Source organism: Tachysurus vachellii, chromosome 1, assembly GCF_030014155.1.
Source record: "Tachysurus vachellii isolate PV-2020 chromosome 1, HZAU_Pvac_v1, whole genome shotgun sequence".
Lineage (NCBI taxonomy): Eukaryota > Metazoa > Chordata > Actinopteri > Siluriformes > Bagridae > Tachysurus > Tachysurus vachellii.
This window is the reverse complement of record NC_083460.1, coordinates 10,021,909-10,148,220: the sequence shown is the minus strand read 5'-3', so window position 1 is coordinate 10,148,220 and position 126,312 is coordinate 10,021,909. Positions and strand designations below refer to the sequence as shown.

General features: G+C 38.6%; 5 protein-coding genes across 22 annotated transcripts in view; 3 read left to right on the top strand and 2 right to left on the bottom strand.

Annotated features, from left to right (window-relative positions):
- The window catches only part of mbnl1 (muscleblind-like splicing regulator 1), a 66,597-nt gene extending 45,133 nt beyond the window's left edge, over nt 1-21,464 (bottom strand). For 9 of the 16 annotated variants that reach the window (XM_060871591.1, XM_060871626.1, XM_060871644.1 and 6 more), the window contains exon 1: nt 7,685-8,184. The gene's annotated coding sequence lies outside the window, so the exon portion shown is untranslated. Of the gene's footprint in view, nt 1-6,826; nt 6,976-7,684; nt 8,187-20,177; nt 20,315-21,394 lie in introns of those variants that run through there. The other 7 variants (XR_009648546.1, XR_009648545.1, XR_009648553.1 and 4 more) reach the window with 4 other exon arrangements.
- A 14,685-nt stretch (nt 21,465-36,149) lies between these two features.
- On the top strand, nt 36,150-65,461 carry LOC132846833 (cullin-3-like). Its single transcript, XM_060871579.1, has 16 exons — nt 36,150-36,409; nt 43,664-43,861; nt 44,232-44,345; nt 51,613-51,773; nt 52,738-52,852; nt 53,149-53,377; nt 53,494-53,639; nt 56,739-56,915; nt 58,099-58,269; nt 61,509-61,616; nt 62,009-62,133; nt 62,470-62,566; nt 62,978-63,112; nt 64,091-64,277; nt 64,693-64,838; nt 65,027-65,461. Exons 1-16 carry the CDS (start codon nt 36,347-36,349, stop codon nt 65,156-65,158), a joined length of 2,304 nt encoding a protein of 767 aa, XP_060727562.1. The 5' UTR covers nt 36,150-36,346; the 3' UTR covers nt 65,159-65,461.
- Nucleotides 65,462-79,849: 14,388 nt separating this feature from the next.
- ap1s3b (adaptor related protein complex 1 subunit sigma 3b) lies at nt 79,850-94,685 on the top strand. 2 transcript variants are annotated; one of them, XM_060871567.1, is made up of 5 exons: nt 79,850-79,986; nt 87,886-88,064; nt 92,582-92,690; nt 93,513-93,650; nt 93,998-94,685. In XM_060871567.1, the coding sequence occupies exons 1-5, from the start codon at nt 79,984-79,986 to the stop codon at nt 94,031-94,033; spliced, it is 465 nt and encodes a 154-aa protein (XP_060727550.1). In that variant the 5' UTR covers nt 79,850-79,983; the 3' UTR covers nt 94,034-94,685. The 2 variants fall into 2 exon arrangements, with proteins under 2 accessions (XP_060727550.1, XP_060727541.1); XM_060871558.1 differs by lacking the exon at nt 79,850-79,986 and having other exon boundaries at nt 87,880-88,064.
- A 305-nt stretch (nt 94,686-94,990) lies between these two features.
- On the bottom strand, nt 94,991-97,848 carry scg2b (secretogranin II b). Of its 2 annotated transcripts, none has more exons than XM_060871534.1 (2): nt 97,735-97,848; nt 94,991-97,129 (listed from the first exon to the last, which is right to left on the bottom strand). In XM_060871534.1, exon 2 carries the CDS (start codon nt 97,122-97,124, stop codon nt 95,373-95,375), a length of 1,752 nt encoding a protein of 583 aa, XP_060727517.1. In that variant the 5' UTR covers nt 97,125-97,129; nt 97,735-97,848; the 3' UTR covers nt 94,991-95,372. The 2 variants fall into 2 exon arrangements, with proteins under 2 accessions (XP_060727517.1, XP_060727527.1); XM_060871544.1 differs by lacking the exon at nt 97,735-97,848 and adding an exon at nt 97,246-97,398.
- A 26,717-nt stretch (nt 97,849-124,565) lies between these two features.
- Nucleotides 124,566-125,557, top strand: LOC132843260 (lectin-like). The gene is made up of 3 exons (XM_060866455.1): nt 124,566-124,890; nt 125,062-125,162; nt 125,405-125,557. The coding sequence occupies exons 1-3, from the start codon at nt 124,566-124,568 to the stop codon at nt 125,528-125,530; spliced, it is 552 nt and encodes a 183-aa protein (XP_060722438.1). The 3' UTR covers nt 125,531-125,557.
- Nucleotides 125,558-126,312: the final 755 nt, after the last annotated feature.

Here is a 126,312-nt window from a genome sequence, read left to right as displayed (position 1 = left end):
ATAGAGAGAGACGGTTGGGGGAAGTAGTGGAAAGAAAGAGAGCGGGTTTGTTTCCCCTTTCTCAGAAGTGTTGCATGATGCCAGCTAACCAATCAGAGCAAGCGATGTTGCAACCGCATTCTGGGCCAGACGCCAGGAGTGAGAGAGAGAGAGAGAGAGAGAGAGAGAGAGAGAGAGAGAAAGAGAGAAAGAGAGATGCATGTGCTCTCTAACTGTAAGTTGTCTTTAAAATTTGCTGCATACACACTATCACGCGGTGGCGTTCTGTACTTCACCAGCTACAGCATGAGCTTAAAGACACAAAACCAAATTTTCACTTCTGACCACTTTCTAATACAATGAACCTTTGGAACTTACAACAGTAGGAGTGATAACGGTCACAGGACCAGGAAGTGTGTGTGTGTGTGTGTGTGTGTGTGTGTGTGTATGTTCTCAGATTCCTCTGTGAGCAGGCCAATGCCTGCACTGCTAAGCCCAATCAACATGACTGTGATGACTGCAGCAGAATCATGTCTAGACTTGGAGCTTTTAATTTTCATCACTGTAGTGCAAAGTATGCATTGTGTATGATAAAAAGAGAGAGAGAGAGAGAGAGAGAGAGAGAGAGAGAGATACTTATGTTAAAAATCGTCTCACTTTGCACACTGCATTATAGTTAGTGAACATTTGAGCAGGGAGCTGTCAGAGTATTCACACTCGTCTTACACATGCACTTCTTCAGAATTTCTGGCAGATTCGTTGACACCACTGAGGTTACTAGATATAGAAACTTTTTTTAGGGGAAAAAAAAAACTTCAGGGATGATTTCTATGACTAATTAATTCATTCTGGCATAAATAAATATTTCATATTTCACTCAAATGGCATAAGCGTGTTACCTCCAGTACACAGCGAGCCATCGGTGCTGGACGTAACTACTGCGCCAGGCTTGAGCCGAAAATGGGCACAAACACAAGTTCAGATTCGCTCATGTCTGAGAGATTCCTGCTGTTGTTTGTTTCGCTGCTCGTTATGTATGCGTAACTCTGAACACAGCCTTCAGTTTATCTTGTTTTCCAGAGTCTGAAAATACCGATATCACAACAAATGTGCTCTAATTCACTGGTATGCTGAACTGCTGTCTCGCTTGAGTGATGTTCATTACGTTCTCTATTTGTGCCTTGCTTTAGTTAGCAAACACATTACTCACAAAAGTTCTGTAACTTTATACCAAGTTAGGAAAGACAGAACTGCAGTGTTGTCATAAGCACGTTTCACTGCAGTGACGCTGATAAACGTAGGCTGTAAAATGTCTGGCTTAATGACAGGTTACGGGATACTTTAAAGCCGTTTATTATCCTATATCTAACTGATCTGGCAACCAAAATAACGACATCGTCGCTGTTTGTTCATCAATGAGAACAAGAATAAAGCTCTATGTACATCTTCATATTGAAGTGTGGCATATCTGTTGTGGCATGACAGTGACAGACGTACAACAACACAAGACTAAAGAGGAGATTTATCTAGCAAACACATGCTGGAACAACAACAACAACAACAACAACAACATTAAAAAATTTTTTTCAAAATCTACACTTCCCAGCATTCAGTGAGAGTGTGTTTAACATATAAAGCAAACACCAGACAGGGGGTTTCCTCTGAATAAAACTAAGAAGCTCTGTTAACACATTTACATTTGATGGAAAAAGTATATATATGATGTTCCTGAGCTGTGGTGAGTCAAGACGAAAATCTGTACTGATTCAGCATCTCAGCACCGCGTCGAGGAGTCGGGTTTGACTGGGCACATTATTTGTATGCGTGCATCATACGGTAGCTCAGATGCATCAATTAACGGAGCAATCACGTCCTTTTCAGGCACAAAAACAGTCTGGCGACACAGAGTCTCAGTCAGAGAGAGAATGGAAACAGTGAGAGAGAATAATTCGAGTGTGATAATGGCGTATTAGCAGATTCGGGACTAATGTAGTGTTAGCTTTGGTTTTGCTGAACAGGTAAGACGTTTAATTGTACTCTAATTTCGTAGGAAGTAAGTGAACGATAGACGATAGCTAGCTGATTTAGCTTGTGTGTGTCGAAGGCTTTGAACTGGACAACTCATGACAGATGACTGATGCTTAATTTGGAGGGGTTGTGTTTCGACATGCTTTTGCATTTCTAACACGATTAAATGAAGCAAGAATGAGTGATTTCATTGCTCTGCTTGTCTGGTCTGTGTGTTTTTAGCCTTTGCTCAGGGTTTATTAGCGTGCTATTAGTGTGCTAACGCTGTCTGACTGTTTTACAGGCTGGAAAACAAAACACAGAGTGCGTCAGCTTCCACAGTTCAGCATTCAGGTCACTGATCAGGGAGTCAGCCATTTTAAAGACTGGCTTCAAATACAAAATTATTCAAGTGTACTTCCCTAAAAAAATCCCACAATGCACCACAAAACCCAGGGAGCACTGACGCTCATTGTCCGATGTGTGTAAATGTGTGTGTAAGTGTGTATGTGATTGTGCCCCTCGGTAGACTGGCATCCTGTCCGGTGTGAACCCTGCCTAGATCTCAGAGACTCCTGGATCTCTGCAACCCAGCATCGATAAGTAGGCTAGAGAATGGATGGAGGGATGGAATCCATTAGTTAGCCTACATTCCATGACAGGAAATATTTTTTAAAATGGACTTTAAACAACATAACAAATATGCCAGCTATCGATCCTGCCTGTTGTTGATAAAGGCGTGTTATAACATGAGTACGAAGTCACGCAAGCAGAAATTGAGACATCGGTGTCTCATTATGTCGTGAGCCAGGGTCCTTATACTAGAGCCTGAACTTATACTAAAACACTACCTAGGGAGTTGATTGAGACACACCCAATGATTAGGTAACGAAATCCTCAGAGAATTAAAAAAAACAGCCGGCGTTGGAGTTTTATTCTCTGCACTATATTTGAGTTTGCCAGCGGTGTCTAACACCCTGTTAGGTGTGTAGAGTCTCATCGAAAGTGTCTGTGAGATTAGAAAAGAGCAACTCTCTTCCCTTTAACCTGTCTGAAAGCGATCATTAAACGACCAGTTCATTCTGTAGGCTATGTGCTGGTTTTATTATTGCAGGATGAGCAGAGTTACACAGACGCTGCTGCAGGATCAGGCGATCACAGTAGTGCTGCGTTCACACAATACAGCCAGGCGCAGCCACAAAGCAACCGGAGACCATTTTCACTGAGAGCTGGTGACTTCGGGTAAAATGAGTGACGGAAAGCGTTGGCGACTAGATCCAGCCATGTGACAAATTTGAGAAAAGCTGAACTTCATGGAAATCTATTAGAAGAAGCCTTTATTTTTGTCACATGTACCTTAAAGCACACATGACATGGTGCTCCTGATTAAGGGCCTTTACAGTGGCAGCTTTGCTGTGCAGAGGCTTGAACCCTGAACTTCTGATCAACAACCCAAGCCTTGCCTACTTGAGCTACCGCCTCCCACACGTATGGCGTGACTTGGTATAGCGGCTACCACTGAGAGTAAAGGGATTAGAGAGCATGTGATCCCTGTTAAAGAGCAACACTGCTTGCACTTCCTCTCATATGATACGACGCATACTGTATACTGTATACACTGCTGAATTTTATACACAAACACACAGTATCAGCAGCAAGAAAACGTGATTTGCAAAAAAATGATTTGCGTCTATATACTAGTTGCTCTACCCACTGAGAAATGTTATTACCATGGCAACCAGTAGAAGGAACCCCTACTGGTGACTTCATAGCACAGCGACTGATGACTTGCAGAGATAAAATAACCGTATGTGCACGAACGCAGCTTAAGCGCTATCCAGCCGACGGCAGCTAGGAGACAGGCTGGTTTTGCTCTTTCCTGTTAAATAGGGACACTTATGAGCATGATAAAGTCATTTGATCCTCAAAAAAAAACTTCAGTTATGAGCTGCTGCTAATGAGCGCAGTGGAGAAAGAGAACAGAATCAGCCATGACACTGATACATGATATTCTGCTTCGAGTAGCTTGACACAGCGTTTCCTATCCACATCGTACATGTTTTAATGTCTGGATAAATTCTTAGATCTGGATCTGTGGTGCAGAACCCAGCAGCAGGCTTTAAAACAGTGTGTGGCCTCCTGGAACGCATTATCAGTAAGCAGGTCAAGCTAAGGCCTGGAACAAATCCAAATTCCTATCAACCTCCTGTATTTTCCATCTTGAGACTAAACAACTGAGTTGAAATCGTTTTTTTAGTATTTGAACAGTGACATAGACATGAACGATGCTTCTGCTTCTGCTTCTGACCTGGATTTTGAGAGGTAAAGTGCGGTGACAAATCGTGAGCATGCTGATTATTGGTCTGGTTATTAGTAAGCACAGAGCTCCTACACACCAACATGACTCAAACACATAGGTAATGAAATGTTTCCAAAAAATGCCAAAAGAAAGCCCCCCCGTTACCACAGTAGTGAAGTTCACCAGTGACTGCTCCAAATAAAGACTGTGGTAAGGATAGATTCAGACGTTATTTTTATTTCGCTGCATCTGTGGAGTATGTGTACTGTAATCACCGCAAAACAACGATTACGATGTTTCGACAAGGTTTTAAAGCTAAACTAAGCTCACTTCATATTTAGGGCTTGTTTATTCATTTCACAGTAGAAAGGAAAAAAACAACAGAGTGTTTTCTTTAAAAAAGAATTTCCAGTGATATTTAGATTTAGTAAACCTGTATGATGTCTACAGAACAGCATGTACAAACGCGCAAAGGTCTACAGACTTCCATGTGCTGCTGATTGCAGCCATATTTGTGCTCGTTTCTTTCAAGAATGAACAATGGATGGCACGCGGATCCAAACACACTCGCACACAAACCTCTCTGTCGTGTCTCTGTCTCCTGCCAGGACGCACCCAGATGGACGTACGGCGAAGTTCAAATACAAATCTGCTTTTATTCCCTAAATAAAGGATGTAAACGCTGCCAGATCCCACATCTTTACGCTTTCGACATCACGTGCTCATATCGCTCCATCTTCTTCATCCACAGCAACAGAAGTGCCAACAATAGCTGTAAAAGTGTTAAAGGCTATGCATCTGGGCTTTTCTTCCACCTTCTCGCTCTAATGAAAAACAGCTGACAAGATGACAGCTCACCCCGAGAACAGATCATCTGAAGCTTGGTGTCGTCCCGTTTGTGCCTTCTAGAGCTGCGTCTGTAGTGACGGAAGCGTGAGGGTCGTTTCAGGCCAGAGGTCCGTTGAAACTGACGAGCGCTTAAATGCGAGTCATCGAGGTGCATCAGATCGTTAAAAAGACAATAAAAAAGATGGATCTTGTGACAACGGACAGTCTGTGATCTCTGAGCATACGCTCGTACAGAGCCATATATACCTGCATTTACACTCCCACACACTTCACAGCGCCAATAAAGACCGAAAGACAGAAAGACGAGAAACACAATAAAGAGAGGAAATAAAAAGTCCTGTTAGAATGACTAAAAAAAATGCTGCAGCATTCAAGACCTAAGCAGCCATCATGAACTAATTTAATGTGATTCAGGCCAGAAAGCTTGTCCTATCATTAAACACGCTCCTGTTACGCTGGAATAACTAACAGTATTGCTAGAATGTTCTTACTACACAGAACAGGCATTGTTAACATGCTCACATAATCCACGTTAAACAGTCAGACCCTCCAGGATTTCACCATTCCTTACCATCGCACAAATGAACACACAATCAAGCAAACTCTGAGGAGAAGCTTGCAATTGTTCCGAACAACACATTCAGCTGGAACCCTCTGCGATCCACCTGCGTCGAACACGAGTGTCATAGAAAAGTCATTACATGTGTGTCTTCACTGGTAGGAGATTAAAAGGAGAATCCTGCTGTAATTTTGCCCAATTCAGCTAGAACAAAAACCTGTAGCATCACGGTTTGAAAAAAAAAATAAAAAACCTGCAGCAAACCCTGGTGCAACAATCACAAAAAACTCCCTGAAATCTTGAAGGAAAGTACTGCACTAACAACCCAGACAAAAAGATTCGAAACAGCAAACTGCTAAGTGAGTGAACTCCGATGAATCGGTGTGACGTTAAACTCTGTCCTGAAGACTGACTTGGAACAGTGACACATCATTTAGTCCTGCGAGAAACAACAACACGCTAAAATCAGCACCGCAACACGTCTGAAAACCGTGCAGTCGGTTTAGGTTAGGGATGATATATCGAAGCGCGTGGTTATTCTGTTTGGGCGAAGAGTGTGTTTTCAGATCAGTAACAGATGTTTTGGAATTATTTACTAGGCTTGCAGCAGAAAGTGAGTGTGAACTGGGCTGAGCTGCAGGAGAGGTGTTCATGCCCGGAGTGTGTGGCTCTCTCCACAACACCATGTGATAGGACTTCCTTAGGACTTTTGCTATTTTCCTGTAAAGTCTCTCTCTCTTTCTCTCTCTCTCTCACACACACACACACACACACACCACTCCCAGTCTTTCTTAAAGCATGGCACACAACACACCACTCCCAGACTGTAATCTGTACGATATCGCCAAATTCACTGAACATTAAACCCTAATAAAAAGCTTCACATTACAATACTATTCCAAAACCTTCTGTACCGTGTTCAATTCCCAACACGTCTACTGCTTTAAATCTTAAGCGTGGTGACGAAGAACTTCAAGAAACGGATTAAGGCAAAATAAAAGTAATAACAAGACAGTGGACTTAAACTGCAGGTTATCAAAGAGAACCGACATGCGACAGAAAAAAAGATTTCAGAAAGCTGACAGGTTTGTTCATGCTCAGGTGTTAGTGTAGAATTTAGTCTGAGTACTTACATGGCGTCTTTCGAGAGGAGTGACGCACTCAATGAGAAGTGAAAACCATGCATAGACATCTCACTCTCTCTCTCTCTCTCTCTCTCTCTCTCTAGCCTCCTACTAATGGTCTCTCTCACACTGACACAAATACATACACACTCATACACACACACACACACACCCTCCGTCTCACACACCCCGGTGGAATCCTAGAGTGGCTGGCAGGATCCTGCTGAAACACAGCGCACCCCATATTAGGAAGCACCAACTAGCCATGTCACACGTAATTTACATTTTGGGGGCGGGAAGCTTAGCAAGCAGAGTGTATGCAAAAAAAAAAAACCAGACAGACGCATACACACTTCCTGCAGAGAGGAAAAGAGACAGAGTCAGACAGAGAAGGAGGACATGAAGAGAGAGAAAAGCTACTTGGCTACAACATTTAACCAGCCACGTGCCATTTCAGTATAAGCAAGAAAAAAGAGCAAAACAGAAGCTGGGTCATACCTTCAGCCTGCTTCCTGAGACACACACACACACACACACACACACACACACACACACACACACACACATGTGCGTGTGTCTGTGCGGAGTGACAGCTTTAACCTATTAAATTGACCTGTTTCCTGTGTGTGGCAAACTAGTAGCCCTCCATGGAAATCTAAACATAGCCCACACACACATGCACACACACGCACACACACACACACAAACACACACACACACACACACACACACACACACACACACACACACAAACACACACACACACTCAAAAAGTCCTGCAATGCCTGAAGGCTTTCTGTAGCCGCAGTTGGCTTTGCTGTAGAAGGAATAGGAAGATAGGACTAAAAAAAGGAAGGAAATCCTTACCTCTCACATTGTGCTTCCCTGTGAGCCGGCTCTGTGCGTGTGTGTGCGTGTGTGTGTATGTGTGTAAAAGAGAGAGAGAGAGAGAGAGAGAGAGAGAGAGAGCGAGAGAGAGAGCGAGAGAGAGAGAGAGATCGTGATCAGATGCAGGCAGCAGGCCACGACAGCAGGGCCCCAGGCACCAGCTGGACCATTCTTAGAAAAAGAGAGAGAGAGAGAGGGAGAGAAGGCAAGAGAGAGATAGATAGATAGCGAAAGGGAGAGAGAGCGTTTCCTAACCTAACATGTGTCTGTTTTCTTGCTGCTCCACTGCATGTAGATGTGTTTAATGGTTAATGTGAGCGAGCCCCTGCGCGTGCCTCTCTGTGTGCGTGCGAGAGCCAAGCGCCTCAGCGGTGCAAGACAGTAAAAACAAGAGAGGAGGGAAGAGAGAGAGAGAAAAAGCGAGAGAGAGGGAGAGAGCTTGCAAGAGCAGCAACAGCAGTCTAACTGCACAACAGTACTGCGCAGAGCATCTAGCCAAGCAGCCAATCATGCGCAAGCGTAACCCTGCCCACTAGCACCAACCAGGAAGTGTTGTCACAGCACCTCTGGGGGAAGGAAGTGAGAGAGAGAGAGAGAGAGAGAGAGAGAGAGAGAGAGAGAGAGGGGAATGGGAGGAGAGAAAGAAGGAAAGGAGGAAAGAAAGGTATAACGAAAAAAGGAAAACTGAGAAGGGCTGTGTGAGAAACTAATGTAATGCTTGCCTTCAGTCCCTTGAGAATTTTCAGTGCAGACTGCAGTGAAATGGTAAACACACACACACCCACACACACACGCACACACACGGAGGCATACAAGCACACCCACACATTAACACCTACCCACATCCACTTATGGGTTTCTCTCCGCTTTCCTTGGCTAATAATGAACTTCTAGAACATTCATTCTGATCTTATTCACTGCCGTGAGACATGATCTGGTGTGAACTGGATAACTAGCAAGTGGTGTTAAAACACACTAGCTGTCCCATATGCCACTTCTTTACCGTACAACGACCTGGAGACACATACGTTTCTGTTGAATTGTATTATATTACTGGAAGAGGGTCCTGCAAAATGATTCCTTACTGTGTGATTCAATAGGACTGCTGCTCATTGTTATTAGATGCCACATGAAAGACCTTCGCCTACATCTGGCAACTGATAAGGATAGAAAGAAGCCAAGAAATCGACCCGAGTCACTTGCTAGGTGTATAGACAACTTCTTGGTGTGGCTTAGATCATTCTGAGAGACTGGGCAGAGTCCTTCAAAAGAGGTGTCCTTATAGCCCAACGTCCAGTGTTCCCTTGGTCCTAACCCAAGTAGTAGGAGGATGCACTACATCTCTACTAAGTCTACAGCAACGACTGGAAGGTTATTCCAGGCTGATAATGTATTTCGAGTTGAACCGCCTTCTTCAACTGTGACCTCAGCAACATCCAAAACAAATCTGGATACACCTCTGTCAGTTCACATGCACTGCTGACTGACAAACCCTAATCTAGCCGTGACAGGCAAAAGTTTGTGCCTCGATAGGCATTCGATAATGACCTGCAGCCAGTGGTAACAAATGCAGAATTTCAAACAACGCTGTTTGTTTATTGACAGCTTTAGAGAAGGTTTTTTAAAAAGACAGCTCAACACAAGCAGGTCAGTCTGGGTCACATGCATACTACTGGCATTGCTGGTGATTTTACCAGAAATATCTATGCTTGATGATTTTCTAGTGAGAACTGGCTGCATTGGGAATGCTGGCTGCATTGGGAATGGCATGATACTAGCTATTCTACTGCTAGAACTGAAACAACTGCTCTAATCTGTAGAGGCTGGTGATGAGGGCGCTGATTGATACCTCACTCCTGGCAGTGGGACACCTAGCACCAGACATGGTTCACTGCTGAGCCAACCTGCTTTCCACACATCAGCAAATTATATAATAGTTAGCATAGTCTGCAGTGACAGTTGTGTAAATATACCATGAAAAAATCTGCACAGGTTACTAGGGATGTTCTTTGGACCCACTGTCAAACAGACCAGCCACACAGCTCTAATAGGTCACTGAAAACTGGTGCAGAGTTCCTATACCCTTTTACGCTCTGTCTTCCTCTTGGGCAGAAGCAAAATCAAAAAGGCAGACCCTATGGTTTAGTACAAAGGGTCCTACTAAATGCATACTGAAAATCAGAAGAAGAACCATGGTTTCTAGAGCTGAGAGGGCTGAACTGGTTCTTAAAGTCTCTTCCCTTTCCATATATTAAAGATGCATATTTAATTTATTTGACCAACCCCCTATGCGCCCCCACCAAAAAGGAGGCCATCTTTCACTAGTCCCCCCGCCTCACCCCATAATGGTACCCAGAAAGGAACTCCACAATATCAGAACACAACTGTTCTGCTACAATTTATCTGCTTGAAGATGATCAATGCTTGAAGATTCATTATAAATGCCAGAAACCATTTCAATGTGTTCTGTCTATCATTAAGTCAGCATGAGGTCATCTTAGCTTTGCATGGAAGTTCCTCAGGTAGTTTCCCGACCACAGTTACCCGTACTGAGGGCAACTCATGTGCTGGAGCTGTACAACAGTGCCACAAACACACTGACCAGTCCAAGTTTTTTTTTGCTCTGGTCTAAGACCAGCCCCCCATCTACTGTATGCTTTCCTGCCTCTATTTTCAGCAACTAGGCCACAGAGTTCTTCTTAGCTGTACAGTCAAGATGGCTAGCAAAGCCTTATTTCTGATATGCACCTACTAACCATAGCGGATTGCTGGTGTTGTTTGGGGGTATATTTTTATGTCGTTTCACTAAGAACTTGAAACATTTTGGACTAGTTTCAGTCTTCAGGTTTCAGTTTTCTTAGTGTCCTCCATAGCAAATATGGTTAACTGATGTTAACTATATACTCAGATGTGAAAATCAGAAAAATGCAGAAATATACGTAGGTGCCATGTCCCAAAGTAGAGTTTTAATGCTTTTACTTTTGCATGGTAGACACAGTAATGAAAAGCGAAAGAAGAGATTAAATAAAGCTGTTGGTTTTAAACTTATTGCATCTACAGGTCAGCTTACTGCCATGCACAGCTCACTGCTCACAGCTCACTGCTCAGGCAAACCTACAGAAAAAAATGGGAGACCACATCAATATATGTGTGAAGCCAGGGCTCAGGTTTGCACCTCTAGCTTGTAGACTTCCAAATAATGGGTTCTTTACAAAATCCTATGTGCATAGCTGTTCTTCTAAGACATGTTTCTGTTGTCACCCAGATGACGCTGTTTCCCTCTCAGATTTTTCTTGCCATTATTGCCATCCCTGGCTTGCTCATGAGGGATAAATCTAAATGAAATCAAATTCTAAACATTTTATTCCATTTAATAAATATATAAATATAATAAATTTTAAAACTAAATAAATAAATAAATAAATAAATAAATAAATAAATAAAAATCTCTCTCATTATATATATATATATATATATTTATTAAATGGAATAAATATATATAATATATACTGATATTTAAGTAGTTTTCTAGACAACCTGTTTCCCTAGTGATAGCTAACTTTGTTTTCTAGATTTTCAAGTAATGTTTTTCATATTTTTTTTATTTTTATCTGCCTTATTTTTGGAGTAACAGATCTTTTTTTTTTTTTTTTTTTTATTAGATGTCTTAAAACCTTCAGACTGTATTTTTTAAAATCAATTTCATTTCAATAAACCGTTCATATTCTAATTCATGTGTGTTATCTGTTATAACATATAATAGTGTGTTATAACACATTTGTTATAACATGTGTGTTATTCATGTGTATTTTGTTACTGCGTACAAAAATAGCATGACAGAAAAAAACAACTACAACTGTGTAATTCACAGACCAATTTGTTATTTTTTGCATTAGTATTTGCCCTGGTGGTAAGTCTGTGTCAAACTGCACATTTAGATCTCAGGCTAAGGAAACAATCTCACAACCCTGTCTCACAACCCTGTCTCACAACCCTGTCTCACAACCCTTTCTTTTTCACTCTTTCTACCTCAGTAATTCAGTCAGATATTATTCACAGGGAAAATATTTCTTGAGTATTTCTTTAGCTCCCACTCAGTTAGCATTCCTCTTTCTGTTAAGAGATGATCGATATATATATGTTAACCCTTTTGCATCTTTAGGATATTCCACTGGGGAAGTGCTTAAAGACCTGCAGAGGAAAATGTCTACAAAAAATAAATAAACTGCCACAAAGGATGCACATCCTCACAGTGATGCTCGGCAACTCCTAGAATCATTTTGAAAACTTTGAGAATCTTGGGGAGATTTTTGCAAGACCTAGTCTACAATTCGTGAAGTTTACAAACATTATCATCTCAGCTCCAGCTGCCTAAGACATCTGGTTTGTGAGATTATAACAAACCACACTGCTTGTAGGTTACTTGTTTTGTTGCACCTCCCATGTACATCATAAGGCAAATATATGAAACATGATGTTTTGTACTAAAATCGTTCATGTGTATAAAACTGCAGCTGTACTGAGGTTTCAGCTCTGCAGCTGTACTACTGATAATATTTAGAATCCTACAGCAGTTTCGCCTTTATTTGTGAAACAGAAACGGAGGTGAGAGCTTAACTCACATGTCATTATCACATGTTTTGACACCGTGGGGTTAGTGATACAGCGTCTAGGGTCCCAGGTTCAATCCTGAGCTCAGGTGACAGTCTGGACTGGAGTGTCATTTGTTTTCTTAGTTTCCTGCAATGCCTCTAGTTTCCTTCCAGCTCCCAAAAATGTAGTGTAGGTGGATTGGCTGTGTTAAATTGCCCCTAGGTGTGTGTGTGTGTGTGTGTGTGTGTATGGTGTTCCAGGGTGCATTCATGCCTCTCAGCCTGTGTCCCTGTGAAACGCTCTGGATCCACAATGTACCTTCATTTATTCAGATATGTATACTGTATATTCTATCTATAGCTTACTGCTAGCTCAGTGCTAATCCCATACCTCGAATAAATCATCTTCATATAGATACGACACAGTAGATACGTCGATTTTTGTCCCACTTTTGACAAAGAAAAGTCTTTCAGCTATTGAATTAAATGAAAGCAAGTGTGACTTCAGCAGAGGCTTATTTCTGTTCAACACGGTATCGAATGGATGGATATGACCATGACCATCAATAAAATCATAACACTGATGCTGGAATTATTACAGGCTGAAAAAAATAAATGAGGCAGATTTTTTTGCCTAGGATAACCCTGCTGCATTTTATTTTTAAAGAATCCTTTTATTGTACTTCTTCTTCTTGAATGTAGTGATTTACCATGTAGCATGTCCCTCTCACCAATACCTAGTTCCTCTTTCATAAGCTTGATTTAACTGGAGCACTTCATCAGACATGGTTTCAGATCGTTTCATGATGAGCTCAGATGCATGTCAGTATTATGCTAGTGTGGTAAATTGCATGTCTTTCAAAAAGGGATTTGAAGCTCTAACTGCATGCTCACATATGTAAACTCTCTGGGTTACATAAAGAAATGAGTAAAACCACAAAGAACACTTCATGAACCTGCCTAATTCTTGAACCATTTAGTGGCCTGATTTGGCTGACTAAGAGAGTCCCACTGGGTCTCAGGGCTATTACATTAATACTAAAAATAAAAAACAGGAAATGATGGCCATTGTGCATACTGCAACTGCAAATTCCCCCACCTCCAATTTATATATATATATGTATAATATATATATATATATATATATATAATATATGTTTGCAAATGTACGAAATATTTAAAAAAATTATATATATATTATATTTCGTACATTTGCAAACATTTCTAGAATTTTGCTTTCACTTTGTCATTATGGGGAACTGAGTGTAGATTAATAATAAAAATAAATTTGAACAATTCATAGTATATAAATATTCCTTGTTTTTAGGAAAACACATAGGGGTGATGCAGTACATAGTGAAATGAAACAACGCTCCTTTAGGACCGTAGTGCTACATAAAGATGTGCAAACACTGTATAATATACAATAATGATGCAAATACGGATGACATACAACAGCATTTAAATGTGTTGCGCTTAATGAAAGCGACGTGTTCTGCGACATGACGTGAAGTCGAGAAAATTTGAACTTGTATAAATTTTTTATATATATATATATATATATATATATATATATATATATATATATATATATATATATATACACATACATACACACACACCACTGAATTTACACAAACTCCAAATCTCCCTCCAGAGACATCATAACACAGCGAGTAAAATCACTGTATGTGTGAATGCAGCATTTAGAATTGACCAAAGCAAATGCCATGAAGAAGTCAGTCCATAAAAACTTTTAATCCTTGTAATACGTGATGAAGAATTAAATCTCTCTGTATTATGCTCCACCTCGTTGTCTTTCAGCTGTGCTCGTGTGGTTATGTGGCAAACGGCTGTAAATTCTTTCTAATGCTAGCTAATGGATGTGACCAAGAGCTTAGCGTGTGTCCTGATGCGTAGTCATATTCTGACATTCAGAAAATGCCCTACAGTACATTTATAACCGGGTCTCTTTAAAGAAAAAAAAGCAACAATACTACCAAAAGTATTTAAAGGGTTATTAGGTTTACAAAAACAAATGAGTTGCATCATCAATCCCTTTTATTATCAGCATCATTTACATCAGTCTCTGTCTCATCTCCTGAGATAAAAGTCACTCGTGGCATTTGTATGTAACCGTTCTCATCGTCTTAATATAAAAATCGTCTCTGGTCACGTTTAAGCAGGTAGTGAAATAATCGCTGCTTAAGGCATTCAGCTCTGTTCTCTGTACACAGTGTGTATGCGCTCTGTCCTGTTTTGCTGATGCCACGATGATGCAGCAGCTTCGATATTGTGACAGTCGGCGTCTGATTACAAGCTGAACTGATATCCAGCTTTCTGACAACGTGATCAAACCGTGACGTTTGGGTGTGTTAAAAAGCAGACGCAGACGGAGCGAGACAGTTTCACGCAGACTGACGGCATGTGCTGCTGTACACTGATCCTGGTGTGATGTTTGCAGGCAGACATCCGAGTCCTGGTTACAGAGGAGCATGTGAGCAGCATAGATAATAAAACATGTCATGCTTAAAGTGATATTTAACACCAACATGCAGTAAGGTTTAAGTAAGGACTGTAAGGTGCTTATGGTAAACATCTGAACATAACTAAACAGTCAGACACTCCACGCGTCCAGGAGAAAATATTTGCACTGTAACTTGAGTTTTTTTATTTTTTTTTTTGTGGAAAACTACTTGATTTGGTGAAGAACAGGATTCTACTTTAAAACTACTACCACTGAAGACATATAGGCTCCACATGTTTTACCTGGAGACACATGGGACTGCTGTGGATAGTGGCACCTGGAGACCATGGTGGTGGCTTTAAGGTGCTGTTGCCACGGTCAGATTTGCGCTCGAGTCTCCATCGTTGAGCATTTAATGACATCGACAAAAAGGAATTTATGTTCAAACTGTAATGATTTCAGAAATCACACCGATGCTCATACAAGTTGCTCAAAATCTCCTGGTTACACAACTGCACTTCACAATATATACAGTTATAGAAAGGAAATGATTTATAATCACACTCCCGTGTCACACAGATTGAGTTTATTCCCATTTGAGTTTGATTCCTCTCAAGCTTTCTTCTCCATATATCGTCTCAGGAAGTTTTTCCTTAGCACCGTTGCCTCAGGCTCGCTCATTAGTGCTAAATATCAATTTAAATATCGCTTTTATTCTGACTTTTTGTCTTCCTGTAAAGCTGCTTGGAGACATTGTCCGTTGTGTTCTAGCAAAGCCCTGAACAAAATCAAATTGAATTGAATTAAATAATTCTTTTTAAGGGGGGCACGGTGGCTTAGTGGTTAGCACGTTCGCCTCACACCTCCAGGGTCAGGGTTCGATTCCCGCCTCCGCCTTGTGTGTGTGGAGTTTGCATGTTCTCCCCGTGCCTCAGGGGTTTCCTCCGGGTACTCCGGTTTCCTCCCCCAGTCCAAAGACATGCATGGTAGGTTGATTGGCATCTCTGGAAAATTGTCCGTAGTGTGTGATTGCGTGAGTGAATGAGAGTGTGTGTGTGCCCTGTGATGGGTTGGCACTCCGTCCAGGGTGTATCCTGCCTTGATGCCCGATGACGCCTGAGATAGGCACAGGCTCCCCGTGACCCGAGAATAGTTCGGATAAGCGGTAGAAAATGAATGAATGAGTGAGAGTAATTCTTTTTAAATCTGTGGAAAATCTGTAGTCATTTTGGTGTTGAAATGGCGATTAACTGGACAGATCTGGACGTGACATGGTATTTACACCGTTATAAGCGCTCACATTTCTGGCTGTTTTCTATCTGCTGTCTATTCAGCCTGAAACAGCAGTAATAACACATTGATTATAGAGACAGGTGAAAGATTTTGAGATAAAGCCCATAACTCTGCTGTGTTCAGAAGCACACTGCTTGCACAGCTGACACGACATCCTGTTTCTGTCGAAGTGTCCTGTTTGTTTTAAAATGTGCTTCTCTGGAAACGTTGTGCACAAAATCTTCCCTATATCCACTTTACAGTATAGCGACTAGCGTGACGAGAGCAAACTACATTTTGCACGGACAGAAACCCGAGGTCTGAGCTGAAACCCTGAGATAATGAGAGTTAGAAATGCCACTGTACATGGTGCACCATCAAAGCTCCCCTGTGTGCAAAAGCCTGAGGCACAGTGTGTGTTTATTTTATGTCTTCTGCAGTAGTATGTCATAAGTAACGAGCCAATGTTGTGTTCGCAAATATTTCCTCCAATATTAAATGTTACTGTGAAATGTTTGTGTGTCAATAAATCGTCAAGAAACTTCATTAAAAAAGGCTCATCTGCAATGGAGGCTTATGAAAAAATGATCGATATATGTTCGGCTAGCTATTCGGTTTGTCTGGGATTCTGCAGAGTTTTTTTTTCACAAAATTACTGCAACCAAAAATACTTGTTTTTTCTGCAGACTTTTTCATAATTTGTGATACAACAAGATTTCTATCCTTTTTCCCCCCAGAAAACTACTTGAACTGGTGAAATTGCTAGCACATGATTCTTCTAAGTTACTAGCAGTGTAGCTACATATGTAAATACTTTCTATTATAGCTGTGTTCATGTTCAACGCATGTGAACTTTAGAGCCTTTTGCCTGAATGAGTGTGGTCCAAATTTTAAAAAACTGCAATCTTCTCTGAATATCGCAGAGTTTGCTTGTATTTGTGATCATTTTGTACAAAATTGCGCAATCCGTTTTGGACTGAATCTTGAATTAAAAACTCCGGCCTCCGGTTCTGAATCATACTGTAGTGAATCCACGATAAGGATCAGTGATACACCACGTCATCCACCGTGTAAACTGTTTCTGAGTCTAACATCACTGAGGCAGTTTAACACAAGACAGAAATATAGACTGACACATAACAGAAGCAACATACAGGCTTCCTGCTTAAATAACAAGAAGCTGAAAAGAGCCGTCAGAGTGAACAGAGAAAAAAAGGTTTAATGTCATTGCACACTATGTGAACATGACTGACAGAAAACATGAGGTGCAGCCATGTTCTCTCTCTCTCTCTTTCTTTCTCTCTCTCTCACTCTCTTTCTCTCTTTTTCTCCCTCCCTGTCTCTCTCTTTCTCTTTCTCTTACCCACAATCTCTCTTTCTCTCTCCCTCACTACCTCTTTCTCTCCCTCACTACCTCTCTCTCTCCCTCACTACCTCTCTCCCTCTCTCTATGGAGGGTTTTTTAATCCCTCTATTCATTTTCTAAACTGCTTACACTACACAAGGGAGACTGGAGTCTATCCCAGTTGACTCGGGGCACAAGGCATGGGACACCATCCAGATGTAGCAACCCATCACAGAGCACAATCACACACACACACTACACACTAAGCACAGAGACAACATGCACAGTCTACACCCCAATCATACAGGTGTGAGACAAACCTGCTAACCATATGTTTAACGTATAAGAATTTACATCATGCGTTTTTACACCCTTAGTGTCAGAAAGAAGGATGTTGTTCAAACTACTGGCCATCTTGAGCAACATCTTCTACACACTCCGTAACGTCCTGGACGGATACAGAAGTACGTTCAGTCCCAAATCGTTTTATTTAAATTTTTTGTATACATTATCTATTTTTTCTCTTCTTATTAGTTTGCTGATTAATAAAGAATTCTGATTCTGTCTAATGCCTGTTTAATAACTGTACACAACTGATGAACCGATTAGACCCTCGTCTTCTGTCCTCAAACCTCAAACAGTGGCAATGTGTTTCTTCCTGTCTGCCTTGTGGATGATTAAATCTTTTACCTCTTTAAAACCTACTAAATATGGCCCCAGAATACACAGTCAGTAGAGCGCATGCAGCAGACACCTGCTCTGACCTATCGGCTATAAACCATCTCACCAGCAGATTCAGGCTTGACTGGACCGCAGCTAGGTAATCGGCTCTTATTTTAGCTCTGGGAGTTGTGTCTTGTGCTCTTGCGAGTTTAGTAGCCTTGGCACTGTACAGTATTGTGTTCCCACTAGAGGTCTTCTAGGGTCTAAAGAAATGTACCCGACCCGAAGTGACCCGAATCACTTTTTACCCGAACCACTTCTTTTTTTTAAGAAAGACCCGACCCTAGACAAACCCGAAAAAATTAGACCCGAGTCCGACCCGACCGGTTGGCAATTTTTTTTAACCCGAATGGACCCGAATGTTGCACACACCGGTGCAGCCCTGCACGCACCAGTCAGACAGAAAAGTATCCGCTACGGCATGGATTCAAAATTGATTGACAGGTCTGTTTCAACAAAAATTAGCTTACCGCCTGCAACACGATGTCGCAAGCAAACAAAGGAGAGGTTGGAAAAGGACTCGAGTCAGTGCACACACGCGAGATACAGTAGTTGGGGTCTTCTCGGGTCCATTCGGTAAAAACACATTCATTTTAAATTACCCGAGACCCGATGCCGCTATTATTATACCCGATCCATGAAACTTTTAGAACCGAACCCGGATCTAAGTGGACCCGTAAAGACCTCTAGTTCCCACACGCTTCCTGCACTAAAACATGAAGCAATGAAAGCACACAAAGACAGCGGTTAGTACAGGGAGGAAGAGGAAGCTCAATAATTTCATTAGAGTGAGGAGAAGTGAGGACAAGGAAGTGTGAACACATCTCAGAATGACTAAGGGAAAAAAACCCAACAGAGAACCAGACCCTCCGCCATCTTTAATTAGCTTACTGTTAGTAGCACTGCTATTAACACGACAGCATTAATAATGCTATTACATCATTATACTGCAGGTTTAGTTGCAGAAACCAAGCTCAGATAGCTCATTTGGAGGGGAGAGCAGTTGGAAATGCTTTAATAAGTTCACTAATCGAGCTTAAAAAGAGACAAATGCTATTTTAACACTACGGTCAGTATAATTGCGAAAGCTGATGAGTAAAAGCAGAAGTAACTTCATGTTGCTAAAAGTCCAACAGCCACAAAGCCACAAGCACGAAACTAGCGTTTATTTATTGTCACAAATGTAGAAGTCAGATTCAAAGTAATCCTAAGTATATTAATAGCCATTTTTTCCTCTAATCTCTTTTTCTCTTCCTTTCAAACTCACGCGTTCATAAACCCGCCAGCGTACGCAAACGTCACACAAGGATAGCGCATTTTAAAAGTAAGCTAAGTCTGTTTTTAATGAAGAAGAGAAGTTGATAAAGTAGAACGCAGGGAGTATTTTTACTCCGTTACTCTGCTACATGAGTCAGCATCTGGAGCATAAAAATAGCATAAAGTCCACTACATATCATGTTCGAGTGCTACACTTCCTGTATTGTGCTCTGAATGCTTCATGCAACGTTCAGGAAGGATGAATCGCGCAGCTAATCGAACACCTAACTCTGGGAATCAAGCAGAAACCATAGAAAAGTTCCTCGCTGAGACTGAACGAGTTTTGACCTGCGAAATCATTTCCTGGAGGAATTCTAAACAGCAGACAAACGCCACGGCGCTCTTTAGAAAAAACCCAGAAGCAGGACATTTATTAGATACCAAAGTGATGTAGTGTGAAGGCTCTCTCTCTCTCTCTCTCCTCTCTCTCTCTCACACACTCACACACACACACTCTTACAGCAGCAGGGTTTCACCTCTGAACCTATTCAAAGTGAATGAACTGGACAGAGAATCTGTTTATTATGTAGCGCCCCTTAAAATTTCACCCTGCTCTGCTGCTCCGTAAACTATCAAGCCATCGATAACAAAACAAGAGCATTTTGGAAGATCCGTATTTTGTATTAAAAAAAAATAATTAAGTTTGAATTAATCGTATTTTAAATAGCACACGGTAGCATCAGAAGCGTATGAAGGTGCTGGACACAAAACTGTGTGTATGTGTGGGTGTGTGTGTGTGGAGTATTTAGTTCATACCTGTGTGTGGTGCTGGTGCAGAGCTCCTTCTGAAAGCGAGACAGGAACTCAGTCACACACCACATGCTGATCAGCGCTATGCATTCTGGGTCAGAGCTTCTCTGGATTGTGTGCTGCGCTGCAAGCGGAAGTGACACCTATAACAGCAAAGCAACCCAAGTGTCAGAGAGAGAGTGTGTGTGTGTGTGTGTGTGTGTGTGCGTATTAAAAAAGTGTTTGAGTCTGTATGAGTTTAGCAGTTTTCTAATATCGATAAGAGGAAAAGAAAATACGCTGGGGTCTTTATATGCAAAACAGAGCATGCCCGGGTGAGTGTGTGTGAGTGTGTGTGAGTGTGTGGACTCTTAGACACTCAAGATCACCATGGAAACCTGCCTTTATCTCATTTGCATCTGAACACAATATGATTCAGAGACATATTAATTTCATGAGTCTTGCCTTCAGGCCAAGGCTTAGAAACAAAAGACTTTTCATCTGTCGCCTCAAAATCTGTTCAATTTCGATTGAATTCAATTCCATTTATTTGTACAGCACCTTTAACAACGCCCATTGTCTCGAAGCAGCTTTCCAGAAAAATAAAAACATAGAATACAATTTTTAAAAAAGTTTCAAATGGAGTTAGTGTTTATCTCTAACAGTTCTATCTGTGCTGACCGCAGGCCTCGTCTCAAACGTAATGGAAGCACCCTCGGAGGTTTCGCTGCAAGAAAAAAAGGGAAGCAAAGTGCACAACAGATCAGACTGCACGGCTTAAGATAACAGTGCAGGGAGTGTAACAGGAAGAGGGGCGTGCCTGCGAGGCACCCGTGTGTGTACGTTCGTGGGTGTGTGTCAGATAGTTGGGGTTATTTCAGTTCTCCTTTTAGGTTGCGCCAGGTGTGTTCGTTTCTGATTAATTGCATTACTGTTCTGTGTGCTGTTGCAAGTGAGCAAAACATAACGTCACAGACGGAGCGAGGAGAGAATGCAGATAGAGAGAGAGAGAGAGAGAGAGAGAGAGAGAGATGCAGGGAACACAGCCGGGCAGTGAAACCCAAACAGAGACGTCTTTCTCTTTCTGTATAAACATTGCATTGTCAGTGTTCAGAGGTAAACATTCCACATCAGGCTGTATGTGTAAAAACAACACACTCCTTTCTCACTCCAGCCACTGGCACTCGGCTACATTCTGTCACTGCAGCATGAGTTAACACCGACGCACTAAGATGTTTGCTTACCTTGCCGTCTCTCTAGCTGGCTCTGTCTGTCTCACATCCAATACACCACGTCCTTGTCCTGTCTGCTGACAGGAAGCAGAATCAGTCCGTCCCTATTTATGGTCCCCAGATGCTGCAGTACGCTGAGCGCCTGACACATTCTTTACTTAGCGCTGCAAAAAAGAGACAAGGAATTGCCAGACACATACTGAATTCAAAAGGTGAGAGGAACCACAAGTGAGAGTCCACAGTGATGGGCTGAAAGAGACAGATACGAAATCAATAACCGTTTAGCTCGGGACGTACGTCAAGGTGACAGAACAGAAAGACTTTTATTTTTTCATATGAAATGAAAATGGAAGGACTTCTCCAGCAAGAGCTCTAAACACCACATTTGTAGTGTATTGTGAGTATGACTGTAAAGAGGAAAGAGCCCTGTTTACTCCAAACACACTTCTGATGTTAGTCTAAGGGAAGCTGCTGAAGCCAATTAACACGTCTCAAATACACAAGCAGAGGAAGTGACTTACTGTACAACAAATCTCTTTCCATAGCTGTACTTAAAACAATAAAAAGTTGTTCCTGATCCTAACATCGTAAAACGCTTTATGGACCCTGTGTATGATCAAGTGCACGACTCGGCTCATTGTACTAAACATAACCACAAATTCTTCCCTCTGAGAAAAAAAAAAGTCCTGTCTCTGAAATGTTACAAACATGTGGTTTGCAGAGACGTTTACTAACTTCCCCACTAACTGCGGCCAGGCTTACATTATGGGCCAGTTTGATCAAACAACTTTTCAGTTCATTTTTCAGTACAGAAACCAATTTATTCAAAATCCGAGCTTGGTGTTTCCCCTGCTAAAACACCATGCGCTCAACCCCAAATGCTACAATTTGAGTTTCTGCTCTTGCTAAAAACTGAACGTGTTAAACAATAAACATTGCTACAAAGCATCACAGGGATGTGGTAGCCTAGCAGTTAAGGTGTTGGGCTACTGCTCAGAAGGTCATGAATTTAAATCCGAGGTCCACCAAGCTGCTACTGCCCTTAACCCTCAATTGCTCACCTGTATAAATGAAATTAAATGTAAGTCGCTGTGGATAAAGGTGCCTGCCAAATGCTGAGAATTTAAATGTAACTTTTCAGGATGTTGATTAGATCTTGGGAAATAAAAAATTATTCCAACACAACTGAAGGCATGAGATCAATAAAGACGATTTATTTCCAAGTGCAGCTTTTTGATGGCTTTGTTTGTCTGAGAATTCGTGTGTGAAGTTGTAATATAATAAACTGTGGGACTAAATGATCTTTTATATATATATATATATATATATATATATATATATATATATATATATATATATATATATATATATGTACACTTAGATTTTTCTGTTGCCCATTTTTCTGCTTTCAACACATCAACTTTGAGAACTGATTGTTCATTTGCTGCTTAATACAGTTAAAGTCCGAGGTTCACGTCCCACATTGCTGGTCCCACAAAATATTAATCATTTAAAAGAAATGAGAATGAGCTTATGTGGTAGCTCAGTGGCTAAGGTGTTGGACTATAGATCAGAAGATAGTGAGTTCAAACCCCAGGTCTGCCAAGCTGCCATCGCTGGGCCCCTGAGCAAGGCCCTTAACCATCAATTGTATAAAATGAAATAAAAATGTATGTCGCTCTGGATAAGAGAATGTGAATGAATCTTATAAATTACAGTTTTTAGTTCTGGCCTGAATAAGATATTATTTTGACCAGGATGAGCAGTGTCAATTGTTATTACTGTGTGTTCTGGGAAACATGTAAATGTCTTGTGTAGCCTCTGTACAGCAGTACTAAAATAATCTGTTCAAAAGTTTAATAATGAATCAGGATGCCTTCTTGAGCATCAGTGAACGTTTGCACTTTTGGTAACAGTAGTGTATGAGTCCCTCGGTTGTTCTACGTGTGAAAAGATCATATAGCTTCATATGCTGGAAAAGATTTTTCTGAAGGGGATATAAGCTGGTTCATCAGTGTAAATTCTGTTACTTTGGCTGGTAAACTACATGTAAACCAATGTTATGTGAAATAGCTTATTCAGGGCAAAACTGAAAAAAAAAAAAGGAATAAATTTTCAATTAAATGTATTTGTTTAGTGCTTTTAACAATGTTAACAAACATAAATGGGCTCATATTCAGTTGGAGGAGCCAAATTGAGGAGCCAATGGGTTCTCTGTTAGCCAAAATATTCAGACGATTTGGATCATTTTCAATTCTTTTTATTTGTATAGCGCTTTTAACAATGGACGTTGTCTCAAAGCAGCTTTACAGAAGAACAGAAACGTTTAAAATGAATTACTATCACTAAAGGTAAAAGTTTAAAATGAATTACTATTTATCTTAATTGCTATTTATCTTAAATCCTAATGAACAAGCCTGAGGTGACAGAAACAAGGTAAAACTCCCTGAGAGGATATGAGGAAGAAACCTCGAGAGCAACCAGACTCAGAAAGGTATTTGGGTGACACTGGACAGTAAATAATATCAATGTAAATACTGTCCTTTTTATGACAGTTTATAATCGAGTGGAATTGTGAAACCAAGAGCTCCCATGGAACTAATAGCCTAGAGTATATCAGGTAAAAATACAATTAATAAGATCGCTCTTCTTTCTATTCAGTTATTATTATTTTGTAAAATCAGGAATGGGGGGTGTAAACTTATGACCTCAGCTGTCCTATATATGTCCCTTTATAACCTTTGACATCTACCATTACAATGAGATAATGAATATTATTCGCTTCATCCGTCAGTGGTTCTAACGTAAATGGCAGGTCAGTGTGAAATATAAAACAATAGGTTGAAATGAGTGTGTGAGTCTGTGGCTCCATCATAACCCTGACCAGGATAAAGCAGGGACTGACAGTGAGATTTACTCCTAACTTTCGAACAGTATGTTAATTAAACATTTAGAAAAATATCATTCTAACTGCACATGGAATATCTTCAGTCATCTTAACATACATACATTAACATACAGTGACAACATACATGTTGAAAGAGCTTGTTGCCCTTGATGGGTTTTTTTTTCCATTATAAGTGAATACTTTGGCCAAATTTTATAATACATCATGTCATTTTAAAGGTTCTGGATTTGTCATAAATACATACTAACTCACTGTTAAAACAAACAACAACAAGAAAACAGGAGTGATAAGAGGTCAAAGGAAATAGTGCTCTATTGGGAAGTTTCCTTATTGCTCTGTTCATACTGTACCTTCATACCCAGTGTTTAATACCTTGCCTCATGGTCACGCTGGTACAGACTGTCCCACTGTCACACTGGTTGTCACTTAAATGGGTAAAAGACGAGCTTCAGAGACAATGTCATCATGTCATTGCTTCAATTTTTCCGTTCCACATTAGTGTCCATGTATCTTAGCACGTAGTACCGGAATGCACGATCCTTTGGAGCATGTACAGAAAAATCAAGTCACTGACAAGGTTTATGAGAAAAATCATATACAGTCATCCGGACTAAACACCTGTGGTTAGCGAGACAGATAGAAATAACAAGAAATAACAACACACTTCGCAAAAAGATGTTAGGCTGCACAGAAATACTAAAAATAGTAATAATCTAAAAATCAGTTCGCAGCTCAGTGCCTTTACAGAAACACACACAAATGCCTGGCTACATTGTACAAATATGAAAAAACATGTTACAAATACTGTTGAAACATTGTTTTGAAATTATAATAAGTTTATTCTAAAAAAATTTAATTAAAAGCAAAACACTTTCACAATTATTTATTATTATTATTATTATTATTATTATTATTATTATTATTATTATTATTATTTTTCAAGGTAGGGTCTCCGATGTTTGAAAGCCAATATTGACATAAAATCACCAAAACAAACACGCCCCTAACCCAAATGGGTCCCACCCCTGTATTGATAGCTCCGCCCACACATACATACGTAACCCAGGCAACTAATGGAAAGAACTGTGTCTTTATCATAGCTGAAGGGAAGAACAATACTACTGCAGATAAACAAAATAAAAAATAAAAAGCAAAAATGACACACAAGCATAATCATGCAAAGGACGGCATATATTAGTTCTGTGAGACAACGCAAAACTAACGTTACTCACCTATCGAGAAGGACAAAAGCGCCTCGGCGTCTTAAGTAAAGTTGGTCACATATTCACAGATTGGAGTTTCCCGAGTCAATAACTCCTGAGCTAAACACTGTTACTAGCAAAACGCGGTTGTAGCTGCGTCTCTACATTACTACGATAGAAAAGAGGTGTTATTTGTGTATTAACAACGTTTAGCTCAGGAGTTATTGACTCGGGAAACTCCAATCTGTGAATATGCGCCAACTTCCCAGCTTCTTCAGTTCTCTCCAGCGCTGGAAAGCTGATCCTATATTAACACGGGTCCTACTTCTTGCCTTATCGTAAGGCTTTCTTTGCTTTCTTTCTTTGTTTTTATCCTCCATGTCAATGTTAAAACCGCTTTCTTCTAATGTCACACATGCGCACTGAACACTCTCTCCGCCGCATATTGACAAGACACGCCCCTTTCTGCTCATTGGCTACACGTTTGTTTTTATTTTTGTTTTGTTTGTCGTCCCGAATCAGTTTTCTGAAGCGTTTCTCAAATATCGGAGACCCTACCTTTAAGCAAATTCCAATTTTTAGTTCAGATTAAATTTCCCATTAGTTTCCCATTTGGTTCCCATAGTCATCTGAGATATTACTGAAGTGCACAGAAGTTTACTGTTAGAAAAAAAAAAAAAAAAAAAAAACAACTGAGACTGTAATGTAGAGGATGCAGTGTATTTCGCCCAATGCATCATGGACGATAGACTGTTAGAAAGTATTTGTTTTTGTTTTTTCTGAGAGAACACATTTTGGGTCACTAAGTGTCCACCGCAGTGCCGAAAAACTATGTGAAAGCTGTGCCAAAAGAAAGTCTTCTCCACTTAACCACTAACGTACAGTAAGAGACAGACATAGAGTGTTCTGGCCACAAACACTCAAGAAGGGTTTGGAATAAAAAGTATGGTCGTGGTTAAAAAAAGAGCTCAATCTTCACTGTTAAGTACAGTAGACGGTCTGTGCAGGAAGTCCTGGATACATGTGTTGCATGAAACTGAGAGACACAGAGAGACTTTTACATGAAAATCTGGTATACTGTGGTTGGATCTTCCAGCAGGACAATGGACAATGTCCACACAAATGGCCCAGTAAGAACAGAAACATGTTTTTGACATGGCCATGACCTACACTCCATTCAAACTCTATGCTGTGAGCTGGAGAAAAGAAGCAAAGACCCAAGTACCCTCAATAAACTGTGTACTGAACCCCAGTGCTAATGATAACAAAAGGTGAATGCAGAGTATTAAATGCAAGGGTACTCGTTGCTCATAATTTTTAGACGCTTTTCCTTTTATAAAGTACTTCAATTAAAGATTAGATTTCCAATATTTTCACGGTGACATTAAGCCAATCAAGGGAGGGGTGTCAATAATTCTGGAGCTGACTGAACTAGAAGAGTGGCAGACCAGCATGGCAAATCATTTCGACTGTCAGAATCAGTGTATTGTCAGCACTCCAACAGTCACGAGTGTTTTCAATTAGTGTAGACAGAAAAATAACCGTCAGTGTGATTCAGTGCACCTTCGCTGACCTTGTTGCCAAGTTACTGACTGTTAAAAAGCGAAATGCTGTGCATACATCTTTCTGTGTGTGTATGTGTGTGTGTTTGTGTGTGTCAGTACATTTGGGTCAGAATGAAAAGATGAAATAGTATGCAGTTTTCTGCTAATTGCATCATCATTAATGGATACGGAGTCAAACTGTTTCACAGAAATATCTTCTGATTTTGGTTTATAACATATAATATACTGATATAATGCTGTGTACTATAGCAGCCGTATAGCTACCGTTCAGGCATGTAGCTGTGGAAGATTACGAGTTGGCCTTGCACCTGATAGATCTGTCATCGGCATGTGAGAACCACGATGGAATCACGATAGTCATTCAGTGAAATCTTCAGTCTAATCCATCACATGAAAACATTCTGCTAGTTACCCAGGACAAAATCAACACCATAGCTAATTGTGTAACTGAACTGTAATACCCTACAGACTAGAGACACTGAGGACATAAAACTGATTTTTCTTTTTCTTTTTTTTCAATTATACCTCACTTCAAACGCTTCCTGACATTTAGTACTGTATGAAACCTCAGTACTTTTTAATACGCGGACTACGACTGACATGTAGCTGATTAAGATATTAAAATTTATTTTGCATTCTTTTTCCAGATATACATGTATACATGAAAGTATATTTACACATACTAAATAAAATATAATTAAAAATCAAACCAAAGTTGTTAAAATATACAACTTTGCTTGCAATTGTTTTTTTATACTTTACTAAACTTAAAGATTAAAATATATAGAAAAATACAGGGCATATCTATCTATATTTACAGCATTTAGCAGACACTCTTATCCAGAATGACTTACATTTTCTTATATCAGTTTATACACCTGAGCAATTGAGGGTTAAGGGCCTTGCTCAGGGGTCCTGCAGCGGCAACTTGGTGGACCTGGGATTCGAACCATTGACCTTCCGATCAATAGTCGGATACCTTAACCACTGAGCTACCACATCCCACAAGCTATCTATCTATCTAACTATCTATCTATACAATAAAGAAATACAATGATTTTAGATGATTTAAGACTGACAGACACAGACAGACAGACAGATAGATAGATAGATAGATAGATAGATAGATAGATAGATAGATAGATAGATAGATTTTCTGTTAAAATTTGACTGTCACAAATCATTCTTTATAGCTACATTTTAAGCTAGTCAATAATACCAGTTTGTTGGCCATTTGCGCTTTGACAGGATCTAAAAAGTGCGACCCACCTTTTTATTCCTTCAAATAAAAACAGTATATTTATATCTATATATACAAATATCACTATCTGTATCTTTATTCCTTATGCTATATAAAGAAGGAGATCCTCAGTTGCCCAGCAACTAAGCCACACAACAGAACTCCTTTTGCACTCTGGGGATAAAAAAAAAGAGGTTTTAAAAAGTGTAATAAAAATGGGAGATGGCGTTGCTCAGGCGAAAGACATAATTACACCCTCAGTGAGCCAATCGGGACTGTGGAGGCTAAAAAAAAGAGAGCTCGGAAAGGACCACACCCAGTCCAGAAAAGTCAACAAATGCCTTTAACTACGAGGTCATCTGCTTATAGGGCAGCAAGAGACAGAAGACATCAACAAACTCTAATATACTGAGTCATACTGAGAGAGAGAGGGAAAGAGAGAGAGAGAGAGAGAGAGAGAGTGAGAGAGAGAGAGAGCAAGAGAGAGAGAGAGAGAGAGAGAGAGAGAGAGAGAGAGAGAGAGAGAGAGAGAGAGAGAGACGCAAAGTCTGCTTTCCTTCCATTTCGAATCTTAGTGCATTACCACATCCCTGTTTAGCCAATGGCACTGCTCAGTTAAATGGCAGAGGAAAGAAAGAGAAAACCACAGAGCTGTGGCACAAGTTACTTAAAGAAACCGTACCCACTAAGTGAAACAACAGTGTTTTTCATACTCGGACACCTGTTAGATCAGTAAATGTTTTGTACAAAAAAACAACTCTTCATAAGTGTTCAGAGTCTAACATGAACATATGCAGAGCAAAATCTGTCAGTTAAAGCACATACTTCCAGGTTGGAAAATTAAATAATAACTTTAAAATCAGAAGTAATTCATCAGGAAATGCTTAAAATGCATGAAACAAATTCAAATCTGGAAACAAAACACTCAGTAAAAGTCTTAGGACAGGGGGCTGATTGGTTGGAACGGCAACCTCTGTATGTAAGGCTGGACACCGTTGTCTTAACATGATGAGACAGACATGACAGGTTCAAGAAGATGGTATTCTAATCTCTGAAACTGTAACTTATACAGAATCCTGGAGAGATGAATGTTTAGAGATGAAGAGCCTAAAATAGACTGGAAGCATTCTACTAAAATATCTAAAAATATACGTTATTAACAACAGAATTCACGAGGGCTCTTAGACATGTTAGTAAACTCTGAGCAAACATTCTCTCACTACCGGAAAAGGTGTGAAAAGGTTTATTTATGGTAATCACACATATACTACAGACACACTCTTACACATCTCACACTGAATCGTTATGACATCATCACTTATACTGCTAGACACCAGTATGAGCAGTGAGTTCTTTATCTTCTATACACTCACAGAATTATGTAGTAGAAATTGTGTGAAATAGGGGACGTGGTAGCTCAGTGGTTAAGGCGTTGGACTACTGCTCAGAATGTTGTGAGTTTGAATCCCAGAGACACCAAGCTGCTACTCCTGGGCCCCTGAGCTGTTCCCTTATAATGATGTCTGCCAAATGCTATAAATATATTTATCCCTAAAACTTAATATCACAAACATAGATACAAAATCTCCCTATGACTTAAAAAACACTGTGTACCTCTTTAGCATTTGTCTGTTTTCTATTTTCTGGACATGTCACATCCTCCCATCCGTCGTCTACGTGAGCTGTTTCCTTGCATTTGCCGTAGCTGTGAGCACAATGCAAATCACATGCAAGTTAATAAGGCAACTTGAGAAAGATGATGAAAAAGACTACTTTATTTAAACATAATGTATTTTACAGTAAGCACTTCACAAACACAACAGTATTCAGCATCTTATTGACGTTTTAAATAGATGCTTCGGAAGAGACGAAGAGAGAGATAAAAACCTACATGGTTGCCAGCATGCTAACTTATCGAAAGAAACCTAAGGGGAATCCCAAATGGCGTTAAACTGTAGGTTCACTACAAATGGTATCAAATTCTCCTTATGTGGGGAAATATATATGCACATTAGGGAACTAAACACGCACACGCACACACTGCGAGAGTGAAATTATCTTGAGTGATTATGGTCGTAGGGATTTTTGACAAGCCGTGTTTTGATGCTGTCACTGCAGATCTCTTGTGTGATGTTTTATCTCACAGGATGCCCACATGCCTGTGTTACCTTCTATGCTGTCTGATGTGATGTCACTCCTCTCGCCCTCTGGACCTACTTAAGTCATCCTGATGCTCTACTTTTCCTTAGAGCTTTTAACACTTGTGACTCATCTTCTGTTGTTGTGCATGATCCCACATGGATACTCTAAAGATCAACACCTCCCAAAATACGTTCATGCTCAAGTCTTACTGTTCTTCAGAGGATAATCTTACCTGGATACCTGAGACTTGCAACTCAGAGCTCCACAGGATTGCGATGCTCATAATAAACCTTTGAATACAGTTTTTTTCTGGATTTCTGGTATTGTTAAAAGTTCCATACAAACAAAATTGAATTGCAATTGCTTTTTTTTTTTTTTTTTACACATTTTACTCATGATTAAAATAAAAAAGTGGTCAAAGGTTTGTGGACACCTGATAATAGCACACTTATGGTATGTTCTGTTCTGTTTTAATGTCCAATTCCAGATATAGTCCCCCTTTGCTGTTATAATAATCTCCATGTTGTGTAGGTTGTTTGAGTTTCGAAGATTCGCTTGGAAGTGCAGGGCCTTGTTTAAGGGCCTGAACTCAAAACCTCTGTCCAACATTTTAACTTCACTTGGTTACAACTTCTCACACCATCTTTTACACCAAATTTGGGTTTAAAACATGTGTTCATGGGGCTGGCTTTGTGCACAGGGGCATTGTCATGCTGGAACAGGTTTGGGTGCCTTACTTCCAATGAAGAGAAAATGTACGTAATGATACAGCAAACAGACCTGCTATGCAATCCTTCCAATTTAGTGGCCACAATATGGAGAAGACTCACATAGTGATGTAACTGTAAGATGTCCACATACATTCGGCCTTATTGTGTATTTTAAAATCCACCTCTTGCTTTGGCTCTGTAGCTAAGTGCAGCAATCGAACATAATCAACTTAATAAATAACTCGTGTCCTGTGTATTTACAGTTATACACGGACGCCTGTCGTCCTCTGCGTTTTTATACAATACTGTGGTGTATCTAAACTTTATGGAGTTTTGCATACTGCACCATGATCATGGACAAACAGCATTTCCTTACAAGTTATAAAGAGAAATCACAATATATACCACCTTGACATGATCATTTCAATTGTACAAACAAATCTTGAAAGGTCATTTATATAAATTTAAGAATATATACATTTTAGTTTCAATGCAACTGCTTAAAATGGAAGTTCTTCACATAGAGTAAAGTAATTATAATACAACTTCCCAGTGTTACATTTATTTTGCTTAAGGTTTATCTGTGACATTCAACAGTGAACGAATGAACGACATCTAAATATATTGTGGTTTACATGAAAGTGGTAACTCGGTATCTATTTGGCACGTGCTCGTGCGTTTGCTATAACGTTAAATTAGCAACTATAAAAACAACCTACTGTAATATGCTTGTCATATAGCCGAACTATAATACAATATGCTACAATAATACAAATATTACCAATAAATTAACTGTAAAACGCACTTGCCTTTTATGTACTGAAGTAATACTATTAACATGTGTAAATCTAGATTAATACAGATGGTTCCAATTGATTTTCTGGATGAAACAGTACAATAATCCAGTAAGATTTGGTTGAAATAACAAACAAACTAAAAAAAAAACTTCATCTCTGTGAGATCTGTAATAGAAACCAGAAAGCAATTTCTGCCATCTGCTGTTTTAATTGTTACATTGCAGTATCTGCTAATTATCATGGCAGCTTTAGTAGCATTTCTGAAATGATTTCAGCATTCAGTGGAGTCGGAGTTTCAGGAATCACAATTGAAAAGCCAATCTATCTGTACATAGCATTGCACATTATTCTACACGATATGATGGCTTTTCTCCCTGGCATGAAATCTTGTCCATGAATTGTCCATTACAGCATGCGCAAACAGCCTCAGGAACAGTTCCTACCCAAAGCCGTTAGAGAACTGAACACCAAAAAACACCATCATGGAATGTTCGAATCTATTTGCACTACACACACTCACCTCTACACATTTTAGACTTCTACCTCATATTTATTTATTTATTCCGAACCACAAATCTGTACAATACCTTACTATTGTTTAATCTTAACTTTTACTGGTGTAGTTTAATTTATAATACACTGTTCACATGTGCAATATGTTAATACATTTCGGATGTTTCTTTTTGTTTTGTCTTCAGTTGCACAAAGATAGGCATTGTTAAACAAGTCTTGAAGTTAAATGAGGTAAAAAATAAATAAATAAACAAATATATAAATCACTGTTCAACTACCCAATATCAACAGATCAACAGACTTACTGATTAAAAATATCAAATTTATAAGAAAGATGGCCAGAAATAGCATTAGCCTGAATAAAAAACTGCATCTTACTCATATACACATAAGAAACTCTGCATAATACAATTTTATTATTGCAATAAACCATGAATAGTTAATAAAGCAGTTGCAAAGATGGACTAGTTGAGATATATGTATATACTATTAGAATATTCATTCATTCATTCATTCATTTTCTACCGCTTATCCGAACTACAGTACCTCGGGTCACGGGGAGCCTGTGCCTATCTCAGGCGTCATCGGGCATCAAGGCAGGATACACCCTGGATGGAGTGCCAACCCATCACAGGGCACACACACACACTCTCATTCACTCACGCAATCACACACTACGGACAATTTTCCAGAGATGCCAATCAACCTACCATGCATGTCTTTGGACCGGGGGAGGAAACCGGAGTCTATTAGAATATATCTGGCATTATTACTGTAGTTATAAAAGTGGTTATTTTAAATCTTGCCACCAGGAAAAGTTAGGCAGTATCAATGTCCTGGACCTTGACTGAAACTTCCAAGACTTACAGTATTATGGTTGCAATATTCCGGGAAATTTTTACAGCTGGAAAATTTCAGGAAAATAACAGGAAAATATGTGTATTTAAACTGTAAACTGGGAATTAATGGGATTAACTGGGAATTTACAAAATTGTAGTTTAGCCTATAACTGGGAACTTAAATGTAGTTGAAATTAAAAAGAAAATAATAAAATCTTGCAGGATTTTGGTAAATGAGTCAGAGCCTGGAGATAGGGTGACTAAATATCAGAATTAGAATCAGAATCAGAAAAATTATAGATTATACTATTATTATATATCCGGCACTATTACTGTTATAAAAGTGTTTATTTTAAATCTTGCCACCAGAAGAGTTAGAATGGATCAACGTCCTGGACCTTGACTGAAACTTCCATGACTTTGTATATAAACAGAATTAGGGTTGTAATATTCCTGGAATTTTCACGGCTGGAAAGTTTCCATGGGAATTAACGGGAAAATATGGGATTAAGTATCTTATTGAATTAAACATGACATTTTGAAGTAAAAAAAGAAAAAAAAAGGATTTGTTTGCAAAATTTCCTTCAATTAGGCTATCTTTATTTACAAGTTCAAAAAAATCAATTTTTACAGTGAATACAGTTTACAATAATGTGCAATAACCTTACATTTTACCATCTCTATCCTAATACATCCCTGCATCTCATTCTATTATTTTTCATTCTATCATCTATAGCAGAACTGTACATAGAATTTATTTATTTTTCAACTTATTTTTTACATATGTGTATTTTCTTGGTAATCTCATCTAGTTGTCTCTGTGTACTTTGTATGCGCAAGCATATTTGTCAATAAAGTTCTTTCTGATTCTGATTCTGATTCTGATATTTAGTCACCCCATCTCCATCCAGGCTCTGACTACCACAGAAAAATGGATTCCACAGGTTTACATTTGAATCGGAATTCTTACTGCAAGTAAGTTTTGATATTTCTTTGTTAAATATATTTTATCTATGGTATTAAAGTATATATTAGGTTATAGTTTGTTTTAGCAAGCATGCTGACTGAGGAGTATTTATTCATCTAGACTATTTCTATTCATTTCCATCCACTGCAAAATGTTTTTTATTCCAAAATATTCCAATTTTTATAACTTTTACCATCTGGCCGGTGATACAGAGCCCCAAATACAAACACAACCAGGCATAAGAACAGTCTCTTCCCACAGACAATCTACCTCATGAACAGATAAATGTTCCTAACATTATGCAATAACAATGTGAAATAACCTTTAGTAGCTTATTGAATTAAACGTGACATTTTGAAGTAAAAAAAAACAAAATAGGATTTGTTTGCAAAATTTACTTCAATTAGGCTATCTTTATTTACAAGTTTAAAAAAAAATCACTTTTTACAGTGAATACAGTGTACATTATGCAATAACAATGTGCAATAACCTTACATTTAATTGTTACCATCTCCATCCTAGTACATCCCTGCATCTCATTCTATTATATTCCATTCTGTCATCTATAGCAGAACTGTACATACAATTTATTTAACTTATTTTTTACATATGTGTATTTTCTTGGTAATCTCATCTAGTTGTCTCTGTGTACTGGAAGCGTCTGACACTAAAACTAATGATTTGTATGTGCAAGCATACTTGACAATAAAGTTCTTTCTGATTCTGATTCTGATACTTTGTCACCCCATCTCCATCCAGGCTCTGACTACCACAAAAAAATTTATCCCTGCAGTTGAATCTGATGATTTCATCAATTCAAGTAAGTTTTGTTATTACTTTGGTAAATATATTTTATCTACAGTATTAAAGTTTATTAAAAATCAGATATGCTAACACTAGCACTATTTTATTGACAGTTTATGAGGCTCGCTAACTCAAGCTGTTCTGCTCTTTCTTCTGTCCTCTCTGTTAGCCAGTTTTCTGTTATTTTACAGAAGTACAGTACTGGTCAAAAGTTTGGACACATTACAATTTTTTATGTTTTTGAAAGAAGTGCATTTGATCAAAAATACAGGACAAACTGTTTATGAAATATTATTATTACAATGGCTTTCTGATTTAATATACATTAAGATATAATGTATTTCTGTGATGCAAACTGAATTTTCATCATCCATTACACCAGTCTTCAGTGTCACAATAATAGTTATCTATCTATCTATCTATCTATCTATCTATCTATCTATCTATCTATCTATCTATCTGTCTATCTATCATCTATCTATCTATCAATCATCTGTCTATCTATCTATCATCTGTCTGTCTGTCTATCTATCTATCTATCTATCTATCTATCTATCTATCTATCAATCATCTGTCTATCTATCTATCTATCTATCTATCTATCTATCTATCTATCATCTGTCTGTCTGTCTGTCTGTCTGTCTATCTATCTATCTATCTATCTGTCTATCTATCATCTATCTATCTATCAATCATCTATCTATCTATCTATCTATCATCTGTCTGTCTGTCTGTCTATCTATCTATCTGTCTATCTGTCTATCTATCATCTATCTATCTATCTATCAATCATCTGTCTATCTATCTATCTATCTATCTATCTATCTATCTATCTATCTATCTATCTATCATCTGTCTGTCTATCTATCTATCTATCTATCTATCTATCTATCTATCTATCTATCTATCTATCTATCTATCTATCTATCATCTGTCTGTCTATCTATCTGCATTGCACAATTGTTTTTACAAGCTTTTTTCCTATCTTATTCTACCTGCACGCGCCCAGTGTGTATGAGATCTCGCGTGACCGCACTGCGAGAATCCCACACATCCGCCATCAGTACAGCTAAACACACACACACACACTGAGTAGTATCAATAAGCTAGTAGCAGGCAAGTCTTATTAACAACACAGAGACAGCCAGAAGCCCAGGCCTTGAGGAAAAAAAGGTCGAGTAGGGATTCAGAAATGATTGTATGACGCTGTCGTGATTAAATAACAACCCCCAAAACCGTGTCTGATGTTTGAGGAGATTCAACACACTCACTGAAAAATGTCTAATCTGTGCAAAAGCGGCACCAAGAAGGACACTAAGATGAGGATACGAGCTTTTCCTGTAAGTAGTAGCCGGTATTATTAAGAGCAGAGAAAATCCCAGCTTTCTCCAGCCCCTGTTTGACATCCTGTGCAAATCTGTGCTGCTGAATCTTTCCTACCTGCTTCCAAAGCTGTCAAAGCCCTGCTGATGTAGTTAAAGTCTGATTCTAGCAGACAGTCTAGTTATCTTCTACATGCTATGAAGTTTAAAGCACATTTTAAACACATGCACAAATGAAACCGACGTTTGCATGATGCAAAAAACAAAACACAACTTTTTTTCTTTTTTTTTTGCCAGCTACAGTAGGTTAGCATGTCAGAGAAGTTGAGCTAGCAAGGTAACATTAGCCCTTGGTGCCACTATACAGATAGTCAGCTGATTTTACTTCACATTTTATTGTCATACAGACTGAAAGCTTAAGCCACTTGTCTGGTTAGTATTTAAGGGGTTTAAAATAAGCACGTTTTTTTTGAATGGTTTGTTTTTCAGCCTCGTAGTTTAGCATGTAGACAACTGGGGGGGGGTTTAAAAGTTAGCATCATTTTCTCAGCTGGCTAGTTAGCAAGATGGCAAGGAAACTTAATGTGAGTGCCAGAGCTTTAACACTGTGTGTTGTTTGACAAGTGTGTCTATTTGTCAAGCAGACTATCAGTGTAAAAAACTATTACTACTACTACTACTACTAATAATAATAATAACTCAGTCATTATAGTAATAACTTTCCGACTAGTTGCTGCTAGAGGACTGGTTTGTTTTGCTAGCTTTAGCCAGGCAATAACATTATCTGTGGCTTTGTCTTAAAGCAGACTACAGACAGACTGCACGTCATTAACTTAAATCAGCCTGTTCACGTGAAGTAAACACGCCTCCTGTGCTTATTAGTGGCATGAAATCATTTATGAAGTCAACTTGGCTGGTTTTTAGTGCTGTTCATCACTATGTTGTGTCTGGATAACACCTATATGTACACAGACTTGGTTTGTCCTGGTCCGGGGCATTGTCAGGTCCTGGTGGATACGGGGCAGGAATACGCTCCATCGTATGGTTTAATACAGATATATACAATGCATCCATTTTCTGTACCATTCATCCTACGCAGGGTCATGGGGAGGCAATGCGGACGACATCCTGGTCGGACGATCACAGGGCACAATCACACACATTCACAGTGTTAACATGCCAGCATGCTTGCGGCTAAGGCCGGGTCTCTTCCATGCAGTGAAGTCTGTAGAGAACAGTAGTGGGTTAAAAAGGTTTATGCTGGACTGGTTACTCGAGCCACACTAAGATATTGGTCATCACTGACCTTCCACCGGTGTTTAATGGCTTTTCTCCAAAGTATGCAAGCACTTTGTTCTTTACGTGACTGTTAAGATGTCCAGATTCGAGAGTCTAGCGCACACGATCCATGGCAAAGAACACACACTTTTTCTACTTCATCTCATCTGACATAGGATGCAGATATATGCTGCTGAATTTTATACCTGAACACCTAATCCTTCTCCAGTGTGGTACTTTTTAGTGGTGTGAAACTGCTTTAAAGTGCTAGTTGTGCCTCCTGGGCACTTTGTAGTACATGGACTGACAACTTGCAGGACCAAATCACTGTATGTTTGAATTCAGCTTAAGTGTGACTTGAAAAGCCTGCGCTGATTGCTGACTTAAACACACACTGAGTGTGCATGTGTGTGTCTCAGCTCAGAAACACAGCACAGAGTTAAGAGCTGTGGAAACTTCTTCAGGGTGACTCCACAGATCAGGGTTGAGTTTCAAGAATTTACTTTTATTTTGCTTTGTTTTTGTGACTGACGGCTTGAGCAGAGTGACGTTCGTGAGCCAGGTGGTAGCTCAGGTCACTGGTGGTAGTTCAGTGGTGCAGGTAACTGGTGGTAGCTCAGTGGTTAAGGCATTGGACTTCTGATCTTGAATACCAGGACCAGCAAGCTGCCAATGCTGGGCCCTTAAACAAGGCCCTTAACCCCAAATTGCTCAGTTGTACAAAATGAGAGAAACATAAGTCGCTCTGAATAAGTGCCTAATGGTGTAATTGTTCTGAGGATGTAATGCTTAATACAGTTGTTTCGACAAATTTTGTTTTTAAGTTGTCGTGTTCCTGTGTTTCCTTCTTCCGGGTAATTCACATGCTTTCTCTTCAGATGCTATCGTCTCATTTCCGTGCTTCTGTACCGTGTGGCTAACAAGCTTCTCTTCATCACGTGCCATTACAGAAACACATTTTTATATGCTATGCCTGCTGTTATTCATCCTGTAATTAAGGCTGTAACTGTAAAGCAAACCTGGGTTACTATAGCAGTTACTTCACAAAGCGCTTAATCTACTCCTTTTTTGTTAGACATCTGCAACAACGTCATCATCCTGGCTACTCGCTGCAGATCAAGCAACACAGGGGTACAGCAGAGTCGAGTCGAAGATGCACAAAGCCTTTTTATTAATATATAGAGCATTTCTATTGTTTTTGTTGAAAGGGATGGAAACCCATGCTTGACATACCAGGATTTTAGAAGCTTTCACTTCTGTCTGTCCTAACATGGGGCAGGATATTTGCAGGTGCCTCCTTAGCGCCGGTTTGGTTTCAGACTCCCTATCTTGCGGAGAACCGTAAGGTGCTTCAACTCAACTGTGTCCCACAGCAATCCCCTGCCACTCGTGGTACATATGTTATGGAAAATAATTGTTGCAGGTTACTTTACTTCCTGAACAACTTTGGACATGAGTACGAGATACTTTTACAGGAATCGTGACACCGCTCCAACGCAACCGAACGCATACCACCTCCTGCCGGTATCGTCTCGGGTTTAGTACACGTCCCCCTCCACATGACAGCTTTCGCACTACCAGTCTTGTCAGACTAAACTGCCGGAGTAAAAACCCCCGTTAGTATATTTAACAATCGTTTGAGTGACACATCGATTGTAGCTGTTTACATCAGCAACAGGTTTGTTCTTGCTGGACACCCAGGCAGAAGGTTGTAGTGTGTAGAAGGTTGTAGTGCACTTGTCTGGGTCACTAGAAAGTAGCACTCAAAGCTGCGTTTCATTAAAGGTGGCATGTTGAACATGTTGACCCAGTTCCACTTTAGGAAGGAAGGGCAGGACTTTGACAGCAGGTGCAGGCAGGTTTAATGCTGAGTCATTGCTAGACACACGGGCGCACACACACACACACACACACACAGACACACACACACATTCTGTTAATTACAATTATAGAAGGGAAATGATTTCTAATCACACTATCTGGCATCATCTAGATGAGGATGGCTTCTTTTTTTGAGTCTGGTTCTGTTGGTTTCTTGTATCGTTGTCTCAGGGACTTTTTATTCCTTTTTATCACCTCTGACTGGCTCATTAAAGATACATTTATGTCTTTCTATAAAGCTGCTTCGTGACAGTCTACAATTAAATGCTCCGTACAAATCGAATTGAATATAACGAGTAGGGCTGCAAGAACTAAAGGACGATAGTGGTAAAGCGCTAGGAAAGTTTTGCAGCGAACGTCATGTTTGGCGCTCTGGTGATTAGTTATCGTGAAGTTAGTATCGTGACGTCAGTGTTTACAGGGACAGAATAAGATTCTTGAACATCCCTTAAGAAACCGACTAGATTATCAACATCACCTGTGTAAAATCCATACGGTAGATCAGACAAATTTTATCAAACACGATATAATAATAAGGTTAATAATAATAATAATAATAAATAATTACACATGTCTGTAATCATTTGAAAGCAGCTACACCACTTGTACTACAAATCCCATAATACATTTCAGCCCCTCATCCGTGCCTACAAGATGCTGAAATGTTCTGCATGTTCGGTACAACACACCCGTGTGGGCAACTTTTCTCTGCAATGAAGCTGAACCAAACCGCACACAGAAGTCATCTCACTGACACACACCTCCACTCTATCCTGAGAGTTTACACAGCTCAGATCCTCACCACACACACGCACGAAATTGCAGGCAACGAAAGATTCCAATCATCCCGTTTGGCCAAAAACGAAATAGCCTAAATGATTTTCGGCAGCTTGTTCATTTTTGCAATTTTCTCATTTGGCTTTAAAGTAGTGTTATTTGAAAACATTTATTTGTTGTTTAAGCTGATTTTTTTTTATTTTTATTTATTTATTTTTTTATGAATTGTCGGATAAATGTCAATCTGGTTTGGCTCGCAACTTGGACCATGTTTTGAATTTGGGGTTGCTTCAAGTTATTCCTAGATATGCATGTGATGTAGAGTACCATGTGCTTGCTGCTTGTGGGATTAATAAAGCTGTCATTAAGTGTTGATCTAAACCCTTTAAAGCTGAACTGCAGACATTCAGACATTCCAGATTGAAGAAGAGGACAATTTGACTTCTGGCTTTTGTCTATCAGAGGTGTCGGTGCTGTCGATCAGAGCTATACACTTACCCAGTTTCCAGCTCAGAAGTGTAGAGACCACACTAGTGTAGCGTATTGAGCACTGACTCTGAGACCTTGTCTTATCTGTCCACACAGCGGCAGGCTATACCTCCGAAACACACCCCACACTGGTGCTAAAGACCACAATGCCGTTTTCGGCTTCCTTCCTCAGCTCCAGTTCTTCTCACACCTCGAAGCTACTCAAATCAACAGACGAGTCAGCGCAAGCCTATCAGTGACCTTGTGCTACCTTGAGCCACATGCTTGAGCCACATGCTTCACTCTGGGCTGTGGATGTACTTTCAGAGGTGTGACTGATCTCTCTAATAATGCAGAATGCAGCATGTGGGAAAGAGCTGAGGAACATGAACTCCTGACACATGTATCGCTCTCAGCACGGTTCAGTGCGTTACTCAGCTTCAGGGAACATCTTCAGGGAGCTGGTGTAGTGGTATTTTGAGAGTTTTGTATAAGATCCTACACAGATAAACAGGGATTTGTCTGTTTAAATATCTTTTACATTGAATATTGGGAATATGTAGTCGGTCAGATTCAGGAGAACATATTACATATGTATAAAGTTTACATAAATGTTTCATGATGAGCTTGAATGATTGTGCAGTTCGATTTTATTCAGGGATTTTTAAATAAACGATCGGATCATGTCGGATATACAAGAACAAATTGTGTTCACGTAAGCAGGTTTTCACACTGGCAGTGTAATCTCACACAGTGTTGGACTACTGATAGGAAGCTTGTGACTTTGAATCTCAGGGACACCAAGCTGCTACCTCTGGAACCCTGAGCATCAAACCCCCCTAAACTTAACCCCTTATCCCTCAATTACTCAGCTGTATAAAAGCTCTGCATATATAGCAATGTGACTTGCTCTGGATAAAGTTAATGTCTGCCAAAATAAACAAAAAGGGCGAGGGAACAAACGCAACAAGAGTTTCAGGTTTAGGTCACTTCATCATCATGATCTCACCTATGCCCTGCTCACTAGAGTGTTTAAGTTAATCTAGCACACTCTTTTTTTTTTAATCTCACCACACTTACAGCTAGGACTGCGATGTGCTTTCCATGCACTGGCAAATAGTGTCGAATAAACAATAAGGACCTTTTATTGAAGAGCTGAATTATAACTATGTGTAACCTCCTGAGCAAGGTGCTTTTAAATTAAGCTCAAATCTGTAAAAACCTCACAGCAATGTTTCTTAAACTGACCGCAGGTGTAGGTGCGTCGTCTGATCCAGAGGGTAACAGCGATGAACAGGGTTTGGGGGGGATTAGAAGTTGTCTGAGGGAAAATTGCTATTGCAAACTTCTTAAGATGCATTTCATAACACATGTTTGTTTGGTGGATCAGGCTGATGGGGAAAGACATAAGGCTGTGACCAAAACTGCACTCTGTGCACTAAATGCTAGTGGTGCAATGATGCTGTGTCCTTGTTACAGGTTAAAATCCTGTCCGTGATGTGTGATGGGCTTTGTCCATCAATCCAACCCATCTTTCCACTCCTGTGACCCCTGTGTAGAATAAACACTAGAGGAATTGGATGGAGACACGGACATGGACACGTCCGTGGATGGATGGATACTTCCATCAGTAGAGGGGTTGGGTTGGGTTGGGTTGGGTTGGGAATTTAGTTTGGAAAATTACTGGGAATTTATGGGAATTAATAAGAAATTTGAGGAAATTTATAGAAACTGTATCATATACAAACATAAGTATAAACATTTTGTTTGGACATAAGCTGACATGCATGCAATCTAACACAGATTTAAAACATAAGATTGACAACATTGGATGAGGTTAAATGTATCCACACATGAGATGGTGTGTGCGTGACATAGTCCTATAGAATAAGATTGGGGAAAAGCTTGTAAAAACACTTATGCAATGCAATGCACAGATATATAAATAATTAGTTGAACAATTGGAATATTTTGGAATAAAAAACATTTTGCAGTTGATGGAAATGAATAGAAATAGTCTAGATGAATAAATACTGCTCAGTCAGCATGCCTGCTAAAACAAACTATAACCTAATATATACAATAGTTCAGTCAAACGTTTGCACAACTTATAATTTTTTATGTTTTTGAAAGAAGTATGTTGTGCTCATTTAAGCCTGATTTATTTCAAAGATAAAAAAACAGTCATATTAGAATTTAAAATGGAACTTTTATTAAGCAGAAAATCCTGAAAAATTATAATGTTATAAAACTTTATAATCTAAAATTGATGAGAAATCAGCATATCAGAATGATTTGTGAAGGATTATGAGACACTGAAGATGGAAGATGAAGATGGACAGTTTTTGACATTATTTTGTGTGCAGGATTCAAGAAATGATGTGTGTTATGTTATGGATGAATGCACAGTGCATTGGGGGGGTTTGGTCTCAATAGCCCTGCAGTAGGCAAAGTGCAGTGCGCATGGGATTGATGAATGTGCAGGGTAGAAATTTAACTGAAATTTCAGTAAATCTGGTCGTTTTAACCAAAATTATACTGCAAGATTTTTTTTTATTTTTTATTTCAACTACATTTAAGTTCCCAGTTATAGGCTAAACTACAATTTTGTAAATTCCCAGTTAATCCTATTAATTCCAAATAATTTTTGTTATTTTTGGAAAGTGTGTATTTTGTTTTGGTGAAAATGTGGCTAGTTTCCTTTCTCTTCAAACCTGGATTTCTAGGATTTAAGATAAAAAAAATGTATTTATTATTTTAAGGTTGAAATGACAAATCTCCCTCCAGCATGACTGACTTGATGCACACAGACATGAAATCTTCTATAACAAACAAATACTAAATCTTCTTCTTCCCGTGATGTTACAGATGACCATGGATGAGAGGTACGTCAACAACATTTGGAAACTGTTGAAGAATGCCATCCAAGAGATCCAGAGGAAGAACAACAGTGGACTAAGCTTTGAGGAGCTGTACAGAAATGCCTACACCATGGTACTGCACAAACACGGCGAGAAGCTCTACACAGGCCTACATGAGGTCGTCTCAGAGCACATCGTCAATAACGTAGGTTTCATACTGCACGTCTATTGCCTTATAATATGTAGTGTTCGGTTGGACCTCAAAATTCACAGACCAGAACATCCACGACATTCAGAAAGATTTTATTCACACACCAAACCAAACCAAAGATCATGTATGATTTGAAGGTGTTGTCTCATCTCAAGCAGAGAAACATGTCTGCAGTGGCACTATTTATGAAATTTGTTGATCTGCTTTGTACAAATCTTGCTTTTTTAAAATCTTTTGAAATTGATTCACCAGGAAAAAAAACTTAACCTCCCCAACCACATCTCTTTTTTTTCCTTTAATGAGACTTTGAAATCTTGCACATATATATATATGTAGCTTGAATTTCTTTTTGTTTTTGTTAAAGGTCCAAACAGACCTCCTCGAATCCCATAACAACAATTTCCTGCGGAGACTAAACCAGGTGTGGAACGACCATCAGACAGCCATGGTCATGATACGAGACATTTTATTGTACATGGTAAGTAGGCTTACTATTTTATATATATATATATATATATATGTATGTATGTATGTATGTATGTATGTGTATATATATATATATATATATATATATAGTAATAAATGCCCAATTCAGTATCGAGCATCATTTTAGTTTTTTTTTTTTTTGTTCAAGCTGTACAGAGTGAAAGAAAAACTGCATTTAATCTAACCTCAGAAGTGAAACTAAGAGCTTAGAAATGCTTTATTTATTTATTTTTCATGCATTCAGCTATAAAGTGGGGGAAAAGCACAGACCGCTACAGGTTTGTCTAGCAACTCACTAGACAGCTAACATTAATGATCGTTGGATATTTTTATTTTTTATCAATACATTGCTTTCTCTAACATGTATACAGTATAACATATTTACTGCTCAGAATTGCAGCTTTGTTTACTGCTGCTCATGAATTCAATTCACTTTAAATGTTTATTTATTTGGGTTTTTGGCTTTTTTTTTATACAGTGGACATGCAGTGCAATGCAGCTTTACAGAAATATATACAACATTATGAGCTTTAACATTTATATTGATATTTAGCCCTAACGATCAATAACTCCTGAGCTAAACGCCGTTACTAGCAAAACGCGGTTGTAGCTGCGTCTCTACATTACTACGATAGAAAAGAGGTGTTATTTGTGTAGTAACAGCGTTTAGCTCAGGAGTTATTGACTCGGGAAACTCCAATATGTGAATATGCGCCAACTTCCTGCTCCTTCAGTTCTCTCCAGCGCTGGAAAGCTGATCCTATATTAACACGGGTCCTACTTCTTGCCTTATCGTAAGCCTTTCTTCGCTTTCTTTCTTTGTTTTGGGAACCAGATTCAAAAGGAACCCATCTTCATCTTGTGGCCACCGGATAGTGTAGACAAATTCTGTAGACAAATTCTGTTCAGGGTTTTTATTGTGCTTCTACAAAGCCAACATTCTGTTTTCCTATTTCAGCTTAGACAAAAATTTATAAAATTTAATGTGGCCTAGGGCTTTCGAGCCACATGCACCAAATTCGGATATGTTGTAGACGCTGGTCTGAAGTTTGTTACTATTACTTTTATAAGCGATCCGAGTACCGATACTTCCGGTACCGGGTCTCAAATTGGCCTTTTTTCCCATAGACTCCCATTATAAACTTTGGAGGTTTATACCTCGGCAAGCTTTCGAACTATCTACACCAAACTCGGCCAGCTCCTTTAGGGTGATACTCTGAATAAAGTTTTATATTGGTGGACCGACTGCCCTTCCGGTTGTGCCGCAGCCCCACCCCCAAAATATGCAAAATCAAAAAACTTTATACAACATGGACATGTGACATATCAAAACACTCAGTCCAATGAGGGGAACGTCCTCAGGAGTATTTGGATGATGTCACTTGCTCGTCTCCACTTGCCTCCAAATGTTTTGGCACCCTATCTTTCTGTCCACTTGCCTCCAAAAGTAACACTGATCCTTATGTCCACTCGCCTCCAAAAAGCACCGGCCTTTGCGAATACTTGCCTCGTCAAAGCCAACATAAAAGTTTGTCGCGATGAACTTTACAAATCTAGTTATTTTTTGTCATTTTATTTGTATGTTTTTTTAAATACACACAAAACAAACAGGGAAAGTAAGTGCTAGTTTAAGTGTTTCAGGAAAAGGTAGGTCTCCACCCGTCATTTAAAGATAGTGAGATTATTCTCTGTTTATATTATATAATTCTATTATATTATACATATGTCCTGCTGTATTCCTACTACTTCACATTTTTAAATCTTTAAAGATTAATAGTACACTTCTTTTTAAATGTGTTTTATACGCATTTATCGCCAATGAGCAAGCCTGAGGTCACTGAGGCCACTGTGACAAGGAAAAACTGCCTTTGATGGAAGAGGAAGAAACCTTGAGAGGAACCAGATGCAAACCAGATCCTCATTTGGGTGTCACTAGAGGGTGTGATTATATTTTATTATGAACACTGGGGTGTTCTTATGAATAATGTCCTTTCAACAATCTGACAGTTGTGTGTTGATTAGGAGGTTGTTGTTCTCGAAGACCACATGTAGTTGGCATCTCCTCTTTGAGTGTTCAAATCCTTATGAAGTGGAATCCAACTGGAACCGGTACATCTCTTACCCTGAGAGATGGTGGGACCAGTCGAGCAAAGCTAGTAGAAACTCATCACTTGGATTCTGCTTACTGCTGCTGAGGAAGACCCCACATGGACAGCCCGGAGTTACATGGGAGTGCTGAGGATTATTCCATTTAGAGACCATGAAGATGGCTTTGGACTGCATGTGATATGAACAGCTTTGCACTCAAGTCTCCATCAGTGAACAGCTGAGCTGCAAATATAACTTCATGTTATTACTTGATAAATTCTCCTGGTTACATAATGGCACTTTTTGACCATATAGCAAACAATTATAGAAGGGAAATGATTTTATAATTACACTAATCACACCGATATCAGATGATGATGAGTTTCCTTCTGACCCTGGTTCATCTCAAGGTTTAATTGAAATGAATTCCGAGTTAAGGAGGAATTTTTTCCCCCAGTCGGCCTTTGGAAACGACAAGTTGTGACCTGCAGCAAAAGATCTCCTGTAAAATTCAGCATGCTGTGAGTGTGTGATGTGTTTCTGTGGCAAGTCTGGCCGCTCACTCAATATAAACGCAAAATATCTGTTTACCTGTGATGTGTACGGGGTCTGGGACTGAGTGCAATGGATTGTGGTGGGCTGGTCATAGAGGGGAAGGTAGGAGTGTAGAGATGGGGGTAGACTGATGGGGGACTGTGAGGATGGTGATGCTTTAAAAAACAGTTAAAGCTCATTTGCCACATCAGGACCTTTCAAAAACACATTGCTTCCTTGGTTCCACTCACAGATCAATGTCTGTGCTGCACAAGTGCTCCTGAAGGAAACATAAAGAATACATGAGAGATTAGTTTATTTTGGCCAAAACTACCTTATACCTTCTATGTCAGCTGTCAAATAAAGGAAAATAACCGAATGTACTTTAAAGACTTGCTCTTTTTCATCGAGTGCAAGGACGAGGTGCTGCATGTAAAGGTTTTTGGACCGTATGGACGATTTCACTTGGTCTGTATAAATGCCACTGTATAATGCTTGTCAATTAGGTTACCAGGCAACCAAAACATGAACCTGGGCAGCACACTGGAGCGCCGTTTGCTCTTTGGGTTTGTTAATGAATTTATCATTTGTCCGGTCCTGATGTTTGCTTAGCAACTCTGAAGACAAGACCTCCTGGAGGTAATCCGTAAGACCTGGATGCCTAGGCTAGTAATTGCTAGCTGCTTGGCTGGATGCCTAGGCTAGTAATTGCTAGTAATTGCTAACATACAAGTGCTGCTTGGCTTGTCATTAGCACCAGAAGATTAAACCTTCCTCTAGAGAGCAAGAAGACACTCAGAGCAGAGCATGATCCCGTTCTGGAAAAGTAATGCAGATGTCTCTTTGTCTCCACTGTAATGACTTAAACTTAGAGCCAAAATATATTCATTAGCCTTCTTCTATTTCTGCACCTTGAAGGGAAAAATGCCCATGTACCCTTCCAGCATCACCCCATCTCAGTATTGTGTGATGGTACAACCTCCACATGTCTCAGTGAATCAGTTTGGTCATGTAAGCACTCTGGACAGCCTTGCACATTGTGAGGAAATTCTCAAACATTATTCAGGAATATAACAAACTACAGTCTCCTCCAAAAGTATTAGAACAGAAAGACCAATTCTTTTTTTTGTTTTTATTTGATCACTTAGTCGTATCTCTTACTTTCAATAACTTCATCACGCTGGTGATGAATAAACTCATGAATATTATTTTCTTATGCTTCTCCAGATTCCTACTGCAGCATCTTTTATTTCTTTTTATTTTATTTTATTTTATTTATTTATTTTTTTGATTGCTTTCTCTCGTCAGTCTCCTCTCCAGGAGCTGAAATGCTGCTCAAAAAATGATCTGGTGATTGACTTGGTCAGTCTTCTTCTGTCCAGCTGCTGATGTCCTCCTGATGATTTTGACCGCATGTTGAAGTTCCTCCCAATAAGATTGGATGCATTTCTATGTAAAGTGGCACGCAGAATGTTTGTCTTGTGAATTCATGACGACGAGTGAGACGACGATGAGTTACGCCGTCAATAAAGATGAGTGAACCTGTTCTACTAGCATTCACTGTGCTTGACAGATGAGATTGTATGTTTTGGATTCTGAACAGATCATTTCTTTCTAATCGAATCTTTTTTATGGCCTCTATATTTCTATTATAAAGTTTCATTAATGAGGCGGACAACAACCTCCTCATTAATACACAATTGTTGGACTGCATATTATAATCACACCCTCTAATGTCACCCACATGAGGATGTACACCCGCCTCTTCGATCTAATCTTCCTTGCCACAGTCACCTCAATCACCTCAGGCTTGTTCATTGGGGATAAATACAAACATTTAGATATATCTAATATTAATCTTGAATTTATGTATTATATTAATCTTTATATTAACTTTTTGTTTTATGTTTATGTTCTGTAAAGCTGCTTTGAGACAATGTCCATTGGTAATGTGGCTGTTATTTTCCGATTACGTTAATATTTACATAAACAATCAGGTTACTATTTCTACATTTTCTTTGTTTTACCTCTTTCTTGCTCATATATTCTGTGTTGAGTCAGAGTGTGTGTCGTTTTCACTCAGGCCAGGTGGATGATGGTGATGATGGTATTTTTCTTTACAGCACTCAGCTGCTGTTGTTTTTATTTGGCCAACATGTTCGGTTGTTTCGGGACCAAATTGTTCCAAAGTTTGTACTGGCTATGCCCAAAGCATGTCCAATGATCTATTCAGTTTTATTTAGTCAGCTTCAGAATGGCTGGATCTTCTCACATAGAGAGTTTCTTGACCTTTTTGGATTTTCCCTTTTTGTTTAATTTTCTTCTCAGGTGTAAATCAGAGCTGAAACCAGAAGAAGACCTTCAAAAAAAATCAAAACACCTGAACCAAAAAAACCCCAAAAAACTGTCAGTTACATATTCTTGACCCAATGATATTTGGGTATGTTTAAACAAAAGGTGCTCTAATTTTTTTTCCAGGTGTAGATGCATCGTTAATTGAAAGCTAAATATCTGCTCTATTTTGCTTTAAATGTATAGCAAAAACAAAAGTAACGGCCTTGCAGTTTCAATACGTTCGGATCTGTGCATTATTTAGTGGTTGAATGTGTCCACGAGAATATTTTAGATGCCTCACAGATCCAGGTCCTAGGATTTAAACCTAAGCCATGCCTGTCATCTGTATGGAGATTCCTCTCATCCCTGAAAAATACAGGAGCTGCTCTCCATTCAGCCACGAGGACCTTAACAAGGTTCCTCCTCTGTACCTAACATCAGTCCCCAGCTTAAGGCTGTTGTGGATGAATGGACTAATCCCCATAGCCAGGTTTCAAAGACTAGTGGAAAGCCTTCTCATAAAATTCGAGTCTGATGTAACACCAAAATCGGGAAAAAACTCAGTTAAAACCCTGTGGATTGGGAAAGTTTCGAATATCAATTAGAATATCCAATATAGGGAATAAAACGATTGCTTTCAATGCAGGATTGTCTTCACCTGCTTGTATTGTTCTGCAGCATTCTTACCTCTATCCCATCTGATTTGACAGATATGAAGCTGTTTGCCGTTTTTTTTTTCTGTCTGTGCTGTTTCCTCAAGTCGACAGCTTAAATAACCAAGACTGATAGATCTGAGTGATAAATGTCAGGTTAGCTCTAGGCTACGTTTCATCCGCAGAGAGCATGTCCAGATAACAGCCTTTAAGCCATTTGCGGTCTGTCGCTGGTTTTAAATGGCCTGCGAGCTGCTCCTGAAGCAACATATTGTCCTACTGTAAGGAGAGTTGAAGGAAAAACAAGTTCCTTTTTATAACACTAGGTGTTGCTGTCACCTAAAGCCGGACAGATCTGTGTTCAGTCTGCTTTTGTTTGCTCACGTCACACTGAATATTGATTACAATTCAACAAGACTACCTTAATGTTTTGAAGCTTTTAAGTATGCACAAAAAAGCAAATGGCAGAGATTTTAATGTACTGTAACATGGCTGAGAACAAAAGAAAGCATAACTCTTTGTTTTGCCAAGAATTAATTTGTGTAATGAAGTGAAATTGCCACAGCACTGTTTAATAATACAGACAGTGCTTTTTTTTTTGTTTTATTTTTCATCAGCCTTCTTATTTCCTTCACTCTGGGTGGAGATCTTAAAACCCCAAATTTTTCTGCTAGCTCATGTCAGAAATTTCTGACGTCATGTTATTGCAAAAGTAAAACCAATAGCCGCCTTAACTGTCACTATGTCTGAACTGACACTAATAATGCCTTGTGTCTGGTTGTGCAAAGAAAAAACCCCACTTGCTTTCCCTCACAAGGCCAGTGGGTTATGAGGCATTGCAGAGAGTGGCAGAGACAGGACGCTCGCTTCTGTGTGCAAATGCTTATTGTTCATGGCCTTTCTCAAATTTGCTCTGGCATCTGTTTCTAAACGAGGCAAGAATGGGTGAAATGTTGCCAACAGTTCAGCAGACCAGGTTTTAAAGAGAGAAATTCATCAGCCAGCATTACTATTATTGCGTAAAAAAAAGGTGGAGAGCGTTAAATGAGTGTCGCACTATTGTGGAAAACCACATTTCAAGTAGATGTGTAAAAGAAACCTTTTTTTTTTCTCTAAATGTAACACTACCTCTTTTAAATCTTGCCATTTCTCACTATCAAGAAATAACTGCAGCTTTCCCACAAAGCACAAATGTGATTCTGGGCTAAAAAGCAAATGTTGCATTAAAGACATCTATCTAATAAATTATGTCTATTGATTTGCTTGTTTGTTTTAGCAAGAGGATGCGATTATAATTAGCTCAGATATTTGCTAAGTCCTTTTCATAGGAAGTCTGCCAATTGTGCCATAAAGAAAACCAGAGTGGAAAATATATCCAGCACAGGAGATTTGTCACATCACCAGTGTCAAATTTCGTTATATTTCCACACAGTGTCTTTTGTAAGAGAGAGTGTAAAGAGAAATAAAAACAGCATCCCCAAGCACACAGCTGTGAAGAATCGGCAGTATGGTCCAGAAAGGGACTGTTTCCATGTGCACTAGCTTTCATACAAGCAGTGTGTCAAAGCTACAAGCAAGAACTTTGGATGGCTGTTTTATGTCATGCTACAGAAAATAAAATGTCCTCTTTTTTGTTGTTTGGGTGTCTAGGACCGTGTGTATGTGCAGCAGAATAAAGTGGAGAACGTGTATAACCTGGGCCTGATCATCTTCCTAAAGCAAGTAGTTGGGCACGGTTTATTCAAAAACCGACTCCAGCAGACGCTGCTGGACATGATCGCCAGGGAACGGAAGGGCGAGGTGGTAGACAGGTGTGTACTCGATGCTTTGTGTTTGTTTCCATAAAAATGTTCATACTTCTTTGTGTTTTTATGGTGGAGTATTTTCCTATTATTCATTTTATTCCTTATGTAGCAAATTTAGAGGGGCAGAACTTGAGAGCCCTGACCTCAAAGATCTTTGACATGAACTGGAATGAGCAGCTAATTATTCAGTTAATAAGCTTCAATTCAAACTCAAGAAAATCAAAGTCCTCACATTACCTCTCTTACAAAGTACTCACACCGGAGACCTCTTTCGACATAATACTGCCAATGTTACGTAAAAGTCTCTAATGGAAAGCTTCACCAATTGCATTTGTTTTGAAATTCATGTGAAACGTCCACAAGTCATAACAGTCATTGTGTACATTTTTACTACACAATCAATAACGTCACAACAAACACTGTGTTATTAAACTTCTTTGAGATTGAGCCATGCTGTTATAACATTCAGAAGCACTTATTATAATTATAAGTAGAATTATTACCCTGATAAAAGTGAATCAAGTATTGAAAGCTGTTGTTGATGTCTGGTACAGTCTCTGGTCTCTAAACACAAGACCCCACAGTTCGCCGCTAACAGCTCACACTGATTTCTATTGACTTCTCTGAGTGGTGTCAGAGACCGTAGTATCCTTTTTGGCTCAACTTCTTATGAAAAGATATCAGAATAAAATGATAGATAAGAGAAATAAAATGCCCGTTGGTGGTGTTAAGAAAGCTAACAAATTAAGTGTGTATTAGTGTTAATTAGACTGTAATAACAATGTCAGTCACCCCCAGAGAAAATACGAGCTATAAAGTTTTTGACGTAAACAAGTTTTCATTGTTACGATATTGTTCGACTCAGTCGTGTTGTTTCCTGGAAAATGAAATGATCCTTTGCTGTATGTAGGGTGACGTCATTAAGCATCACTAATGTTTATTATTGCCCTTTTTCACTTTCTCTCTTTAGAGGCGCACTTAGAAACACTTGCCAGATGCTTATGGTATTGGGCTTGGAATATCGGTCTGTGTATCAGGAAGTCTTCGAAACTCCTTTCTTAGAAATGTCTGCAGAGTTCTACCAGGTTGGTGACAGTAACCACATGCCTCCGGGTTTCCTCTGGGTACTCCGGTTTCTTCCCCCAGTCCAAAGGCATGTATATTGTAGGTTGATTGGCTTCACAAACTTTCCGTAGTGTGTGTGTGGGTATATGAGTGAGTGTGCAATTGTGGCATGCGATAGACTGGCATCCTATCCTGGGATAGGCTCCAGGTTCCCCCTGACCCAGTAGGATAAGTGGTGTAGAGAATGGAGGGATGGATGGACTTAATAAGAGCAAGGACTTGTACCTTTTAATGTGTATTTCTGTTGTATTTGCAGATGGAGAGTCAGAAGTTCCTGGCAGAGAACAGCGCCAGCGTGTACATAAGGAAAGTAGAGGCACGGCTAAACGAAGAGATCGAGCGAGTGATGTACTGCCTGGACAAATCCACAGAGGTGTCGATCCTCGAAGTTGTAGAGTGGGAGCTCATCTGCAAGCACATGAAGACCATTGTGGAGATGGAGAACTCTGGCCTAGTCCACATGCTGAAAAACGAAAAGACAGAAGGTGAGGGAAGCGATTGTGTTATTCCCATGCTCTTATCTGTTGTAATGAATAATTATTTAAAAAAGATGGCTTGCTTGCTTACATTTTCTCTGTCTCTCTCTCTCTCTCTCTCTCAGATCTGGCCTGTATGTATAGGTTATTCGACAGGGTTGCAGATGGGCCTAAAGTAATGTGTGAGTGTATGAGTCTATATCTGAGAGAACAGGGGAGAGCGCTGGTGTCCGAGGAGGTAGAGGGCAAGAATCCTGTCGACTACATACAGGCAAGCAACCCTCAAACCTGCTGCTGCACTGAGCTTGAGATAAAAGGCAGTATTTGTCATTATAAGCTCAGAGAGCTGGTAGGGTTTTTTGTGTAAATACAACTCTCGTGGTTACTTACGATAAGATAAACTTTATTGATCCACAGTGCGGAAATTCACTCATCACAGCAACTCACAGTTAAAGTGCAGATATTAAAGACTTACAGTAGGAAGAAAAACAAGTCTAATATAAGACAATATTAATAAAAGTAACAGGAAAAATAAAGGAATGATAATAATAATAAAAATATGGCTGCCACTCGTGCGGCACCATCTAGTAAATACCCTGTTAAATGATTCCAGCCCTGAAAAATGTACAAGTAGTAAAGGGCAATGTAGTGACATGCTTTTAGCAAGAGGGAAGAAACCAGAGAACCTGGAGGAAACCCACACAGACGGAGAGCACATGCACAGAAACTCCATACACACAGCAGCGCATCACCAGTGCGGTCACACGGATGGATTATTCAGAACGTCACCACATGTTTATCAGCAGACACACAGACCGTCTCCCTCTGTTCACGATCACGCATCCCTTCATCTGTCTTCTGTCCTTCTCCGTCTGTTCACGCTCCTCATTAGTATTTGTTTTATATTTGCCTTTACATTTTCATTTACAAGTCTGCTTCAGTTCAGCAGATTTTCCCTTATTTTTTAGGCAGGGGTTGTAATGGTAATTTCCCCAAACAGAATACAAAATGGTATACAATTGTTTTGTAAGTCAGCTCATTTCATACTCCATTTTTCTCATCACTATTATATAAACCGAGCTGGGAAAAATTAATGTTTATTGTGAACTTATTCTTGTCATGTCAAATATGTATAACACTGTACCACTAAGACCATAAAACCAGTGTCACAGCAAATGTGTAAATAATTCTGTTGATTTTTTTCTTCATTGTCTGTAGAAAATGAGAAAACTCATTTGATTCAGTGTTTGAATTTTGTGAGAAAGGTTAAGCAGTGAAGGGAGTTAATTAAGTCTGATTAAACTTTAATTACATCTACAAGGTATACAATCCAATATTGGAGCTCTCTCTCTCTGTCTCTGTGTCTGTCTCTCTCTCCCTCTCTCTCTCTGTCTGTCTGTCTCTCTCTCTCTCTCTCTCTCTCTTTGTCTGTCTGTCTGTCTCTCTCTTTGTCTCTCTCTCTCTCTCTCTGTCTGTCTGTCAGTCTGTCTGTCTCTGACTGTCTGTGTGTGTGTCTCTCTCTGTCTGTCTGTCTGTCTGTCAGTCTGTCTGTCTCTGACTGTCTGTGTGTGTCTCTCTCTGTCTGTCTGTCTGTCTGTCTGTCTGTCTCTGACTGTCTGTGTGTGTCTCTCTGTCTGTCTGTCTGTCTGTCTGTCTGTCTCTGACTGTCTGTGTGTGTCTCTCTGTCTCTCTGTCTGTCTGTCTGTCTCTGACTGTCTGTGTGTGTCTCTCTGTCTCTCTGTCTGTCTGTCTGTCTGTCTGTCTGTCTGTCAGTCTGTCTGTCTCTGACTGTCTGTGTGTGTCTCTCTCTGTCTGTCTGTCTGTCTGTCTGTCTCTGAGTGTCTGTGTGTGTCTCTCTGTCTGTCTGTCTCTCTCTCTCTCTCTCTCTCTCTCTCTCTCTCTCTCTCTCTCTCTCTCTCTCTCTCTCTCTCTCTCTCTCTTTCTCTCTCTCTCTCTTTCCTTTTGTCTGCATAGAATTCGTGAACTTTGTACCTCATTGGTACATAGCCAGCTAACCATTTTGAGGTAGCATAAGGAAACTGTTACTTAGCTAGTTAAACGTGGCAGTAAATTATCTCACTTCATTGTGAGGATGTTAAAAAATTCAACTTAATGTTAAGCATGTGGAACGTTTGAAGAGTTTAGCTTTAGTCCAGTTTACTAGGACTGGGATGCATGAGCAGTTATTATATATGAGGTAATTGTAGTGTTTGTATTAGACAGAGATGCACTACAGGTAACCTCAGACTCTAGACAAGAACTGATCTGATTTTCTGATCAATTGTGTTTGTCCCAGTTTATAACCTATTATACAATTTGACACTGAAATGGTGGATCAAAATTTTAGCTTCCTGGTGGTCCAGCCGCCTCCCGCGCGCTCATTGCGGCTGCTTGTGTTCAGGAGCTAATCCAGACACTGAAGCGTTACATCTCTTGTCCCAAGTCTGGAAAAAAATGGGAGGGTTGCATCAGGAAGGGCATCCGGCGTAAAATCTGTGCCAAATCTAATATGCGGACCATGTGATCTGCTGTGGTGACCCTGAACAGGGAGCAGCTAAAAGAACATCAATGCTGGACCAAAATTTCTTTCAGGTCATTAAATCCATGACCTGATATGTAGCTCAGGCTATTGTCTTGGAGTTAGGAGCACTTAGGTTAGACTACAGAAAAGAAAAGTTCTAAACTTTCAGTACCTTGGACAGTAGTACACTGAACTGAAACGATGAAGTGAATTTAGAATGCTAATTTATCTCAGATGGACAAAATGCACACAGTGGATGCAGCATTACAGACTGAAGTTGTTTGCGAGTGACTTTTTTGCTTACCTTGCTTCTGAGGCAAGGGAGAATACAGACACCAGTATGAAAGCAGGGCTTAAATAAATCTCCCCACTGCAAAACCGGCAAGAAGAGCATCTTGCTCGCATGCATTAAAAAGATAAAGATATTCATATGTAGAATGATCTATGGGATTATGCATTTAATCCTATACCCTTTTGATATTTGAACTTAAGCGATCTTCTGACTAAACATGATTTAGTTGAATGTACAATCTGAAAAAGGTTCCATTCAATTCTACTATAAATGGCCTTAAAATTGCCATTTATTTATTTGACTTTTATCAGTTAAAGCAGATAAAAGTAATGCATAATCCAAGAACACTAAAGCACCTTGGTTTAGTCATAGCAGTTGCCACAAGTATTATTTATAATTATTAAAGTTTAATTCTTCAACAGATGGTAATGGAACTTAAATATGTTAAGTGACATAACATGGAACAAAGAAGGAAAAAAGATCAGTAGTATAATATTAGACTGACAGAAACAGATATAAATGATGTGGCTAAATGTCACTGTGTTTGTGTTGCACAGGGCCTGCTGGACTTGAAGACACGCTTTGACCACTTCCTGCAGGAATCATTTAATAACGACCGGCTCTTTAAACAGACCATCGCCAGAGAATTCGAGTACTTCTTGCACCTCAACTCCCGATCACCCGAGTACCTGTCGCTCTTCATTGACGACAAGCTGAAGAAAGGAGTCAAAGGAGTATGTTGTTTCTTACTATTTGAGGTTATTTAAATATGTTTATATTTGTCCTGATGGTCCTAGAAATGAAATTGTGGCATAGAAAACTTTATTATTACTATTATTGCAACATATACATTCTAGCACAGTGGAATTCTCTTCTTCGCATGCAGGTTTTGGTTGGAGCGCATCACAGAAAGTGTGTTTTGAAATCTATGGTCCGTTAATTTGGTGACCTCCAGCTTAAATTACCTGGAAGAATGAATTACACTTGTGTTCTTTTCTTTTAGTCAGATATCCAGTTGTAGGAATGGAATCCCAAAAAAATAATGAGAGATACTTATTCCACCCATATTTGTCCATTCTAAAGGCGTGAGAGTTAACACAGATTTAGTCACCCTGTGCTGTAATAATATCTTCCACTCTTCTGGGAAGGCTTTCTGCTAGATTTTGGAGTGTGACTAAGGGAAAAGTAATGAGGTCAGGAATTAATGTATGGAGAGGAGGCCTGGGTTTCAGCGTTCCAGTTTATCCCACAGGTATTCGGATTAAAGTTGAGGTCCGGGTTCTGTGCAGTCCAATCGAGAAGTTCTACCTCGGCAAACCATGTCTTCATGGAGCTTAAAGAATAGTCATGCTTGAACACGTTTGGGTCTTTTAGTGCCACTGAAAGGAAATCGTAAAGCTACAGCATAGAAAGTCCTATGCAATTGTGTGCTTCCAGCTTTGTGGCAATAGTGACGTGACATACGGCTAAGTATGGTGACCCATACTCAGAATTTGTTCTCTGCGTTTAACCCATCCAAAGTGCACACACACAGCGTGAACACACACCCGGGGGGGGGGGTGCCTTGCTCAAGGACACCTCAGTCGTGGCCGGCTTGTGTATATGGGTGTGATGGTCAGATGTACACAGGGTTTTACTCTATGAGGCTGATCCGGTTAGTGAGCAGCAGCCAGGGCGAGTTTGTACGTAGCGTGTGCTGAAGCCGACAGGAGTGGTGGTGTTGCCTTCTGCTGCAGTAGCTCATCCACCTTTGTTTTCCTCACTGTGCATTCTGAGAGCATGTTTGTACAGAGTGGTTATTTACTTTACCGTACTTACTGTTATCAGAGGTGCTGTATTAATAGAAGTATTTTGTTGATTTAAGTTTCTGTAATATTGTGCACACAATGAATGCACGTGTTATTTGATGGTTTGTAGCTGACTGAGCAGGAGGTCGAGGGCATCCTGGACAAGTCTATGGTGCTCTTCCGGTTCATGCAGGAGAAAGATGTTTTTGAGCGTTACTACAAACAGCACTTGGCCAGAAGGCTTCTCACTAATAAGAGCGTCTCAGACGACTCCGAAAAAAATATGATCTTCAAGCTTAAGGTATGAGGCTCTCAGTGCTCCCTCTTTTATACTCTCTTCCACTCTTTTCTCTCTTACATTCTGCTGTTCTTTTTTGTTAAGTATTTATTTATTTATTTATTTTTTCCATCATTAAACTTTAAAGCGCAGCTGCCGTACTTCAGTGGTCATCTATCACTTGTTAATTGGCCATTTTACTAGTTACTTAAATGGAAGAAGGTTATATTCAAAAGATGAGCATAAGAAAGTTGTAGTTTTCTTTTTCTTAGCTTTTTCTGATCTAGATGTGTTAAACAAATTAGGACATGAAAACTTTTGATTGAACCCATCCTTATTCTCCCACACACAAATATTCAGCCGTGTGCTCTGTCAAAATAATTAATCATATAGTTAATCGTTCTTAATAATTCATTAATTAAACTTCTGCTCTTGCTTTGAGCCAAGGCTTTCTCTTTCGAAGGCTGCAATTCATGTTAAAAACCTAAAAACATGAAGAAATGGACATGGAAGAAAAGCAAGCTATTTTGAAGCAGAGAAAAGAGCAAAACTCAGGAAGTGCACAAGCTTTTAGCCAAAAAAACTATTGTTTTACTGTATCACAAATCACTGTTGAAGATGACTTTTCAAATCATTGAGGCCATTTAGTAGATTATTAACCTCTACTAAAGTGATGGAAAGGCCAAAGTGTGGAGAAAGAAAGGATCTGCTGATGATCCAAAACATACACGCTCATCTGTCAAGCTCAGTGGATGTAGTGTCATGGCTTGGGCTTGCATGGTGCTTTCGGAACAGGTTCACTAATCTTTATTGATGACGTAACTCATGGTGTTAACAGCAGAACAAATCCAGAGGTCTACAGAAACAGTCCGGCTCTGAATCTAAACGTGATGAGCTTTATCCTGCTGCAAGTCAATGATCCAAAACATACTGCCAACACAACAGAGGACTTCTTCAGGGGAAATAGTGGCATTACACCTCCTGAACAGAAGACACCCAAAACAAACAACAGCCAAGAGAAGCAGCAGTACAAGCCTGGAAAAGCATCATGGAAGCAGAATGTAAATAGTTCAGTGATGTCATTGAGTCACCGGCTTGATGCAGTTAGTCAAAGCAAGATATTCATTATTTACTGTAAGACTTTAATTCTAACTCTTTAAACATGGCGTTAAAGGTGCCGTATACCAAGTTGTTTAGCACATCTAGATGTACTTGTTCTGAATTATTCTCTTATATTCATCTAAGCCCTAATGACTTCAGTATACAGTGATGCCTCGAGATACGAGGGCTTTGACATACAGATTTTTTGAGATACGAGCTGTGATCCGACCAAATTTTTGTCTTAATATACGCACAGATTTTTGAGATACGAGCATCCGAGCCGCCGCAGCCGAAACAAAGATCCCCAACAACCACGTGTGCTCTATTTCCCTTGCCTCAGCTTCCCGCGTCTCACTCGGTTAAAGCCGCCTTTCCACTGCACATGACAAATGACGGTCGATAAAACGGAAGTCATTCATTTCCTATGGAGAGTCGCAAAGGCGCTGCGTGAGGTGCCGACCATCTGCGGATCCATAATTTTCGGATCCGTTTTGAGCTTTGGATCCGTTAAAAAAATGTAACTTGTGCGACTTCATCGCATCCGATATGCCGACCGGACAGGTTTTTATTAAAACGACCGGCAGATGTTAGTGAGGAAAGAGTGACAAAAAAGGCAAAAACAAGTGAAGAGAAAAGCGATGAAGAAAATTAAGCAAAATTAATGTAAAGAAAACAGAAATTGTAGCAATTAAGTTCAGTTAAGTTAAGAGAATTTCAGTTCTGTCAGGACCACTTTGTCAAAAGAGAATTTATTAGATGATACGCATACAGTTAGTGTTGGAGGTTTGGTTCTGTTCTGGACAAAAATCCACGCGCCCGTCCGTGCGCATGCATGGTCAGAGCGCGGAGAGCAGCGACTAGAAAATAGAATAAACCCCTCATATAACAGAACCACTAATCATGCATAGTATTAGATATGCTCGCTTACGCGTTTTTGGAAAGTAATAAATGAATGAATGGATAAATATATAATTAAATAATTAGAGAGAAAGGGAGAGAGAGAGAAAAATATGTGGATATTTATGACGTAAACTGGTACAACGAACACGGGTTCCGGCATGGTGGAGTCGGGGTTGGAGGAGGGAGTTTAGATCACGGCAGCAGCGAAGCGCTAGAGTGGCTCAATGAATGGGAATTTAAATGGTCGGGTAATATGGATGTCGTAACAGGATTGGTGCGTGTCGTGGACAGCTGATTAACAGCTGGTGCACGCTTGACGACGTGGCCTGCCAGAACTAACGTGATGCTTGATTTAAGTTCGTTAATTTTAGTGAAGTTTAGTTAAGTTCCATTTAGCATTAAGAGTGTACAGTAGCGAGTAAGTGAACGAAAGCGAAAGTGTACGTACGAGACAAAATTCCTCCTGTTTACTCCTCCCTCAACCTCCGTGCGCATCTTCCGTAAAGTAAAACCATTTTTTTTTTTTAACATTCTCTTTTATTACTGTATGTTTTTATACAATATTTGTCATTTATAAATACAGGTACTGTACATTTTTCATATTCAAAACACATAAACAAAACAACTGGAGTGGAATTTTGCGAGCCATAACGGATTAATGGGATTTCAATTCATTTAAACGGGGAAAATTGTTTTGAGATACGAGCAATTTGAGATACGAGCAAAGTCACGGAACGAATTAAACTCGTATCTCGAAGCATCACTGCATAGCAAAAACAGGAGAATTTGACTAGCTGTATAATGACACTACAGGAAAAAGCAGCCTAATGTGCCGAGATGTCTGTACATTGGCTGTTGCCATGAAAACGAACATTGCACACTTTCACCAGCAGCCAGAGCAAGTGTGAAACACACAAATAGCAGGTTACAGGCCACAAGTTGCCTTTACAAGCAAATCATTAAGACTTGCACAGAACTTGAGAGTTACTTTCAGGGGCAGATAAGCATTTTTATTTTTTCCATTTCTTCAGGCATTATTGCCTGTTAGTCTGTCAGATCTGTTTAAGAGTTTTAAATTGATTTAATATCCATATCTAGATGGTGGCCCAGCAATGTTAGAAGTGATTGTATGAATAACAACCTAAAGAAACCTAAATTGTTGAATGTTGAAGCTTTTTTCTCCCTGCATTTTAGTTTCATGGTTTCAGCTCTTCTACTCTTAATAAACCGTTAATTACATGCTGATGATTTCTGTGCTGCAGACAGAGTGTGGTTGTCAGTTCACCTCTAAACTAGAAGGCATGTTCAGGGACATAAGCATCTCTAACACCACCATGGACGAGTTCCGGCAGCACCTGCAGTCCACTGGGGTAAGAAACCACCACCACCAGTTCATAACCACTAAACCATTCAGCATATCCAGTACAACACCAAGCAACAGATTATCACCATATTATAAGCTCTAAGTGTGTCACTGATATCTCAATATAAACACTGAATGTGTTTCAAGGTGGTTTTCCTTTCATTTCAGAAATGCTATAACAGCAGAATCATGTACAGAAACACACACACACAAATAAACAACTAAAACAGCTAATGCGATTATTTGCCAAAAAGTACTGTAGTTAGTCCAGCTGGGTCAGAAAATCATGTCTACATTTGATTGCTATGTCACACATGCTCCAAAAATGATGCGATCGTCCTGTACAAAGTGTTGGTCCAGCAGTAATTAAGGTGTGTATGTGGATTCTCTTTGTCTCAGGTATCTCTAGGTGGTGTTGATCTCACCGTGAGAGTCCTGACTACAGGATACTGGCCTACACAGTCAGCTACACCCAAATGCAACATCCCTCACTCCCCTCGGCATGCCTTCGAGGTCTTTAGACGGTACGACATGCAGGTTCAAAACCCTGACTTGCAGACTTCACGACAGTCGTTTTGCTCCTCGTGATAGTTGATGTAATCGGGTGGCAGGAAAATTTAAAACATGCCATTTTTTCCTTAAAGAACTTCACCTACATGGTGCTGTATGCAGCATAAAGCTTTATCTGATGCTTGGTGTTTTCTTTGCTGTAAATGACCTCACTGAACTCCTCACTTAAGGAGCAAGCCGATCAAGTTTCAAGCTATTGAATCAAGTGTGTAAAACATTGCTTCCATTTGCAGAATGGGGTATAAAGGGATCAAAGCTTGTGCGTGAACCGTGTGAACTGTGTATTACAGGTTTTACTTGGCCAAACACAGCGGACGGCAGCTCACACTGCAGCACCACATGGGCTCAGCAGACCTCAATGCTACTTTCTGTGGGCCTGTGAAAAAGGTAACGCACAGTGTGCTATAAAGTGCGCAATACTGCTCCATGATATAATCAAAAAGTTTATTAACTTTGTAAGATATCACAGAAAAAGGACCCTAACATATACAAATGCTTAGAAAATATACTGTAGAACCTGAAGGTTTGTTCATGAACATATAACTACTGTACAATGACAATCTGCAGTGTAGTGGACAAAATAAAATCAGCTACTAGGGCTATTACAGTACAAACCTAGTTTCTAGTTTTTTTTTTTTAATGTGTTGGTAGTAATTTAATGCATATTATGTTTAAAGCCTAAATTTAAGCCTACTATATAAATGCCTCTGTTAGGCCTAAACATCTTTAAAGGTTTGTTAGTGGTTGCAATTCTAGCTGTGTGTCTGACATGCTCTGTTTTGTTCTGTATCTCTGTAGAAGGATGGCTCAGAGGTGGGTGTAGGAGGTGCACAGGTAACAGGCTCCAACACAAGGAAGCACATACTACAGGTGTCCACCTTCCAGATGACCATCCTCATGCTCTTCAACAGCAGAGAAAAGTGCACTTTTGAGGTACAACAGTGCTCACGTTTACTGCGTTTATTCTCAACATATTATTATTTGCAGCTGCAGCAGTAGACATAGCAGTAAAAGTAATAGAAGCTGCAGTAACAGTAGTAGAAGTAGCAGCAGTAACAGAAGTAGCTGTAGCAGTAACAGAAGTAGCAGTAGCAGCAGTAACAGAAGTAAACGTAACAGAAGTAGCAGTAACAAAAGTAGCAGTAGTAGACGTAGCAGCAGTAACAGTAGTAGCAGTAACAGTAGCAGCAGTAACAGAGGTAGCAGTAGTAGACGTAGCAGCAGTAACAGAAGTAGCTGTAACAGTAGTAGCAGCAGTAACAGAAGTAGACGCAACAGTAGTTGAAGTAACAGTAGCAGCAGTAACAGTAGTAGCAGTAACAGAAGTAGCAGTAACAGAAGTAGCAGTAGTAGACGTAGTAGCTGTAACAGTAGTAGCAGTAGTAGACGTAGCAGCAGTAACAGAAGTAGCAGTAACAGAAGTAGCAGTAGTAGACGTAGCAGCAGTAACAGTAGTAGCAGTAACAGAAGTAGCAGTAGTAGACGTAGCAGCAGTAACAGAAGTAGCAGTAGTAGACGTAGCAGCAGTAACAGAAGTAGCTGTAACAGTAGTAGCAGTAACAGAAGCAGCAGTAGTAGACGTAGTAGCTGTAACAGTAGTAGCAGTAGTAGACGTAGCAGCAGTAACAGAAGTAGCAGTAGTAACAGAAGTAGAAGCAACAGTAGTAGAAGTAGCAGTAACAGTAGTAGCAGTAACAGAAGTAGAAGTAACAGTAGTAGAAGTAGCAGTAAGAGTAGTGGACGTAACAGTAGTAGAAGTACTGTAGTATTAGCAGTAGTAGAGACAGCAGTTAAAGTGGTAGAAGTCGTATTAGCAGTAGCTGTAGCAGCAGTAGTAATTTAATGTATTAACTTACTAGGTCTATGTGTATTATTGGCCACAATTTAAGTTGATACTGTGATCCACTGTAGGAGATCCAGCAAGAGACAGATATCCCAGAGCGGGAGCTGCTACGAGCATTGCAGTCTCTGGCGTGTGGAAAACCAACACAGCGAGTGCTTACCAAGGAGCCAAAGAGCAAAGAGATTGAGAACGGCCACATGTTTACAGTCAACAACCAGTTTACCTCCAAACTCCATAGAGTGAAAATCCAGACAGGTAGAGCAATTCCACTCTTCTGTCAGTACTGGAGGAAAGGGGACGCTGACGAGGCGGTTCACTTTCAGAGCTTTCTTCCACATTTCTCAGACGATTCCTGTTAAGAAGTCTGATCTGTCATTATGTGTCTTAACTCTCAGAGGTTCATAATCACCAAAAAAAAAACTGACATGAAAGTAAGACACAAAAAAGGTAGCAGCACTGGCTTGCAACTAATAGTCTTATCAGCTACAGTTTAGGCGAAGGGTGGAGAAAAAGGCCACTATTATTGGCAGCTCTGTAAGACATTTAGCTCCTGATGATTGTGATGAGGTGGACAAGTTAAATTAAGCAACTTATGCATTAATCCATTTTTTTTTTATGTCATGCTGTATGGTTATTTTTAACACACTTGTAATTACGTTTTGTGCTTCAGTCGCCGCTAAACAGGGGGAGTGTGACCTCGAGAGAAAAGAGACACGGCAGAAAGTGGACGACGACCGGAAACATGAAATCGAGGCAGCAATAGTACGCATCATGAAATCCAGAAAGAAGATGCAGCACAATGTCCTTGTAGCAGAGGTACGCGTTTCACTAACCATACATCTTTACACCATACATTTAGTACTGGAAGTCATCTGTATTCATTTTCATCAGTGGAAAATTCATCCTGAATAATTATTAGGCAGAACTTTGCTATGATGTATTGTTGCTTTTTGTTTTTATTTGTATTACTCACGGTCAGATTTGTTTTTTTTTTCTTTCATCAGGTGACTCAGCAGTTAAGGGCACGGTTCCTCCCTAGTCCAGTGGTGATTAAAAAGAGAATCGAAGGACTTATAGAAAGAGAATATTTGGCACGAACACCAGAGGATCGCAAAGTGTACACTTATGTGGCATAGATATGGACACAAACAGAAGTGTGTGTGGGGAGACTACATATGGACTGGGAGATTCATTTTAACAGATACATTTTGAACAAATGAAAACAAACACAAAGGATCGGAAATTAACAGCAAACAGAATTAAAAGAAAAAATCCATTAGAAATGTTGTGGATGTTTTGATTAGGCCACCATTTGCACTTCTGTTACGGATCTCAGCCACGGATGGATCCAGCTTCAAGCTTTTCACTGGTTTTTCTGTGAACAAACTGGCGTTCAAAGGAAAAGGAATCGTATCCCTCTGGAAAATGTGAATGAAGCACGCAATGTTTTTTCATTATTTTTAAAAAAAAAAAAAAAAAAAAAAAAAAAGGAAAGAAAAGAAATGACAAAAAAAATTAAATAAAAAGGTTAATATCAAAACCTTTGCTGTGTTTTTGAGGTTTCAGCAGTAAGCCAGTGGATTTAAAGGTAGGGTCTCTGTTGTTTGAGAAATGCTTCAGAAAACTGATTCGGGACGAACAAAACAAACCAAACAAATACAAAACTAATGTGTAGCCAATGAGCAGAAAGGGGCGTGTCTTGTCAATATGCGGCGGAGAGAGTGTTCAGTGCGCATGTGTGACATTAGCAGAAAGAGGTTTTAACATTGACATGGAGGATAAAAACAAAGAAAGAAAGCAAAGAAAGCCTTACGATAAGGCAAGAAGTAGGACCCGTGTTAATATAGGATCAGCTTTCCAGCGCCGGAGAGAACTGAAGGAGCAGGAAGTTGGCGCATATTCACATATTGGAGTTTCCCGAGTCAATAACTCCTGAGCTAAACGCTGTTACTACACAAATAACACCTCTTTTCTATCGTAGTAATGTAGAGACGCAGCTACAATCGCGTTTTGTGTAGTAACAACGTTTAGCTCAGGAGTTATTGACTCGGGAAACTCCAATCTGTGAATATGCGGCCAACTTTACTTAAGACGCCGAGGTTTCTTTTGTCCTTCTCGATAGGTGAGTAACGTTGGTTTTGCTTTGTTTCACAGAACTAATATATGCCGTCCTTTGCATGATTATGCTTGTGTGTCATTTTTGCTTGTTTGTTTATCTGCAGTAGTATTGTTCTTCCCTTCAGCTATGATAGACACATTTCTTTCCATTAGTTGCCTGGGTTACGTATGTATGTGTGGGCGGAGCTATCAATACAGGGGTGGGACCCATTTGGGTTAGGGGCGTGTTTGTTTTGGTGATTTTATATGTCAACATTGGCTTTCAAACAACGGAGACCCTACCTTTAAATGAAATAGCAACATGAACTGAACTAATGTTTGTATCACTGAAGCTTTCTGTTAGTCACAAACACATGATCGTTGTTGAAACAGTAAGCTTCTGAGAAAAATGAAAATGTACTGATAGTATTTCCTACTTACTATTTATTCCCATTTACTTTACAAGGATATGGAAAAGTGCAGCAAACCCATAAATACTTGAACAATCCGACTAATGAGATTTGACCCTAACTTGTAATGAGTTTTGGATCAAGTCGGCTGGTAAGACGTCTCTTTACACCTGTTTACTACTTACACAAAGATACCGTTGAATGGAAAACTTTTATATAATTTACATGTCTATTGAGTGTATATTTATTTAAATTATTTTGGGTTTTTTTTTTTTTCATTTCCTAATAGTTGGATGTTTTGTGTTTAAAAGTCATAACAGTTGTTTAATATTTTAGAGTAATTTTTATATATATATATAGTTATTTTTTTTCTCACATCACAAAGAGAACTTGTTATGGTACACCAATCAGCATTCCCAGAACACGAGACCTGCTGTTTCTGAGACGTCCTGACCTCTTGTCTAGAGATCACACTGTTGGCTCTTGTCATTTCCTTCACTATTCATTTCATACAGTGACTTACATTTTGTCAACTGAGCAATTAAGGGCCTTGCTCAGGGGCCCAGCGATGGTAACTTGGTGGACCTGGGATTTTCCGATCAGTAATCCAAGACCTTAAAAACTAAGCTACCACATCCTCCAGAGTTGTCAGAGTTCTTCAGGCCTTTACTTTACACCTGCCCAATTTTTTTCCACAACACATCACCTTCAAGAGCTGACTGTTCATTTTATGTCTAATATAACCAACCCCATGACAGGTGCCACTGTAACAAGATAATCTTATTCACTTTGCCTCTCAATGGTTTTAATATGATGCCTGATAAGTACATAAGCTTACAGTGTGCACAGCAGAATGTTGTCATGTAAGTGGTATTACTAATAATTATTCATTTAGCAGCAAAGAATGAATAAATTAACCTTCATTTTTTTCCTCTTTTCTTCTGTTAATCATTACAGATGTGTCTGTTTCAAGTGAACCACCAGGAGCTAAGCATGGACATCTTTTGATCACGGCATGGCACACAGAGACGATTTAACAGTAAATCCACACACAATGTCTGGCTGGGGTTGATGAGAGACCTGTATCTGTTGTATCCCTCAACAAATTCGGGATCAGATCAACACAAATCCTTTGAACACACACAGTGAAGCATTTACCTTTAATTCGGTTCCTTACAGTGAACAGATTTTACTGCACAGAGTTCTGATGAGAGCAGAATGCACCTGATTCCCTCCACATCCTGTAAAAGCTGACTTTTAAATGTCATCTTCTTAATCGTCTGTACAGCAGATGATTTCTTTTTAAGCTTCAAGTCATTTGTCTTAGTTGTTTTTATGTTTGCAGCATGTTAGAATGCTGACATTTGAGTTGCATATGCAATCGTTCCAAGATCCCTTTGTGTTTAAAATATCTGAAACTGTTATCATTTCTGTTCGATTAGTGTCGTTTTTTCTTTTAAGAAAATGCTAATTAAAATAAATAATATGGTGTGTCACTATAGCAAATATGAAAAAAGGTTCATTAAGATGGCTACATGACTCATGGCTATAGAGTAGAATTGCGGTACTTTTCAGTTCCACTCCTACTAGACCATTACTGTGTGTAGTTAACGTTCACATACTGTACATCCACACCTTTTTTTGAATTACGGGTCTCAGAGCAGAGAAAACATCACTGAGCAGTGAGTTGAGTCAAAGGAGCTTGAATCATGATTGTAAGCCATCTTGAGCAGGCGTCAGGGCGCCGGTGTTTGGCGGTTAGGGTTAGGGTTAGATAAATGGTGAGGATTCCCAGCTGCTCTGTGAAGACTCAGACTTCTTGCCGGACGCTGCGCGTCAACGCCGAGGGCAGCAGGTGAGTTAATGCTGCTCTCTGATCTGAATCACATCCGGTGATGTCGGAATCTTAAAAGACTCTTTTAATCAGAATTAGCTTTCTTACCAAGTACAGTGGGTTTTTATATGTATGAGGAATTTGCCTTGGTACGTTGGTAGTAGTGCAGTATAATATTGTATAAAAAGTGAACCAGTGCAAACATTAAATTACAAATGCTACATTCAGTGCAGATGGAAAAGGTAGCAAGGAAAGGTGCAGGCAGGTGCAGTGTGGATGTCTGAGGCGTGTGCGTTAATGTAATGCATACTGTATGAACACAACTAAGGGGGTCTGAGGGATGTGGTAGCCTAGTGGTTAAGGTATTGGACTACCAATCGGAAGGTTGTGAGTTCGATTCCTACGTCCGCCAAGCTGCCACTGCTGGGCCCCTGAACAAGGCCTTTAACCCTCAATTGCTCAGTTGTATAAAAATTAGAAAGAAAAAAAAAGAGATAAAATGTAAGTTGCTCTGGATAAGAGCATCTGCTAAATGCTGTAAATGTAAATGTAAATGGGTCTGCAGATAAGAGACCATGGTGAGTCCTGCATATTGTTAATGAGGCCGGTTGCTGATGGAAGGAAATGTGAGGTTTTTGTCTTGATGGATCACAGTCTTCTGCAGGAGGGGAGTGCTCTGAAAATGTTGTGGAGAGGGTGAGAGAGCCACAATCTTAACTGCCCAGGATCCTGAACAGGTGGCAAATTGCAGCCAATTGTCTTTCCAGCAGAGCGGATGACATTCTGCAGTCTGCTTTTGTCCCTGGTAATGGCAGCAACGTACCGAGCGGTTATGTAGGGGGTTAATATAGACTCTGAACGTAGAAGTGCACCACCATCATCTTTGGTAGGCTGAACTTCATTAGCTGCCATAGGAAGTACAACTGCTGGTGCGCTTTTTTAATTAAAGAGTCAATGTGCATCACCCACCGAAGGTCCTTTGTGATGGTGTTCCCAGGATGCGGAAGAAGTTTTTCTTTTATTCTTTTTTCTTTTTTCTTATTTGGAAAAAGTCATTATACAGTATATAAAATTCTTTACAACATACCTTGAAGACATTTTGACCCGAGTAACAAATTGAAGAAAAAACTTCCCTAAAAAAAAAGGAAAACACTTATATGAAAGAGAAAAGTATAAAACAGGAGCAAGACGACTTTGCACTTGGCACCCACCAAGTGGTCCTATCCAAGATACTTTCTGACCTCATATCTATTGTTTGTGGAGTCTCTGAACCTACCAAACTGGGTGTTTTTAAAGAGTAAATATAAAAATTCAGAATAAAAATAGCAAAGTTGAAAATGAATTTTATCCTTAAGGAGTAAGCCTGGGGCAAGAGTTTTAAAGAAAAACTCCTGAGACGGTATGAGTAAGAAATCATGAGAGGAACCAGACTCATCTGAGTGAGTGTGTGATTTTAAGTCTCAGTGAGTAAACAAAATTAATCCGATTCAGAGACGAACGTGAACAAACTGAAGTCGGACGGATCTCTGAAAAAAACGCGTTAGATTTACTAGGACATAAAGTGTCAATTAAATGTTTGTTATTCTAATGATGTGTAATTGGGATTCTGTCAGTACTGCCAGAACTACAGAGACACCATACATGGAAATGTTAAATAAAGGGAAAAGGATTGCAGATGAATAAAAAAAACTGTAAGCATTCCTTTCCTGTACTGCTTATCTCACACAGGGAAGCATGGGGAGAACACACACACTCCCTGAAGTGGGAGGCAAACATGCTAACCACTATGCTGCCTCCCTTCCCATCACCCAAGCACTGATTTGCTGCCTCTAAAGAAGGGCAACATGTACATCCACAGATGCTGTGATCGTTCAGCTTTCACAGAGAACGGTTGAGAGCGAGTGTTTGGCTAAAGGTCATCATCATTACTCTGTGATATCCAGCAGTTACCCTCTGGCTTTCTAGGCCACCTGTTGCTTGGCAACTGCCTGGAGCGGAAAAGAAGCTGTTCCTTCTCTCACATTTAGCACATCTAAATGGGCAGCAGGGTATTTTACCTCGTTATAGTGATTGATAGAAAGTAAAAAGTAGCAATATTCTCTTCATATTAATGCTTCCTGCCCTCTGAGCTTTGAGGTGGGGGGGAAAAAAGCAGTCTCTTTTTAATTCTCTATCTAACGTTGTTGCTGTTATGCATCCTATTTTTTGTCATGTGACTCATTTTATGCCTAATTCATTACTCAGACACAGCTTTTATTTTAAGATACACGTCACAAAAATGCGTAGCAGTACTTTAGGTAGCGAGAGAGAAAGAGAGACTTCGCCGAAAGTATTGGAATGATGAGGCAGGTTGACTTTGTTTTGGTTATACAGTGAAGATATTAGGATCAGAAGATGATTAAGAGACAGTAGATCAGAATTGCAGCTTTTATGTCCTGTTATTTACATCCAGATGTGTTTAAAAAAAATATAATAATAATTTAGAACATAGCACCTTTGGTGGCAGAGCACCCAATTCTTTGGTGAGCAATAATACTGGAACGGATAGTCTTAAGTAAATACTTAGTGACATCACCAAGCTGTAGCATTCATCTTTTGTGATGCTTTTCAGGCTTTTACTACAGATACTGACCGACTAAGTCATTAAAGATTTACTGCTTGGTTTGTGTTACCATACCATCATTTCTGACTAAGCTATTATTCACCACTTTCGGGCTCTATGCTGTTCTCCAGCAATTAAACACTTGACAAAAAGATGAGAGCATATAACACACACCTGAACAAATTCAACAGATCCAAGTTTAATGTAGATTAAAGACTTATCTCTTTAGCCAGACGTACACATAATACATCCCAATACAACCTTGTGCATCTGATCTGTACTCAAGTGTTAAAGACTTCGTTGATTTTGTGTGATGTATTTTCTGTTGTATATTATGTGATTGGATATACTGTGTGTATCTTATCCACATAGTGTTGGTGTTTTCTCTTATTCAGCATATATCCAGTGTTACTGATCTAAGATGGAGGAGGAAATACTGTGGCACATGTTTTTGCTTTTAAAGTCATTTAGAATTATTTCTCAATTTCCAGTTGTGCTTGGTTTAGTGTGAGATTTTTCAGCTTTGGTTCAGTTTTATTTGTTTTTGTAGAAGTATGACCCCCTCAGCTCAAATATGACTTATCTCTATATTTATGTTGTAATTTCTCAACTCTTCTTGGATGCAGATGCACACGAGCTCTTCTGGTAATCGGTGGAATTCATCATGTCTCTTATCAGAAAACTGAGACAGGACTACTCCTTCCAGAAGACTAGTCTTCTTGCTTGTCTCGAACAGATCCAGTAAGTTGGATGTAGAAATTCTAAAATGGGGAGGGGGGAAGGATGGTCTTTTTGAACCAGGTCATTCCAGCATTGAATATATGATGATATTGTTACATCATTATAATGTCCAAAAATTGACTAATGGGATTGTTGTGGATGAAGCCGCTCAGAGACTGTCATACCTTCTTTTTGAACCAATGTTGTGTCAGTCAGCTGTATGGTCTGGTCTTTATCATCAATCAGGTCTGTGCTGAACTCAGAGTTTACGATGACCCACTAGTTCCTCAGGAGCTCTCGGTTGCACTATTATAAACTTTTGTAGAAAGGACATTGTTTAAATGTACACTATTTACTGTAGAGTGTCATCCAAATGAGGATGGGTTCCCTTCTGAACCTGGTTCGTCTCAAGGTTTCTTCCTCATATCATCTCAAGGAGTTCTTCCTTGTCTCTGGCTTGCTCATTAGGGATAGGGATAGATATATAGTATTTTAAATTTTAAGTTAATGTGTTTTTAATTAATTTTAAACCTTAATTGTATACATACATTTATTTATATTCTTATTTTTTCTTCTTTTATTATAGATTTATTTATTTTTCTCTCTCTTCTGTTTCCATTCACTCTCTGACTCACTCATTTTCTACCGCTTATCCGAACTACCTCGGGTCACGGCGAGCCTGTGCCTATCTCAGGCGTCATTGGGCATCAAGGCAGGATACACCCTGGACGGAGTGCCAACCCATCGCAGGGCACACACACACACTCTCATTCACTCACGCAATCACACACTACGGACAATTTTCCAGAGATGCCAATCAACCTACCATGCATGTCTTTGGACCGGGGGAGGAAACTGGAGTACCCGGAGGAAGCCCCCGAGGCACGGGGAGAACATGCAAACTCCACACACACAAGGCGGAGGCGGGAATCGAACCCCCAACCCTGGAGATGTGAGGCGAACGTGCTAACCACTAAGCCACCGTGCCCCCCTCTTCTGTTTCCATACTTCTGTAAAGCTGCTTTGAGACAATGGGAAATTGTTAAAAGCGCTATACAAATAAATTGAATTGAATTGAACAAATAATCTTAAGATAAACTTTTCCATTAAAAAAAAATCATTATAATGACAATATACTGTATGTGAAATAAAGCCTTGTTCATTAACAAGACAGTGGCTCACTTGTGGTCCTGGGATTTGAATTCACAACCTCCTAATTTAATTCTATTCAATTTTATTTATGAAGCTAACAGTGGATATCTTGTCAGTAAGCAGCTTAACAGAACATTTTAAATGAATAAATTTGTCCCTAATGAGCAAGAGGTGGTGTTAGGAAGAAACCGTAAGAGAAACCAGACCTGAAAAGGAGCTCATCCTCATCAGGGTTCTAAAACTTCATACCATTTTACAGTCCAATGCCGCCATCATGGTCTGTAAAGGGCACCATCCACACCATCTCGTGTATCTTTGGTCTGTCCGTGTGGAGTATCCTCATCAACAGTGAGCGTCCTCCAAGTGATGAGACTCCAAGAAGAAGCAGGGTATCAGGATGGGTCAGGTAGGTCCGGAGAACAGCAGAAGACGACACGGATTAATAATCACCTTCTTAATCGTAATTACTGAGCTACTGCTACACATACCATAACACAATATTGGTCATTTCCTCTGACAAAGAAACCTGCAAACTTCTCATGGAGAGAGAAAGTCAATCAGAGATGTTTCATGGACATTTAAATATAATTTGCTCCTCTGTGTTTCCTCTATGTTTTTTGCCTCTGTGTTCTCAGGAGGCTTAAAACAACCGAGGAGGATTTACATGGTGACGTTGTGATTATTTAAAGCAGTTAAATCACACACTATTTTCATCCCTTCATGGTTGTTGACATGGTAAATATGGAAAGGAGGAGGAGGAGGAGGAGGAGGAGGAATGTACAGTGTGATACAGAATAGAAATAGCCAGGAGTAATTGGTAACACGAGTGTGTGTGTGCCCTGTGATGGGTTGGCACTCCGTCCAGGGTGTATCCTGCCTTGATGCCCAGTGACGTGACCCGAGACCTGAGAAGTTCAGATAAGCGGTAGAAAATAAATGAATGAATGAATAATTGGTAACCCTGGGTAAAGTATGAGCAGTGTGAAACAAGAGACAAGCTAACCAAGGATTTTGTTTCCTCTCGGCTCTTTAACCATTTCATCTTATTCAGTTTAATATCCAATGATTCATTTTAAAGCATGTTGTCAAATTGCTGCAGTAAAACTAGGAACAAGAGAAATGTTTAATTATAAATGAAGAAGGAATGTGAGTGTGGATTAACTGACAAGACCTGGAGGTTTCAAGAGTTTTTTTTTTAAAAATGACCCTTTGCTCTTGGATTTGAGAATACGTTGATTGTCGTTTCGATAGATTTGGCATCTAATCCCTTTCCAGACTTCTGTGTTATTACTGCTACCCAAAATAAATCTCAGAAATAGAGGATCTGAATGTTGTTTATTCAGTCGCATGGTTTGAGAAAATTCCCGTATGTTCTGTAGGTGCAGGATTCCAGGTTTGTTTTACCTTCTGCTTGGGTAAATGAATATCATTCTTTCTTAAGCATTATCCGGCGTGTTCAACTGTGTTCTGCTTTGATTAAATAGCTATTTAATAACCAAACAAAACCTTTCATTGCCACTGGCACTTCCAGATCTTTAGTCATAAAGTATTTTGAAGCCTTTTCACATCCATCCTTATTCCAAAAATAATGAAAACTAAAGAGAAAGCATGTCACACTCTGAGGTGTTCTGTTTTACTCTGCATTAACATCTTAATTTAGTTAACGAAGACAAAGCGATCCATTCATTCTAATTAACACACACACAGCTGGTTTCTCATAGACATGACTACAGGAGTGCACATGAAATAGGATACATTAACAGACTTTGTATTGAATCTGTCTCTGCACTATGTTTACCTCACTGCAGACATTTAATTCCACAATACATCAGATCAAGTGCTGTGGCAGTAAACACACACATTCACACACACACACATGCACAGAGTGATAGTTCTGCTGGATTGAGAAGGCAGAATGATGAGATACTGATATTGTGAAATGACATCATAACACACTTCCCTATGTGTAGCACTGGTTTCATTATTACATTATCATCCTGATGGACTTTGTCAGGATCCGGTTGAAAAGACAGATGCAAAGCAAATGCAGAATTTAGTAAAATTATTAACTTAACAACCATGAAACATAACAGAACATGTAGAAAAGGATGCTGAAGTGCAGTGACGTGTATAAGGGTCCTAATCAGGGTGAAAATCAGGCATAGGTGCAAACGAATAGGATGCGTGACCTGCTGGGGCTGATGGGAAATGTAGTTCAGTAGCCTATGGGAGCTATTGTGACAAACTGTTAGATTCATCTTCATTTTAAAGGCTCATAGATCATAAAATTTTAGCTAAAGATCAATTAGACTTATTGTGATTTTCTTTCCTTTCCCATTGTACAGCCATTTAAAGACACTGAACATGGAACCCTGGTTTGACTCTTTTCTCTGCTGCATGGAAGACGAGCATGAATTATAACAAACGCCTGAGTATAAAACCTATTAGTGAAAAAAAGTTTAATGGATAATCGGTATAGCTTAGCAAAGTGGTGTAATTAAGCTGTATTAATGTATTGAGTCATTTCTTCTTCAGCATGTTTTAGTGAGAGCATAGAAAATTACATCTCTATTAATATGACTGTGTTCCATGATAAATCCAAGTCTTTAACCAAGAATTATAATAATATGCTTGTGAAGCAACTTAAAGGGAAGAACTAGTAGAGAATAAATGCTATACTGTATTTAGCACTATAGGTTTAGGCTAGATCATCATGTGAGTGCATGGCTTAGCGGTGTAGCAGGTAAGACTGCAGGTCCTGGTCTCAGTGTGGAGTTTTGCTTGTACTCCTCGAGCCCACGTGGTTTTCATAAATTGTCTTCACCAGTTTCTTCTCGCTTCTCAGGAAATACTGCTAGGTGCATTTCCCCTTTGTTGTGAATATACACACATGGGCAAAATTGTTGGTACCCTTCGGTCAATGAAAGAAAAACTCACAATGGTCACAGAAAAAAACTTTAATCTGACAAAAGTAATAATAAATGAAAATTCTATGAATGTTAACCAATGAAAGCCAGACATTGCTTTTCAACCATGCTTCAACAGAATTATTTAAAAAATAAATTCATGGAACAGGCCTAGACAAAAATGATGGTACCCCTAGAAAAGACTGAAAATAATGTGACCAAAGGGACATGTTAATTCAAGGTGTGTCCACTAATTAGCATCACAGGTGTCTACAATCTTGTAATCAGTCAGCAGGCCTATATATAGGGCTCCAGGTAGTCACTGTGTGTGACATGGTGTGTACCACACTCAACATGGACCAGAGGAAGAGAAGGAAAGAGTTGTCTCAGGACATGAGAAAGAAAATTATAGACAAGCATGATAAAGGTAAAGGCTATAAGACCATCTCCAAGCAGCTAGATGTTCCTGTGACTACAGTTGCACATATTATTCAGAAATTTAAGATCCATGGGACTGTAGCCAACCTCCCTGGACGTGGCCGCAGGAGGAAAATTGATGACAAATCAAAGAGACGGATAATCTGAATGGTAACAAAAGAGCCCAGAAAGACTTCTAAAGAGATTCAAGGTGAACCTCATGCTCAAGGAACATCAGTGTCAGATCGCAACATCCGTCGTTGTTTGAGCCAAAGTGGACTACATGGGAGACGATCATTGTTGAAAACAAATCCATAAAAAAGCTAGACTGGAATATGCCAAACTACATGCTGACAAGCCACAAAGCTTCTGGGAGAATGTCCTATGGACAGATGAGATCAGCTGTATGTTCACAGATGGAAAAATGAAGTATATCAAGAAAAGAACACTGTCCCTACTGTGAAACCTGGAGGAGGCTCTGTTATGTTCTGGGGCTGTTTTGCTGCATCTGGCACAGGGTGTCTTGAATCTGTACAGGGTACAATGAAATCTGAAGACTATCAAGGGATTCTAGAGAGAAATGTGCTGGCCAGTGTCAGAAAGCTTGGTCGCAGGTCATGGGTCTTGCAACAGGACAATGACCCAAAGCATAGCTAAAAACACCCAAGAATGGCTAAGAGGAAAACATTGGGCTATTCTAAAGTGGCCTTCTATGAGCCCTGACCTCAATCCTATTGAGCATCTTTGGAAGGAGCTGAAACATACCGTCTGGAAAAGACACCCTTCAAACCGGAAACAATTGGAGCAGTTTGCTCATGAGGAGTGGGCCAGAATACCTGCTGAGAGGTGCAGAAGTCTCATTGAACGTTACAGGAATCATCTGATTGCAGTGATTGCCTCAAAAGGTTGTGCAAACAAATTAAGTTAAGGGTACCATCATGTTCCATGAGTTTATTTATTTATTTTAAATAATTCCGTTTAAGCATGGTTGAAAAGCAATGTCTGACTTTCATTGGTTAACATTCATAGAATTTTTATTTATTATTACTTTTGTCCGATTAAAGTTTTTTCTGTGACTATTGTGAGTTTTTCTTTCATTGACTGAAGGGTACCAACAACTTTGTCCACGTGTGTATGCGTGAATGTGTGCGCACCCTGCTGTGGACTGAGAGCCAGAATAATCTCCAGTCTAGCACAGCCCTGAACAAAGCAAGATGGTTACTGAAGGTACGTGATTAGGATCAAGTGATTGCAATGACCTAAAATAATAGCAATCAGCTCTAATAACTGTGATCAATCTGATTATGTTCTAAACTTCTCTCCCACTATGTGCAATTTTCTACTGATAGAAATACAACTAGGAATAAGATTTCATACCATACATATCTTTTGTGTCTCTACATTCTATGGTCCATACAAAAGGATAAATGCAGCTTATTTAAATGAATCCCACAGTTCACTGCTGGATCTACAGGAGTAATGCAGTCAACACTCATTTGTGTATTCTTACCAAACTACCCTTTTCTCATGGGTTTTATATTTATACTAAGATTACCCGGCAATTCAGGTAATAAGACAGCTGTAAATAGTGTCCGTTACACCAAAATCTGGCCTTAAGTCAAGCAAATAAACAAGAAGATCATCCAGGCTCTTTTCTGAGATGCAACTTCTTCCTCAACTACTTAAACTAGTGCTTAAAAAAACGTCAAACTAAACTCTTATCTGTGTGCTTTTCTTTTAACTATTATTACATCCCTATTAGAGTTTAAGACTGGTGTTATTTTTAATTAGAGTTTAAGACTTTGTATTGCAATAATGTTGACTTTGCACAAATATGAAGGTGTTGATTAATTTAATTAATACCACAAACAGAATTGAATTTTCTCATTGTTTAGAAAGTGTTGATTTATGTACTTTATAAATTAATTAAGATCTTCTGACCAATCCCGTTCGAGGCCTCGATAGCTCTGTAGTGACATTTTACTACACGCCTGTGTATAATTGAGTCAAATGCGTCGCCATCTAGTGGCGAGATTGTGAGAGTTCAATTCAATTACTTTCTAATAGTATAGCTAGTGAAAAGTTAGTTTACTGTATGTGCTAAAAATCTCGAACATTATCTGCTCAGTGAGATTTTATTTTGCACTGGGCTTTATTTTTAATGATCCATTTTTTTTTTTAAAGATCTGATCTGATTGTTAAAATCTTACTGGAACTCTGCTTGTATTTTATTGGAAATTATGTAATATTATTAAAAGGTGCTACAATCCTGAAAGTTATTTTAATGCTAATGCTGTATTCACTGGCAGAAATGTTAAGATGTTAAGAGTAGTTTGGATTGCATGCTATTTTGAACATAGCACAACTAATTACATAGGAAGGTATGCACACTGATTCTTATTTGCTGTCCAATCGATAACAAAAACAGCACTACCCTTTCTTCTGCCGACCCCATGTTGTTTATGATCTTCTTATTATTTTGTTATAATGATGTTATATTATACTGTAAATCCTGATGTTCTACCCCTGGTTGGAGTCTCGTTGCCCGGTGGTCACCCTGCCAGGGATTGATCTGCATGGTCATCCAGTGACTCATGGGATTGTTGTGGATGGAGCCACCTAGAGACTGTCATTTACATTTACATTATTTACTGTAGAGTGTCACCCAAATGAGGGTGGGTTCCCTTCTGTGCCTGGTTCCTCTCAAGGTTTCTAGTTGTGATCCTCATATCATCTCAGGGAGTTTTTCCTTGTCTCCAGCTTGCTCAATAGGGATAGGGATATATACAGTATATAGTATTTTTAATTTTACATTAATCTTTTTTAAAATGAATTTTAAACTTTAATTGTATATATTAGGATATCTTCTTCTTCTTCTTCTTCTTCTTCTTCTTCTTCTTCTTCTTCTATATTTATTTTCTCTCTCTTCTGTTTCCATACTTGGGAATTTAAAAAATTCCATTAAAAGCGCTATACAAATAAATCGGATCGAATTGAATTGAAATTATCGCAGGTGGAGCAGTGTGCAGTGTAAGGGGATATTCTTTATAAAAGAATAGAAATGTTCACAGTTCACCTTTAAGATTCTTACTGCATAAATATAACATTGAATTTCTATATTGACCTGAAGAGAAATAGAAATTAATCAAATTTAAAAAAAAAAAAAAAAAAAGATTTTGTAGAACTGACAGAAATTCTAAGAAAGTAATGTACAAATTTCTATTGGAATCCTTTGAACCCAAATAGGATTAAAAATAAGATGAACTATTAAACAGACCCAGGACTTGGCACACATTGCTGTCCTTTGTTATTGATTCTCAGGTTATGAACCATTTCTACAGATTCAATCAATATTTTGCAAAAATGAATATGCAAAATATCTTAGAACTGTTTAAACTATATAGGTTAATGTTAATCTAGTTAAAATAAGTCTGTACAGAGTATTTTGATTCTCTATTACATTCAGTATTGGTGATGAGTCAAATGAGTCACAAGGAAGGCTCGGTTCATTTGATTCCACCTGAAACCCCTCCACACCCTCGAACAGGTGTAACAGAGCGATTTCACTGACGCAAAAAGCGGCTGTGTTCCAATACCAGCCCTCCATGACTCACGCGCACACTACTTTGTGGATGAAACAAAGGGTCAGAAGCCCTATGTAGTGCACTAGTACATCAGATACGTGTGTGTTTGGGACTGCACCGCGGACTCAGAGGAGGAGGAGTTCCGCACTTTCTGTTTGACGCTTTCTGGGAGACAAGACGATGTCTGAGCATTCAGGAAAACCGACAAATTAACACTTTAACTACATTTGTTTTTCAAAATGGTAAGTGACAGCGATGGGAATGTTTTCCAGATTTAAAGCTCAAGCTAGTCGCTCCAGTTTCAGTGTTATTGGAGTTTTTTCCCGACAGGTCGTTATCCTGCACCTGTTCGTTTCAGGTAGCTGTTTAACTTCCGTGCTTTTATTTATCCGCAGATTCGCTTCGACGGAGGACGTTTCTTTAGCAGAAATAATAAACAGAACGGAGGTATAAGGGTTAGATACGCTATTAAGTAAGAAATTTGAGTTTGTTTGGATTTTCTGACCTGCTAGTAAATAACACGGTACTCCGAGTTAACGCTTGGTACACAGTCAGCACTTTCCACAGAAACTGGTTCCATCTCACCTCCTCATTATTACTGCGTTGTCCTTCATCCACCACGTCTCCTAAACTATCTCAGGCTTATTCTTAATGAGTTCCTCTTCAACAGAGCTCTTGTATGAGTTTATTCTATTTATTTATCGTATTAAATTGATTATAAAACTTTTTGTTTTATTTTATTATAAAACATTTAAAGGTGCTTTGTGTGATTGAGGGGAAAAAAAAGAAAAGGAAACTTTACTGTATGGTCAAAGGTTTATGGACAACCTTTCTTTTTTTTTTTTTTAATAAACATCTCTCAGATTTATTCTCCTCTTTGCTGTTCCCAAGTGCGTTAGTGACGTCAGAGACTTGATGTAGGGAGGAGGAGGAGGAGGATGATGATGATGATGAAGATCAGGTGGTCTGGGGTGCATTCAGCTTTTAAGCTCGTCTCAGAAGTGTTCAGTGGGGTTGAGGTCAGTGCTCTGCGAAGGATAAAACGTGTCTTCACGTTTTCAAGGTGGTTTGTACGGTGGCCGAGAAGTGCAAAACAAATTAACAAATCCGAAAAAACATTAACAAATCAAAGTTAATGTAAGTTGAATGAAAACAAAGTAAGTTTTCATTCACAAACTATACCTACCGCTTCCGGGTTGTCTGAATCGGTGCACGAAACACATTAACAAATCAGAAAACACATTAACAAATCAGAAAACACGTTAACAAATCAGAAAACACAACGACAAGTCAGACAACCCGGAAGAGGTTGGTATAGTTTGTGATTGGACAAGACACCTGTCACTCAAGGTATACATGAAGTTCAACAGTCTGCCGCAGGGAAAAGTTGGAATGGATGGATGGAATGGATTACTGTGGATTAATTCTGTTATTTTCTTATATTTAACCGGAGAACTTTACACATAAGATTCCATACCTGTATATCTTGAGTGACAGGTGTCTTGTCCAATGATCTGTAAGTTTCCATTCAAAAACGATACCTACTGTTTCTGGGTTGTCTGATTTGTTAATGTGTTTTCGGATTTTTTAATGTGTTTTCGGATTTGTTAATGTGTTTTCGGATTTGTTAATGTGTTTTGCACTTCTCGGCCACCGTAGGTTTGTGCTCAGGTGCATCGTCATGTTCCAGTGAAGGGACAATTCTAGACAAGTGAGTTGTTGCTACAGATCAGGGAAGGCTTAAATATGGCTCGGGTGGTCAAGCGTCCACAACCTAGCTACGTTTAGCTACGTAGTGTAGCATCTGATTTAAGGACTTCGGATGAATGTCACGAAAACATCTAGTTTAGGATGTAAGCAAAACATTATTATTATTTATAATAATAATAATAATAATAATATTTTTTTAATTTGAGAAATTAATCAATTAAATGTTAATAAAAAATAATTCTACACTCTTTGTCATAAAGCGATGACCCTGTTTGTGTGTTTAAGTATTTCTATGAACCGGTCTCTTTCTCTGGACGCTACACGTAACATTTATTACACTCACTATCCTTAGAGCACTGAAGTACACTGCAGTTACAGTACATCATATACAGGGTTGTTAAAACATGATGAAGACTTCAAGCTCTATGTTTTTATTTTGATTTTGTAAATGGTCTTGTGTTGGGAATGGCAGTTTAATGCCAAGCATTGCGAGCAAAGACGGCTGCTCATCTAAAAGACAACTCTGTGAGGATGCCTAATAACATGATAGGATTAGACAAATCTCATGAAGGGCTACAAATATGGTAGTGAAGTTTGGCAAAGCATAAACCAAGCATGCTAATGAACAGAAACAAATATGCTGATTAGCTCAATCTCACACTGAAGGATATTTCAGAGGATATTACACAACTCCATTTTCTGCACAAGTGCAGATCATAACCTAGATTTGGAGTATGGTGCCAGCTTTGAACTGCTGTTGTGGTCGTCCATTTTGGCTCGCTAGTGATAAATATTCGTTTAATTTTAAACTTTATTTTTAATTCATCATTTTTATATTTTTTCAAAGCTTCTTTGAGACAATTTCTAATGTTAAAATCTCTATACAAATGAAATAGAACTGAATAGTAGAATGTAGTGATTTGTGTAACTGCAGCGTTGACACTAGAGGACCTTTACCATATAATCTCACATGGGGAATGCGTTATTGCACAGTCTGTACAATCTAACAGTGTTAACACACAGGCCTTAGATTCAGCAATCAACACTTAAGCCTAGCTTCCATTTGGCAGAGAGCTATTTTAATTACGATTCTGAGCTCCTCACTGAAAGTGAAGTAATCACATTCTCAGTACATGTTATTTGTGTGTTTATTACACACTGCATGCACACAGTCTTCCTGAAGGATCAGGTAGGTATGTGCAAGCGTGTGTGTGTTGATTAGTGTGTACTGTATGAGGGTGGGTGTGTGAGTCTTGAGAGTTTGAACAATAGAGGGACATAACAGTGGAGGAAATTCAGCTTGTGAGCCTGCAGGCAGGATGAGTCGGACAGGAAGACACATAGTTGTAGTCACAGTGAGGAGTTTGTAAAACTGTTCTACACAGTCCTATATGTCCATTACTCACACTTGCTATATGCCTGGTATATGACTTTCAAGCTTTTGCTTGCATTGTTTTTTCTTCACCGTCAGCCAAAGTTTTTTTTTTTTGTAGTTACTGTGTTTAGCGACAACACAAACACACCCATTCAAAGCGTTTACATGTGGGCCATGATGTAATTTGTTTATGCTTTTACTCTTTCAAGCTCTTTGTTGCTACAGTAAGAGAGGGACAGATATAGCAAAATGTTTGGTCTTTCTCATTTTTGGATGTGAGGTCCCATCACCCTTTTTCTTTTGACAGTGAGACAGCAGGGCCTGTGTGAGTCTTGGCCTCCACATGCTCCTTTTTTACCCCTTGTTCTGGGTGTGTGTTGTCTTCTTGCAGATGATATCTTGGCTTTGATTATTTTTGATTTCAGGTATTTTATTGATTTACATGGTATTATGGGCACCAGTACTGTATCAGGTATGGTTATAAAGGGAATTGCATACTCCTTTCATAAAACTTTGGAGCTGATTCTGGCTATTTGCGGTCTTTTTAAAAGCTGTGTAACAATCTATTTAGTTAACGCAGTATACTGAATGAATAGCCATGGACTGTTCCTGTTTATTTGCTTTTTCCTCCCTAACTAATTGAGAAACATTAAGAAGTTGTAATCCTTGATCATTATTAATAACAAGTGGGCCACAGGCTTCCTCACTGCAGAGATTTACCATACTTATGTCAAAGTGGACGTACTGCGTGTCTCCCATATGGACTTGATGAAGAGGATCTGTCGAAGTATAAAAGTGATTTATCCTCTAGATTGTGTCTGGGTAGCATTACTGAAGAAGTTGTATAGCCTACACCCACTCACATTAATGCTAGAATAGTAGCACTAGCTGACAGCTTCAGGATTCATGATTCCTGAGCTTAGGTTATTGGGTTCTAAAAGTCTCCTCCTACCTCCCATAAACAAGCCAGTAGGTGGATTAGCTATGTTAATTTGTCCCTAAGTGTGAATTTGTGTGTTCATGGAGCCCTCTGACAGACTGGCATTCCATCCAGGATGTATTCCTGCATCATGCCCTAGGAGTGGTTCTTTGTGTCCGTTGTTCCCAGGAGTGGTTTATCATGTCCATTGTTCCCAGGAGTGGTTCATCGTGTTCGTTGTCTTCAGGAGTGTCCATTGTCCCCAGGTGTGGTTCATTGTGTCCGTTGTTCCCAGGAGTGGTTCATCGTGTTCGCTGTCTCCAGGAGTGGTTCATTGTGTCCATTGTCCCCAGGAGTGGTTCATTGTGTCCATTGTCCCCAAGAGTGGTTCATTGTGTCCATTGCTCATTTAGCACAGTCTGACAGAACCCTATTTTTTATTTGATGTATATAACCAAAGACAAGATACATGCAAAACAAGATATGTACAAATTCGCTGGTCACTATAATACAAACACCTGCTCCTTTATGCAAATGTCTAATCAGCCAGTCACATGGCAGCAGTACAGAGCATAAAATAATGCAGACACATGTCAGTAGCTTCAGTGAATGTTCACATCAAACATCAGAATGAGGGAAAAAGTTAGACGGCTGTGGCTTTAACATTGGCATTGTTGTTTGTGGCCTGGTTTGAGTAACTGCTTCAGAAACTGCAATACTCTCTAGTGTTTACACCCAATAGTGCAAAAGCATCCTACGAGCAGAGGGTCTGCAGGCTAAGAGACATGAGGAGATGAACCAGTCTTGTCTGAGCTGACAAAGACTACAGTCACTTAAATAAGCTCAGTTTACAACCGTGTTGAGCAGAAAAATGCCCAGTGTGATCCTCTGCTATTGTAGCCAGTACAACTCAAGAGTTGATGTATTGCTGATGCTGAGGCACCATCTGGCAACACCATCCAAGTCCTAGAGATTGTGCTGCTATTACATGATGGGCTGATTAGATAACTACATGAAATTGCAGGTGGTTCTAATGTAGTGGACTGTGAGTGTATGTATGTTCACAGATTTCCTATAATGTGAATAAGTGTTTAGATATGATTGAAGTTTTTTTCTGAAGAATGACGAGTTCTAATATTTTCTCACAGTAACTTCGGGGCTGTTTTCTGCCCCAATAGCAGTGCTTACTAAAGCTTTGTTGTTCAGTTTACCAGATGTTTCCCAGCTCCTCCATGTGCTTAGTCAGTGTTTAGACCAGATGGTGATGGTGGCTTTCCCTTTACTATAATAAATCATAAAGCCATGTCTTGTATCTTGTTCTTGTATTACAACAGTAACCTCCACGGATGGCTTTATTTAACTCTTTATATCAGTGGACAGCAACAATTAACACAAAAGATAAATACTCCAAACATCTTAAAATCTTATTTCAGTTTCATCCAAACATTACAAGACACTGGCGTGACATAGTGACCCTATATGAGGGGGTAAAAACATCAGTTTAGGAGCATCCCGATGGATGACCATTTTTAATGCTGCAGGAAAATTGTTTCTGATGAAATATCTTTGAATTCGGTGGGAAATTTGTTCTTGAAGGCATCTCTGTGTAATATAAAGGCTTATTAACTGCCAGCGATTTAGAAGTGTTTCAACATCAACATAATGGTTCAGTGATTTATATCATGTATTCAGATATAAATGTAACTAACTTTTATATGAAAATATATACCAAAAAAACTTAACTCTGAACAGGAAAAACAAAATGTTTTTTTTTTTACTTAATTTTAAAGCTAGCTTTTTAAATAAACATTGATTAAGCTGCTTCAGGCCAGTGTGCAATTAAATGTATTAATTCAAATGTACTAATAAAAAGAAAACACAGACATCAGATTATCCACAATGAAAGTATATTGTATCTTATTTTAGTATAATCTCAATATTACTCTCTACTACTGTATTACTCTTCATTATTACTTTAATCTCAATTTTAATAATCTAGCCCTAATGATGATAAATATTATACAGATTTAAAACAGGAACAGAAAAACTTTGGAACTCTTCCGGGATTATCTTTGCTATGATCTGGCATGTCTCCTATTGCCCATCAGGCTCCATCAACTTTTGTTTCCTGTCCTTCATTGTGTTTGTGGGTCTCTGTATTGGAGGATACATTTCAGGATTTGCAGTCAGTAGTGTGAAGATATTGAGCAGTATGCACTGTGGACTGTGCAGGATTAAAACTGTTGAATTGCATTCAGATGAATTGACTTATTCTTGATTAAACACTATAAATGATCATATGTATGAGTGTATGAGTGTTACACCGTATCTCTCAGACGTGTGTACACCCCTCACATTTCAGCAACCATCTTCTCAAGGGACAATACTGTAGTAATGAAATTTGGATATATTTTTGAGTAGTCAATGTGCTGCTTGTATAGCAGTATAGATTTACTGGTCTCTGAAAATAACTTAACATTCATTGTTAAAATAGCTGGCAACAAAAGTGAGTACACCCTAAGTGATAACAGCTATACCTCATTTAACCATGCAAAGCCAGATGCCCTATTCATTATGTTTATTTTTTTGTCTGCTTGACAGGACAGGACATTGCAATCATCAATAGTTAACTTGTTTTATCTTTGGTACTGCCCATTTTTGTATTGCATTTATTATTATCTATTTAGTGTTTTAATTTGTTTTGTGTTTTTCATGTATTTAATTTTTGTACTATGATATTGTGTTGACCTGTCAAGGGACTGCAGATGAAAAATGGCTCTTCAGCTAATTCTGGCACATTTACATTTTGAGTGTAAACAAAAAATGTTGATTGATGTGCATTGTCCCTTTCAAAAAAAAAAAAAAAAAAAAGGACCATCCACATTTGTGTATCTTGTATTAGAGCAGTTCAAATTTGTTGCTAAGGGTACAATTCTCTCATATTGACCACTGCATGTTGAACATGGTACCCCATGGCAATGTACTCTCTGAGGATTTGAGAATTAGAATTATTGCTCTCCGCAAGGATAGCCTAGGCTATAAGAAGTTCGGTAACACCCTGAAAGTGAGTTACAGTACAATGACGGGTTCCACTCTGAACAAGGGTCGATGCTGTGCATCATGTGCAGAAGCTGGCTTTAAAAACAGACGCATAAGCATAAGTGCTGCCAGCATTGCTTTAGAGGTTGCAGAAGCAGAAGGTTAGCTTGTCAGCGCTCAGACCATACGCTGCACTCTGCAACAAGTCGGCTGGCATGGCCGTCGCCCCAGAAGAAAGCCTCTACTGAAGCTTGCTCACAAGAAAGCCTTCAAACTGTTTGCTGAAAACAACCTGTCCAAGACCATGGTCTGATGAAACAAAGATAAACATGATGATGTCATCCAGCATGTGTGGCGACACCTGGTGAGGAGTACCAAGAAATTGTGTCTTGCCTACAGTCAAGCATGGTGGTGGTAGCATCATGGTTTGGGGCTGCATGAGTGCTGCTGGAACTGGGGAGCTGCGCTTCAGTGAGGGAAACATGGATTCCAGCATATACTGTGACGTTCTGAAGCAGAACATGATTCCCTCCTTTCAGAAACTGGGCCGAAATGCAGTTTTTCAAAATGATAACGACCCCAAACACAACGCCAAGATGACAACTGCCTTGCTGAGGAAGGTGAAGGTGATGGAGTGGCCAAGTATGTCCCCAGACCTGAACATTATTGAGCACCTTTGGGGCATTCTCAAGCAGAAGGTGGATAAGTGCCCTGTGTCTAACATCCAGCAGCTCCCTGGTGTCATTATGGAGGAGTGGAAGAGGTTCTCAGCAACAACCCGTGCAGAAATCCATGTCCAGGAGGATTAAGTCAGTGGTAGACAACAATGATGAGAATGACACTTTAGACACAGTTTTGACATGTTCACTTAGGGTTTACTCACTTTTGTTGGCATTTATGTAGACAATAATGGCTGTATGTTGAGTTGACATTCAGACAAATCTATACTGCTATACAAGCTACTACTCTAAATCTAATACTCTATATCCTTATTCTAAGCTTTCTTATTAGTTAGCTTTTCACTAATACCTTTTGTTTACAGCTTGATTTATTTGTCAATGTATTTTTTTTTTTTTTTTTTTGTGGTGTGTCATGCAGATGCGTTTTCTGCTGCTCTTCAGTCGCCAAGGGAAGCTCCGGCTGCAGAAGTGGTTCCTGCCAATTACTGAGCGAGAGAAGAAAAAGATCATAAGGGACATGACCACCATGGTGCTGGCTCGAAAACCACGCACGTGTAACTTTCTGCACTGGAGAGATCTGAAGATTGTCTATAAGAGGTGAGTTGGATCCAGCTGTAAAAACAAAACAACAAAGTGATTCCTCTGCTGGATTTGTGCTCTGAAGGTCTTTCAATAAATAAAAAACAATGGATGTAACACATACTTCTGTGTTTAGTAATGCAGACTATTGCAGTAGTGTTTTTGAACTTCTGCTAAGATGAACAAATGCAAAATGTACAGCTCTCTTAACACTGCGGTGTCCAAAAACACACAAAATGTTTTGGAGAACTAGGTAAAACCAGCAGTGTGTGCAGGTTCTGTTTTTGCTGCAGACTACAACCCTGCAGCTCATCCTCTTCCAAGTGAACTAACTACTATCAATGTAGTGGATAAAAATCACACACCCCTGTTAAACTTTTTGAAATTGTCAATGTTGAAGATGTTTATTCAAACTCTGATGTGATTATGCAAACAACAGGGCTGAAATAAAAGCAACTTCATTGCCTAAGTTTGCACACCCTTCTATAATGGAGCACGTGACTATGCACAGGATGAACCAATCGCATTCAGACTCATGTTCAAAAGTGAAGCTCATGCACCTGCATCAGTGGAAAGTTCAGCTGTTTCTGTAGGATTTACTTGACAACGTCTGGGTTTCAGGTGACTGCTAGAAGGTCTAGAAACCTAGTATAGATCTCACTGTGCAAAAGTATTGATCAGGTGAGAAGTTCGGAAGAATTTCCAAAACATTACGCAACACCATAAAAAGCATTATCTCTTTTTGCACAAAGCCTACAGGCCACTGTTCACCTTCCGGCATTGTAATGATCTATTATAAGCACAAAGGAATGGAATGGTCCAGTCAGAGCTCAGATTTAACTACCATTGAAAACCCATAAAATGATTAAAGACAGTTGTGCACAGGAGCGCTCCTCACTATTTGATAGATCTGCAGTTATGCATGTAGAGCAAGAGTCGAATAAATCTGCTAAACTAAATTGAATTAAAACCGCTGTGTGGATAAAAATGGCAGAATCCCCCTGATGTTGTAGAGAAGAAACTGACATGAGAAGAAACTGTCACATTAGGAACATGTGAGGAAAAGTACAGTCGATTGTCCGTGCTTACCCCAAGGGTGTGAAAAAATAAACCTTAAATTAACCTTCTCTCTTCAGTGGTGTTGTTTTTCGCCTGTTTCAGCCACAAGAGCATTAAGAGAGGTCAGGCACTGACATTGGGTGAGGAGGTCTGGAATGCAATCGTGTGCTCCCACCTTTGTGGCTACATTGAAGTGGTGAAAGCTCACATGTTCATGTGAAAGCCAGGAGTCTGGAAACATTTGGCTATAGAGCATACATTCAAAAAACTGAACCACTGTATTGTAGAGAGAGATGAAATGTATATTTATTTATATCTGCAAGGGGAAATTCAAGGTGACACAGCAAAGCAACTAAAAGGAGAAAACATGTAGATCAAAAGTAAAGTAAAAATAAAAATAGTGTAAGATAAAGAGAAACGATAGACTACAAAATAATTCAGTGTGTACGTAAAAGTGGTAGAGTGGCTGCTGTAAACCACTTTATACTCCAGCATTTCTCAAATATGAAAATGGGAGCATAATATCAACAAACACTGAAAAGGTGGAGTCTTAATCTAGTTAACTAATAATCCACTATGTTGTTTTCCATGAAGCTGGTTCAGAAACTGCACACTGATCCCGAAGGCTGACATCATGGTCAGAAAAAAGACAAACAAAACACAGACCACTAAGGATCTTTGCTTCTTTTTCCAGAGCTGACAATAATCCCTTCATGTCTCACACGGCCTGTTCTCTACACTGTTGTCCTCACCACTGACACGCATTATGACCATCAGTGCTCTCATGTGCAGCTCACTGTCCCAGGATGAACTTATTATTACTAGCTTTCTGTGACCTTTTTTTTTTTTTTTTTAGAGTGATTTTATATTCAAATGAATGAGCTGGTTTTTTGTACCTTACTGTATAATTTATTCTTGTGAGTCTTGAGTCTGTGTCTTACAACCGAAATAAGACTAATGGGCAGTGCAGCATCTGTAATGAGGATGGAAGCTGTTTTAATTTTGGCAGAAAGCTCTATCCTGGACAGGATTATTGCTGCACTGGAGCTTGGAATTATGTCTTTTTTTGACCTGTGTTTTGAGGTACAAAGTTGGGAATGCATTCATGTATGTCTACTGTTAACAAGAAGCTAGCCAGCTAACTGTAATGAGTGTCTCTCTCTCTCACACACCCACACACACACACACACAGCATAACTTTATTTAAAGGTAAGATGGCCTACTTAATGCCTACTTAAAATTCCTGTCTCATTCTTTGTAGTAATGAAGAATTTAGATTCTTAGTTGATTGTCACTGCATTAGAAACTTTTGCTAACATGTTTTAAATAGCAATGCATGGCATGTTAAAATCAGTTGTAACATGATCACATGTGCACTGTTGACAATTTGGATTTAGCAGCTAGAACCTGGATCAAAGCAATATGAACTATGGTAATGCTACACTGCTATAGCTACTTTTTAATCTAGTAAATCCTATTAAGAACAGCTATAATGCTAGAAAAAAGATCGAGAACATATAATAGAATGAATGTTATAAATAAATGAGACTAGAAATTCTAATAATTATTCAGATTACATTTCTTGTAATGTCACACCGTAAAATTGCTTCCATATTAAGGATCGAATGGGGCTCATTACTTTTATTGTGGTTGTTCTCCGTTCATAATCTTCTATAATATTCATTTATACTGATGCTAGCATACTAGTACATCTGCAGCTAGCAGCAGGTCATTCCTTCCTGCTGCTTCATCCTGGAAATGAGGATCCTTTATCTACACAAACACGATGAGCCAGTAGTTTTCTCTACAGGGATTAGTAGTAACAATACCAGGTAATATCATAAAGTATAAGCTTCATGCAACAATACCTTGACAACAGAACAGTCATAAAATGTTCAAATAGCAAGGTGAGCTATTAAATATCCAATCACTAAACTAATCTTCCTGAACTTCACTACAAGAAAGAAAGAAAGGAAAGAAGAACTGATAAGAACTGAGGTTGAGTTAAAGAGAAGGTATACTGTGCACTTGCACTTGCTATCCAAGTTTCTCTTGTAAAGCCATTTTTGTTCTGTTTCTTTGTCAGGCTTCGAACTCATCAGAAGTTTTAAACTTCTGAAAGAAGTTTAAAAGAAAAAAAAAAGAACAAAAATCCCATATGAGTGTGATCAGGCTTTTAGGCATGGCTGAAACTACAGAGATATTTAAATGCTGTGAAATCCCACAAATTTTACCATCATTTAGCTAATAATGCTATAAATGCCTGGCAAAATGTCTCTTCTACAAGTTTATTTACTTCTACTCACAGTCAAGCTTCCCAAGAGAGTCTCTCTTACAGCCACTGTATCCTAAGACACATGGTTCAGAGACCTGCCTTCTGCTTGGAGCTGGGAGGCTTCTGCTTCTGCTGCTAGAAACCAGAAATCCTGCTTAATGTAGGGCCTCACAGATGGCCTGATTCATTTATTTGAGGTTAGTGTGGGTGGTAGTTTATTTGCACAGCAGAAAGCTTTCAGGATTTGCCTGAATGACTTGTGAGTGACTCGTATGTCTAACTTTCACATCATGCTGTTAAATTGCATTTAGCTTTCGATTGGTACGACAGTCTCAGCTTTCATCCCGTGATCAGGAATTAAAGTCCTGATGATATTGTGGTACTCAGTTAGCCACAGTTAGCACAGTTAGCACAGCTCTCTGGTGAGGAGCTTCCCTTCTCTCCTGCCAATCATCAACACCATGTCATTACGCAGCAGGGCATAGATAATGAGTGAAATATGGGATGGATATAGAGGCATTTATCAATCCTTCGTAATGTGCGTACACTAATGACTACTCTGTCTACACTTTAACAGTGGCATTATGCACTATGTCATTTTCTTGAAATAATCTGATGCATGTATCGCAATAATGTTATATTCTTCTCATAATAACAAGATGTTTTCAAGTCGTAGGTAGTTGTTTTTTTCTCATCATAAGATGTTTTCTTGTTTTTTTGTAATAATGGGATGTTTTCCTCATTATAACAAGATGCTGATGGGGATTTTCTTCTCGTGTGGTAGGTCTGTGCTTCTGTATCAATCTGTATCACATTATTACACATGACATTAGTCTTCAGCTTGTGTCACCGCTGGTTACCCAGCAACATTTTCCATTTTCCATATTTTGTTTCCATATCATCTCTTAGCACCTCTCTTAGTTTACTTTTCACCAAGTGCAGCAAGAACATTTTATTGACTAAATGGACTTCCTTGTTTTGAGTTGATTTAAATTATCTGAGTAGCAATCTGAACTCAGAAAATCTGTATGATTCTTCTAAATGCTGCCAGTAGTTTCTACTCGGTCACTTCTGTTTTTCGTCCATTACCAGCTTGTTCACACTGATCAGATTTGGCTGGCCATCCTAATTTAAATGTTTAAATACATTATAACAAAACACTACATTGCCTGGAAGACTTGATTTGCTGATTTGTCTACAGATATGCCAGTCTATACTTCTGCTGTGGCTTGGAGGACCAGGACAACGAGCTACTGGCTTTGGAAGTGCTGCATCGATATGTTGAACTGCTTGACAAGTACTTTGGCAATGTAAGTGCATGCGAATGATTCTCACTATGATGTTTCAACTACTTATACAACCAGAAAACGTTATTTATCTTCTGTGAACATTAACATGGGGAGTTTACACAGAGATACACCCTATGGGTGTCGGAACCATTATATGTGGGTGGGACAGGACCCACCCACTTTTTAAGACTAATAATATTGGACCCACCCACTTTTGACGTCTCTGTTCAGCGCATATGTAATTTTTTTTATTACTTTTCAGAGCGCCGCCAGTCAAATCCATTCTGCTTGAGGAATGCCCTAATAAATTAAACTCCATTCTGCGTTTTACCTACAGCATTGACACCCTCCTGCTTCCTGAAATCCATGGGCGTCGGAACCATTATATGTGGGTGGGACAGGACACACCCACTTTTTATTTGCTTCTGACGCCCATGGATATACCCCTGGTCATGGATAGTTCCATGCAGACTTCAAATGCAGTTTCTTCCAGTTCCCATCCGAACACTTCCTGGAAATGGACCTTGAGAGATACTGAGTTTTCTCAGCAGTTCTTATGTAACATTCACTCCTGATACTCCTAATAGTATTGCTTTGATTTGAATTTATGTTTGTTTCAGTTTTATTTTATTCTATTGTAGCACCTTCTGAGGAAATAATAATCATTTATTGCAGGTTTTCTTACTCAACATAACAATTACCTTAATATTAAATCAGCATAAGTTATTTTCTTCCTCAGTTGGAGAAGCACATCTCAGGGTGATGGAAAAACTTTGTATAATAGCTTTGTATAATACTGGATCATTTTACAATTGTAAGAATTCATGTGACCTGTTGTCTCAGGTGTGTGAGCTGGACATCATCTTTAACTTTGAGAAGGCGTATTTCATCTTGGACGAGTTCCTAATGGGAGGAGAGATACAGGAAACCTCCAAACTGTCTATTGCGAAATCTATCGAGGCTTCAGACATGCTGCAGGAGGTGAGAGATTCACTTCCCTCAAACAGAGACCCTGAATAGAATTTTCAAGTTTCTGACATGTTGCTATGCTTTAAAAATGTTTAGTGGGGTTCTGCTCATCCAAACCAATACATGGATATTAACACTGGCTAAGACAACATTAGAAATGTTGTTACATTAGAACAAACATTTGTTTTTAACAAATAAGCAAGACTGATTATTTAATAATACTAGCTAAATGCATTCTGAGCAATTATCACAAATGGTACACACCCAATAATGGGTCCTGACTAAAAACGTAATTAATGTAGAGGGACTGTTCTAGAAAGTTTGGTGATGTAAAATTCACTGCAGTTTTTCCACTCCAGACGATGGAAGAGTACATGAGCAAGCCGGCCTTTTAGCAGCTCGTCAGATGGAAGCAGCACTCATCATCGGAACAAACATTGCAGCACTCACAAACAGACCATGGCTTCTGGTTACAGTTTTATAATAGAGGTTAAGAAGACATGATGTTACTGTTTAAACTGTGTATGTGAAGGAAATATCTGTGTGCAGTACATCTGGGAGAAACTACGCTTTTCCAGTCACAATGTCAAATGGAACTTTTTAAACAATAGTAACTCTTACTTATATTATTAAGTATCTGAGGAGTGCTTGTCTGGTACTTTCACTACTACAACCCATTTCTCCCCTCTGACTTCTTTTTTACTTAAAATGGTTCATTTGAAGCAGAAGAAATACAGCCTTGGGAGAACTTGAGCAAAGTTGCACAGCTTGGCGTGAAGTTTCAGTTCACATCCTCATTTACCTGATTATTAGCTCGATTTGCGATAATTCTACTGAACCTAAAATTAATGTTAAGTGCCTACTTTGTATGTCTTCTACGTGTTTTAATGAGTGTGGTGTATGTCTTATCAAAGCAGATATTTTGAATCTCGAAAACATTTGAAGAGTGATTTTATATGCATTGAACTGATTGCTTGCTATTATGCTATGATGATTAACTGTAAAATCGACACTGTTAATATTCACATTAAAATGTATTTTGATACATTTCCAGTCCACTCGAGGTTCTTGTTCTTCTTCCTACCGGAGCTGTCCAAGTGCTGACATGACGTAATGCAGTGATGACAAAAGCAGCTCTCCATTCAGCATTTCACAGACGGCTTGGTGTTAAAGAGCACTCAGTCACGTTAGAGTACAACATCTAAATTTGCTTCGTCTCTTCCTTTAACGTAGTGCACCAAACTTCCTGTTGACATGTAAATATAAACAGCTTTAATTCTATTACGTTTGAAATCATTTTAAAGCGTGTAAAGTCTGGTCATGTCTAATAAGGCAACACAATACAGCGAGAGGAAAAATAATACAGTAATGCTTTATTAATCTTTGAGTCATTTCACACTTCAAAACAGGTACAAAATGACTGAGAAACGAGGATCACGTCCACCTGTGTCTAATAATGATATAGCTCAAACGATTAGGACCATACCAAGCTCCGTAGTGCTCAATATAAGTGCACATCATACTAACGCACGTTGCAAAAATACACTTGAAACACTAATAAACCCAAAACAGACAAAATGTCGTTTACTTTTGCACGTTTGTATACGGTATATTATGTACATAATATAGAATGTAATCCTAAAGCACTTAACGTTGGTTAATCGTGAGGAAATATAGGCATTTGTAAGGAGAGATGTGAGGAATGTTGTTCCATTGTGGTTTTTTTCTTACCCACTACATTCCAGCCACCAGTTTAGTATGATGCTCCTTTTCTCCTTCGGTTACCGACTCAGGGATTTGTTGATCAGCCTGTTCTGGTATCGCGATCTCGGTCGGTGTTTTTTGCTGCACTTCCGCCTCCTCCTTCCCCTGTGTGTCTCTTTTCGCAACCGCTCCCTTCCCCGTGTCTGCTTGGTCGAAGTAATCTTTCATGGCCTCCTCATACATTTCGTATGGAAACAGTGCGTTAGAAGAGTCCACGGTTCTTTTGCGATCGGATGAACTGGTGTCGGGGTACTCGGTTAAAAGTTTGGCTGCAAGAAAGGTGGCCACTTCGTCTTCATCCACCGCATCGTCGTAATCATCTTTCCGTTTGCTGGGAGCTCTGTTCAACTCCGACACCGAGAAACTCCCCCGTCTGCCACTTGGCGCGAAATATCTTGATATGGGTGTCTTATATGGTCTCGGTTTCACAAAATATTTTGCGTTCTTGTTGGCCAGGTTTCCGAGACCCAGGACCTTTAAGATATCTTCGGTTTTGACGTCGGAGGGAATGTCGCTCACTGTGACTTCCGGTTGGCGTCCGTTGTAATATTTGATGACGCGGCTCCGGTATCGAGGCGCATTAGGTTTCCTCACAACCTGCGGTTCGGGTAGACGTTGTTGTTTCCGAGTCTCCTCCATAAAAAGCATTCCGACCAAATCCTCCGGGGGGATTTGGAGCTTCATAGAAACGGCTGACAGCAGCTGTTTGATTGCCCGCGGGTCGAGGAGAGACGGCATATTCAGCAATCTTCTCCTTCCGCTTTGCGCGTCTGTCAGATCTCGCTTCTGCGCCTGATCGGTCATTTCCATCACTTTCAGCAAGACGTAGTCCACAAGTTTCGTATCGTCATCTGCATTATCTGTGGCTTCAAGCGCAGGAGCAGCTCGTCTCTCGATCACTTCGCGCGCCTCCTCGCTGTCTTCTAATCCCCGATCAAACTCCTCATGACTGCCCTTAACCATCTCCTCAGTCTCGACCTGCTCCTCTAACGGCATCCATTCCTCTCCACCGGTCACGTCTTCATACGCCAGTTTTCGGGGTCTGTACACCTCCTCGTCATCTTCATCATCATCCTCTGCATCGTCTCGCTTCAGATTCTGTGAGTTGGACAGTTTACCGAGCTCTTCGAATATGGAGCGCATGTTGGCGAGACTCTGCGGCGTGTACTGCTCGTCCAGGTCCTCCGTGGCTCGCTTACTGTCTCGGACGTTTTCCTCGTCTTCAAACATTAGTGGATATTTCTTGTGAGGCCTCACCACGGCCCCGGTATCGGTAGAGGGACTGTCGGTTTCAGTCGCCGGCCGTCTGATCTTGTGAAAGCGGCGCTCATTTCCCGGAGTCAGTGCGCCGTCCGCGCTTTGCTCGAGTGCCCTGAGCAGAGCTCGAAACCATTCTGGTGCTTTGTTATCAGGCCAACTGACAGCGTCCTCGCGTGGCAGTGCGTCTTCGTCCCGAAGTGAAGCGAGCTGCACCAGGAGCCGGAATTTGTCCACTTCATCGTAGTCTCCGGTAGGACCTTCGGAGTCGTCAGTGCGCCGTTTCAGGCTCTCGATGTACTGTAAGGCTTTGATCATGTCAGAGTTGGGGCTCAGATACGCGTCTTGATTGCCGCTGCCGCCTTGCAGTCGGTGGTGACGAGTGATGGACGCGCCATGCACAGTCTCAGAGTGAAGGACAGCGACCAGAACAAGCGCCAAGAGCTTGTTTAATGAACGTGTCATGCCGCCTAAACAAGAGAATAAAAACAAACAAACAAAACACACACTGACTCAGTACAGTTACAGTTTCATTCAGGGTATAGAAAATGCAATTATTTACACTAAATCAAAAATCAGTACTCACTTCAGGCTCCTAACAATACCGCTCAAAATGAGTGTAAAAGTAGAAATATGCAAATCATTTATTCCCCAACAAGAACAGGCACTCGGAGGAGTCCTGAGCAGAACTGAGCTGTGTAGCATCATAACATGTTTTTAAACGACTACAGTAGCCTGGCGGATGACTCACAACCCCCACCCCCCCACACCCACCCCCCGTTGTCAAGGTAACCTTTTACTTGTGGCTACCGTCACTCTGTTGCAGCAATATTTTTGTTCATTGACACGTCGTTGAATACGTTAGAAGCTAAATGAAATGCGTTGATTAAGTATAAAGACAGAATCGCAGTGCAATGAAATCCATGCAGATAGCGAGATCGCAGCTGAGCCACACGGATACAATCAAAACAGTAAAAAAAAAGAAAATGAAAAAAGGATGTTCTTCATCTTTTTTTTTTGGCTATTTGCCATTGATTCTTTTCACACATCAGATTTATGTTAACAGTCACCTTACCTATTTTTGCGAGGTAGGAGCTCAGAAAATCGATGGAAGCGAAAATAGCATTTCCCCTGTGCGCGTCTTTCGCGTGTGCGTGTAGGCTCCCGTTTCAGCACCGGGACAGCTCCCTCGCGCGCTATATGAGGCAACACCTGACCGCGTGCGTCACTGCTATACACGTAATGCCCGGCGCGGTCCCCATCTCTCTGATTGAGCCGAAAGAAAGCATAGAAGCTGATCTTATTTTAAGAGACTTTTCAGACTTATCTCTAAATTCTGTTGCTTTATTCATGAAGGTAGTCGTCTATTTTTGTCTCAAAGTGAAGAAGCAAGGCAGTGCAGTGGATGCAAAAGTGCTTTCTATTGAGAGAACTGAATTTTCTCTCTTAACGCCTATGTATACAAGCTGAGAGAAAAAGAAGGGAAAAAAAAAACAGTTAGGTTTGTGATACATTTTGTTTTGTTTTTTTATTCTGACGCACGGGAGTCATGGAGTTAAATCCTCTGGTGATGACTCACACACACACACACACACACACACACACACACACACACACACACACACACACACACACACACACGGGGAGGCGTTCTGGCAGTTTTATTCTCCGGAGTGGCTACTGATAAATGTTATGGTGATGATCAAGTCTCTCACACTGTCCCTAGAAATAAATACAGTTTTGGTATGGATCAAACAAACAGTTATTGCTCAGTCCTCAGGTTGAGGTCAACTTTTTTGCACCACATTCATTTAGATTTATCTCCTTTAGATTCGAATACAGAGAAAATATCTGTCCTCTGCAGAAGAAGTACCCTATAGACTCTCCTCCTTACTACATGCCATTAATGTCTGTGTCCTGACTTGCAATGTTACATATAGTTTAATAACAAAAAGAACAGGTCAGGGTGACTATTAAAAGCCTCAAAGAGTTTTTAGTTTGAGGAGGTGAAATGGAAGTCCATTGTGATCGCTTTGGCCAAAATTGTGTGTGTGTGCATGATGCATTGTGACGACCTGGCATCCCATTTAAGGTGTATTTCTTCATCACGCCCAGTGTTTCTTGAATAGGGATAGTGGTTACAGAAGATAAATAAATGAATATAATGCGAAGTGTTTCATTATGATGCAACATACCTTGTAACACACCTTACGTAGTACTAATTCTGTAGGGATAAGCAATGAGCAATATAACTAGGTAAAGTGATGGCAAAAATGCTTCCAAAACCCCTCACAACATGATGCTGCCACCCCATTCCACCATTTGAGATGTTGTTCGTTGAAATCATTTTTGTTTTGTCTGACTAGAAAACACTCCTCTAAGTTGCTGGTGATTACAGTTTGATTGTTTTTCCTCTACATGTTTGTCCAAGTTAACTCCTTATGACATTTGGACATTAAGGAATTCTGAGATATATTGAGTGAATAGAAGTTTAAATAAATCTGTCTTTTCTAAATTGTTTTATATTTGCCTATAATGTGAACAATGCAATCCAATATAAATGTATGGTAACATGAAATGGGGAGTGTAATCCTTTGGGCTCAAATGTAAGTGAAGATTCAGGCCAAATTAAACACATTCCCAGGACCATGTGGATGTTGTGGCCCAATACGTTTCATCTGAGAAGAGATGTCTTCTGGAAGTTTTACATAATGATAGTGAACTTATGTTTTTATGGACAAATATTGGATGAAACTTTCCTGAGCCTTAAGGAGCATTTCTCAAGGGCCTACAGTAGCTCCCTAGCAGTTATTGGATTTAAGTTTGCATTCAAAAGTCCACACATGAATGTATGGTCATATATCTACTGTTTAATAAACAGTTTTGAACATTTTTTTTAAATGTTATTAAGAATCATCTTCTGACAGTTACAAGACAAATTGTTGCATTAATTGTATGTTTTAGGTCTACTTACATCATGTTACTAAATGTTTTACATACATCAGTGAATGTTCCTTGACGGCGAAGCTTACTACACACATTTACTTACAATTCTTATGCATTGTGAGTAATGTCATACCTTTAGTGTCAGACTGTGCTCATTTGCCAAATAAAAATTTCACTCATACTGTAGTCATGTGTCACAAAAATACTGATCAATGGTTGTGTTATTCAATTTAATCTCATGTATAAAGTTTACTCTTGCAGCTCTGTACTATTTATTGTACATCCTACCAATCGGGGATTAAAGAGCACAGGTTCATTTTAACTACAGCAGTTCTGATAAATCTGCACAATACTTTATCCGTAGAAACAGATTTTACCAATATCTTAAAAAACCTTCTTTTTCTTCTTCTTAACAACAACAACAACAACAACAACAACAACAACAACAATAATAATAATAATAATAATAATAATAATAAGAAGAAGAAGAAGAAGAATAGTAGTAGCAGTGTAAATCCTGTAATCCTATATTAGTCCTATGTCCAGTTTGTAACAGTATACAATTAAGAATGGAACTAATGGAGCAGATCTTTTCATCTGGTTTAGTCACATGGCAATTTCAAAGCTCTGAGATACGTCTAATAATGTTCAGTTTTACTCTCAGCTGTCCTTAAAGTTGCCCCTAAAAGTCTAAGAATCCTAGAAATCAGTAAAAAATGAGTGAGGTCACAGATGGTGGAGATTTTTTATAGAATCTCAGTATGATCTTAAACAAAAAAGCAATTCCAGAACTCAGACTTAAACACAAAATGAAGCTAAGATTTTGTTGTAGACAGATAAACTGCCTAATTTTAGCCTCACTATCTGCAGTGTGCATGTTTGTTTACAATATTTGGTGGAGATTCTCATTTTCATACAGCCAGAATTTGTGTTAACAGATGGTGAAAGGAATACAGTCAGTCCGAATAAACCATTAAAAAAAGAATGACAGAGCAATTACAGGATGTGGGTTTATCGAAATGTAGCATGAAACAAGAAAAATGAGTCTTGTTAGTGAGTGAATATAAGGGGATTTGAAAAAAACACCCACAAAAAAGATATCTGAGGATTTTATCATGGAACATCATCAGTCGAATCAATCGGAGAACCTCCTCCTGCACTTATGTGTTCACACTGTGTGCTCAAACCCACTTTGAGCTGTCTGAGCTTTGAGGTTTCATGAAACAGGTGAAAAAATTGACATGACTCATGCACCAGTGCAAAGCCCTGAGACCAATCGCTCTCCAGCAGGGGAATTAGAGACAGCAAAAATGTTGCTTGGATGAATGAGGCAAGATAAATCTGTTGCGTGTGAAATATGAAAATGTTTAAAGGAATCTTATTGCTTCCCAAGAGGATAAACCTCATCTCACACGAAATGCATTTATTTTTTCCCTTGAATCGTGGTAATAAAATCTAGGATTGTTTAACCCTTTAATCCTTTACAAGAAGTCACAAGTATAGTACATCTTTACTAAATTAAAGATATCCTCCTGCTTATATTATTGATATATATACCTATAATTACTCAGAATTATAAATGAGACCCATGAACATGGGACTGCATTACAGTAATGATATGATCTGTCCTAAATAATGTTCTTTATTTTAGACTCAGTTGTTTGAACATATAGTCATCCTCCCATCATTGGATGGGATTTACTGTATGATATTTACTATATTTTACTCATTAATATGCATCATATTTAAATTCCTCTCATGCCAAATCAGTTAATTTCAGGGCCAAATCAGGGGAATAAAAAAGACTCATGGCACTCATTGGAACTGATTATAAATAGCCACTGTGGAGGTGTTGTTGTTGTCATGTTTTCTGCCTTCTTTCTTTCTTTTCTTTCTTTTCTTTTTTCTTTTTTTAAACTATAATGCATCTGATTGGCAGCAGTGTGAGTGGGTGGGCCTACTGGGGATTCTCTTAACACAGCCAAGATTTGTGTTAACTGTCTGAAGCAAAGAACAGATGGAGAACGCACCACAGCCTTTTTGAATAAACCCTTAAAAAGAATGACAGCATGAATAATTAGTGTCAGCTGCCAGCTGATTACAGGGTGTCGAGTTATCCAAACACAGACAGCGACTAGAAAAAAATGTCTTGTTAGTGACTGAGTCTGAGAGTTACAAAAAGGAGATATTTCAACATAGAACACCCAGAGCATCAATCAATCTAATCTTTGTTCAAGATAGATAAGCTACCTAATTAGCCTGTAGTCAGCAGAGGTGGTATCAGTGTTTCCATGGCTACATTGCATGCTGAGTGAACCTTTTATTTTTTATATACACATCGGAAACAGCTCGTTTTCTGTAAAAATAAAAATGGGTGTGTTAAAGTATGTAAAAACCAACATACAACAAACCCACATGATTACTGAAACAGTGAAATATGTTATAATACGATGTTGCAGAGATGCAGTGAGTAACAGTCAGTGCTGTATCAGAGGTGTCAGGCAATAACTGGCAGAACATTTATTTGAGTATGTCATAAGATACTTCAAACGACTGAAATGTCATCAAATGTAGGTGCAAAAATAATCCAGCAGCGTATTAGGAACCATCTGTTATTAAATCTCTTAAAGCTCTTGTCACAATTATGCAATTAATACAATACAATGCTACAATATTAACACGATAACACTTTAATGTGTGTGCCTAACTTTGAATATGGCCCTATATTCTGTTATATATCCTGTGTGAATCATTTAGAATTCAATCTGTTCTGATTGATGTATACTATGAGATGAGATACTACAGCTGAGTAATAATACTAATAATCATTTCACAGTTCTAGGTAAATATTACTTTTTGTAATTTTTAACCAGAAACTAAACCTTGTGCCTGCACTTAATGACCAATTGATCTAGTATACTGTGCATGTGGGAGCACTTTATAGGCATGCACTTACACTTACTGATTCTAGTCCATTTGCTGCTGTGTACCATCCACTTATCATGGGCATACACACACAGCAAAGAATAATATCAAACAAAAACAGACAGTAAGTTTACACAGTTTACAGAACCAACTCAGCAACAGTGAAACTCTCCATAAGTGAATTCTCCACCATCCAAATAACATCTGGTCAGGGTGTTATTTAATAAACTGGCAACCCAGGGTGTGTGTGTGTGCAGCCTCATCATGTATTCCCCTTGCTTAGGCTTTCACCCTTTTTGTTAAATTAAATGATTTGTATTTCTTTTGCTGCTTCTTTTTCTGTCCCTCTTACTTCCCATTTGTCTCTGGCTCTTGCTCTGGCTTACTCTTTCCTTTTCTCATATTCATTTCCTTCTTGAATTTTCCTGGAATTTCCATCAAGGGCAGCCAACAAATGTCACTGTTTATCAACAAAAGCAGCATCCCATAGGTATGACTAAGGCACAACTGGCTACGTGTCTATTGAACAGACAGAGAGATAGAGAGAGAGAAAGATAGAGAGAAAGATAGAGAGAAAGAGAGAGAGGGAGAGAGGGGCCACGATATAAAAAAACATTTGGTGGAGATGACTCATGGCTACGAGGCGGGGAAAAGAATATTAGGATAAAGAGATGTATTGTGTGGTTGTGGCTGTCGTTAATTTTTATTATTTTTTTTTAAAATAAACACATCATATTAATTATACAGACAAATAGATACGTATGTTCTTACACAATAAGCACATCAGAAACATGCAGCTTATCAGCACATCCCTTCTTTTTTCCCATCTCACCTTTTGTGTCCTTCCCCCTCTATTCCAGCCCCCTCTTGAAGCTGTCTCCATGGTGATCTCTATCCTTTCTTCTGTTTTCTATCATCGTCTCACTCATTGAGAGGTGAAGTGAAAGACAGCAGCAGCAGGTAGATTCTAATGAGGGGAAAAGTATTATTTCTCTCATCTGTCTCTTTCTCTGTTTCTCTTTCTCTTCCTCCTCTTTCTTCCATTTCTTTCTATAATTTGGTTTTGTCTCTGTTATTTACTGGACCTCACAAATCTATTTTTTAATACCATGCTCTCTCTCTCTCTCTCTCTCTCTCTCTCTCTCTCTCTCTCTCTCTCTCTCTCTCTCTCTCTCTCTCTCTCTCTCTCTCTCTCTCTCTCTCTCTCTCTCTCTCTCTCTCTCTCCCTCCTTGTCTCTGCTTTGTGACAATCTAGTTGTCAGTTGTTGGGGAAATATTCAGCCACAAAAAAACAACAACAAAAAAACAGTTTTTTATGAATTACTATTATCTATTTTTTTTAATCCCTCATCTCATTTTCATACCTCATCTTTGTATTAATGGTTCAATGACTTATTAGCAAAATATTATAGCTTTTTTTTTAAGTGCACACTTTTTTTTAACAATGGTCCTTCACATTCATACCTTCATGCACCCTGTCTCTGTATTTCCATTTCTCTCTGACTCATGGTCTGTCTGTGACGCATTTCCTTACGCATGTAAGAGCGAGCAAGAGAGAGAGAGAAAGAATGAGGGACAGAGAGAGAGAGAGAGAGAGAGAGAGAGAGAGAGAGAGAGAGGAAGCTGGGGATACTGGAGAAAGTGCTGTCATTCACCTTGAGTAGCTGCCTTTCCATTTCTTTAATAATGAGCAATGATTCTCAGTGACCAATGCAAAACAGTTTTCCCTGCAATCCTGTTCTAACTTTCTATATTATTTAATAAAAAATACTGTGCAGCACTGATTGCGTGAGTGAATGAGAGTGTGTGTGCCCTGCGATGGGTTGGCACTCAGTCCAGGGTGAAAATGAATGAATGAATGACTGTGCAGCACCATACAGTGTAGAATATTATTGGAGATATGAACAATACATGGCCAGATATCTTAATTTGAGATTTAGGAAGTGCTTTGCTTCTTGCCTAAAATGTTGGACTACAATGTTGATAATATGACAATGTAATTAAACAAAGTTTTATGGTCTGCTATTACAGTTATTTTATCGATGTTTGGATGATACATAATCTGGAATATCAAAGTGTTTCTTCGGTGTGCTGCTTCAGAAAAGCATTTGCATTATTGTCCAAAGTTCACAGTATGAATCCTGATAATAACAGCTATGAATAGAGAAAAATTGCTTGAGATCTCAGGGTGGTAGAGATAACGATAAATCTCTACTAGTGATAGCGATAGATCTCTTGACTGTCAATCTCAGCAGCAGTAGCCATTAATAAAGAAGGTAGACAGTAAGTTGGAGGGTTGTGTCATGCTGCTGCCATGAGCAACAGTTTAAAAAAAGATTCAGCTAGCTTACTCGCGTTAGCCTGCAACGGCTTCACAAAGATTTGGGCTCCCTAATTTATTTGCTTTTGTCTTATTTTGTTTGGTCTGTGGTGAGTCCTAATACTAAACTCTTATATTAATATTAAACTTAAACAAAGCTTAAGAAAGTCAGAGTTTAAAAACGTAGAGTAACTGATTACCTTAACTGAAAGAATAGGACTTGTAAATGGGAAATGAAAGCATGTCTCTATATATCAGAGCAAAACTGTAATAAATCATCATTATTACTATTATGTTGTCATATAACACAATTACATTCAGTATTAGACATGAGCTGAATCTGTTTTGCTTCATTGTGATTTACTGCACAATCCTTGTTCAGAAAAATTTAGGTTTTGTTCTTTCTGTCTGTGTGACAACATGCAAATATCAAATATAAATTTAAAGGCAAGAAAGCCATCTTGATCTTTCAGAAGCATTTTAAGCTAGCCACATATAAACAGTGGCTATAAAAAGTCTACACACCCCTGCCATTTTTTAAATGTAAAAACTTAAGCCAAGATAAAGCATATCAGCCATTAACAACCTCAAAAAAATGAGCTTGGTTTTATTATGGGGCATGTGCTCAGAATGAAAAACTCTTGCTCGAAATATCTTGACATCATAAACCTATCATCAATAAAGTCATTCTGATTAACGCTAATTAAAGACCTGCTCTTTTTTAGATTTTGGTTTATCTTGGTTTAATCTGACTGTTGATGCCATGGTCTGTGAAGAGTTATTCAGCATGTATAGGATCACACTGTTGAGGAGTATATATTGGAGATAAGTACAAAAGAATGTCCCTAACATTAGATTTAAACACTATGGAGACCATCATGAACATTTCAAGTGGAGAAAATGGGGCAGTACTGTGACATTACTAAGAACTGTACATCCCTCCAAACTAAAGAAGAACAAGAAGAATCCAGGGAGAATGCCAAGAGACCTACAGCAACATTAAAGAAACTGCAGGAATATATGATAACTATAATCACTCCCTGCATGTGACAATACTCTCTCATATTTTCCACATGTCTGGGCTATGGAGTAGGATGGCTAGACATTTACATCAGATACAGCAGTGGTGGACATAAGATTCAAACTCACATCCTACTGATCATTGGGCCAACACCTTAATCACCAAGCTACTAATCTCCCCTCTTACAGCTTTCTGCCTTTCACACTAACAATTATTCAGAGCAACATACATTTTATTACTGGGTAATTGAGTTATGGACCTTCCTCAGGGGCTGGGATTTGAGATCACAACCTTGTGAACAGCAGGCCAATGCCTTAGCCACTAAGCTACCACATCCCTATAAGTACTGCGTCCTCAGTACATTTACAGTGTTTGGTAGACACCCTTATCCAGGCTTAATATCATCTGATTTTATACAATTGAGCAATTGAGGGTTGAGGGCCTTGGTCAAGAGCTTAATAGTGGCAGCTTGGTGGTCCTAGTATTCAAACTCAGAATTGTCCAGTGATCAGTAGTCCAATGCTTTAACCACTGAGCTACCACCGGTTACTGAATAGATCTTTCTCATGAAGAAAAACCCATCCAAGTCCATCTACATTTTTTCAAAACACCACCACCAAAAACACAAGACAATTTTTACATAAAGAACACTATGCCCATGGTGAGGCATGGTGATGGCAGCATTGTTTAGACTGCTTCTCTTTATCTGGGACCGGAGACAGAGGAAACCATGGATAGCTCTAAATACCAGTCTATTTTGGCACAGACCTCTGCAGGACAGCTGAAAATCAGGAATGTCATGTGCCAGTGTGATACAAGTGCCTAGATGTAAATCAGAAGCCTGTGGTATAAATTAAAAAGGGGTTGTGCACATGATATCTAGAGAATTTTGCAGGGAAGAGTGAAATAAAATTGCTAATTCAGCATGTGCTTTTCCTTCATATTTTTTCCCGTATAATGTTTCAAATGTTGATTTGCACTTGTATTTTGTTGAATGCTACAGTATAATTACATTAAAGGTGGAAGATCTGGCATGATTTATCTCGATTCTACATTTTTACACCACAAAACCCTACAAATTTAACAGGAGTTCAAATTACATAAGATTTTATGTTATGGAATACTTACTTAGAATGATAAGTGTGAGGTTCATTTAGTTCTTGCAAGCACGACTGATTTATTTTGCAAATCTTTTCAAGGTTAACTCCCACTCAGAAAAACATCATCTTTATTTTTCCCACACAGAGTTGACACTACATAGTAATTAAAGTCCTGTAGTGTGTGTGTGTGTGTTTGTGTGTATGTGTGTGTTTGTGTGTGTCCTGTATTGCCTTAAACCTTAGGTTTTAGCACCTTTTAATGAATCCTGGTTATTTCTTATGGGTATTGGGAGAGAGAGATGAGAATGATCTTTGTGAGCCTGGCACTGCACAGAGGGAGATTTTCTGTTCATTAAACTCACCCACATTATCTGTGAGTGTGCTACCACCAACATGATACACTGCAGAGAATGTTTCTCATTTCTTTTGGAGTGTGAGCATGAAACATTTAAATGCCAAATTCCATAATTACACTAATGACGTATGCTTAGCTTAGAGTCCCATTACAGAAAATCTACAACATATTCTACTGCTAATCAATAACTACACAGAGAGTGTGTTTAAATTGCTCTACAGTAGATCACCAATAAACCAAGACAAGGTCTTTTTTTTTTAAATAATGCAATAATATGCAGGGATTTTGTGATCATCTTAAATTCAGCCACAAGTGTGTAATTACATATATTGTTTTACAATACAATATAATATTATATATGCCACCTCTTTATCATATTATGTATGTTTATATGTATCTATATGTGTGTGAAGCTATGTGATGACGCTGTTTGACTCGCTAGTATAGCTCTTGCCTCCAGTCCCCCTCCTTTTCTAAGGAGTGGCTATAAATACCTCACAGTGATGATTCATCTACCAGACGTAATAATCTCCCCAGTCACGGACACATACACACACACACACACACACACACACACACACACACACACACACACACACACACACACACACACACACACACACACACTCACACCCTATCTAATCAGATCCACAGTAGTTCTTGTTTAGACATCCTTTAGATTTTTTAAAGCAGGAAAAAGGAGAGTTTTTCAGTATGGATTATGTGTTATGTGTGAATTTATAGTCAGGAGACTATGTTGACATGCATATATATGTATTTATAGACAGTGAGAGTGATAATGAGAAATAATAGCCTTTAACATCCTTACATTTAGTCTTGGTATTAGCATTTCTTGTGTTTAAACAGTGAACAGTACACAGTGACTCAGATCACTGTCATGTTTTTATGTATTTAATATTTGCCAATATCAGATGATTCTGGTAGATTTGGCAACCCTGATTCATACGCAGTGTGATCACAACTGGTCAGTGGAGACACATTAAAGACACATAAAAACGGCAAGTCTCACTAGATACCAGTCTTATCTGTCCATTGAGAATAACATGTTAAAGGAAGTCATGTGCAGTTGCTGTTGTCATTCAACAGAGAATGTAGAGCCCACACACCTCTGCATGGCTCTTGCTCATTGTTGAAAATGTCAGAATGTTCATGTGTCAGATTCATGTGTCATACTTGTTGTGCATAGCTGTTCCTATATTCAGATATAGTAAGAACATGAAGGATCGTTTTAATACAATTTTAGTTTTTCTAAATTTGTCATTCAGTTTATAACGATATAAAGACCATTACAGTGGAATACAGTTGGCAGAATAATTAAAAACACCATCATTAGAGACTTAAAAAACACTAGAGACATTTGAACTGAGCAAAAAGGGGTCTTTTTTAGATTAGACATATTAGTAGAAACAAAAATAATTTTCTGAAAATACTATAAAGGAGCAATATTTATTTTTTTATGTGGAGCCATATAGTGCACATTCTAGATAGATAGATAGAAAGAATAAGGTACAGTATATATTATACTTAAGTCTGATTTTTAAAAAAATAAATTAAAATCTCTCTCAAGCAGGTTCATGTGTTATACTTATTGTGCTTAGTTGTTCCTAAGAATTTCTTTAGCACCCATCACAGCCAAAGTGTTAATACTTAATTAATCATGTTTAAATGTTTACTTTTAATAGATTCAAAGCACATCTATTGGATCACACAAACACACTAATATATTATTATATATTATATATATTCAGAGAATCTTTGCGTGTGCAGTTTCACAGTAGCCATCCACCACAGAAACGAGAATTAGAAATAAACTATGTAAAATGCAAGCTTTCGGCTTTTATTTGAGAGTAAATATATGTGCTCCACCCATTTGAAATGAACCAAAAGTAATTTGATGATGCTGACAAATAAGATCTATATGTAATTTGGAACATACTTCAAATTTAGTTTTGCTGGTAAAAAAGACCAAAGTGATCTCAATGCCAGAGAAGTAAACCATCACTAAGAAAAATCAAATTCTAAATTCTTAATAAGAAAGTTGACCTCAGGAAACAAAATATCCCAGGTAAAAGAATTGCTCCAGAGTATACCACCTCGTCTAATTGCGTGTACGTGTGTGGATGCTAATAGAACTGGTTCCTTGGTATTTATTGATGCTGACAAAAGCAACAGGGTGGATTCTCAAGTGTATTGAATTATCAAGCGATCAATTATCTGCTCACATTCAGCCAAATGCTTTGAAACTCATTGGACAATGCCTCTGGATATATACCTCTACAATAACCCGACGCATACTTTGAAAGCAGCCCAAGACTCGATCTTCAAGAAGTGATCATCAAAGCTCAACAAAATTTCCATGACAACAACATCTCAAAAACTGGAAAAAACTGCGAACCTGGCAACCTTGTTGTGACTCACAAGGGGTGTGACTCAAGTCACAGCTTGCAGAACCTCATATTTTCTAAATCCTGTTGATTTTTTACTTGAGTGACCTTAGTGGTAACTCCATCTACATGCGAAAGCTGTTTGTTAGCAGAAATGCAACAGTGCACAGAAACACAGAGCTTGAGGGAGCCAAGTACAGCTGTCTCGCATTCAGTGATAGACCCTCATGTGGTATCATTGGCTGTGTCTCATTCTCTGAAGTTGAAGCACACTTTGGCAGAGAGTGCTGTAATCTCGATATCAAAGCAGACTGAGATTGGGGTGGAAACCGGGAAAACAGCACAGCAGAGGCACCGAAAGCCGTACATTCTGTTAATGCTGCCTTGGAAAATTTAAAGTAGGATTCTTTATTTAAATACATTATATTTTAATATAGCACCCAAATACTTTCCCAGGTTGCTTTTGATTTTTAAAACACATACTTTATTTCTTTTTATTAATACATTAAGTACAAACTCAAAATACATTATGTGTGTAAATTAAAAAAAAAAAAGTAGATATTTAGATGTATTACAACAGGTAGATGTTTTATAAACATAAAGGCCTCAGGATATTATCCAATAAATCCAGCAATTATGCATTTAAGAACCTGGTAGTTATTGTTGAGCTGTATTTGCTGTCATTGTTAACTATCTTACTAGAAGTTTCAAAATACTACTACTTACACATCTGCATTGTTCAGTGTGTTTACATTTACAGCAGCACATGCCTAGTTGTAAAAGTGTACTTAAAGAAGCTGTGATAAGCTCAATTTCTAACAAATCTTATATCAGCAATTTTCTGAACTCCTGAAAAGCATAAACTAATTTTTATTCAATTTAATTATATATCATTATGTATACTTAAAAAAACCCCACTGAAACCACAACAGGCCAATAATATGAAATTTAGGAAAAAGGTATAACAAAACTATTCAGCTGTGTATTACACTGCTTTACACAGTAGCTGTGTTGTGATCATGTTCATAAGTCATCATTATGTTTTTACTAGGATATTTACTAACAGTGCTTCATTTATATTATGTTTTACATTAAGATTTATGAATTAAACAAAAACTTCATGCAATCACTGCTCCTATGGCTGTGTAGCATCCATCCAAATCCATGTCACACTTTATTACACAATGATTTTATTTAGTAAGTTTCGTCAAAAAACAAACGATAACATTTTAAATTTATCCCTAATTGAGCAAGCTAGAGTTGACAGAAAAGTCCATGAGACATGTGCTTTAGATCATCTTACCGTTAGGTGCTCTTTGCCCTGGTATTATGAAAGGTGAAACCTTAGATAATTGATATCGTTAACCACGACACATTTCAGGGACATTGCATGAAAATGCTATTTAATACAAAGTAATACAAGCAAGACAGCTGTAGTATATGAATGAGCCATAAATCACAGGCTGTCCTGCAGATCTGCCGGACAGCATGTGACTCATCGGGCTGCAGTGGATGGGGCTGCTTAGAGAATGTCACACCATCTTTGAGCTACTGTTGCATCGTTCATCTTTGTGGTCAGGTTTTCATCAGCAATCATTTGAAGACTTCACCTGGAAGGAATTAGCGTTGGGTCTGTGTTGAACTCAAAAATTGTGCTGACCTAGTGATTGCTCAGGAGCTCTTGGATGCATAATTCCACTAAAATACAAACTGTAAAACTACAAAACAACATTATTTCCTGTCCAGTGTCACCCAAATAAGGATGGGTTCCATTCTGAGTCTGGTTCCTCTCAAGGTTTCTTCCTCATATCATTTCAGGGTGTTTTTTCACGCCACCATCACCACCAGCTTGCTCATTAAGGAAAATCTTTTATCTATACTGTATTCAATAATTTATACATTAAACTTTATTTTTTTTCTGTTTCCATACTTCTGCAAAGCTGCTTTGAGACAATGTGAATTGTTAAAAGCGCCATACAAATAAATTGAATTGAACTGAATTTAAAAAATATTGAGTATTAAATGAAATAACAACAACAACAAAAAAAGGCACAGCTGGTGCGATACAGACCACAGACTTCAGAAGAGACAATAATGTGCATGTAATCATTGTGACCGAGACAGATCCATAGCCAGAGTGAGCCAAACAGTAATGTTCTGTGCTATTTAATTACATTCATCACAGATGTGCTGACAGTACTGCTTTCCTCCCACAAATGTCCAAACATGGCTTTCAGAAGCCAGTAGAATAATTCCCATGTCTCACATCAGTGCTGATGTTGATTAGCATGCTGATGTTTGAGCATTGACTCAGATACAGTGAAGGCCAAACGGACTTAAATGTGAATAATTATTGAAAAAAAATAATTTTATGGTCTCATATTTCCACAACCCGATGTTTCTTTTGCTTTTTAGTGCCCATGCCACTGGTGCATCTTGATATTCTCACCAAAATGCATTTACTGTCAGCATGTAGCCTTCGTTACCATGGACACTGGACTTGCTCAAAGGAACATCTTGTATGATGGCTGAGAGTTGGGTACAGACCCTCTCTGTCAACCAAGGTCATGAATGATGTGCAAAATATTCAAAACACAGCCTATTATGGCATTTTATAAGCTTACTCAGTGTACAGCTATTATACTCTAAATATTGCTAAAGATTTATAAAGAAAAATATCATAGCAAACTTGATCATTTAGTTTAAACACTAAAAATTGAATGCCAAAATGTTAATTTATTTTTTTTATTTATTTTTTAATAAAAAGCATTTAAGTGCATTATATTTTGTTTTCCTTTTTTTTATATAAATCAATTTTTATATCATTTTGTTACACAGAACCAGACCATTATTAAGATTAAAATTGATTTGACACTGAGACTGAGGATGTCGTTTACTGTATACAGTATATCACCACCTGATACCAGAAAGTGTCATTAGGTTTTATTGTTAGAATAAAAAATGTAGTATTCCTTATGTGTAGAATTTAATAAAATATTTATATGCATTTTAAATCAGTCACTAAACACTTTTTGTATGTTACATCCTCCTCATATTTGCACATGTGTGGAAATCATTTCTTTTCCTACAGTACCAGTATCCCATATTTGTGGATTGTTTGTTTTATTATTGTTATTGTAAATTTCTGATACTGTCCATGTTAACTGCTGTGAACAAAAGGTCGTATATTCTTTGTATCTAATCTCTCCTATTGAAGCATATGTTCCATAATGACACCCTTATGGATTTTATCTAAAATTGATCATAAGTATTAGCAGAAACTTTTGGAGTCCATGGTAGCTCGTCATTAGAGCAAATTGGGGATGTACCACCTATTAAGAAACTTCTGAAATTCATGGAAATATATAAGATTGTTCTTTTCACTCAAGTTGTTGCTGATAATATAATTTTAATATATGTTAATAAATACAGTTGTATTGAACCAGAAAATAGAAATAAAATAGAATATTTTCACTCGAGCTCTCCGACCTTTTAGATTCAATTGTTTTTCGATTCGGGGATGTCTTTGGACTCCCAACTTCTCCAAAATCACCAAGTGGTGTTCATGAGGTTGGCAATGTGAAGGTCATAGCATATGATCTAAAACATTTTCATACCCAACAAAAAAAACAAATTCAGTGGGCCCATGTGCCCAGTCATACAGGATTGTAGATAGGCTGTCAAATACTGCCCTCTATTGGCAACTGAACAACTGTGCTTACTGTAGCAACAGACGTTTAAACACTTCTTTATTACTCTTAATGAGATCCATGCAGTCGTTATATTTGCATGTTTCCTAAGAATATTAACAGTATTGTAGAACTATAACTATAACTATAATCACATTTGCCAGGCAGAGGTGAAATCAAGAGCATTAATACACTAGAACCTGATTATGGAAAAAAACAATGACAACTAGGGATGCAACTACACTATTTAGAAATAATATAGTAATAAACATTAAGGTTGTAATGAGTCTGTCTGTGTCCTGCCCTGTTTCTGTCTGCTGGTTTGCCTTGCTGTTAATTGTTTTGCCCCGCCCACTTGTTTGTTGCCAGGGACACTAATTGAACTCGATCTTTCCCTCAGGTGTGTTGTCTTAGTCGCTGATTGTCTCTGCTTGGTGATTGGTTCCTGTTTGTTATATCTACTCTGTTTGTTCACTTCCCTGGTGCTAGTCGTTGTTGAATGTTTATGTCTATGTTCCTGTTTCCTGTTTGCTCAGTGTTCTGCCCTGTTTTGCCTGCCGGTCTGTTTGCCTGTTTCTTGTTTTGGATTAATAAAAGTTTGAACTGCATTTGGATCCTCACTTGTCTTTGCCTCACCGCGACAAAGGTCATGAGGATAGAGATGGAATAGGAGTGCGACAAAACATAAGATCAAAAATGGTTGGACACATATTTTCCAATGCTGTGCTGGTAAAAGTGACTGTCACTCAACGTGTATTATTATTATTATTATTATTATTATTATTAGTAGTAGTAGTAGTATTCTTTCATCCACCAAAACTACTAAAGTATAAAATTATGTATTTATTTTTATACATAACCTTTTTCAAAACTGCTGCAAAGTTCAACAGAGTTAAGTATGCTGAATTTCACATGCATTAGGATAAATCAGGCCGGTCCACAGGGTAATGATTACATTGTCTTACAATGAGATAAATGTGTGTACACTGTGTTCAGCGTGTGTCCTGTCCTGATTCCAGCAGGTCTGATTATTACACTATATTTAAAATCGAGTACTCATTATATAAGGTCTTTTACACAGAATGGAACTGAAAGGTCATGAAGAATTACTATTTTCTGAGAGCGCTTACTTCTAGCTGGCTTTGGCTTTAGTAGAAAGACTTCTGCCTTTTTAGAATTAAGAGAAAGTTACTCATCATTCAGTGTCTAATGTCCTTTATTTATTCCTTTATAAACTAAAAAAAATTCTAGCCTATGAAGAATTTTGTAATGTATTATACCAAAACATCATGTAGAGATCATGTAATACAAACAAAGAGATGCAACCCTGGTTGGAAGTCTGTATATCATTTACTACTTTAAGCCTAGGGTACATTGAACAGTTTTAGCTCTTATTTCCTACTCAGCTAGTCATTCTAGGGTTTAAATTATAGGTCTCCATACAAACTTAATAAAATTTAAATTACAAGTCAGCCCTAAAAACTACTGAGGTACTGTACTTTCAATTCAATTCACATAAATTTAATTTATTTGCATATTGCTTTTAACAATAGACATTGTCTCAAAGCAGCTTTACAGAAGAATAGAACACATACAATAATAATTTACCTCTAACATCTATCCGTAATGAGCAAGTCTGAGGCAACAGGGGCAAAGACAAACTCCCTGATATGATATGAGGAAGAAACCCTGAGAGGAACCAGGCTCAGAATGGAACCCATCCTCATTTGGGTGTGTGAGAGAGAGAGAGAGAGAGAGAGAAAGAGAAAGAGACAGAGAGAAAGCTATGACTAGCTATGACAGCATACCTAAAAGGGGGAGCCAAAAGGTTACACAGACAGGAGGGCTTCCTGGGACATACAGCATCCAACCACTCCACAATCAGCAAACCTGAGCGACTTGCAATGGTGGTAAGGTGACAACATCCAAACATCCCAGTTCACCAAACACTGTGTGCCCATGAATCCTCCAGATGTGCTCATTTACCTAAGAAAAATTATTCAAAAAAAAGCTAGATTAAACAAATGTGTATTTAGCCTGGACTGCCTACCTTTACTACTTGAGCTACAACCAAATAGCCTGCACCTTTTGATCAAAGTAGGTGTTGTGGATAAGAAATGAGTGATGTGTTCATATCATTTGGTTCTAGTGAAGACTCTAGCTGCTGCATTCTGGACTAACTAGAGATACATACAGTCATACAGTAAAGCAATGCAATAATCCAATCTAGAGGTTAAAAAAAGCACGAATAAGTGTTTCTGCCTCATGTAGTGACATTATATTTTTTTATAATATCAATATTTGTGAGATAAAGGAGGTTAACCTAGTGATATTGTCTACATGAGCTTCATATGAGAGACAGGAGTCAATAATCACACCAAGATCTTTTACTCCTGCACATGATGAAACAGAAAGACCATCCACCACTTTGTAATCAGAAAGCTTACTTCTGGTCGGGTTTTTTAATCAGGGGCTTGATAACCACTATGTTAAAAGATTTCGGCACGTATCCAGTGCTAAGGGAAGAATTTTTTATTTTTAGAAGGGGTTTGGTATCAACTGGAATGATCTGTTTAAAGTTTAAAGTGTTCTCAATCACTTTTGACCAGGATCATTTTATTCCATTATAAATCCATAATACTACGCATATTATCACCTATGGTTGTATTACATCTTTTTATCAACTTCAGCTCTTTGCAAACATTAAAATTTTTGAACTTGTATTTGCTGCTAAACGTCCTGCAGGCCTCATTTACCTGAGTTCATACCATTTTTTTTTTGGTGGAAAAAACATCATGTAGATATTATTTAGTTTATAACAAATAGCGACTGTATTATTTAGCATAGAGTACTTCACTAAAGTCACTTTTGTGAAACCATTTATTGTTTATAATGTATATTTTGTGCGTCTTCCTGGTCAAAACTGACGGGTATGATTCATTTTCTGAAAACAAAAGCCCAAATGTAGACAGGGAAAACTTATATTACAAATGTAATGCTTGAACCATACACTTTATGAACACATTCACAATTTTCTCATCTAGCTCTGAAAAGTTGCTCTGGATAAGAGCGTCTGCTAAATGGCATAAATTAAGTGGCATAAATGAACGGAAAACACACCTCATCCACACTCACCCTCAGCACTGGAGCTCCCCAGGGTTGTTGTCTGAGTCCCCTGCTGTACTCACTGTACACATCTGACTGTGTGGCCACTTCCAACTCCACCACCATCATCAAGTTTGCTGACAACACTGTCGTGGTGGGCCTGATCTCCAACAACGATGAGATGTCATATCTACAGGAGACTAAAAACCTGGAGAGATGGTGCCAGGAGAACAATCTTCTCCTGAATGTCAGCAAGACTAAGGAGTTGATAGTGGACTACAGCACAAAGCAGGAGTGGTCATACCAACCACTAAACATCAACGGGACCCCAGTGGAGAGAGTGGACAGTTTCCGGTACCTAGGTGTTCACATCACACAGGACCTGTCTTGGTCCTGTCACATCAACACCCTGGTGAAAAAGGCCCGGCAGTGTCTGTACCATCTGAGACGCTTAAGGGACTTCAAACTACCCTCTCAGGTGCTAAAGAATTTCTACACCTGCACCATTGAGAGCGTCCAGCATCACTTCCTGGTTCGGGAACAGCACCATGCAGGACAGACGAGCCCTCCAGCGGGTGGTGTGGTCAGCTGAATGTACCATTCACACTGAGCTCCCTGACCTGCAGGACATCTACAGCACACGGTGCAGGACCAGAGCCAGGAAGATTGTAAGGGATCTCAGCCATCCCAAGAATGGACTCTTTTCTTTGTTGCGTTCAGGGAAAAGCTTCTGCTCCTTAAAAGCAAACACAGAGAGAATGAGGAGAAGCTTCTTCCCGCAGGCCATTCGGAGTCTAAACCAGGAAACACCCAGGATCTAGTACTGGACCTCTCCCTCCATCTTCACTGTTTTTCTGCAGACCTTTTTTGCACTGACAATTTAACTCTGGACTGTCACCTTAACTCTGGACTTGCACAGCACAGTGCCACTTTATACACTCTATACACACCATACTGCACATAGACACTTTAAAGACAATCATTAAAAAACATATGCATTTATGTATATTTATGTAAAGGTATATACATTATTTTCTTTACATATTTTGCATATTTTCATATTTTATATAGTTTTTATATAGTTTCTACTTTTTATTTTCTATCTCCTTTTGTTTTTTTTTACCCCAATTGCATTCCTTATATGCTTAAAAACCGGACCGATGCAAAAAGCATTTCACTGCATGTCGTACCCTGTGTGTATGTGTATATGACAAATAAAATTTGATTTGATTTGATTTGAAAAAAATAAATAAATAATGTTTCTTGATTTTGTCCTCTCATAAACATGTTAATATACTCATATACTGAGGGCTGTATCTACATCTGTAGAACAGCTTGTTTTTTTATCTCTTGGTGCACACAGTTAGCACCTCATTCCTTTGCCTCCTCCTTCCCTGGTTAGCATGGATGCTGCTGCTGTTGCTTGCATGTCTCTCACCAATGCAGCAGAGGATGGCATTCATAATAGATGTCAGTGCCCTTGAATGAGGGGCTCTACCATGATTTTGCCATCCTGATGACCGTCTTACAGATTGGGATGACATTCGGCAAATAATTCCATTTTTGATCTGTAAGGAGACCACAACATTAGCTGGGTCTTCTTTGTTCTTTGTGTCATTCACAACCTCACACTTCCTCCTCTAAAGCTTCCTCAAATTCAACCTGGCTTCTCTCCTCCTGATCACTGTCATAATCAAATATCTTTGGGCCATTGTGCTGAACAGACTGAAGTGTGAGCAAGGCCTCAAAATGCTTTATATACAAGAGCTGTGAGAAAGTTGTATGACTGAAACGATATTGCAGTTTTGTTTTCCAACAGGTGTGGTTCTAGTGGGGTAAAATTATATTGTCAATAGGTTCCTGTGGGGGTTGCCATGTAAGCCAAAAAGGAAATAAGATGTGTGTGTATGTGTGTGTCTGCTCAAAGTAACACTAAATGCTAAGGTGTGTTAAAGGACTACAGAAATGTGACCAAACAGTAATTGTATAGGCTTGAAAGGAAATTTGCAAATTCACTGAGAAATTCAGAATATTAACCCAGAGGTCTGTAAATAACAACAGTGAATTGACTTTCACCAACAAAAAGACGCAATGAAACCTGCTTGTCTCATGAATCTCAGGATAGCTCTCAGGTGCTGTACATGGATGTTATTATTAATGGATGTTATTAAGATAATAGCCTGGAGTATACAGTATAGAACAGAACAGAACAGGGCATGAAAGCCTTTATTATCGCCACATATACATTACAGCACAGTGGAATTCTTTTCTTCACATACCCCATCTGAGGAGGTTGGGGTCAGAGTCATGCATCATATTGGGGAAGTATTTAGGGGATCTGGGAATGCATTGTTAAAAAAACAAATTCTTTAAATTATGGCATGTTTTGTTAATTTGCATCAGTGAGAAAAAATGTAAATCCTCTTTGGCTGTTTTAAGACTCCTGAGACACACACATGAGGAAATATTTTTGAAATTTTTAAATTATTTTAAGCATGGAGAGACAGTAGAGTCTTGTATTGTATTTGAACATTAGTGTCACTGTTCACTGCTTCCTTCTCATCTCATCATTATTATTTTTTCCCCTCAAACTCTGCAACTACTGTTAAGCCAACAGGCAGGCTTTCTATGATTACTCAAAGCATGTGATATGAGACACACACTGTTCTGTTTCTGATTGTGTGTCTAACCATAATATTCTAACACTGTATCATTCACACTGAACATGTTTGGCACCGCAGTGTGGGGTTAACGGCACAAAGCCCATGTTAAGCCTGCTTCAGAGTAAGGTTTCATAAAGGTTTCTAAATTACCAGTGAGAAATGTTCCTCAATACGGGGTTAGAAGCAAGGTTTAGAACACTAAGAGCCTGGGTTAAGTGCAGTGTGAAATGCAAATAAACCACTTTTTGATTGATTGGACCAAACTTTTTGACCAAACGATTTACCTTGTTGTAGCTCCTCTTGCCAGAATCAATAATTGAAACTATGCTAATAACAGAACATTATGCAAAGATTGAATTATCAAATGATCAAATAAATAATCAAAATTAGAGGGTAGTAAATTTGAAATATATAATTAATTTTGTTAGAGTTTTGAGAGCCAGTGAAAGTCTTTACATGGAAGAGACTGAGGGCAATAGCAGCTGAAAAAAGTGACCTTTATATGGAAATGTTCTGGATGTTTTATAAAACAAATGTAACTTGCACAAGCACACAGAAGCATTTGACTTGAATTAATTATGGCCTTTTACAGGCTCTTGAGGGATATGCAGACAAATTTTATTTGTACCATGAATGTAACATAATAGAACAGCAGATAGATAACATGTATTACTTCTTTGTGTTTTAGATTGAAAAAGAAAATTGTTGATTTGGTTTTGGACTTTAGTCGGACTAGAGTTTGGGGTTACTCTTGGTGAGCACATTTCATTTTTGTACAGTTTGTGACTGAATTCATCATCTATTCTAGCAAATCATTTAAACAGACATCCAAATTCATGACCTGAAATAAGATCAATGTTATATCCAGAGTTTAAGACCATGAAAGATGCATGAACCCCTGTGGAACATAGGTACTTTTAGCTCAGCTGTCTTATTCCCAGAAACCCTCACAATTTGATATTAAGGCCACATGAACTAAGGTCAGATTTTAAAGTAGATAAAAGTGAAAGAATATAGACAGTGTCTGAATACACAACCATGTTCAATGGAAATGATTAGGCAAATATCAAGAAACAAATTCATTCAAAAATCACCATAATGATCCAAATACTTAAGCAAAAATTAGGCAAATGTGATTCAAAACACAAGCCTACAGTGTATGGACTATATGTGGGTGTTGAACAGAACATAAACCTAATGTGTAAAAAAAAACCTATCAAATGTCTATCAATGTTCAAATTAGCTAACTGCTTTATTCAAGATGTTCAATATGTCAGTAGTTTAAAAGCTGTATTATCAATTGCCATAAATGCTGATCTGCTTCTTTTTATATAAATATCAATGTAATTGTCTGTTTCTGGACATTTAGATTGTTCAAAGTTAGCATTTAGGCTATATTATCTGTGGTGATCTCAAAATGAATCATGGAATAATCTCTTCAGTCATTTAATTACATTACTTAAGGACATAACAATAGTCTAAACTGAGCACACTCTTTAAAAAAACTGTTTAAGTGTATTTCTCATTTTACTAATGGAATAGCATGGTTATGCCCATTAGCTGTGAACAACAAGGTAAGCAAGTAAAGTATTTTGCATAATGACTGAAACTCACTTACGCAACCACATCCAGTGTCGAAACAAATTCAGGCAAAATTGCTAATGATTCCGCATTCTCACTTTGGCAGATAACACAATGTTCTGCTTAATTATATAAATGATTCTTTTATAAAATATGACACAAAATAGCATTGAAGCAACATTTCTGATTATCTATATATTTCATTTAAAAAGACATTAATTAAAACATTTTTGTTCTTGTGTTCTTTGTGTCATAAAAACTTGTGTGCTTCAGTTGCTACCAGACTGCTATGATTGTCCTTAAAATATCGTCGCTGTCTGGCGGAATCCTCGTATCTCCAAAACTATTATTTTTCAGGAAATTAAAAAAACGCCGTATTTTTTTGAGTTATTAAACATTGTATCTTTAAAGTTGTTATTATACCTTATCTTGCTATCATATACTGTTGTGTACCAACATTAACACAACATTTTCCCAAAGTCACGTTTTATCGGAGATACAAGCTTTATGACTTGTGAGCAGGGAGATACGAGATTATGCTGTCATTGATAAGAATGGTATGGACACAGACGTCGCTGCTGCCAGCAGTGTTCAATAAAGTCTGCGGTCACATTGAGCCTTTTGACAAGAGACAAGGCTTCAATAGTTAACCAAAGCTAATGACTGTAGTTACATACATCTTCCTAAACTCTATTTTAAAGGTTTAAGAGCTATAAGTGATGCAATACAAAACACGATAAACTGATTAGGCTGTCTAATAGGTAGAAATTAGTCTAATCTGCTCGCAAACTTACCTTCGTGGCTCACGGGTTTCTTTCTGCACAGCTATCGATTTTTAACAAAACAGGCCTACTCAAATGTATCTAACCTAACTATTGTCACTTGTTAGTGTCCAAAAAACAGTGTTTTACATGCACAGTGCCAAGAGAGGCATTGTCTATAAGTAGGCTGACTTAAAGTCAGTAAAATAATAATAAAAACAATAATTTAATAGTGGTATCCAAAACATTCAATTTAATTCAAATATTATATTATAAAAAACATTTTAAAACGTCAATGAACATGTATAATAAGCAGTAATAAATAGATACTTAAAATACATCAATAACACAGATAAACATCGATAAAATCATAGTTATAGTTCACCCAAAAAATAAAATTAATAAAGTTCAAATTATCTTTTCACTACGTTATACGGCATGTTTACGTATAATAACGAGGCAAAAAGCCAGCCAGCTTGCTTAAAGTGATGAGCATGACGGTTGAACATAACGGTTTGCCTTGACATTGTAAGATACAATCCTATCTTATCTGCAATGCACAGGGTTTAGTCCGCGTTGCAGTGGATTGTCTTGCGCTAAATTCCTGTCCTCAGACGAGCACCAGAACTAGCGGGGGTCAAGATTTTTTTTTCTTTGAGCCCCACGAAAATCACTTTATATATCACTTTAAGACGTGTTGATTCGTTGCAACTCTTAATCTTGAGGAGAAATATGCCGTGCAGCTCTCCCGTGGAGTGAAGAAGAGGTGGAGTTACGAGATTTCTCAGACAGTTGAAGTGTCCAATGAAGTTAAGAGATTTGCGTTCAAGCTATTTTCAAGACTTTAGATTGGTTAATAACTTGTAAAAATAACAGACCCACGTGGGGACTGACCAATAGTATCGATATGTGAAAAAATATGAAATTGACCAAATTTGGACATACAAGGTTTCCGCCCGACAGCGACGATATGTAAAATGTTATTGTTATTCATGATTGCTGTATGTCTTATAACATGTCCTATTCTGTCGTGCTACTGTAATCCAAAATGTTAAAAAGTACAGTACAATTTGTGTGCATTTTGTCTTACCTATACTGTGAAATTGTCCTTAATTTTTTTGACATTCAGTCAATATTTTAAAATACTTTTTCATCAGTAATTTTGTGTTATAGAAAGTAATAAAGTCTTGAAGCAGCAACCAGAACTCCAATTCAAATTCAAATTTTATTTGTCACACACAAACATAGACGATACGACATGTAGCGAAAAATGTTTTTACGACTGTAGCCTGTAGTGTACAGAAAGAATAAAAACAGATCTGTACAATGTGCAATGAATGGGATGAAATACCATGAGATTTGAAGTATGTTATATATAATTTAAATGCGAAATAGCATCTATAATCAATAATAATAATAATAATAAAAACAACAACTAACAAGCAATAATAAGCAAGTACATTTTAGTTCTGTTAAATTGTACAGATCTGAGCATGCAGAAAAGCGCACTGAAGCACTTTAACTTGCAAATATGTACTAATGGACTGTAAAAATAATCACAGAAAAAGGCAGGATGTAAGAGCAGTCTGACTCATAGTTCCGAATACACAACAACTTACATATACTAAGAACCAGAGAATACTGAAAATGAGTACAAATATCAACAAATATATTTTTTCACTACTAACTATTTTTTCACTACTTCTCTCAGGTATGCGCAGCTTCTTCCATGTATTTGTGTTCATATTGCATTATTCCATGTATTTTATCCATACTGATTTGTCATTTGTCATGTCATTTTACAGAATGTGAGCTATTAAATCTATTTGTGGTTTTATTTACGTTTACAATCTACAGGTTTGTTTGGCGTGCCTGCTCTTTTAGATCGTGAATTCTTCTATATTGATATTGCTAAGACATGGCTCGACGCTCAGAGCTACTGTAGAGAAAAATATACTGACTTGGCTACTGTAGACAACATGGCAGAGATGAAGACATTGATACAAGCAGTGGATTTTTTCTACTTGGGTGATGTGTGGATTGGACTGACGAAGGGAAAAGAGACTCGTTGGGGTTGGTCTATAGGGGAAGACACTGTTCAGCAGTACAGTAGGCTTACTACCACATCCAACAGTTTTATAAATGGATCTTGTGGGGCAATAAATCAAGATGGATACTGGCTTTCCCTTAGCTGCTTCTCCCTACAAAGGTTTATCTGCTATAACGGTGAGTTATGGTCAGCGTATCTGGGTAGTTTTTAAAATAACTACAACTCTTGCAATATTAGTTCTGCATAACAAATAGTGTTAAAAGAATGTCCAAATTATTGGGAAAACTGCACGAAGAAAGGATTTAATTTTACAAAAAAGGCACAATTATGACTAGCAATACAGCACTGGGTCTGTAAAATGTGCTGCTTAGAAGTAAAAATATAACAGCCTTATGCTTAAGTTTAAAAAAAGACAATATATTGAATGGCCACCATACTGCATATATATGCATGATAGGGTTTTTAGATGGCTCAATAATTACGTATGTGCTTATGTAATGAAAATGTACAGTGCACAAGATTGAATAAAACTTTGTAGAAGTTTTTTGGGGTGAAATAGATTTAAAAAAAAATTAAATTCTGAAAGATTGTCTTAAAGCTTACTGTGATTGTGATCATGTAACTGATTGGTTAATTGGTTTGCCATAAAATTGGTCAGTAATGGATTTCAAGCACTTGGTTTTTCATAGTACATGAGCAAGCACTTGGTTTTTCATAGTACACCTTGGATACATGTCAGTAAACATGTATGTTTGTGTCTGTTGTGTTGCAAAATACTTTTAGCTTGTACGCTTGTTGTGTACATATATGAGTGTATATGAATATAAATAGGCTACAAATGAATGAATGAATTGAATTAATGGATTAATGAAAATGAAATCATTATTTTCTTAATAGTGTTTGCTGTTTGATTTTAATGTGTGTGTGTGTGTGTGTGTGTGTGTGTGTGTGTGTGTGTGTGTGTGTGTGTGCAGAAGATGATAGCATGATATATTCCCAGGATAACAAAATCAGTTGGAGAGATGCTCAGGAATACTGCAGATGGATGTACACTGACTTGGTAGACATCCAAAATGAAGCTCACCAGAAAGCAGTTCTTAGCCTCATCTCCACAGACTACATGTGGATCGGGCTGTTTAGTGATAACTGGAAATGGTCAGACGAGGCCACTTCCTTTTTCCGATACTGGGGAGCATGGAAACCTCTGAGCCTGTTTAACATCTCAAATTGCGTTGTCATGCAGATGAATGATAACGGGATGTGGGATGATTCACTTTGTGACAGAAAGTTGCCTTTCGTGTGTTACAAAGGTCAGTCATGTGTATTATTGTTGTTATTGTTGTTACTGTTGTTCGTTAATTTAAAGGTAAATTTTGTGTGCACTTCAATATAAATTTCTGGCATGTTGTGTATCCAATAAGATAATATCTAATGCTTTACCTTAATACTTATATTTTAATATTTTCATGAATTTATGACAGTTACTACACCAAAGAAAAAACAAGTAGTGAAAATTAAGGTGAGATCTCAACAAATGGGAAATTTGAATGACCCGTCCATGAAGGCAAACATTTTAAAGAAGGTAAGTTACAGTTACACTGTTTTCATTATATTTAATCTCTTCAGTTTTCCTTATCAATAATCTAAATTGAGCCAAAAGAATGCAGTGTTGTAGTGTAATGATATTTTACGTATAATGTTACTGAGATTATAATTACACAACCATTAAATGTTGGGTGGTTGTACATGCTTTGCTGAAAAAGTTTGAAAAAAAGTATGTTAATGTTTCATAATACATAAGACTTGATTGCATTTACTTTTTAGATTGAAGAAATGCTAAAAAGAAAGAGAATGTTCAATTACACCATTAAGTGGAGAGAGAAGGACGGCGTCGTATTTCATCAGGAATCTGATAATGTACAGCGGAAGAAAAAGTCTGATGAGCTGTAGATTCATCCATTCATCCAACATGTTTCAGTGTGCATTTTTACACTAAAATTCTTGCTTAAATGATCAGCTATTTATTCTTCTTTCTAATTTTGTTTTTCCATGTCTCTACATAACTTAAAGATTCTTGAGGGTACTTCTGTACATTTATCTGAGTGAGTCAGTTTTACACTGAATTAACTAAAAAAATAGAATTTTTTGAAATTCTAATAATTTAATTTATATAATAGAATTAGTAGATTCTGTTGATTGTATAATAGAGGATTTTATATGCAAGGGAAAGTTAAATTATATAATAGACAATCTGTATTTGATGTTTTTTTTTACTTTAATAAAGACTTTTAAAATGACTCCCATTAACGCCAGTTGCGCTCTTGTTTCAAAATTGTGATAATATTTTCTGTTAGGTAGTTTTATTTATTTATTTATGGATTTATTTATTTAATTATTTTTTATCTAATATACTGCATATTGCTACATACTGCTGCATATAATGTTCATTATTAGCTGTTTCCTTTAAGCAAAAAGCTTCTTAGAAGTGCAAAGGGTTTAGAAAATATGATGGACATATGAAAATGTTTTATTTTCCACAATAATAAATTCATGAAAATGAAGTGTTTCATGTGTATAAATACTGTGCTAAGTAAATATAACAAGATCACATCAATGTGAACAGCAAAAAAAACAGAATTTATTCTTTCAAATAATAAACCAGAATTAAAAAAAATCAATAAAAGGGACATGATTTAACTGCCATGACTTATGAGTGATTTTATGGTTATGGG

Coding starts and splice junctions, on each gene's coding strand:
- ap1s3b (XM_060871558.1), top strand. CDS start 87,880: ATGCAGATGCGTTTTCTGCTGCTCTTCAGTCGCCAAGGGAAGCTCCGG. Junction 88,065..92,581: donor CTGAAGATTGTCTATAAGAG/GTGAGTTGGATC, acceptor ATTTGTCTACAG/ATATGCCAGTCTATACTTCT. Junction 92,691..93,512: donor TTGACAAGTACTTTGGCAAT/GTAAGTGCATGC, acceptor CTGTTGTCTCAG/GTGTGTGAGCTGGACATCAT.
- LOC132843260 (XM_060866455.1), top strand. CDS start 124,566: ATGATATATTCCCAGGATAACAAAATCAGTTGGAGAGATGCTCAGGAA. Junction 124,891..125,061: donor GCCTTTCGTGTGTTACAAAG/GTCAGTCATGTG, acceptor AATTTATGACAG/TTACTACACCAAAGAAAAAA. Junction 125,163..125,404: donor AGGCAAACATTTTAAAGAAG/GTAAGTTACAGT, acceptor TTTACTTTTTAG/ATTGAAGAAATGCTAAAAAG.
- LOC132846833 (XM_060871579.1), top strand. CDS start 36,347: ATGTCTAATCTGTGCAAAAGCGGCACCAAGAAGGACACTAAGATGAGG. Junction 56,916..58,098: donor TGAAGAAAGGAGTCAAAGGA/GTATGTTGTTTC, acceptor GATGGTTTGTAG/CTGACTGAGCAGGAGGTCGA. Junction 63,113..64,090: donor GAGAAAAGTGCACTTTTGAG/GTACAACAGTGC, acceptor GATCCACTGTAG/GAGATCCAGCAAGAGACAGA.
- scg2b (XM_060871534.1), bottom strand. CDS start 97,124: ATGACACGTTCATTAAACAAGCTCTTGGCGCTTGTTCTGGTCGCTGTC.